Source organism: Mirounga leonina, unplaced genomic scaffold (assembly GCF_011800145.1).
Source record: "Mirounga leonina isolate KUSES-001 unplaced genomic scaffold, KU_Mleo_1.0 Mir_200, whole genome shotgun sequence".
NCBI lineage: Eukaryota > Metazoa > Chordata > Mammalia > Carnivora > Phocidae > Mirounga > Mirounga leonina.
In genome coordinates this window covers 13321226-13464909 of record NW_023270503.1, presented here as the reverse complement: position 1 = coordinate 13464909, position 143684 = coordinate 13321226, and the positions used below count along the sequence as shown (strand labels likewise).

At 39.1% G+C, this 143684-nt stretch overlaps 4 protein-coding genes and 2 long non-coding RNA genes across 30 annotated transcripts in view; 3 read left to right on the top strand and 3 right to left on the bottom strand.

Annotated features, from left to right (window-relative positions):
- The window catches only part of VMP1 (vacuole membrane protein 1), a 139307-nt gene extending 111281 nt beyond the window's left edge, over positions 1 to 28026 (top strand). For 6 of the 8 annotated variants that reach the window (XM_035026713.1, XM_035026710.1, XM_035026712.1 and 3 more), the window contains 3 exons: positions 6274 to 6335; positions 24236 to 24338; positions 25592 to 27344. In XM_035026713.1, the coding sequence (XP_034882604.1) occupies positions 6274 to 6335; positions 24236 to 24338; positions 25592 to 25735 (309 nt within the window). In that variant the 3' untranslated portion in view covers positions 25736 to 27344. Of the gene's footprint in view, positions 1 to 6273; positions 6336 to 24235; positions 24339 to 25591 lie in introns of all 8 variants that reach the window. The other 2 variants (XM_035026707.1, XM_035026709.1) reach the window with 1 other exon arrangement.
- A 2137-nt stretch (positions 28027 to 30163) lies between these two features.
- On the top strand, positions 30164 to 62741 carry LOC118024677. 7 transcript variants are annotated; one of them, XR_004683168.1, is made up of 6 exons: positions 30164 to 34746; positions 38980 to 39128; positions 49304 to 49507; positions 56396 to 56473; positions 58735 to 58857; positions 61878 to 62205. It is a non-coding gene; the product is annotated as an uncharacterized LOC118024677 (long non-coding RNA). The 7 variants fall into 7 exon arrangements; XR_004683167.1 differs by lacking the exon at positions 30164 to 34746 and having other exon boundaries at positions 38940 to 39128; XR_004683170.1 differs by lacking the exons at positions 30164 to 34746; positions 38980 to 39128 and adding an exon at positions 48067 to 48086.
- Positions 43272 to 71120, bottom strand: TUBD1 (tubulin delta 1). Of its 6 annotated transcripts, none has more exons than XM_035026696.1 (9): positions 70932 to 71120; positions 69837 to 70052; positions 66428 to 66575; positions 65417 to 65633; positions 64299 to 64530; positions 56861 to 57025; positions 49300 to 49440; positions 45148 to 45331; positions 43272 to 43622 (listed from the first exon to the last, which is right to left on the bottom strand). In XM_035026696.1, the coding sequence occupies exons 2-9, from the start codon at positions 70006 to 70008 to the stop codon at positions 43520 to 43522; spliced, it is 1362 nt and encodes a 453-aa protein (XP_034882587.1). In that variant the 5' UTR covers positions 70009 to 70052; positions 70932 to 71120; the 3' UTR covers positions 43272 to 43519. The 6 variants fall into 6 exon arrangements, with proteins under 6 accessions (XP_034882587.1, XP_034882589.1, XP_034882590.1 ...); XM_035026698.1 differs by lacking the exon at positions 70932 to 71120 and adding an exon at positions 70696 to 70906; XM_035026699.1 differs by lacking the exon at positions 56861 to 57025.
- A 212-nt stretch (positions 71121 to 71332) lies between these two features.
- On the top strand, positions 71333 to 111912 carry RPS6KB1 (ribosomal protein S6 kinase B1). 5 transcript variants are annotated; one of them, XM_035026692.1, is made up of 16 exons: positions 71370 to 71574; positions 72061 to 72181; positions 79682 to 79731; positions 80736 to 80856; positions 82093 to 82161; positions 92869 to 93016; positions 95344 to 95401; positions 96847 to 96947; positions 98914 to 99004; positions 99190 to 99280; positions 99773 to 99880; positions 100372 to 100434; positions 100824 to 100901; positions 104773 to 104880; positions 107000 to 107112; positions 108050 to 111912. In XM_035026692.1, the coding sequence occupies exons 3-16, from the start codon at positions 79700 to 79702 to the stop codon at positions 108285 to 108287; spliced, it is 1419 nt and encodes a 472-aa protein (XP_034882583.1). In that variant the 5' UTR covers positions 71370 to 71574; positions 72061 to 72181; positions 79682 to 79699; the 3' UTR covers positions 108288 to 111912. The 5 variants fall into 5 exon arrangements, 4 of the variants coding, with proteins under 4 accessions (XP_034882584.1, XP_034882586.1, XP_034882582.1 ...); XM_035026691.1 differs by lacking the exon at positions 72061 to 72181 and having other exon boundaries at positions 71358 to 71574; XR_004683165.1 differs by lacking the exons at positions 72061 to 72181; positions 96847 to 96947; positions 98914 to 99004; ... (5 more) ...; positions 107000 to 107112; positions 108050 to 111912 and adding exons at positions 95598 to 95670; positions 95772 to 95934; positions 96036 to 96270 and having other exon boundaries at positions 71333 to 71574.
- On the bottom strand, positions 92468 to 106743 carry LOC118024678. Its single transcript, XR_004683173.1, has 3 exons — positions 106095 to 106743; positions 93546 to 93617; positions 92468 to 92577 (listed from the first exon to the last, which is right to left on the bottom strand). It is a non-coding gene; the product is annotated as an uncharacterized LOC118024678 (long non-coding RNA).
- On the bottom strand, positions 108200 to 125037 carry RNFT1 (ring finger protein, transmembrane 1). Of its 3 annotated transcripts, none has more exons than XM_035026703.1 (9): positions 124829 to 125037; positions 123103 to 123560; positions 122840 to 122916; positions 121124 to 121224; positions 119487 to 119640; positions 118720 to 118878; positions 118293 to 118358; positions 115446 to 115544; positions 108200 to 108281 (listed from the first exon to the last, which is right to left on the bottom strand). In XM_035026703.1, the coding sequence occupies exons 2-9, from the start codon at positions 123503 to 123505 to the stop codon at positions 108270 to 108272; spliced, it is 1071 nt and encodes a 356-aa protein (XP_034882594.1). In that variant the 5' UTR covers positions 123506 to 123560; positions 124829 to 125037; the 3' UTR covers positions 108200 to 108269. The 3 variants fall into 3 exon arrangements, with proteins under 3 accessions (XP_034882594.1, XP_034882593.1, XP_034882595.1); XM_035026702.1 differs by lacking the exon at positions 108200 to 108281 and adding an exon at positions 113795 to 114679; XM_035026704.1 differs by lacking the exons at positions 108200 to 108281; positions 118720 to 118878 and adding an exon at positions 113795 to 114679.
- Between the last annotated feature and the right edge of the window lie 18647 nt (positions 125038 to 143684).

Sequence of the window (143684 nt, the reverse complement as noted above, 5' to 3'; positions counted from 1 at the left end):
TAAGGATACCCTCTGATTCACTGCCTAGTGATGATGAGCCCATTAAAAGGCATTAAAACTTAATTCCTTTGCTCATTCCAATATGAATTGTTAATATTTTGGTTCTGCTTCTGTTAATTGGTATCTTACTTGGGTATTTAACCATGGAAAGTCATTTGGAGGTTAGTAAATTTGGTGCTGGTTTTCCCTGTCCCTATTGGAAAATTGTGCCCCTTTAAGACTTTTCTCCTTGTTTTCTTTCTTCATTTTCCTCCCTCCTTTCCTGTCTTTATTTCACTTTTTGCCTTGTGAAACTGTTCATCCAAGGCTGTTATCAAGCAAAAATAGGAAAATGCACATCATTTTCACATACATAGTCCAAAAATGTCATATTTTTACTGACCATGAGCTGAGAGAAGATGGGCTTTCACTAATTCTGCTTTTCTTCCATACCCCCCAATAATACTTCCTCTCAAGGCACCAATGTCCTTTACAGAAAACCAGCCAGATGGTAGTGTGGGAGAGAATGGGGAAGAAAGGGGTCTCTGAAGAGGCGAAGAGCTGTGGGTTGTGGTTAGAGAAGTGAGAATCTGCTATTGTTCAAAGCCAGTCTTAACAAAAGCCCTAGGATAGAGGTATGTATGTGTGTCTATACACACACACACACACACACACGTATATGAACAGAGGAGAGAAAATTGAAGGAAATGAATATGTGCTTCTAGAACTGTGACATGAATTTTTTCCTTTTAAAAGGGCAAATCTCACTAGGAGAAAACACAATTAACCTGAAAAGAATTTCTTAACCAGTGAGGTTTGCAGCACAGAGGCATTCACCAAAGGAAAGGCAAGAGCAGTGCCCTGGTATGATTACTTCAAAATTAAAAGCACCTTTGTCCCAAGTTTCTTAACACCTCTCTACCTTCAATTCTTAGAATGAAACAAGAAAACTTCAGCTGCTTTTAGACCTGCCCAGTTTCTAATGTTAGATTTTGGCATTTGGGATGAGTTTATTGAGCCTGTCTTCTACTCCCCTGCCGTGATAATCACTCACTATTCCAAGGACATTCCTCCTTCAAGGAATAATATTAAGTATATTGTTCAATGAAATGAGTTTTTTAATATTGGAATGCTAGTTACTTTGGTAAATATTACAATACCATATTAGAATTTTTTAAATAGGGCCGCCTGAGTGGCTCAATCATTGGGCGTCTGCCTTCGGCTCAGGTCATGATCCCAGGGTCCTGGGATCGAGCCCTGCATCAGACTCCCTGCTCAGTGGGGAACCTGCTTTTCCCTCTCCCACTCGCCCTGCCTGTGTTCCCTCTGTTGCTGTCTCTCTCTGTCAAATAAATAAATAAAATCTTAAAAAAATTTTTTTTTAAATAAATCTTCTTAAAAAAAAAAGAATTTTTCAAATAATAAAATACTATGGCGAGTAGTAAACTATTTTGCAGTGTATTAAGATAATTTTTTCTGGGGCGCCTGGGTGGCTCAGTCATTAAGCGTCTGCCTTCGGCTCAGGTCATGATCCCAGGGTCCTGGGATCGAGCCCCGCACCGGACTCCCTGCTCAGCGGGAAGCCTGCTTCTCCCTCTCCCACTCCCCCTGCTTGTGTTCCCTCTCTCGCTGTGTCTCTCTCTGTCAAATAAATAAATAAAATCTTAAAAAAAAAAAAATAGGGGCGCCTGGGTGACTCAGTCATTGGGCGTCTGCCTTCGGCTCGGGTCATGATCCCGGGGTCCTGGGATCGAGCCCTGCATCGGGTTCCCTGCTCCATGAGAGGTCTGCTTCTCCCTCTGCCTCTGCCTGCTTGTGTTCCCTCTCTCACTGTGTCTCTGTCAAATAAATAAATAAAATCTTTAAAAAATAATAATAATAATTTTTTCTTTGATCTTTTCAATTCTTTCTGTGGAAGAAGGAAGCTATCATTTTGCTTTTTAAAAATTAATAATTATCCCTTGAAAGTATTAATACCTAAGAAACAATAATTATTTTAATTCCCTTTATAATAGCCACTATTCTGGGAATCTATAAGCTTTATGCACCCAGCTTTGTGTAGTAACTTTCTTTATAAATTATAGTAAAATTTATTATGTTAAGAGTATTCTATAGTGATGGGCATTCAACTTACCAGATTTTTCATTACAGAATATTAAAAATAGTATATTTTTTAAACATTCTGTTTTTTTCAAGTTATGATAATGCTTAATTTTTTTATATGGTACTTCACTTCAAAGCACTTAGTGTTTGTGAGCTGATTTTATTATAATCCTTGGATAGAGAAATGACTACTCCCATTATATAATTGTCAAACTTAGAAGTTTAATAAGTAAAGTAAATAAAAGCTGGAATTTGAACCCATGTCTTTTGGCTTCAAGTTCAGTGTTCTTTCCATTCTTTTACATTGCCTTCTAAACTATAAATTATTTATGTGATTAAGGAAACTGAATTGTTTAAAGCCTGCTATTTATCAGGACCTATGCCAGGCAGTGTGCACTGGTCATCTCAGAACAATCCAGTGAGATAATTATTACCCATATTTCATAAATAGGAGAACTGAGTGTTAGAGAAGATAAAATACATGGCTAAAGCCCTGGAATTCAAACGAAACTCTATAAATTCAAAGCTATACTCTTTATGTGTGTGGAAGGAAAAAAAGAAAGCCAAAATCTTTCTGTTTTTGAAAGCAGAAAATCTGAGTTCCTTCACTAAACTGAGACCATGGGTTATGTTTGCTGTGTTCCATTGTACCAGGGAGACATACTTTCTAAAGGCATGTCACTTGTACATCCAGGTGTAGCTCAGGGTGACAAACATTTCTCATTCTTTGGGTAAGCAATAGTAGTGTGTAATATAAATGTTTTAACTATTTCTGAAGTAATCAGAGGGAAACCACACACAGATTTTTCTGTAATCTAATAGTAAACCTATCTTCTGGCTCTTTTCTCTTTTTCTTCAGCCTAAAGTAAACAGCCAAAAATATTATTTTTGATATCTTGCTATTTGTTAAACTTCCCCTAAAAATTTTGAAGTAGCCCACTAATAATATTAGATTGGGATTTCCAAAGTCAATATATTTATACTCAGTACTGCACATACCCTGTAACTTACTTACCATGTATATTGTTTATTGCAGAATATCATATGACATGTAGTAGACGTTTAGTAAAATTTTTTTTAAGATACTATTTTTAAGTGATCTGTACACCCAGCGTGGGGCTCGAACTCACAACCCTGAGATCAAGAGGTGCACGCTCTGCCAACTGAGCCAGCCAGGTGCCCCACTCAGTAAATTGGGGTTTTTTTATTTTTTATTTTATTTTATTTTATTTTATTTTAAAGATTTTATTTATTTATTTGCGAGAGAGAGAATGAGAGACAGAGAGCACGAGAGGGAAGAGGGTCAGAGGGAGAAACAGACTCCCTGCTGAGCAGGGAGCCCGATGCGGGACTCGATCCCAGGACTCCAGGATCATGACCTGAGCCGAAGGCAGTCGCTTAACCGACTGAGCCACCCAGGCGCCCAAATTGGGTTTTTTTAAAAGATTTTATTTATTTGAAAGAAAGAGAGAGCAAGCATGAGCAGGGGAAGGGGGAGAGGGAGAGAGAATCTCAAGCAGACTTTGTACTGAGTGTGGGGCCCCACACAGGGCTCAATCCCACAACCCTGAGATCATGACCTGAGCCAAAACCAAGAGTCAGACACTCAACTGACTGAGCCATCCAAGTACCCTGCCCTACTCAGTAAATTTTTAATAAATGAATTTAAGATTTTTCGTTCCATTAAAGAACCTTCTTTTATAGATAGTTTCTTCTTTGTTCATTCGGGCACTGTTAGGTCCCTACACCCATATTTTTTTTTTACCTACTCAACCCTTTCCTCTGCACACATGGTTGAGTGGGCTGTTTGGTGGCCAGTGCCTTTTGTTTATCTGGTAGAATCCCCACTCAGACCTCTAGCCTGAATGAGATGAGACATATGTTCTTAAATATCTGGCACATTTATGTCTTCCCCAGCGCAGTGAATTTTCAAGCTGTTACATATAAAAAGAAAGTCTTTTGTTTTCAAGCAATGAAATTATGCAATTATCTGGGCATTGGCTTATTTTCAGCGTTAGGAAATGATGGTAAGGAAAACTCATGGTGGTGAAATCACTGAGAGGCAAAACTATTAGCTCTAATTCTTAGTGAAAGATTTATAGCTCCAGTAACTGGCTTTTATGGAAACTAGAAGGACCCCTATATATTAATGCTTTTCTCCCTAAATGATCTATAATAATTGTCTATTTGGTTTCATAATCTTCATACACCATATGTATAACACTGTTTATGAAATCATCATCCATCTTGTACCTGTTTTTGACATGTGCTTGCTTTTTTCATGAGATAGGTAGTATCTTTTTAAAATTAATAGATACATAAACGGGGACACCTGGGTGGCTTAGTTGGTTGAGCGTTCGACTCTTGGCTCAGGTCATGATCTCAGGGACATGGGATCGAGCCCCATGTCGGGCTCCACACTCAGCACAGAGTTTGCTTGTCCCTCTCCTCCTCCCGCAGCTCTCTCTCTAAAATAAATTTTTTAAAAAACTTAAAAGAAAAATAGATACACAAACACCAAAAAGGACTGTGAACTTTTTTTTTCAGTCTTACTTCCTTACACATATCCAGCTGTGCAGCTGCCAGTGTCTCTGTTAACACTAGGACATTTCTGAAGAAAATGTCATTGCCTTATTAGTCTTCTATCTGAAATAATATGCTTTAGTCTAACTTAGCTACTTTCCTGAGATTCATAATGGGTGGATAAAGTCTATTGTTATTCATTTTATTTCTCTTCGCTCCCTTTTTGTTGCATAGGCTAAAGTTAATTGACAAACAATAACAAAAATGCAAGCGGTCATCAGGAATTTGGAGAGAGAATCTAGAATTACTCATATTTAATAAAAGAATTATCAGTCCTTTAGACTTAAACTCTAGTATCACCTTCTTGAATCTCCTATTAATCCCACTTATATGACCTTTCCTTTCTCTGAACTTGTATAATACATTTTTACTACTAATGTCATGTATAGTTTATGGGTATATATAAAACTTATCATCTCTCTACTATGTATAGAAAATTTTTTAAATTTCTTCAGGGCACGGGGCAGCTGGGTGGCTCAGTCAGTTAAGCGTCTGCCTTCGGCTCAGGTCATGATCTCAGGGTCCTGGGATTGAGCCCCGCATCAGGCTGCCTACTCAGCGGGGAGTCTGTTTCTCCCTCTGCCCCTCCTCCCCACTCCTGCTCTCTCTCTCTCTCAAATAAATGAATAAAATCTTTTTTTTTTTAGGATTTTATTTATTTGACAGAGAGAGACACAGCAAGAAAGGGAACACAAGCAGGGGGAGTGGGAGAGGGAGAAGCAGGCTTCCTGCTGAGTAGGGAGCCCAATGCGGGGCTCGATCCCAGGATGAGCCTAAGGCAGATGCTTAACAAATGAGCCACCCAGCTGCCCCTAAATAAATAAAATCTTTAAAAAAAATTTTTTTTCAGGACATTCAAGAAGTGTCCTTCCCATTTCATGTTCCCTGAAAATCCATAAAAATGCCTTATGATATATATTATTTTGAACATTTATTTAATTGAGTTGGGGATATTTGCTACCTTTTAGCACTAAAGGCATCTTTACTTGTGAGGAATCAACATCTTTAATTAATGGAGAGTACCTCAGTAACACCAAATTGAAAATGACCCAAGTCTGATAAAGATTCTCAATAACCTGTTGATGTTTTTGCTTGTACAGTAAGTCTAAAAGTCTAAGATCACTCAGGGTCTAAGAATGAAACTTTAATGCTAATTTCTATAAACTTTCTATAAAGGATGTACAGGCTTTTCAGGATCCTCTGGATTAGATTTATCCCAGTCCTCAGGCTGATCAGCTTTAATTTCAGTAGTGGGGGCTATGTATGGGAACCCATGACTTCAGTTTGTATACTCCATTCTAAGATACATAGTACATGTGGAATGTCCACCCAGCCTTGGGTTTCATGACTCACATTTTTCCCTCAGACATGGTTGTGTATCCTGTAAGACTAGAGCTGTGTATTTAAGGATGAAAAACATCCTTAAAATACAAAGTAGGTAGCATTTGTTAGCAAGTGGTGTTTTTGTTTTTGTTTTTTTAAAGAATTTTAAAAATTGTAATCAGGGCAGGACCTCACCTCTTTAGACTCTTATCAGAATTATGAATTTATATTGAGGTTTTTTTCTGATAACAGAAATACTTATTTTAATTGTTATTTTCTTTACAGAAAATCTTCGTTATAATAACATTCAGCAAACACATAGTGGAGCAGATGGTGGCTTTCATTGGGTGAGTAATTCTTTGTGGATTAATATTAATGTCATCACTGTTCAAATAGAAGAAAATGTATAAAAAATTTTATTGAGACAGAATTTTTCTAATACCTTTTTATTTTTTGAGAAGGAAAAATCTTTTGCCTTATTATTAGTTAAATTGAAGACTTTCTTGCCCTACAGCAGGGAAAGATGAAGTTCAGATAATCCTTATTTAATTTTAGATTTTTAATTAAATTTTAATTTTAAAGTCATAAAATTCTTTTTTTTTTAAGATTTTACTTATTTATTTGACAGAGAGAGACACAGTGAGAGAGGGAACACAAGCAGGGGGAGTGGGTGAGGGAGAAGCAGACTTTCTGCGGAGCAGGGAGCCTGATGCGGGGCTCAATCCAGGACCCTGGGATCATGACCCAAGCCGAAGGCAGACACTTAACTGACTGAGCCACCCAGGCGCCCTAAAGTCATATAATTCTTGATTTAAAAAAAAAGCTTTGGAGTTTGAGACTGTTGCTCCTCCAAAGAAATAAGAAATTCTCTTTATATAAAAGACATGTGTGTATTATTACAGTTTAATGGTGCTTTAGTACAATGCTATGATTTTTAGCCAAAATTGGATGCCAGATGCACAGTTGCATTTAATTTAAATACAAATCGTATATAAAATATTAATATTTAATTAAATGAGGCATGATAAGATGGTATAATATTACAAAATATGTGAGTTATGAACCTATTACTTCACTAGAGAAAAATCAGGCCATTTTAAAAGGCTAGACTTTCCAAAGCTTTTAGTTTTGTGTTTATAGAAGTGAGTAAGATCAGTTTTAACTTATGCTTCAAATGGTAAGGTCACAAATTTGTGGAGTTGACTTTGATAAAACAGTAAAGAAAGACTCTTTGTCGGGTTAATCAAATTAATTAACTAGAATGGGAATAGTGTCAGATAATGAAACTTTTTAATGTATTTTTTTTTATTTGGGGCTTACAGGTGAGAGGCTTTCTTTTCATTTAATAGTTTAACTGCCCAAGGGCGCCTGGCTGCCTCAGTCCATAGAGCATGGGACTCTTGATCTCGGGGTTGTGAATTCGAACCCCACACTGGGTGTAGGGATTACTTAAAATCTTAGGGGGTTGCCTGGGTGGCTCAGTCGTTAAGCGTCTGCCTTCGGCTCGGGTCATGATCCCGGGGTCCTGGGATCGAGCTCCACATCGGGCTCCCTGCTCAGCAGGAAGCCTGCTTCTCCTTCTCCCACTTCCTCTGCTTGTGTTCCCTCTCTCGCTTGTCTCTCTCTCTGTCAAGTAAATAAATAAAATCTTTGAAAAAATAAAATAAAATCTTTGAAAAAATTGTTTAACTGCCCAGTGGTACAAGGTACCCTTTATGTAGTTTTAGCATAAATCTTTATCTTAAAAGCCATTTATAAAACAAAACACTTATAAGAACTTTTGCTATTTTTTTTTTATTAAAGATTTTATTTATTTATTTGACAGAGAGAGACACAGCGAGAGAGGGAACACAAGCAGGGGGAGGGGGAGAGGGAGAAGCAGGCTCCCCGCAGAGCAGGGAGCCCGATGTGGGACTCGATCCCGGGACTCCAGGATCATGACCTGAGCCGAAGGCAGTCGCTTAACCGACTGAGCCACCCAGGCGCCCAGAACTTTTGCTATTTTAAAAAGTTGCCGTTTGGAGGTGCGTTCATGAGTGTTAGTCTTATTATTTTTTTAAGATTTTATTTATTTGGGGCGCCTGGGTGGCTCAGATGGTTCAAGCGTCTGCCTTCGGCTCAGGGTCATGTTCCCGGGGTCCTGGGATCGAGTCCCTCATAGGGCTTCCTGCTCAGCAGGGAGCCTGCTTCTGTCTCTGCCTCTCTCTCTCTGTCTTTCGAATAAATAAATAAAATCTTTAAAGCAAAAAAAAGATTTTATTTATTTGAGAGAGAGAGCGTGAGCAAAAGGGCACAAGCAGGGGGAGCGAGCAGCAGAGGAAGACGGAGAAGCCGACTTTCCACCAAGCAGGGAGCCTAATGTGGGGCTCAATTTCAGATCCCTGAGATCAAGAGTCGCATGCTCTACAGACTGAGCCACCCAGATGCCTCTAGTTTTATTATTCTTTAAACCATACCTTATATGTTTATTCTTTTCTATAAATGGTATGTTTTATAATAAAATAGTATTTGCTATTTTCTATTATGGTTTTAATGTAATAACTGAGGAAAAACGTATTTTTTTTTTTTAAGATTTTATTTATTTGACAAAGAGAGAGAGAGACACCTAGAGAAGGAACATAAGCAGGGGGAGTGGGCAGAGGGAGAAGCAGGCTTCCCGCCGAGCAGGGAGCCCAATGCGGGGCTCAATCCCAGGACCCCGGGATCATGACCTGAGCCGAAGGCAGATGCTTAACCAGCTGAGCCACTTAAGCGCCCCTAGTTCAGGGTTTCTTAACCTTTGCACTTTTGACATTTTAGGCCAGCTAATTCTTTGTTGTGGGGGACTATCCTGTGCATTGTAAGATATTTAACTGCATCCTGTCCTCTTACTCACTAGATGCTAGTAGTATCTCCCAGCCATGACAACCAGAAATGTCTGCAGACATTACCAAATGTCCTAATGCACATATACCTCCACTACCACCACCAACCCCACTGAGAACCATTGGCCTAAATAATGTCATTCATTCATTCATTCATTTATTCTAAGTAGGTTCCATGTCCAGCATGGAGCCCAGCATGGAGCCCAGTGCAGGGCTTGAACTCAGGACGCTTGATCTTAGGATCGTGTTTTCAAGCCCTGAGTTGAGGTCAGAAGTCGGACACTTAACCAACTGAACCACCCCGGCAACCCTAGATAACATCCTTTAGATTTCAACTATTACATTAACAAAATGCCTTCCCTGACTAAATCAGATATCTTGTTTTTTAGGGACATCTGTTCACAACAGCATGTACTACATGCACTGACAGTTGTGTTTTTACATTTATATTTCAGGGTATATGATTATTACCTTTCTACCACTAACCTGTAAGCTTCTTTCTGGCAAAGGCCGTGCCTAGTTTTGTTCACTATTGTTTCTGTAGCACCTGGCATCTTGATTGACGTATAGCAGGTGCTTGATAAATATCTAGTGGATGTAATGAACACATGGTGTCCAAATAAAGATCTGGCTAATAAAAATTAGCATATTATTTCATAGCCCAGAATCTTGTTTCCCCAGCCTTTCGAGCTTCTCAAAAGTTATATTACTTATCTATAGTAAATAGAAATAAAAGAGTTTTTATAATCTTAGGCCAACAAATTAAAGTTAGAATTTCTTACAGTTTTCAAAAACAGTAGTTTCTTGCTTCTGTTATCTCATCTAGCAAAATCCAGTGATTCTTTCTTCTTTTTGTTTAGAGATTTTATTTTTGGGGCGCCTGGGTGGCTCAGTCGTTAAGCGTCTGCCTTCGGCTCAGGTCATGATCCCAGGTCCTGGGATCGAGCCCCGCATCGGGCTCCCTGCTCGGCGGGGAGCCTGCTTCTCCCTCTCCCACTTCCCCTGCTTGTATTCCCTCTCTCACTGTCTCTCTGTCAAATAAATAAATAAAATCTTAAAAAAAAAAAAAAAAAGATTTTATTTTTAAGTAATCTCTATACCCAACATGGGACTTGAACTCACAATCCCAAGATCAGGAGTTGCATGCTCCCCCAACTAAACCAGCCAGGTGCCCCAGTGATTCTTCCTTCTTTTTTTTTTTTTTTTAAGATTTTATTTATTTGAGAGAGAGAGCATGAGCGAGGGTAGGGGCAGAGGGAGAAGCAGACTCCCCACTGAGCAGGGAGCCTGATGCGGGGCTCATTCCCAGGACGCTGGGATCATGACCTGAGCCTAAGGCAGACGCTCAACCAACTGAGCCTACCCAGGGGCCCCTGATTCTTCCTTCTTAAAGATGGTTTTGCATAAAGTTATTCTAAGATAATCAAGACCTGCTAGAATCCAATTTTTATTGGATTAAATGGGTGATATCCTATTTTTAAAATTGTTTTCAGGAGATAGATACTGGGATGTCCTGATATCCTCATCTTTTACCCAGTGCTGTCTACATGGATTACCTCATCAATTTCTTTTCTAGACAGTGTATTAAACAGTATAAATAATCAGACTTAGCAGATGATAGTGATTCTTTATTACCAGACGCCAGTGTGTATATTTTTTATATTTGTCAGGAATAACATTATCTTTAATCGGATTCTCCAGTTGAGCTTGATATGATTTGTTTTCCTACATTTTGAAGTAGGAAATGCTTTTAAATACAACTATTCAAATGATAATTAATAGTTTCACTAAGCCTAGACTGAAAATTAAGTTAAACAAAGAGAATGAATTTTTAGTAGACGTAAATTTATTATTACATATCATAATAAATAGTTTTGAAATTTATTTCAGAAAAGAGAATAATTAAATTGATTCCCTAGACCCATTGTTGAGTTGAACTGAAAATAATGCCTATAGCTTGCTATAATAACGTTATCCTTTGATTGTTAATTGTCTCTTTACACTATTAAACTGTAAATGATTTAGCAGTTGATCAAACTAAACTAGTAAAGTTTGGAATACAGCCCTTTGAAGGATATTTAAAACTATGTACCCACAATTAAGGGAGTGGTGAATTGCCATTAGAGAGAAAAAAATCAAAAGACAAGACCAAAAAGTCAGCAACAATTGAAATTTAAAACGATGAGATACTAAGAAAAGGAAGAATGAAAAATGAACCCCAATAGTAAAGGAGAGCTAGGGAGTGGACTATGAAAAGAGTGTACAGCCTTTGAACAAAACAAATTAAGATTTGAATATGAACTCTGCCCCAGACCAGTTATTTAACTTCTCTCTCTGACAAATAAATAAAATCTTTATTTAAAAAAGGGGTATCATATGTAATCATTTCAGACTTTTCATTTATTATATTGCTAATATTGTGTGTTGCTGAATATTATTCATGTTGGCTGCTATATATTATTCCATTGGGTAATTATCCACTTCTCATTGTTGAACATTTGGAATGTTTCCATGTTTTTGCTGTTTTGATCATTGCTTCATGGGCATTTTTTTTTTTAAGGTTTTATTTATTTGAGAGCGAGCACTCATGTGTGAGAGAGAGCACAAGCAGGGGAGAGGGGCAGAGGGATAGGGAGAAGCAGACTCCCCACTGAGCAGGGAGCCTGATGCAGAACTCGATCCCAGGACCCTGGGATCATGACCTGAGTCGAAGGCAGACACTTAACTGACTGAGCCACCCAGGCGCCCCATTCATGGGCATTTCTTAGTGCAGGATAGGTAAGCACATAGTAAAGAGCCTAAGACTATGTTGAAGGGGACAACACAAGACGGAAAAGAGAATAAAAGAGAGATTGGACATAAGCAAGATAACGCTCAGTTTTGATAACTTAATTTTGATAAGACAAGATAATTTTGTCTAGGACCAAATTTGGGCAAATTCTCACCACGGGTGTGCCTGTGGCCTGCCAGGCCAAACTGCTCACCACCATCACCCCACCCCTGGCAGTGAGTTAGTGTTGACCATTACATCTCTGGTGGTGCGGTTTAATATTAATTTTACCGAGGTATGACTGCTATACTGATGACTGAAGGAAATACTCTTTTCCAAAGGGCTTCTTGTCTTAATGTAAGTAGAGAGTGGCCCAGCATAATATGACACCCTAAGTATACCCTTGGCCTTTGGTATTTTTAGTACAGTATGTCATTCTATGATAGTCTTAAGGTCCCAGAGAGAATATAAACCCTACCTTCAAAATTTACTGTAATTTTATGAGTAAATAGTTCCCTTCCCTCAACTAGAAATAGTAATTAGTAGATTTATTTCTTCGACAGTTCTGGAAAGTTCACTATTGTCATTAGGTTTAGGGAAAGGTATCTCTGTTATCTTTTCCTAAATCAAAGTGTTTGGCTAGTTATATATGGAAATCTGAACAGATGTAATGAATCCCAGTTTTACATTCTGAGAGATGTTAGAATACAGGTAATAGCCTTAGAAAAAGCCTTTTGGTTTAATATGTTTGGCAGGGGGATAGAGAAAAGGTTCTGAAAAAAAGATTCGGCATGTAAGAGAGTTTTTCACTATTTGGTATCTTAGGTTGAATAAGTCAGGGGACAGAACCAAAGAAAGAGAGAACTTCAGAGCTTCAAAGGCATTACATTTGTTTCAGTCTTTTTTTTTTTTTAAGTAAGATTTAAAATTAATTTTTATTTAATTTTAGACTTTCTCCAATGAGAGAGACCTGGACATATTTCTTAAAGACCATGACCAAGTCTAACATTAAAATCATGATTAAAATGACATGTTCCAGTATTCTCACAAAATAGAGGATGAGAATTCCCAGAAAATAACATTAAGCATATGACTCGTAACGAACCATATGCAGAACATTGGCTCATTGTCAGGTTGCCAGGGTCTTATTGGAAGACAAAGTCCCTAGTTTTACCACACAGGAAAGTTTCCATAACTGAATCATTGAACTTGGGAGAGGGGGTTGGCTGGAGCAGGGACTTTTTACCAGATACAGAATGTTCCGTGCCCTTTGCTGTCTCCTATTTCTGAGTTAACTTGATGTTTGACCTCAGAGTCGGACTTGCCTGTGGCAAGAGAGATCATTTTAACCAGTGAGTAATTAAGTTCTTGAATCTTAACAATGTTTCTTGTTCCTTACTCTATAACAAGTGGGCAGAATGAGCTATGTTGGCCTGGACTTTTTCTTCTACAGAAAGAAAATCTATTCTTTCATTTTAAAATATAAAATGGTTAATGTATTTGATTCTCTTTGTCTTTGATCACTATAAAATAATCAGAAGAAGTTATGGAAGTGTGAATACAAATATTTGTATTAACTGAAAAAAGGATACAATAAGTTTTAATACCCCAGCTGCTGAGACTCAGTTGTATACACTGACTTTAACATAATCTTCTGCAGTTTAGGTGGAAAACTCCTTCCTTTTCATGTCCTTTTCCTGTAATTTGTTATCTTCTCCTTTGACACTTAACTCTTCTATATTTTTGTTATAGATATTGGGAGGCAACATAGCTAAAGGATAAAGAAGTTTGACTGTATGAGAAATTGTCATTGTATTAGGAAGTTACTACTGACCATAATTAGAACATTTCTGTAGAATGATGAAAACTAAAACTGAATTATATTGTATTACATAGAACTGTTGGTTAAAGGAAAAGGCAGGTCAGGGTCATGCCTGACACGTTTTAAGTGTTCGTAAATATTTGTTGATTAAATGAATTCATTCATTATTAAGAGAGACCTCTGTGTATTTTTAGGCTGAGGGAAAGACTCTAGTAAAGAACTAGAGATGGAAAATAGAAATGAAAAAAAGGAAGGATGTGGGTTGGAAATTAGCATTTGGTAAGAACCTGCTGTGCCAGATGCTTTACATACATTTTTATTGAATATGCATAACAAAACCTATAAGGTGCTATCTGTGTAGATGGGGAAACTGAAACACACAGAAGTTAAATTCATATAAATGCAAGAGATGGAGATAGGATCCAAGAGATGGAGATAGGATCCAAGAGATAAGATCAAAAGCCTAAGTGGATTGATTATTTTCTTAACCACTTCTTCCTTCAAAACTGGAGTAAAGATTCCAAGATCTTTTGAAGTAGAAAAGAGGAATTGAGGGAGTGCTATTGAAAGCAGTGAGGTAGGGGCGCCTGGGTGGCTCAGTCGTTAAGCGTCTGCCTTCGGCTCAGGTCATGGTCCCAGGGTCCAGGGATTGAGCCCCACATCAGGCTCCCTGCTCTGCGGGAAGCCTGCTTCTCCCTCTCCCACTCCCCCTGCTTGTGTTGCCTCTCTCACTGTGTCTCTGTCAAATAAATAAAATCTTAAAAAAAAAAAGAAAAGAAAGCAGTGAGGTAATCTACTTGAAGTTGTAGATTTGGACAACAGCACTAGTGGCAAATGGCTACTGTGTGAATTTGATAAGGAGTCAGCAGAAATTCTGTCCACTCCTTGTTCACACGTGTATTCACCTTGTGCAGCTGTAACTAGCTACTGCAGGTGTTGCTTTGAGGGAGAAACGTACTGGCCTTTGTACTGTAGATTTCAGTGCATTTTTTTCCCTCTCATCACCCTTCTAGATTAAGTTCATTAAGGACAAAGATCTTGACTTTTTTCTTTTCTTTTTTTTTTTTTTAAAGATTTTATTTATTTATTTGAGAGAGAGAGTGAGAGAAAGAGCACAAGAGGGGGGAGCGGGAGAGGGAGAAGCAGACTCCCTGCTGAGCAGGTAGCCCGATGTAGGACTCGATCCCGGGACTCCAGGATCATGACCTGAGCTGAAGGCAGTCGCTTAACCAACTGAGCCACCCAGGCGCCCGATCTTGACTTTTTTCTTAGTTATCTACTGCGTTTAGTGATTTTCTGCCTAATATTGGAATAGTTACATTGTTCTGAGATTGAATTCCAATCAGTACTATCATTTTTTTATCCACTCACCATCATGCCACTTTGAATGACTAAAGCTCAGTTAAGTTTTTATGCCATTTCACCTTCAATTTAAAATTCTACAAACTCTTCTTTATTCTTGACTTTGGGCCTGTGGTTCCCTGTTGCTGATTTCATCCTTAGAACTCAGTGGGTCTTCAAGCCAGCCATAGATTTGTCACTGTACAAAGCTGCCACCAGTTTGCCATTTTCTAGAACTGAAATCAGTTGATTTTTTACAGGGTTTTGTTTTGGCAGCCAATCACTTTTACTTGGTGCTTATAGGCCACTCCTTTAGCTCTGGCTTCATTCATTAACATAAACGCCTGTTTGGCTCCTGCTGCTCAAGTCTACATTCTGATTTGAGGTTTTGTTTTCAAAAACGTCCCTTTAATGATCACATAATTCAGAGAGTAGCTATTAATTACTATAAGGAGATTTTACCTCCATTCTGCTTCTGATAGAAAACAGTTCTAAATGTTCAAAAGCAAGGACAGTTGCAAATTCTTTTTTTGAAAGACGCCTGTGATGGAAATACGCTGTGAGCCAATAGCAGCAATACACCTGATGTTTCTCAGGATAAAGCAGCGGTCTTCCTTCTACCCGGCCACTAAGAAACTGATGGTGTCATGTGTTTGTAATACCATTGAGCACACAGTGGACGAACTTGAGTACAAAAGAGGTTTTAATCATTTGAAAGGGACACAGATGTGAACGAAATTCAATATGTTTTAATTCCAAATCCTGAAGTTGAATCATAATGGATTTTAGACAGTGCCAGAAATTATCAGCCCAAACTTTTATATCTAAAAAAGCCCTAGATTTTTTAGTGTAGTGCTTGACTTTGATTGATTTTATGTTGGGGTACTCTTCCAAGATCCTAAGATATAAAGGAATTTGGTTTGGGTGGGCTAACACATTTCAGAGCCAAAAGCAAGTAGAATACATCAGTTAACAGTTTTTTCTTGTAATATTAGCTTCAAAGATTCAGATTCTCCATTCAATTACGTGGGAAAATTAATAACCCTTTCATTCCAGTCATACAGAATTACGGGATCCCATTTTTACTAGGTTAAATATAACCAGTTAGCACCAGTTCATTTCCTTGTCATATTCCTGGGTTAATCAGTTTGTTTCTTTTTTTCTTTCTCTAATCTCTGAGGACTGGAAAGCTATAAATATTAATGGGAGTCAGCATGATGGCCTTTGGCTTCTAAAGGAAGATTGCGTGATAAACTACATTCCCCCCTTCCTCCCTTCTCCAGAGCAGTCTACCTTATGAGGAAAGACAGTTTCATTTGGAGGGCAATCTGTCATTGTTGAATCAGGCCTGGAGTCTGAGATCCATTCTGAGTCACTATGAATAGAGCTCTAGTATTGGTTGGGCCCCAGGGAAACTGGTGGTTAAATACTGTGAGAATCTTTATCAGACAGGAAATGACAACTCATTAAAATACTAACCGTTAAGCCTGTTTAGATCACTGCGTGGGTTGGGGGGCACGACTTAATGCTGTAGTGTTTTACTAAAATGTGCACATTTCTGGAAACAGAAAATTATTTGTAAGACTGTTATCAAGAAAGGGAATTCGTGGGGAGCCTGGCTGGCTTAGTCAGTAGAGCATGCGACTCTTGATCTTGGAGTCATAAGTTCAAGCCCCGTGTTGGGCGTAGAGTTTATTAAAAAAAAAAAAGTTAAAAACAACAAAAAATTAAGAAAGGGAATTGCTAGTCCCGTCTTCTTACTGAACTTCCACCATGTTGTCATCACCTCCTATGTATAGAAGACAATGTCAGCATGCAAAGGGGGAGTGGGGTGGGAGGGTCTTTAATTTTATCCCTGAATATATATATCCTACTAGTACTACTTCACTGTAAAATTCAGTCTCTTCAGCAGAAGAATCTGTTGGCTTGAGTCTATAAGAGACCATTTTCCATTTAATAATAGGGCTCTCTACTCCTATCCTCCTGAGCCAAATCTCAGTTGATAGAAGAATTCTCTGGAGTCAGAGGATAAATCTGATTTATTGATTTACACACAGTGATCCTACATCAAGAAAATTCTGAATACTCTGATATTCATTTGAAATATAATTATGTTCTAACTGAGGGCACAGGGTTTCATTTCAGTCTCTTGAGGTTTAGATTCTAAAAGTCCCTCTTTATAAATGACTATTAGAAATCTGAGCAAAAAAGAGGCATCCAGTCTGCATCTTTTTATTTATTTATTTGTTTGTTTGTTTGTTTGACAGAGAGGGAACACAAGCAGGGGGAGTGGGAAAGGGAAAAGCAGACTTCCTGCTGAGCAGGGAGCCTGATGTGGGGCTCTATCCCAGGACCCCGGGATTATGACCTGAGGCTAAGGCAGACGCCCAGCGACTGAGCCACCCAGGCGCCCCTGAGTCTGCATCTTTGTAGAAATAGCTTTTTTTCTGATATCTTACCTAACAGTCCTGCATTGAATTGGTCTGCTAACCATACCTTTTGGGAATAAGGTATAATATTTATACCCCTTGAAGTGTAGCCTCATGGTCTACACCAGTGGTCTCCACCATCAGAATGGAACTAAAATAATAGAACTTTATTTTTTTTTAGATCCTCTATTTATATTTATTTTTATCTTTGTTATTTTCTTTTTTGTGTATTTTAGGCATATAACATTATGGTAGTGCATACATACACAATTTATATGACTGTACACATATGGAGGATGTAGTTTACTACCATCAGTCTGATTGGCACTCCCTCAGGCCACATGTCTGAAAATCACATCTCATGGAGTACAAAAATAGGCTAGGGGAACAGCGGGAATTCCACAATGCAAAAGGGGTTCACAGTGGGTCTTTTGCAATGTATTGTGTTTTTTCCATGCCCCATTAATCAGATTTATAATTCCTAGTTTTAACTAAACTAACCCTCACAAAACACACAGATGGCTTTAAAAGTTTCCTATAAAGAAACAATAGAAGGAAGATAGAGGTAATAGTGCAGTCACAAGAGACAGTAAGAAAGTTGCACCATTGACATTTTACCTGTTCCCAGTACATGCCTATAGAAGTCAGCCAACAAATTTAGAAATTATTACTTTTAATCAAGGACAAGTGTGTTATGTGCCTTGAAATATTCACTAATAGCACAAAAGCCATCATACTTAGTAAGACATTTAAAATGAAGAATTTTTAAAATTTTTAAAATTTTAGCTTTATTTTATCCTTTTTAATTTGTATTTGTACATTTTACTGTTTGCATAAGTAATATATACATATATCAAAAATGTTTATAGACTGTTGGTCTAAGCTCCTCTGGCCTTAAAAGCCACTTTTTATGCTATCAAAAAGTACTGGGCATGGGGCGCCTGGGTGGCTCAGTCTATTAAGCGTCTACCTTCGGCTCAGGTCATGATCCCAGGGTCCTGGGCTCTCTGCTCAGGGGGGAGCCTGCTTCTCCCTCTGCCACCCACCCACCGACCCATCTACCCCCTCACTCATGCTTACGTTCTCTGTCTCTCTCTCTCTCTCTCTCTCTGAAATAAATACATAAAATCTTTTAAAAAACAAAAAAGTATTGGGGGGCACCTGGGTGGCTCAGTGGTTAAGCATCTGCCTTCGGCTCTGGTCATGATCCTAGGGTCCTGGGATTGAGCCTCGCGTGGGGCTCCCTGCTCAGCAGGAAGTCTGCTTCTCCCTCTCCCACTCTCCCTGCTTGTGTTCCCTCTCTCTCTGTCTCTCTCTCTGTCAAGTAAATAAATAAAATCCTAAAAAAAAAAGCAAAAAAGTACTGGGTATCATTAGTTTACTTCAAAAAATCTCTATCATACTTCTGAATTATAACAACACTAGAATTGATTAAACCCTATATTTTCCTTTCTTTAATACTACCCTTGACCTGAATTTTATTCTAAAAACATTTTTGTCCCATTTATAAGCTTTCAGAGGTTTGACTGATTCACCCCCTGAGAATGTTATTTAGATATTATAATTAATCATCAGAGGGATGTTAAATAAATCAGCCTGAACGTACAGCACAACCAGTGAAACAAAGGTTAAAAAAAAACCAAAACACCTTGTGTCTATAGTTTTTTCTAAGAAAGATAAAGGCTTATTACCCTGTAGCCTTACTAGGAACTGATGTCAGACAGTATGTTTTCAGGAAAGCCAGTGTAACTTACATGATCACATTAATGCTAAGATCCTCAAAAAAGTGGTTAAGAAAGGAGCAGAGCCTATATTAAATAAAACATTTACTTTATTCATGCCCACTTAGTTCTTTAACTGTTTAACCTTTATATAAGGCAGCCCTGTGTAAGTAGGGCTAAACAACAAGACATAGCAATTTTTTTTAAGTTCATGTTATTTCTGTTATTGAACACTGTGCCCAAGTTTTATGGTGGCACATATAGTAACAACAGCAAAAAATACACCTGGCTGGAAAAATCCAAACAGAATCATGAACAGGAAAATTTCAGGTCTTCTAGTAACAAGTCTTAGTTTGATGACTATCTCTGAGATGGAGAGGAGATTGAAAGTAAATCAAAAGGTGTGTTTTTTATATTTGTTGAACCAATTTGTTTGAGAGTCACACAATTTGAAAAGAGTCCCTTGAAAACAGTTAATAATGACCGATAAATTTTTGGAATGGGTGTGAGCCCAGGAATAACCAGCAAAATGAAAATTTAAGCATTGTGAAAAATAATCACACCACTCACTCTTTATGCAACCTCTGCCAATTGTGATGCTTCCTCTGGAAGATTTTCTGGCTTTTGTGGGTACAAAGAATAATGGAGACCTTTATTAATAATGAGTCAATATGGGGAGAGTTTAAAATATAGATTTCTTATCAGATAAATGGGTTTCAGAAGTAAAGTCACATACGTATTAAAAACTATAGAAAAATAATAGGTTTTGTTTGCATATTGGTCAGGGCCCTTGACAGAATTTTACAGAGAAGTTTGTCTTGTTTCTGTTTTAACACCTACTAAAATATGTAAGCCTGACAAAATACTGTTCGCATGAAACCACTTTGAAGCTTTGGGTGGGTTTGGACTTACGTGGGTTTTTTATTTATTTATTTATTTTTATTTTCCCTCATTTGTTTGCATTTTCTGAGGGGTTTTTTTTTCCTTTCTTAAAATCAATAACAAAAATTTAAAAATTGCCATTAGAATAATTTGTTGGAAATTTGTTTTTTAATGAGTTCTGTTATCTGAAACATATTTGTGTATGCCAAGAAAATAAATATCAAGATAATTACTATCCACAGCTTTTTCTACCCACCATGTTGAAAGTCTACAGCAAGGAAAAGCAGATGAGATCAATTTTTGTTTTTGTTTTTTTCTGTTTTTTGGTTTTTTTAAGGCTTTCTTTAGAGAAGGTGGCTGTTGACAAGGTTAATTTAAACATATTTAAGGCCAACAGTTGACTGAAAAGTAGTTTTCTGTGTGTTTGTTTTCCTCCAACTTTATTTTCGTATCACAAAACTGTAATACTTTTAACTTAATCAGCACCTAATGGCAGAAGGAGGACCCATTCAGCTAGAGATTGAGATGAGTCCTTGGCCAGGTGCACAGGGTACTCTGAATTTAATGGCTTTCAGAGAATGGCACTGGAGCTATTTCCTAAGCCAACTGTAAAAAACCACTGGAGTGGAATGCAAGTTATTCTTCCTACCCCCCCCTTTTATGTACCTTAAATTAATCTTAAATGTCAGAATGGACTCTTCTGTTGGCTGCTTGAAAATAACTTGAGGGATGAGGTCATAGGCTGGTTATTATTGTTTGCCTTAAATGCACGTGAAGAGTGACAGATGTAATTGAACTTTTATGTAGTCCATTACTAAAATAGCTTTAATGTTAATTAAGGAAACTCTAATGTGTAAGTGTGCTTTGTAAAAGCTGAGGCAACTTTGGCCTAAACCATTGTTTGTAGAGATAGAGCAATGAAAATAAAACTAAAATTTTGACAAATATATAAAGATTGAGGATCTGACAAATAATTAGTTATATAATACTTAATACCTATATCATTTTTTCAGATTTATTCAGATCATGTGGCATTTATTCATGATAGTTTTGGTTAATATATTGCAATAAAAACTTTTAACTTCTCTGTTTTCAACTGTTTTCCTAGTCTCTTATGAGAAACTGCATAGAGACATCTCCCACCCACCAAAAACATGTAAAAAGCATGTAACACTCTAGTGCCTTGAAAAATTAATCTCAGTATTAGCCCAAGATAATTGAAAATTGCACATCACTAAATGTAAATGTGTAATGACATATTCTCTGTCAGCTAGAGTGCAGGTCTTAATGGACTTGACGATGGGAGTCGTTTAACTTTTCAGATTATTTTGAAGGGAGTCTAGAATGATTGTTGCCAGTCCCTTCCTCATTCCCCTCAACCACAGCAACAAAAAAGTAGAACCTTTCTAACATGTGGGTCTTAGTTCTTCATTTTCTCTTTCAATTATGGCCCAAGAATGGAGCCCAAGAATGATTTGAGGGAAACTATAAGCCATATTTCTCCTCAACTCCAGTCTGAAGTTAGAAGTCTGTAGAAAGAACAAGGCACATATATTGGAATCCAACTCTTAGAGGACATCAAAAAGAGAATTTTCAAGTCATTTCTTGTACAACCAGCTGTTCAAATTAGCATACAGTCATTTCAGCCTTTATAAATAAAAGGGTTTTCTTAACCTTATAAAAACACAGTGGCTTGACTATGGCTATCCTTGGGAGTTTAAAACAATGACATAGGATATTGGTTTTTTTTTTTTTTTTTAAGATTTTATTTATTTATTTGACAAAGAGAGAGACACAGCAAGAGAGGGAACACAAGCAGGGGGAGTGGGAGAGGGAGAAGCAGGCTTCCCGCAGAGCAGGGAGCCCGATGCGGGGCTCGATCCCAGGACCTGGAATCATGACCTGAGCCGAAGGCAGACGCTCAACGACTGAGCCACCCAGGCGCCCCTAGGATATTGTTATTAAGAGAGTATGGGGTGCCTGGGTGGCTCAGTTGGTTAAGCGACTGCCTTCGGCTCAGGTCATGATCCTGGAGTCCCCGATCGAACGAGTCCCGCATCTGGCTCCCTGCTCGGCGGGGAGTCTGCTTCTCCCTCTGACCCTCCTCCCTCTTGTGCTCTCTCTCTCTCTCTCTCTCTCTCTCTCTCTCTCGCAAAAAAAAAAAAAGTGAGTATGAATCAATATCTGAAGCAAAGTTCTTATAAATCTGCCGTCTTCAAAACCCATTTTTTTACACCTTTATTTTACTGGAATTGTTTTTTGTATTCACGTGGTGTTTTCCAAGTGTAAATGGATGAGCTATTTGCATTCCCTTATGCATTATGTAAGGAAAAGGAAATTTACCCAAGGAAAATTTCTCTTTTGGGGATGCCTGGCTGGCTCAGTCAGAGAACTGTGTGACTCATGAGTTTGAGCCCCATGTTGGGTATAGAGATAAATAAATAAAACTTTAGGGGCACCTGGGTGGCTCAGTCAGTTAAGCATCTGCCTTTGGCTCAGGTCATGGTCCCGGAGTCCTGGGATCGAGTCTAGCATCAGGCTCCCTGCTCAGCGGAGAGCCTGCTTCTCCCTCTCCCACTCCCCCTGCTTGTGTTCCCTCTCTCGCTGTGTCTCTCTCTGTCAAATAAATAAATAAAATCTTTAAAAAAAAAAAAAAACTTTAAAAAAAATAAAGAGAAAGTTTGTCCTGTTCTTGCCCCATTGTAGTCAGAATCATTATTGATAAACAGGAACATAGCTCAGACACAGCTCTTCTGGTGTACCCCAGAATGGGTAGTTAATGTAAAGCCACTTAAAAGTCAGTGAGAGAGAGAGACTGAGGCTGTAGGTTAAGAGACTTTGCCCTCCTCCATCTTTCATGCCTGTCATGTGGGTCTCTGGTCTGATCAGTGCAGCCATTGCCCCTACTACCTATGTCTATTCAGCCTCTTTTCCATATCCTGGGTATTTATTAAAGGAGCTTTTTGTACAGCTTCACCGCACACTGATCACTCCTTTCTTTCTCCGGTTCCTTTGGAATATATCTTCTGTACCCCCCAAAAAAATTTAGTACTGATTTGTAAATTCTTTTGTTCACAAATCCATTTGTATGTATCTGCATGTGTGTTTTGAATCTCCATCAAGATTTTAAGTTCCTTTTGGGCATGAACTATTTCTTGCAGTTGTCTTGTTTTGTTTTCCCTTAGTGCCGATTACACTGTCAGACACAAAATAAGGACTCCATTAAGTATTTGGTGGTTGATAGTTAAGAGGATCAAAGAAAAGGGTCAGCCAGGAGTTACCTATGTGTTAGCTTCTGGTAAATAGAGTAGCAAAAAAGTTCTCTTCCTCTGCTCCTCTGCTTTTTATTACAGAAAGCAGTAACTGATTGTTCTAGAAAAGGGGAGGTGAAGTTAATACTTACAAGGGAGACCATTAGGCGCTGTCTCAAATACATAGTGACATACCTTTTGCCGACCGCAGGAGATTGGGCTCATCTCCCTTTTAGCCCTGTTATGGCAGATGAGAAAATAAAAGGTACAGAAAATAGAGATGTTTGATTTTCTGAGTTGCCTCAAGTTACCATTTTTAAAAAAACGCCTGCAAGCATTTCTAAAATGGGATCCTGGTCGCTGGTTGCCAGACCGGTTCAACAGCCCTGCCTTTACGTACTCTGGGTGAGAGGGAGCTCCGAGTACATAAACTTATCAGAGATCACTACCCCAGTCATTTCAGAGCAGGTTGTTTAGTAATGTACTGTAGTTTCTGTGCAAACCATCTACCATAAACCACGAAGTGACTCAAGGTCCATAGTTCCTTCTTTGTTCCTTTGTTAATCACTGACTTCTGACTAGTGGGAGGTGCCTCCCAAATTTGCTAATGCATTCTTTTTGGATAAGGATGACGCACAGATTGTCCTAATAAGGACTTAGATTGAGAAAGGACCGCCCCCTCTGAGAAGATGGGACAAGTCAGAGAGAGGGCGGGCAGTTTCTTTTTCAACTGGGGATGACACAAGCATAAGTCATTTCCTTATTAATCGGTTCAAACCAGTTCTTACAGGAACTGGTGGTGATAAATGTGGGACTTCTCAGAAGTCATTCATTTTATTCTTTGTGCCACACCAGTGTGCAGCATCAGCTTAGCTGGCCTCACTCTGAGGATGAACTCTTCTGCTAGAAGGGGCTCAGCTCTTACTTTCTCCCAGACGTGTTGGTGGAAGAGATTTTTCTCCTCTAAGGGGTTGTTAAAGGATGAATTTTACCCACTGAGAAAAGTTCAGAGGATTTGCCAGCTCTGCTGATTGTTGTATTTTTGTTCTCTTTCTGTCCAATCCCTGCTTTTTGAATCTAGGTGGTAAGTGGATTTTTCTTTAACATTTTTCCTGCTTTTCTCCCCAAATGTATCTTTTTCCTTGGGTTATTGTGCCCTGCTTCCAGCGCTGTCCCCGGCGTAGGTCCATCTCTGCAGAAGCCATTCCAGGAATACCTGGAGGCCCAGCGGCAGAAGCTTCACCACAAAAGTGAAATGGGCACACCACAGGTGAGACTTGACTCCGTTTTCTTCTCTTCCCCACCCCCACGGTTTCAGGCTGAAATTACATTCACAGCACTCACTGGCATTTTTAGGCAAATAGAGCGAGGTGTGTCAGTCTCCCTTAACTGAGGTTGAGGCTCTACTTACTCTCTACTGGGAATTGTCTTTGTCTAAATCAGAAATGTAATTTCTATTTTGTATCTATCTTCTCCCAAAAACCAAAGGTAGGGTTAATGGAGAATAATGGATCTGTTATGTAGAAGGAGTTGTTGACTGATCTTAAATGATTTATTAGCAAATATACTTCCCAACTGGATTAAAAAATTTAAATTTGTAGCATAAGAAAGTATTAGACTAACTGAGCCCATTTGAGTATCTCCCTTCATTTTGCCCTATTTTTCTTTTCAGAGATGGGAAAATAATTCTTTTTTTTTAATCAACTAAGGCTCTTCACATAGCTGAACTTAAAAACTTTAACTTATTAAACTAAGCCTGCCTTTTCTGTAAACAGTTCTGTGGCAAAGGGAAATGACTAGAAGAGGATGAGTAAGCAGGAACCTGAAATGGGAAACTTGAAGGACGCGTACTTGTTGGAATTTTTTTTTTTTTTTTTTTTTTTTTAATATAGGTTCCACGCCTAGCGTGGAGCCCATTGCGGGGCTTGAACTCACGACCCTGAGATCAAGACCTGAGCTGAAATCAAGAGTAAGACACTTAACCTAACCAACTAGCCACACAGGTGCCCCAGTTGTTGGTTTGGTTTTTTGTTGTTCTGGTTGTTTTGATGGCCTTAGACTCTGTGTGGCCCTTTGCTGCCCTCAGTTGACCAAACATGACTTCAGGAAGAGAGAACCTATTTTAAAAGCTGCTCCCAGTGCTGGAACAAGAATATGTAACTATCTTGATACTACTCTGTACGAGTATCTACATGGCAACTTCAGATAGTAGAATTGAATCAGTTTTATTCTTATGTAGTAAAAGATAAGAGGCGACCTCACACTTGGCCCATTCTAAACTATGTGAATCAACCTTGACTTTACATCTAACAAAGTGAAATCTTAACAATTGGCTGTTAAAAGGCTGAATGTAGACTTCAGGGTACCTGGAGATGTAAGACTTCTCATTTTAATTGTTTCTCGACTTTATAGGTTATAAGCTCCAAGTTCTCATCATTTTCCTTAAATATTGTAGATGATTCCCTTTTTACTACTGAACTAATGAAACGTTTCTCCTGGATTGTTCTGCATTTATTCTTGCAGGGAGAAAACTGGTTGTCCTGGATGTTTGAGAAGTTGGTCGTTGTAATGGTGTGTTACTTCATCCTGTCCATCATTAACTCCATGGCACAAAGTTATGCCAAACGAATGCAGCAGCGGTTGAACTCAGAGGAAAAAACTAAATAAGCAGGAAAAGGTTTTAATGGCAGAAGTTAGAATGGATGGGTTCTACCTTAAATTGGGAGGACTCCAAACCAGGAAGGAAAATTCCCTTTTCCAACCTGTATCAATTTAATTTTTTTTCCCCTGAAAGCAGTTTAGTCCATATTTTGCACTGACATACTTTTCCTTTGTGTGTTAAGGTAAGGTATCCACCCTCAATTCAATCCAACTTGTGTTTTATTAGGGTGGAATGTGATGTTCAGCAGCAAACTTAACAGAAACTGGCCTTTTCTTTGTTACTTTCAAAAGGCCCACGTGGTACAGTTAAAGAATTCCGGACACCAAAAAATAGTTCCTAAGTATGTTGAATATGTCAAGTCATTTAGGCTTGTCAGAAATGACTCCTTTGTTTTTCTAAGTCATTAAAATGTATATAAATTATACTAGATTGGATAACAGTCTTGCATGTGTATCATGGTAAAATTTAATATGCCATTCTGCCCAGCCCTTCCTCTCCTACCTTAAAAAAAAGGCCCTTTTATGATGCGTTGCCCACCCTCTGGGGAAACTGATCTTTAAATTTTGAGACAGTATAAGAAAATTCTGGTTGGTATCTCACGAATGAGCTGACACCATTTTTTATTCTGTATATTTAGAATGAAGTCATGAACAAACTTTATAAAGACATCTTTGATCATTCCAAAATTGTGTCCGTTTTCTTGAGCGTTTTGATTTTTGCTTCATTTTAGCCACTACCAACTCATGGTCAGCCTTGCCAAATCCACCTACAACCATCATTTCTTAAGCCTTCATTTATTTACATGTAAGAGCCACCACCAAGGCACTTTTTTGTTAGGTTGGAATCGGGCAGCTTGCTACACGTTGCTGAATTGGCAGCTTACGGATTTGCACGGTGAGGGGTTTGAAAACAGGAGAAATGAAAGTATGTAAATTAAAGGGCACTGAAGAGAGAAATAACTAATTTTGTTTGTTTTTTAAAAAACTACACTTTCTTATATCTGTGTTAATTTTAACTCAGCATGTACTCTGGTTTTGACAAATTTACTTTTTAATGTAACCTAATTTTCTTGCCTTCAGTAAGTGTTATGTCCTTTTGTGATTTTCTTTTGGGATATTTCTGGTTGAACTTGGTCATTTTGTTTTGCTTGGGAGGAAAATAAACAGTTTCACTTTTTTTCTTTAGGAAGATTGTTTCTGACGTTATGTTAAGAGTAGAATTGGGTTTAAATCTCAATAGGCCAGAAGTGCCTGATTGTTTTATAAAATCCTGCCTGAATGTCTGCTTACTTTTGCCTACCGTCGCGACATCTCCATGGCTGTACCACCTTGTCGGGTAGCTTATCAGACTGATGTTGACTGTTGAATCTCATGGCAACAGCAGTCGATGGGCTGTCTGACATTTTGGTATCTTTCATCTGACCATCCATATCAAATATTCCCATTTAAACATTACCTAGCCTCATGGTTTATGATCAGAAACTCTGGTCCTTACGTCTAGTGGCACTTTGAATCTTTTATGCCATGATATTTCAGGAGTATCGAGAAGATTTTATGGAAAATTGGGATGGTCTCCATGACCACAGCTAAATAAAGGACAAACAGCCTGCCTTGTGGGTTTTGAAAAGGTTATTATTCGTAACAATCTTTTTTTCTGCCCAGGGACCTTCTGGCAATGTGATTGATCCTTTATTTGAAAAGCTGTACCCACATGCTCTTTGTAAAGAGATTCACGTTAACCAACATAATTTTTTAGATTCATTAGGGTTAGCATGAATTGCTAAGTCAGCTTCCAGTTGGGTTTCATCTCTTTCACCTGCATTTTATTTGGTGTTCGAAGAAAGGAAAGAGGAAATCAAATATGAATTGTACTATTTGTACTGAATCTTTAGGGTTTATTGGTAAATTTATTTCAGGGTAAGGTATTAGAAAAAGAAAAATATTTCTTAGACTAACGGTCTAAGTAATTAATACATTTGACTTAGGATGATGGTTTGTTCACTTTCAAATGAATTTGCTTGGAAAACAAAGGAAGAGCAGCTGTCTTCCTTCCCTCCACTAAGTGTTCAGGTGTGGCACGCTCAGATGGTCCTGCCGGCTTCCCGCTGGGGCAGAGCGGCACCCTCTGTTCCAGTGGTTGGTTGGTTCCTTTCTTGTATCCACCAAAGTAGACACAAACAACAAACACATGATCCCAAAGACCAACCTAGTTGATTCCAGGTGATGGAAGACCAGAACATGTGTAAGTGGATGGCTTGATATTACTGCAAATAAAAAAAGGGGCCTGGGAATTCTAATTCCGTCTACTTTGTTTAAGTGTCATTTTGTGCCTTGAATTTCTGTGGTACTTGATAATGTCTCAGCTCCGTGACGGGCAAGCAGTGCGATACGAGGTAACGCAGTAGAACAGCGGTTTATGCGCTTGCGCTTACGCACTAGGGAGCACCTCCCTTCAAAGGGCTTGTGTAACGCGGGGAACTTGCGGTGGTAGCTCTACTCTGTATAATCTGGAGTGTGGGGCTCGAAAGAAAGGGAGAATTTTACTTTCATTTGGATGATGGCCACGCTCCTCCTCCTCTAAAAATCAGAAAAAGATAAGGCCAAAGTGCAGTGTCTGAAGTACGCTAGTTTGGTAGATACAGTAGCAAGTGCTCCCGCATAAACAAGCTCCTGTTTCCAGTGCACTCTGTGCTAGCTATAGCTTTAGTAGGACCGCAGAGGCTTGTCTTCCTTTCACAACTCAACTGTGGTTCCTTTGAGTACAATCAATGCATTAAGCTAATTAGAATAACTGGTTGCCCTCTCCTACCCTGGGGTGGACGGTGTTTTGAATGACCCATGTGTAAAGAGCTCATAGGAGTTCCCAACCTTTTAGTGTCAAAAAGCCTTCCATATTTTTGAAACCCATTTCCCTTCGTGTCTAACAGTCTGTGTTAATGGTGGTTTATAATTATACCTTTCATGTAGGTGACCTTGAGAAAGTCTTAAACGCTGAGCCCAGATTTCATCTATAAAAACAGAAATAGGGGCGCCTGGGTGGCTCAGTGGGTAAAGCATCAGCCTTCAGCTCAGGTCATGATCCCAGGGTCCTGGGATCAAGTCCCACATCTGGCCCCTCTCAGTGGGGAGCCTGCTTCTCCCCTGCTCCCCCTGCCTGTGCTCTCTCTCCCTCTCTCAGATTAAAAAAAAAAAAAAATAGAAATAGCCCAGATTGTTCTAAGGATTAAATCGGATAAAATGTAAAGTACTGCCATAAATGTTAGTGTATTCTCGTTTTTAATTCATCAAAGACAGCATTTGATACACATGCAAGAATTTTACATCACATTTACTCCAAAAACGCGTTTTTTATTTATTTTATTAAGTAGGCTCAACTCCCAGCCTGAGGCTTGAACTCAGGACCCTGAGATCAAGAGTTGCAAGCTCTACAGACTGAGCCAGCGAGGCGCCCCAACGTACACTTTCTTTTTTTTAAAGATATTATGTATTTATTTGACAGAGAGACACAGTGGGAGAGGGAGAAGCAGGCTTCCCGCCGAGCAGGGAGCCCGATGTGGGGCTCGATCCCAGGACCCTAGGATCATGACCTGAGCCGAAGGCAGACGCTTAACGACTGAGCCACCCAGGCGCCCTCGTACACGTTTTTTTGTTTTTAAAGATTTTATTTATTTGACACAGCACAGGAAGGGGGATCGGTAGGCAGAGAGAGAGAAGGAAGCAGGAGCCCAACGCGGGGCTTAATCCCAGGATTATGCCCTGAGCCAAAGGCAGACACTTAAGCAAATGCGTCACCCAGGCACCCCAGCGTACACGTTTTTTGTTTTTTTTAAGATTTTATTTATTTGAGAGACAGCGAGAGGGAACACAAGCAGGGGGAGTGGGAGAGGGAGAAGCAGGCTTGCCGCTGAGCAGGGAGCCCAATGTGATGCGGGGGCTCCATCCCAGAACCCTGGGATCATGACCTGAGCCAAAGGCAGACACTTAACGACTGAGCCACCGAGGCGCCCCAGCATACACGTTTTTAAATACTCTTAGCCTGTATGCCCTTGTTAGGGTGTAGATATGCTCTGTTTAAAGAAGTTAAAACAAACCCAAGATACAGAAGATTAGTAAAGAGAAAAGCAGATATTAAGGAACCAGTTGACTTGATAAAACCAAAACCTGAATTCTAAAAATAAACCCCCAGCTAGGCAATTTAAGGTACAAAGCACAGATACACAAAATTTACTATAAAATAATTGAAAATGCTCTTCTAACATTATCAACTTGAAATGACGTTTCCTAATTTTTTTTTTTTTTAAGATTTTATTTATTTGACAGAGAGAGACAGCAAGAGAGGGAACACAAGCAGGGGGAGTGGGAGAGGGAGAAGCAGGCCTCCCGCTGAGCAGGGAGCCTGATGTGGGACTCAATCCCAGGACCCCGGGATCATGACCTGAGCCGAAGGCAGACACTTTAACAACTGAGCCACCCAGGTGCCCCTCCTAATTTGTTTTTATTATAAAGACAATACTAAAAAAAAAAATCTACATGGTAGAGGGAAAAAGGAATATCTGCTTTTAATACCTGGTTAGAAATGCTCCATCTAGAATATCCAGTGAGGTTTGCTGGGTGTAAATAGTTAAAGCAGTTTAAAAAAAAAAAGTTGGCATGTAAGACCTTTCCTCAATAGACCTAAAAGTCTCATTTTTGTTAGAAAAACAAAGTTGGATTATTTTATTCATAAAAAATTAGTGATTTAATGTGCTCACAAAAAGTTAAAACAACCTAAGCAGGAATTTCTTTTTAAGTAGGCTCCACGCCCAGTATGGGGCTCGAACTCACTACCCCGAGATCAAGAGTCTCAATGCTCCACTGACTGAGCCAGCCAGGCGCCCCTAAGCAGGCGTTTAATAGCCATTTTGAAAGCCAAGTAACATTCCATTTGTAATTGACATTGATCAAAGCTTCTCTGGTATTCATAAAACATGGTAAATGAAATGCTAAGCAAAACTGTTGCATCTGAAATGTTTGTTCCTTTATTCTCTAAGACAAGAAAAGCACATAATGTACTTGAAAATTCTAAAAGCCATTGAGTCATTTGTGTCTGGTAGTCAGGGTGTTAGGTTCCTGCCCTTCTCAAGGCCAGGAGTTCACCTGAGGTAATGCGTTTGCCTTGGGGGTGAGGCCTTGAACTGCAGCAAATAACCTACATGTATTTGCATATTTAACCAGTACCCATAAAAGAGATTATAATAAAAACCTGTTCTGGACAGCTGCTTACTCGTTGCCTTTAGAATTGTGTGGTGCTGGGATGGACAGGTGCCAACTGTTTGCTCATTCTCTTTGACCTACTAGCCTTGCACAGTTTGCTGTGTGGGTGTTGATACTACTAAATTAAAAGAAAAATTTTATTTTAGATGGCCCCCGCTCTCCACCCAAACACCCTGGATTCATTTGAGATCTGGGATTCTAATTCTGTAGTTGGGAGACGGGCCCAAACTGTGGCCCAGCATGAGTCAGTTGTAAGTGGCTGGCTGACTCGATGGGAACAGAAACGAAATGCAGCTTAGATGGTTTGTCAGCCAAATCCACAAATGTGTGGCTTTTTGAAACATTGGACATCTGTTCCTTTTAATTTAAAATAAACTTTTTTAAAAAGCACAAAGTTGCTTGGCTCCTTGTTTCTTTTGTGTCAGTGGCAGTTGCTGCTCTAACTTAGGAAGCCTTGGATCAGAACATTGGGAATCTTTAGGGCACAGCTCAGAGAGGGAGGAACAGAGTTGCTTTGGGAGGGGAGGAGATGACTTTACAGGATAGAGTCTGGAAATCCCCGTCAGGGGTAATCAGCCCAGGTGTTCAACCCGTTTGTTAACTATTTCCAAATGACTCAAAGGACAGAGGGAGGGCTTGGATGCACTCCAGCAGGATTTCTACAATGTAGTCTTTATTTGCATTGGAAACCACATTCCTGAATTCTTGAGGGGAAGGCTCTGACTTATTCTGGGCATCTTTGACTAAGGGACCCCAGGCCATCTATCTAAGCTAACAGGCACTGCCTTCTTTTAAGAGTTTCCAAGGGGGTGAGTATGTGCAACTTGATTTGATGGCCTTCCACCTAAATAAAGCCTTGTGGAGAGGCCTTGTTCTGGGAAGGAGGCGTCTGTAGGCCACATTTCTCTCCCCCCACCTCATCCTAAATGTGCCGTTTCCCTTTGTTGCTGTGTATCCCCTTTAGGAGGTTAGAGCATGAGCAGCTTTTTCCTTCAGGCGCTTTTGACTGACCCAACCCGACAGTATTGCTTAATTGTGTTCCAGCCTGTTTCCAATGGGGGAAAAAAAATTTCCGTGGAGTAAGGCAGTTTGAGATTTGAAGAGAGATGCTTCTGCCTTTCCTTGAAGGTGGGAAATGACTGTTCAGATGACTTTTGTCTCTCTCTTTGGCCACAAAGAGCTCAGGTTCATTCCTCTTAGCAGTGGAAGCCTGGTGCACCAGTCACCCCAAGAACTGTGTTGTTCTCAACCTCTTTTCATTAGTTAAAAAAAAAAAAAAAAAAATGAAAGCTAAAAATGAGAGGATGCCTTTCTCTGCCTTTTGTTTTTTTAATGCACCTCCCAGCCTCTTGAGAGGTCCTTTCTCTTGAGTGACTGGCCTAAACCTCTTAGAGCAGCCAGACTTCTCTGCCTAACCTCACAGTGGCCACGCTCTTGAGGCTCTTCAGATACCTCTGCTCCATTCTGACCATTGTATCAGCCCCTTTCAACTCCCATGTCCCTTCTATGATATATTCTCTGCCCACAACCATGTTACACCAGCAGTCAAGATTAGCTCCCAGGAACCTCCTCTGCTGTGCCCTTTTCCAGGAAGTACAGTGGATTACTGTAACCGTGATAATGACTGTTTGCTCACTTTGTACCAGGCACTGTTTTCAGTGCTGTTTTGTATGTTGAATATTGAAATCCTTACAACAACCCCATGAGAAAATTAAGGTAGAGAATTTAGTAGTTGGGTATAGGAAGCAAGGATGCAGGAAAGGGATTCAAACCTAGGCATTCTGGCTTTTAAACATTCAGTTCTCCAGAAACATCCAGTACAAAAGTCCAAGCATGTTTGTTGTCTACATACTTATTTGATCTTGTGATCACAAGTAGGTAATGGAGAAAGAGACAATGAAAATCAAGCCCACAGCCTTAAAAGTTTTGCCATTTAAATAGATGAGCAGTCTTTGTGCTTCCCTATATAACAAGGTTGGAAAAGCCAGCTCCATTCTTAGCCATCCTGTGTGGGCAGGTTCCCAGAGTGGTGTTTGCTATAATTATGATTACAAAGCAATTTCTATTTGTACAGACCTTTTTTTCTCTTTCAAAGCACTTTCACATGTTAAATTTTATTTGATCTTCACAACAGCCTCTATGAAATAGAGCCAAAAGTGGCATTAGCCACATTGGGGGGGTGGAGGGGAGGAGGCATTTTTAAATTTGCTTTTTAAATTTCTATAGGTTTAAGGTACTGTGGGGAAGAGACAATGCTAGGTCACTAGAGGGGGTCATCTCCCTCTAGGAGCATAGAGTCTTCTTAGGGGTATTATGCATCTATGCAGATAACTACAATGCAAGGTGAAGCCTATGGCTAAGAAAAGAACTGAGGAGAGGATGAGAATGGCTGACTAGGAAGGATCAGGAAAGGTTTCATGAGGATGTGGCATTTGACTTGCCAGCTAGGGTGAGGAGAGGGAAGTCCAGCCAGAGAAAGCCCTGTGAGACAGCAGGAAGCACAAAGAGGAGAGCTCTGTCGGGTGGAGAGAAGAAGAGACAAGACCCAAGAAGCCACCTAAAGTCAGTCCCCCCACCTCTTATTCTTTGCCTTAGCCCCATTTTGTATCCTTTAAAGCACCTGCATAACTCACAAGTAGTTTCTCTGTTTTCTTGTTATTGCTGTCACCTCCACAAGAATAAGCCCTGTCAGGGCAGGCCCTTGTGCTCTCCATTGTTTGCCCTGGGCCTGGCACTCGGTAAGCTCACTGTCTGCTGGGTGACCTTCGCAGTCCAGGTGAAGGAGCGGTGGACATGCAAAGGCGGACAGGAGAGGCCACCGGAATCAAGGTAACAGGGGGCTAGGCAAGGCTGCAGTAGAGGAAGTGGAGCGGAGGTCAAGAAGGAACCCAAGAACCTGAGAAGACAGAGTGCTGATCCATCACCAGGCCAGGAGTACAGGAGGAGGAGCAAATTCGAGAGCGAGAGAAATGGTGGTCTGTTCTGAACATACAGAAGGAAGGTACCGCCCAGTAGGATGGAGGGTCCCACCATGGGTCTGTATCTCAGGGTTTCTAACTCCTGGACTTGTGAATGTGCTATCCGTTAGACCACTCTGTGACTTCAGTCACAGAACAAACTGGACTTTTTCAGAGAATTCTCTAGAGGAATATGTCCTTTGTACTTTCCCATAAGTGATCGTCTAAGCCTTGTTATGTAGCACTGTTCTTAAAAAGATGGCACTGTAACCAGACCTTGTGGCCACAGGAAGCTGCTTTAAAATTCCTCACCCCGGTTGTATCCTGCTTGCTTAATGAATGGCTCCTCCCTATGAGAACTGGGAGGATGGTAATTCCTGGACAGATTGTCTTTATAAGGAGAAAAGTTTGGCAATGTGATTTCCTGTATATTTCTACTGGAGTCCAAGATTCCAGCAGTGGCAGCCACCTAGAACCCAGATGTCCTAAGTATTCTCAAGTAAGTATGAGGGCATCCTCCCAGCTGCCTTTGTCAAGCCAAAAGGCAGAATCATGGCTTTATTACACCTTCTAGAGCACGTGGTCAAGGCGGCTTTCCATTTGGCTGCTTTGGTGCTGGGGTTGTTTACATGTTTCAATAAATGAGGTATGCTTATTGAAGTTGGCTGCCTAGGAGTCCAGAACCAATGACATATGACCACAATTATACCACTCACCAGGAGCAGCAGAGTTCAGAAGGAGAGTTTAACTTGTGTATGATCCTCTGCTGGAGAAGAGAGGTACAAAACTCTAGTATTCTGCTCTCAGGTGGGTATGCAATTTTTGAAGCCTGGGAGAATTGGGGTGTCACTGTTCCTGGCTTTCTGATGGAATCAGATGTAATGAGATGCCTATCTAGTAAAAGCATGTATGTGGGAGTGCTTTGCACAATTTCAGAAGAGAAAAGGAAGCTGAAAATAGTGCTTTTAAAAAAACAGAGATCAAAGAAATTTTCAGATGCTCTACATTTCCTTCTTCAAACATAAAGAATCCATTGGAGCATAAAAGACATTCCTGGTCTCTGCAAGGAGGAAATAAAAAGTTCTTTCACACAGGGGCGTCTGGCTGGCTCAGTCGGTAGAGCATCTTACTCTTGATCTTACAGTTGTGATTTCAAGCCCCATGTTGGGTGTAGAGATTACTTTTAAAGACAAAAAATGTCTCGGGGCCCCTGGGTGGCTCAGTCGGTTAAGCGTCTGCCTTCGGCTCAGGTCATGATCCCAGGGTCCTGGGATTGAGCCCCGCATCGGGCTCCGTGCTCAGCGGGAAGCCTGCTTCTCCCTCTCCCTCTGCCTCCCCCCTTGCTTGTGCTCATGCACTCTCTCTCTCTGATAAATGAAATCTTAAAAATGAAATAAAGACAAAAAAGTGTCTCAAACTACATAAGGGATGCCTAGCTGACTCAGTAGGTGGAGCATGTGGCTCTTGATCTTGGGGTTGTGGGTTCAAGCCCACTTGGGTGGAGAGATTACTTAAAAGTAAAAAAATCCTAAAAAGTTCTTTCAGGGGGTGCCTGGGTGACTCAGTTGTTAAGCGTCTGCCTTCGGCTCAGGTCATGATTCCGGGGTCCTGGGATCGAGCCCAGCATTGAGCTCCCTACTCAGTGGGAGGCCTGCTTCTCCCTCTCTCACTCCCCCTGCTTGTGTTCCCTTTCTCACTGTGTCTCTCTCTGTCAAATAAATAAATAAAAACTCTTAAAAAAAAAAATTCTTTCAGATACAAAAGCTTTCCTACTTTTCAGTATACTTTTTAGGCTGCTCCCAGACTGTGTTTGTGTGTGTGAGAAATATTTACTAGTGTTCCCTGAAATAGTATGTTCACTAGAAGGACATGTTGAGATAGTAGGACCCCAAAGTTAGTCTTTAATTTCCCCCTTCCTCCTGTTCCTTGAATGTATGTGGAGCATCCTGTAATTTCTACACCTATTTATGTGATAGTTTACAGAACAATGATGCTCCTTACTACTTCCACCCCTTGTTACTGCCTTCTGATTCATTTGACTTATTCCTTCATTCTTCAAACTGTCTGTAGGTGTTAACACCCTTTTAAAAATAATTTGAGTTATATTATCTTTACATTGCGTTTTTCAAGCTTTGTTTAAAATAAAAATATGCCAGGACACCTGGGTGGCTCAGTCGTTAAGCGTCTGCCTTCGGCCCAGGTCATGATCCCAGGGTCCTGGGATCGAGTCCCACATCAAGCTCCCTGATCGGCGGGAAGCCTGCTCCTCCCTCTCCCACTCCCCCTGCTTGTGTTCCCTCTCTTGCTGTCTGTCAAATAAATAAATAAAATCTTTTTTTTTTTTTTTTTAAAGCGAGAGCAGGAACACAAGCAGGGGGAGTAGGAGAGGGAGAAGCAGGCCTCCTGCTGAGCAGGGAGCCTGATGCGGGGCTCAATCCCAGGACCCTGGGATCATGACCTGGGCCGAAGGCAGACGCTTAACGACTGAGCCACCAGGCACCCCAAATAAAATCTTTTTTTTGTTGTTTTTAAAGATTTTATTTAATAGAGAGAGAGAGACAGCGAGAGAGAGAACACAAGCAGGGGGAGTGGGAGAGGGAGAAGCAGGCTTCCGGCTGAGCAGGGAGCCCGATGTGGGGCTTGGTCCCAGGACCCTGGGATCATGACCTGAGCTGAAGGCAGATGCTTAACCAACTGAGCCACCCAGGCGCCCCCCAAATAAATTCTTTTAAAAAATAAAATAAAAATATGCCGGTGCCTGGCTGCCTCAGTCGGAAGAGCATCCGACTCTTGATCTTTGGGTCATGAATTTGAGCCCCACATTGGGCAAAGAGTTTGCTTTAGAAAGATGCAAGCAAAAGAAATGCATAGCATAAAAAGGAAATCTGAGAAAGATACTCCCCCAAAGAAATTACTATGAAATTTAGTGTGTATCCTTTCAGGACTGTTCAAAAAATGCTCTGAGCTTCCCATTCTCCTTGGTCTTGGGGGCTGGCAGTGGGGGCAAAGCAGGGGCAGCCAGAATCACTGGGTCATGTCTCTTATCTTCAAGTCAGTGATACACTGCTCCGTCCCTGTCCTTACTGAACAAAATTAAACAAATCCGTGTTTTTCGTTAATATTTAACAGCCATTTCCGTTTGTCTTGGCTACTGCCGCATATGTAAAGGGGAACAGTGGGAGTGCTGAACTTTAGAAGGCTTGGAATTCTGGGACTAGGGCTTTAGATTTTAGGCAAGGACTTACAAACAAAGGCATTTCTTCATTCTCAATATATTAAGTTTATATTGTTTTATTTTTTTTTAAGATTTTATTTATTTGACAGAGAGAGACAGCGAGAGCAGGAACACAAGCAGGGGGAGTGGGAGAGGGAGAAGCAGGCTTCCCGCAGAGCAGAGAGCCCGATGCAGGGGCGATCCCAGGACTCTGGGATCATGACCTGAGCCGAAGGCAGACGCCCAACGACTGAGCCACCCAGGCGCCCCGAGTTTATACTGTTTTAAATGGCTCTTAGTTGTATAAGATGGCACAGAGACAAAAAAACAAAAGAAATTTTGAAGATTTTATTTATTTGAGAGCAAGAAAGAGAAGAGAGAGAGAGAGCATGGCGGTGGGGGCACAAGCAGAGGGACAAGCAGGCTCCGCACTGAGCAGGGAGCCCGATGTGGGGCTCAATCCCAGGATCCTGGGATCATGACCTGAACTAAAGGCAAATGCTTAACCGACTGAGCCACCCAGGCACCCCAAGACCAAATATTTTTAATTATATTTGTATTTCCAGGTCCTCAGTTTTATCTGCTATGAGATCTGTTGATAATAAGTGAGCTTTAATGGACTTTGTGCTTCTAGTTTTGCAGCTTTTCGTCTCTTCCATAGTTTTTTAGACATTTGTATTAATCTATAATCTCTACCATGAGCCAGGCATATGTTTGCAGCAAAGAATATATCAAATGGTAAACCCCTTAAGGACAGAGGCAGGTTTAACTCATTTTTAAAATCTGCCTCTCCTAGCGCTGTCTTTCCTTGCAGGTGGTTAATGGATGTTTGTTGAGTTAAGCTCACATCCTGCCTTTTTCATACCGTTCACATGAGCTTAACTTGTCTTTTTTTTTTTTTTTTCCAAAAAGGAAACTCCCATCTTTTGCCTTATGTCATGTTTCTTACTATCATGTTCCCATGACCTCTCACCTAATAAGGACAAGCTTTGTTCAGCTCCCTTTTCTATAGTTCCCAGGCCTTTGGTCCTGAAATGTCTAGAATATCCCTGTCCAATAGAAATATAATTCGGGCGCCTGGGTGGCTCAGTCGTTGAGCATCTGCCTTCGGCTTAGGTCATGATCCCAGGGTCCTGGAATTGAGCCCCGAATCGGGCTCCCTGCTCAGCGGGAAGCCTGCTTCTCCCTCCCCTACTCCGCCTGCTTGTGTTCCCTCTCTAGCTGCCTCTGTCAAATAAATAAAATCTTAAAAAATATATATATATAATTCAAGCCATATATCTAATTTTAAAACTTTAGTAGCTCCATTTTAAAATGTAATAAGAGGGGCACCTGGGTGGCTTAGTCCTTAGGCGACTGGTCCCGGGCTCCCTGCTCAGCGGGGAGCCTGCTTCTCCCTCTCCCTCTGCCTGATGCTCCCCTGCTTGTGCTCGCTCCCTGTCAAATGGATAAATAAAAAAAAATTTTTTTTTAAAGATTTTACTTACTTTTTCAACAGACACAGCGAGAGAGGGAACACAAGCAGGGGGAGTGGAAGAGAGAGAAGCAGGCTTCCCGCTGAGCAGGGAGCCCAATGAGGGACTCGATCCCAGGACCCTGGGATCATGACCTGAGCCGAAGGCAGACGCTTAACGACTGAGCCACCCAGGCGCCCCTGGATAAATAAAATCTTTAAAAAAAAAAATGTAAAAAGAAACAAAAAATACCAATTCAAAGAATCTAACTAAATACGTCCACAATATCATTTCAACAATTAAAAATATTTATATTGTACATTCTTTTATTCATACTGTCTTCAAGATCCAATGTGTATTTTATACTTACAGCGCGAGCCGCGTGTGGCTAATGGCTACCTTACTGGACAGCACAGGTACGGAATCTTTGAATTTTTGTGTACTCCCAATGTAAATAATTAGACAAGCCACGAAAGTATTCATCTTATCGGCTCCATCATTAGCAAAGGAGATAAATTCAGGTAAGAGAATTATTTGCTAAATGACACGTTATTTAGCTTCCTGTTCCTTTTTAAGCTATTCTTTTAAGCTATTCTTAGATTTTTCATCTTTAGGTAAAATCCATAATTCAGAACCATCAAGTCTTTTTCTTAATATGCTTGTAAGCTATTCTCTGCTTGTAAGCGGCTCTTGGGGGCTGGAGGGGGGCGCATCATTAACCTTCCTTTTCATTTCTTCCTGTGTCACTGGCTGCCTGGGATCTCAGTTATTGGGATTTTCTCTTTTCCCTCTTCTCCCTTAAATGCCATAACTTCTACAACACTGACCCCACACTGTGTTGCCCAGAAACTGGAAATACTTACACTGTTTATCTTAAATTCTTTTTTTTAAAAGATTTTATTTATTTGACAGATGGAGACACAGTGAGAGAGGGAACACAAGCAGGGGGAGTGGGAGAGGGAGAAGCAGGCTTCCCGCTGAGCAGGGAGCTTGATGTGGGGCTCGATCCCAGGACCCCGGGATCATGACCCGAGCTGAAGGCAGACGCTTAACGACTGAGCCACCCCGGCGCCCCTGTTCATCTTAAATTCTTGTGCAAGCATTCTGGCTAGTGGAAGTGGGATTCCATTTATTAATAAGGCTGACATTGCATCATCCGAAACATTTCAGAGTACAGGAGTAGGAAGGTATTTAGTTAAATACGTAAAGCCAGATTTTTTAGCTCACATCCCTAAAACCCATAGGAAACAGTGTGATTGATAAAGATGAGCAGACATCTTTTTTAAAAAATATTTTATTTATTTATTTGAGAGAGAGAATGAGATAGAGAGAGAGAGCATGAGAGGGGGGAGGGTCAGAGGGAGAAGCAGACTTCCTGCTGAGCAGGGAGCCCGATGCGGGACTCGATCCAGGGACTCCAGGATCATGACCTGAGCCGAAGGCAGTTGCTTAACCAACTGAGCCACCCAGGCGCCCCAAGCAGACATCTCTTAAATAACTGATTATCTGCCAAAAATGACAAGTTAGTGAGTAAAGCCGTATTTGGTAGGTAGGTTGAAGAGCAAGAGAGGGTTGACTGCCAAACCTTGGGCTCATGGGGAGAGAATACTGTGATAGGAACATATGGAGCATGTTTTAAAACAAAATTTTGGACAGGAATTCAAGTGTGATAAACATGGCGGTCAGAAGAATCATTGGTATGTACCCCGCAGAATAGTCTCCAGAGCCAGGGAGGAGGCCTTTCAGACCAATGTAAAGCCCAGACTAGAACTCCGAGCTCATTGTTCCCTGTATTACATCTTCCCTGTAAAAAAGTGGAACATGGACATGGGGAAAATAACCAATAATGAGGAATCTAGGACTGGAGCATCAAGACATTCAAAGAAAGGGGCGCCTGGGTGGCTCAGTCGTTAAGTGTCTGCCTTCGGCTCAGGTCATGGTCCCAGCGTCCTGGGATCGAGCCCTGCATCGGGCTCCCTGCTCAGCGGGAAGCCTGCTTCTCCCTCTCCCACTCCCCCTGCTTGTGTTCCCTTTCTTGCTGTGTCTCTCTCTGTCAAATAAATAAAATCTTAAAAAGAAAAAGACATTCATGGGGCGCCTGGGTGGCTCAGTCGTTAAGCGTCTGCCTTCAGCTCGGGTCATGATCCCAGGGTCCTGGGATCAAGCCCCACATCGGGCTCCCTGCTCCGCGGGAAGCCTGCTTCTCCCTCTCTCACTCCCCCTGCTTGTGTTCCCTCTCTCACTGTGTCTCTGTCAAATAAATAAACAAAATCTTTAAAAAAAAAAAAAAGAAAAAAAAAGAAAAAGACATTCAAAGAAACTTAGCTACACTGTAAGCTTCTTCACTTAGACTATGTGGTCTTAACCCCTTTAAGTCAGTGCCTGGCACTGACTAGATATTGATGGAATGAATGAATTACCTGAGAACAGTGAATCGTGGATATGTTGGCTAAGGTCTAAGTGACAGGTTAAATAAAGGAGAAAGATGTTGCAGATTGACTGGATCTTGTAGGCAGGGGCAAAGCTAGAAGCAAGAGGGAATGAATGGGAAGAAACAGGTTCCACCGCTTAAAGAACTCTTGACAAAAGCACAAATGAAGGAGTGAAGAGGCTTAAAAATAAGCAGTTTGAATTTACACTTCGTTACTGCCTACAGGGAGTGTGTGTGGGCTCTGGGAGAAATGTGAGTGACAACATAGTACTCCAGTTACCCAGTAATCTAAGATATTTCAAGTTCAAAGCTTCTGGATCTGTATGCCCAGGAAGTTATGATCCTAATGTTGCCCTGGCTGATCGGCCGTTTTCTCTACACAAAGTACATTTCCAGTTACACCCCCTATCTTGAAGCTTTGGCATCCCCTTTGTGTTAAAGTTAAATCACAACTCTAACAGCAAAAATTTTATGTTACTCCAAACAGAAAAAAAAATTTTTTCATCTAAATGTTTTAAAACAAGTCTGCAAATATTTAGGTATTCACACACATCAAATAATGCAGTTGTGGATCATAAAAAAGGCTCTACTCATATAAGTGAATGGACCCAGAGCTGTGTCTAACTGGGGCTTTCTTCTAATATTCACCTGCCATTGATTTCATGAGTTGACAAATTAGAAATAAACTTGTCCCCACTGGTACCTCATGAATTCCTTTCTTAAATATAAAGTGATTTACAACTTTCTTTAAGCTTCACTTCTAGCAGGTTCCTCAGAATCAGCTTAACCCCTGGTAAGCTCCGGATCTTCATTAATGCTAGTTCAGTTTGGGAAGTTGTTTCAGTCTTTGGATGTCTTCAGTGTAAAACCATTACTTTTAACTTTATTTTGTAAAAATCATTATCTGATTATTTTTCAAGTATACTTGGGTTAACAAAATGCAGCAGAGGGGTGTGCCTTTAGTGGCTGAACAGACCACTTTTCACATTCCTTAGAAATAAGATATGGCTCAGTATTTTAAATCATAGCAACAGTTGATAAGAAAAACAGCAAAAAAGTAATCATTTCCATATGGAAAGAAAAGGAAGAAACCAGTGAAGCTGTGAACTGTCATTTTTCCATATAAAAATAAATCACCACTGGTAGATTTGGCAGAAGGGGCAAATGTTCCTATTTGTTTCCCATTTGACATATGTTAATACACTGCATGTGACATGTTTTATTGAAATACACAATCGCCTTCAAACTCAGTTGCCAATTTCCAAGTGTGTTTTGTTCTGAGTGAAACCCACATATGTATGTTCAATTTCATCAAGGACAGTATTACCTTGGTGGTAATTTTCTCAACCTAGTGAAATTTTAGTGAAAACTTACCCCTTTTACTGACAAGCATAACATCTTTCACGCTAGCTAAATACCTATACGTAATCTGAAAGCACTAGTTGAATAAAGTCACTTTCTGCTCTTACATTTCAAGGGCTAAAAGAAAAACTGACCCAATTTTCTGATGCCTAGAAAATTTTAAGAAAAGCATTTACTTCCTTACTTTTGTACTTAAGCATGATATACATTTATTAACAAAATCTGATATTTATTTTTAAATAGCTGCTTAAAGTGGAAAATCTTACTGTTACAGAAGAAAATATTTTTAAAAAAGTTCATAATCTAGCATATGACAATAGCTCCCTCTTGTGGTTCAAGGCTTCCACTTCAATTAAATGCATAACTGCAATTTCTCAGTTTCAAATTGTGCTGTAAAAGTTTAGCTGGTATTTAGTGAATCCTTTTTGGAATAAAGAAGGGAAGACTTCCGGAGTCCCGAGATCAAGCCCCATATCAGGCTCCCTGCTCAGTGGGATGCCTGCTTCTCCCTCTGCCCCTCCCCCCACGCTCGCTTGCTCTCGGATAAAGTCTTTAAAAAAAAAAAGAAGGGAAGACTTAGAAACATGGGGACAGAACATAATATTCCCTTTTTTGGATACTTCCAGAGTTCCAACATTTCAGCAAAGTGTTTCCAAATTTTTTTATAGAAGCACCAGTTTCTTTCTTACAAATGAAAATACCAAGTAGACATTTTCATTGAAAATATGATGTTCTCGGGGCGCCTGGGTGGCTCAGTCGTTAAGCGTCTGCCTTCGGCTCAGGTCATGATCCCAGGGTCCTGGGATCGAGCCCCGCATAGGGCTCCCTGCTCAGCAGGAAGCCTGCTTCTCCCTCTCCTGCTCCCCCTGCTTATGTTCCCTCTCTCGCTGTGTCTCTCTCTGTCAAATAAATAAATAAAATCTTTAAAAAAAAAAAGAAAACATGATGTTCTCGGTTTAAAAGGTTTTCCTCCTTTTCCGTGGTCATAATATGCCAAAGGAAACAGCATTTGACTTTGTTACTTTAACAGGTAGACATTTGAAAACCGTACAGAGAAAGTACTATTGAAAATATTTTAGCCCAAAAATGACTTAAGGTACTTTTTTCCTTTGTTCGAGATTAGAGGTTGCAGTAACTGGCAACAACCTGTTCTAACAATGTGAAACTGTCCAAAAAGTCCTCTTCTTCCATTCCAAATTTTGTGTACTGATGAATATAGGCTCTGGTGAAAGAAACAGCAAATGTAAAATAAAAAATCTCAGGCAAATGAATAACTCTTAAAATCAAACAATAAATAGAACTTTCCTAGCTCATGAATATTTGAGGATGGCAGAATCTCTTAAATGTCTTATATTTGCTTCAATGTTAATTCCAAAGATTAGCAAACTCTGAAAGTTTATGTCAAGCTCCCTGTCTTTTTAGCGTTCAAGAGAGTGACAATAAGAAGCACACAGGAAAAAGAAGCATGTTCAGATATGGTTATCGAACCCAGCACATATTCAACACCCTACAGAGATGACTGGGTTCAATATCAACTCTAAAAAGTGCCTGAGAATTTTTACCTAAGCCTTGAAACTGCAGAAACACATTAATCCAGTTCTAGGAATGAAGTGAAGTGTCCCAGGTATTTTTCAGACATGTAATTTGCACTTATGCCACGTGGTTCTTTGAATATCTCATACCCCCAAATGTTCTGAGGCAGGAGAAATCATGTTAAAAAGAATGCCAAGGACAGACATGGATTAAACTGAGGTAATAAGGGCTGCTGCCATTTAATGGGAATGGGAAGAGAACAATACCAGGAAACGGACAGAGTTCACAGTCCTGGGAGTGGGGGCTTATGGAACGGCCACGTGCAGGATGGGGGGCCCTTGGGAATCCTGACTAATCACAGTAAAGGTCTTGCCCATTGATATGGGAATTTTGCTTTGACATTAAGTAATTGTGGCCGAGGTCAGGAAATCTGATAACACATTTCTTAGTATCAAGCAGATGTTTCTTAGCAGATGGAGTTGAACTTGGAATACTTCTTGCTGAACAAGATCAGAATCTCTTCCATTCTTTCAAGGGTCTTATTTTGGAAAACTATTTTATTGTCCCATCCTTATAATGAAATTTCTACTTTCATTTCATTTAGAAATGACTAGTCAATAACAGCACTATAGTAGGTAATTTTACATGATTATCACATTTAATCCTCACCGCATATCCTCATTGTAGACCCACTGTGCAGCTAAGAAAATGACACCTGAAGTAACATGACCCAGTTTCATACCTACAGTGGTAGCCATGCTTACTCCAGGCTATAGGTTGAATGTTTGTGTTCCCCTGAAATTGGTACATTGAAATCCTAACCCCCAAGATGATGGTATTAGGAGGTGAGGGCTTTGGAAGGTGATTCAGTCACAAGGGTGGAGGAGCCCTCATGAATGGGATTAGTACCCTTTTAAAAGGGGCCCATGAAAGGTTCTTTGCCCCTTCGGCCATTTGAGGACACAAGGAAAAGAAACCACTTTTGAACCAGAAAGTAGGTCTTCATCAGACATCGAATCTGCCAACACCTTCACCTTGGACTTCCTAGTCTCCAGAACTCCTGAGAAATAAATTTTGTTGTTTATAAGATACCCAGTCTGGGCTATTTTTGTTACAGCAAACCAAACAGACTAAAACATTCCAGGTCCTGCCTTGTGTTTTAAGATATTATCTGCCTAAGGTTAGAAAGGTTTGTAGATTTATTTTTTACTTACTTTGAAGCAAACATATTCCACGCTTTGCCCACAATCGTATCAAGTGGTTTTAGTAAGAACTGGCTATTGCTGACCAATGCTGCAGACTTCTCATATTTGCTAAAGGCTCGGTGGGTTTTCCACGCACTGAAAGCATTAATAGGCTCTAACCAAGAAGTATAGAGAGCTGAATCTTTAAATCCTCCTAGAGTAAAACAACACAAGCCATTGTTTACATCATAAATCATTAATTTTGGAAACAAATTAATAAACATATTTTCTTATTCATTTCACCAGAAGTCTCCTTTTGTTTTGCCTTTTAAAACTAGCTTTATGGGTGCCTGGGTGGCTCAGTTGGTTAAACGTCTGCTTTCATCTCAAGTCATGATCCCAGGGTCCTGGGATGAGTCCTGCACGAGGCTCCCTGCTCAGTGGGGAGTCTGCATCTCCCTCTGCCCCTCCCCCTGCTCGTGTGCGCACTCTCTCTCTCACAAAAATAAATAAAAATCTTTAAAACTAGCTTTATATTGCTTTTGCATAGATGATCCATATTCATTGTAAAAAAAATAATTCACACCATTCAGAAAAGTATTACGAAGAAAATTTAATCGATGAAAGACCTAAATGGGGGACAGGAAACCATCAAAATCCTAGAGGAGAACACAGGCAACAACCTCTTTGACCTTGGCCATAGCAACTTTTTTTTTTTTTTTTTAAAGATTTTATTTATTTATTTGAGAGAGAACACATGAGAGGGGATAGGGTCAGAGGACGAAGCAGACTCCCTGCCGAGCAGGGAGCCCGACGCGGGACTCGATCCCGGGACTCCAGGATCATGACCTGAGCCGAAGGCAGTCGCTTAACCAACTGAGCCACCCAGGCGCCCCGGCCATAGCAACTTCTTACTAGATACGTCTCTGGAGGCAAGGGACACAAAAGCAAAAATGGAACTATTGGGATTTTATCAAGACAAAAAGTCTGCACAGCGAAGGAAACAATCAACCAAACTAAAAGGCAACCTTCAGAATGGGAGAAGATATTTGCAAATAACATCTGATAAAGGGTTAACATCCAAAATCTATAAAGAACTAATCAAACTCAACACCCAAAAAACAATTAATCCAGTTAAGAAATGTGCAGAAGACATGAATAGACATTTTTCCAAAGAAGACATCCAGATGGCCAACAGACACATGAAAAGATGCTCAACATCACTCATCATCAGGGAAATACAAATCAAAACTATGATGAGATACCACCTCACACCAGTCAGAATGGTTAAAATTAACAACCCGGGAAATAACAGGTGTTGGTGAGGATGCAGAGAAAGAGGAACCCTCTTAACACTGCTGGTGGGAATGCAAACTGGTGCAGCCACTCTGGAAAACAGTATGGAAGTTCCTCAAAAAGTTAAAAATAGAGCTACCCTCAGACCTAGTAATTGCACTAGTAGGCATTTACCCAAAGGATACAAAAATATTGATTCAAAGGGACACATGCACCCTGATGTTTATAGCAGCATTACCAACAATAGCCAAATTATGGAAGGAACCCAAATGTCCATTGACTGTGAATGGATAAAGAAGTTGTGGTATACAGGGGCGCCTGGGTGGTTCAGTTGGTTGAGTGTCTGACTCTTGATTTCCACTTGGGTCATAATCTTGGGGTCCTGGGATCGAGCCTTGCATCAGGCTCCCCGCTTAGTGGGGAGTATGCTTGAGGATTTCTTTCCCTCTCCCTGTCCCCCTCCCCCAGCTCGTGTTCTCATCTCTCTGAAATAAAGAAATAAAATCTTAAAAAAAAAAAGAAGTTGTGGTATACATATACAATGGAATATTACTTTGCCATAAAACAGAATGAAATCTTGTCATTTCCAACAACATGAATGGAGCTAGAGTGTATTATGCTACATGAAATAAGTCAGTGAGAGAAAGACAAATACCATATGATTTTACTCGTATGTGGAATTTAAGAAACAAAAGGGACAAACATAGGGGAAAAAAGAGAGAGAGGCAAACCATAAAACAGACTCTTAACTACAGAGAACAAACTGGCAGTTGCTGGAGGGGAGGTAGGCGGGGGATGGGCTAAATGGGTGATGGGTATCAAGGAGGGCACCCGTGATGTGCACTGGGTGTTGTGTGTCACTGATGAGTCACTAAATCCGACACCGAAACTAGTATTACACTATATGTTAACTAACTGGAATTTATTTATTTATTTAATTTTTTAAAAATTTTATTTATTTGACAGGGAGAGACACAGCGAGAGAGGGAACACAAGCAGGGGGAGAGGGAGAGGGAGAAACAGGCTTCCCGCCAAGCAGGGAGCCCGATGTGGGGCTCGATCCCAGGACCCCGGGATCATGACTTGAGCCGAAGGCAGACGGTTAATGACTGAGCCACCCAGGCGCCCCAACTAACTGGAATTTAAGTAAAAACTTGAAACAAACAAAAAAAAAGAAAATTTAAAAGTCAACTAACATCTGAAATGTTACCACCCAGAGAAGACCATGAACATTTTGCTGACCTTGTATCTGTAATTTTACAAAAACGCTGTTCCGTAATCTGTTTTCATTCAGTAATATGTTGTGAACCTCTTTTCCATGTCAATAAATATCACTCATAAAGTTTTATTATATGAGTATACCATAATTTATTTAACACATTTCCTACTGTTGAGCATTTAGGTTGTTTCTGCATTTTTTTTTTTAAAGATTTGATTTATTTATTTGACAGAGACCAAGATAGTGAGAGCAGGAACACAAGCCGTGGGAATGGGAGAGGGAGAAGCAGGCTTCCCCCCGAGGAGGGAGCCCGATGTGGGACTCGATCCCAGGACCCTGGGATCATGACCTGAGCTGAAGGCAGACGCTTAATGAGTGAGCCACCCAGGCGCCCTGTTTCTGCATTTCTGTGTGAAAGATATTTCAGTGAATATCTTTGCAAGAACACCTCTCTGTATGTATGTCATTTGCTGTGGATACATTTTTGGAAGTTTGATTACTTTATATATCCTCTTATTAATTCTCTTAATTTAAAATCTACAATGAAGAATATGAAGAAAATGTTCTGAGGTGGGAGAAAGTATACCATTTGACAGACTTGAAATGATCCCTTTTAATTACCACTTTCTTATCAAAGGTGTATTACAGGAACTAGATTATTTGGTTTTCTTTCTTTCTTTTCTTTCTTTCTTTCTTTTTTAAGATTTATTTGTCAGAGAGAGAAAGCACAAGCAGGGGGGTCAGAAGGCAGAGGGAGAAGCAGGCTCCCTGCTGAGCAAGGAGCCCGATGTGGGACTGGTTTTCTTTATATCACAGCTAGAAGCAGCCAATTTGATACTGCTAAAATCATCAAATAAGGAGTACCTGGGTGGCTCAGCTGGTTGGGCATCCAACTCTTGGTTTTGGCTCAGGTCGTGATCTCATGGGTCGTGGGATCAAGGCCCTTTCAGGCTCTGCATTCAGCAGAGTCTGCTTGAGACTCTCTCCCTCTGTCCCTCCCCTCGTTCGCGCATGCACTCTCTCTCTCCAAAATAAATAAATAAATCTCTAAAAAAATAAAACAAAACCACCAAATAAAGATAAGACAAACTTGGAGATTTTCCATAAAAATACAAAGCTGACAGGTTACTGCTCTTCGAACTTCCTGAAAGTTTTGTTAACAAAATGCTTGTCACAGAGACCACTAGTTATGCTACATGCCCTATTCTCCCCTTCTTCTTTAGTAAGAGAACCCCCGAATTTTAACTGTGCTCATGGCCACTCTTGCAGCTAGCTGTAGCACATGAGTCAGCCCCAGTCAAAGGTAATATAAACACTAGTATGGTGTGCAACCCTAGGAGGAGGCGGGCGGCATGCTCATACCTAAGTGATTTGATGGTGAAGCTCAGACAGATGCCTTGGACTACAAGGAGGAAGCTATAAGGTGAGGACAATAAGAACAGCAAGGTTCAGAAGAAGATTAAACCTGTATCTTGTTTCAATCACTTCTATTTTTGGTGTCCGGTCACATACTAACTGATACGATGGTTACATTTTGCTACTCAAACACAAAATTATGATTTTCCTTTCTTTAAAAATAAATTCAGGGACTTCCTTTTAAAAAAAAAATGTGTTACCATGTAGATGTACAAAATGTACATATTAATTGCACCTTAACTTCCACTTACCCAGATCCGCACTGTGCACATCTTTCCCACGAAGGATGACCAAGTTGGCGATGGACATGTTAAAATGAAGCCCCCTGTTGAGAGACGCTTTACCCAGAGTAGGAAGTCCTGGTAAAGGAGGCCGTACCTGCCAATCAATACCTACCAAAGGAAAAGAAGCAAGAGATTTTAAAAAAAGCTCTGAGCAAGAAGAGAAAAACATATTACGGTATGTATATTTTACATAAATTTTTATTTGATAAGTAAAAGTTGCTTTTTCTACTAAATGTTTAAAAATTCTTATCTGGTTGACCTAAAGTGATTCAAACTACTCAATCCTGAGAAAGGCATGAAATATTCTTCAGAGTATTAAAGGATGGTGGTATATGCACACAATGGGTTTCTCCTCACCAGTAAAAAGAAACTACTAATGCACATAACAAACAACAGGGATAAATCTCAAAAGCATTATGCTGAGTGAAACAAGCCTGACTCAAAAAATTACATACTGTAGGATTCCATTTATAGAACATTCTGGAAAAGGCAAAACCAAAGGAATGAAATTCAGATCAGTAGTTGCTAGGGGCTGGAGTGGGGGGCAGAGAGTGCCTACAAAGTATGAAGGAACTTTTCAGGATGGTGGAAACATTCTATCTCAATTGTGGTGGAGGTTACACATTATAGAGGTTTGTCCAAATTCATAGAACCATACACCTAAAAAGGGTGAACCTTACTTTATACACCTGTGGGAACAAACAGAATACATACAAAAATGTTAAGGGATGTAGAAACAAAACAAAAATAGGATTGAAAACTGACCAGTCATGTAGAAATATTAAGAAAATACTTTTTTTAAAAAAGATTTTATTTAGGGGCGCCTGGGTGGCTCAGTTGGTTAAGCGACTGCCTTCGGCTCAGGTCATGATCCTGGAGTCCCGGGATCGAGTCCCACATCGGGCTCCCTGCTCAGCAGAAGTCTGCTTCTCCCTCTGACCCTCCTCCCTCTCATGCTTTCTGTCTCTCATTGTCTCTCTCGCAAATAAATAAAATCTTAAAAAAAAAAAAAAGATTTTATTTATTTATTTGACAGAGAGAGACACAGCGAGAGAGGGAACACAAGCAGGGAGAGTGGGAGAGGGAGAAGCAGGCTTCCCGCTAAGCAGGGAGCCCGATGCAGGGCTCGATCCCAGGACCCCGGGATCATGACCTGAGCTGAAGGCAGACGCTTAACGATGGAGCCACCCAGGTGCCCCAAGAAAACACTCTTAATATATACAATGGAATATTACTCAGCTATCAGAAAGGATGAGTACTTACCATTTACATTGTCATGCATGGAACTGGAGGGTATTATGCTGAGTGAAATAAGTCAAGCAGAGAAAGACAATTATCTTATGGTTTCACTCATATGTGGAATATAAGGAATAGTGCAGAGGATCATAAGGGAAGGGAGGGAAAACTGAAGGGGAAGAAATCAGAGAGGGAGACAAACCATGAGAGACTCTTTAACTATGGGAAACTGAGGGTTGCTGGAGGGAGGCAGGTGAGGGGATGGGGCAACTGGGTGAACGATGGACATTAAGGAGGGCACGTGATATGATGAACACTGGGTGTTATACACAACTGATGAGTTGTTGAACACTACATCTGTAACTAATGATGTACTATGTGTTGGCTAATTGAATTTAAATTAAAAAAAAAGAAAATACTCTTAAAGTATACGTGGGATAGGGATAAAATTCAGCACACAGCAACAGATTGATTTTCAACAAAAACAGAAACACAAGAAACCAAAAATTTTGGCATGCTGAACTCAATAATAAGACAAACAAGCCAATTTAAAAGTCAGAAAGATGTTTGAACAGAATTTCACCGAAGAAGATAAACAAATCTAGCAAGCATATGAAAAGATGCTCAACATCACAGTCCTTAGGAAAACACAAATTGAAACACAAAAAACACAAGGAGACATTACTTAACACCTATTAGAATGGCTATAATCAAAACGACTAACAATGTCAGATGTTGGCAAGGATGTGGAAAAACTGAAACCCTCTTAAACTGTTTGTGGGAATGTAAAATGGTGTAGCCACTTTGGAAAAAGTATAGCAATTTTACAAAACATTAAACACAGACTTATCCTTTGACCCAGCAATGCCACTTATAGGTATATAATCAAGAGACTGGGGGCGCCTGGGTGACTCAGTTGTTAAGTGTCTGCCTTCGGCTCAGGTCATGATCCCAGGGTCCTGGGGTCGAGCCCTACATCAGGCTCCCTGCTCTGCAGGAAGCCTGCTTCTCCCTGTCCCTCTCCCCCTTCTTGTGTTCCCTCTCTGGCTGGGTCTCTCTCTGTCAAATAAATAAATAAAATCTTAAAAAAAAAAAAAGTCATTGTAAATCGCACGTTTGTGAGATAGTCTAAAAAAAAAGAGAGACTGAAAACATATGTCCAAAGACTTTATACAAATGTACGCAGCAGCATTATTCATTTAGACAAAAAGTGAAAACAAGCTAACCATCCATCAACTGTTGGACATCTAAACAAAATGTGGTATATCCATCTAATGCAATGCAAAATCCAACCCAGGAGCAATACAAAAGATTGAACTACTGATATATACTACAACGTGGATGAACCTCAAAGACACGAAGTGAAAAAGGTCAGACACAAAAGACTATATATTGTCTACTTCCATTTATATTATATGTCCAAAAAAGGCAAATCTATAGAGACAGAAAGCACACCAGTGGTTGTTTGGGAGTAGGAATAAAAATGAGAATTGACTGCAAATGAACACAAGGATTTTTTTGAAGTGATGGACATGTTCTACAACTGGCTTGTGATATGGGTGCCTGGGTGGCTCAGAGCATTTGCCTTAGGCTCAGGTCATGACACCAGGGTCCTGGGATTGAGCCCCACATCGGGCTCCCTGCTCAGCAGGGAGCCTGCTTCTCCCTCTCCCTCTGCCTGCCGTTCCCCGCTTGTGCTCTCTCTCTGCCAAATAGATGGAATCTTAAAAAACAAACAAATACAGCTTTTACAGTAGGTCATAAATTTTTAAATATCTTTACTGAGGTGTGATTTATATACCATATGCTTCACCTATGATAAGAGTATAACTCGGTGATGTTTTTAGTAAATTTGCAGAGTTATGCAACCATTATCACAAGCCAGTTTTTTTTTTAAGATTTTGTTTGTTTGTTTATTTATTTATTTATTTATTTATTTGAGAGAGAGAGAGAGCACAAGCAGGGGGAGTGGCAGAGGGAGAGGAAGAAGCAGGGTCCCGCTCAGCAGGAACACTTAACGGACTGAGCCCCCAGGCCCCCCTAAAAGCTGTATTTGTTAGATAATTCATCACTCTATATTACCTAGAAATAAAAGGTAATCAACATTATATAAAAGTTCCAAAAATAAATAAATAAAAGTTTCAAAAAGAATAAAGAAATGAAGCCTTCCAAAGTTAGGCCCTTGAAAAACTAACGTTTTATAAAAAATGAAAAGGGAAAAGTTAAGCAAATAAAATTTAAAATGGGAAGAGAAGTAACAAAAAAGGCATTATCAGAAATAAAAATAAGCCCCAGATGGGTTAAAACTTAAATATTAAACATAAAACTATAAAAATACTGGGGAATACTAAATATTTTATATCTGAGGCAAGGCTCAGAATCTATAAAATAGGAAGATATACGGCTCACATAAAAATGGAAAACCTCCATATGGTGAAAAATACAATACAAAAGACAAAAATGATGGAGAAAAATATTTGCAACCCATGTAACAAAAAAGGATATAAATCCACAATGTTGTATTTCCTTCCATCTAAGACACCATTGATTATAAGAGAAAAAAATGTCAAATTATGTCAATTAAATGATTCATTTAGATCATTAAATTTTATACTTATTGAAAGAGTTCTTTTAGAGTAAATTAGGTTTAGATTTTTAAAAATCGTATCATTCTTGAGCAACCATAAAAAATGTAACAAAATAAATTGGTTAAGGTTTTTCTAAAATGTTTTCACAGTGACTCTCACTTTTTGACTCAGCGTTAATGATGCCAATGTTTTTTCACACATTACTGTCCTCTGTCTCTGCACAGCATTGGTGATACACCATTCTTTAAGGGGATCCATGAAAACCCTAAGTCACTGGCTCTTAAACTAGCTTTGCTATCATGTAGAGAACCATCTATGTTTGACTCCTGATTAAGGAATGTTGCTAAACTTGTCTGTTTAGCATGACGACTGCCTCTTCCCTACCCCAGCATAAAACTAAAGGTTTACATTCTGGAGAGGATATGATTGAGGGTCTCTGGTCTGGAGAGCACAAGGCAGAGTTACGGGTAAGGTACATAATGAAACCAGAGAGATCTAGTAAAACCCAAAAAAACCATGACCCCTCCCCTCCTCTTTCCCCAGATCACTTGGGCTTTGCCTAAACCTTCACAGCAGAATATCCAACCCAGGAGACAGGCAAAGAGAATATCCAGGGTGACAAGTGTCCCCTGGTTGTTGAGGGCAAAAAGTCTCGATTGAAGCAGGGCAGATGGCTTTAGGAGAGGTTTCTTTTTCTTTTTCTTTCTTTTTCTTTCTTTCTTCTTTCTTTCTCTTCCTTTCTTTCCCTCCCTCCCTTCCTTTTAAAAAGATGTATTTATTTTTAGAGAGAGTGTGAGTGAGGGCGGGAGGGGCAAAGGTAAAGAATCTCAAGCAGACTCCCCGCTGCATATATCACTCTGATAAAAATAAAATGAAATAGCGACAGCTGGTGTGCGACTCTTGATCTCGGGTTAGTGAATTTGAGTCCCATGCTGGGTGTAGAGATTACTAAAAATAAATAAATAAATAACCTTAAAAAAAAATAAATGTCACGCTCCTCTGAAATTTTTTTTCATTTTTGGGAAATGAAACTGTGAAGTGATTAAGGAACCCTCCTGGGATGTCCTGGTGAGTTTCTGACGGGGCCTCCCTCACCAGAAGAAGGCACCATTATATGGCAGTTTCTTGGGGGCGTATATATATATATACATATATATATATGAAGATTTTTAAAGCTATTTGTCTCAACCTGTTGACATAAATACATTTATTCATATATACTTATATGAAAATATTTATATGTTCAAAGCTGTATCTATTACTGTGAAAAAATGTTGACACTCAAGATTCTGCATGGGAAAATGACTAAGCAAACTGTGGTTTATTGACCTAAGAGAGCTCAGAGCAGCACGTCTTATACTATACCCTGAGGAACACTGTGTTCCTTGAGATGTTAATAGGTATTACTAGAAAAACAGGTACTGAGGCCAAAAAATTTGGTAAGCATTCCTTTAAGATGTAACATTTCTATTTATCTCCAGATCTCAGGCACTATGATCTACAATCCATAAGGTATCACTGGTACGTAAATGTAGAGGAAATCCATCCGCTTTCATAGTATTGAAACCTGTCATTGTTATTTGTGATAAAATATATGCTGCTCAAATAATCACTAATAGTAGTGATTTCCAGTTAAACATGACAGACTGAACATACCAGTCTACTGTCCCTCTCTCCCAAAATCTCACTAACAAGACAATCACGGACATTTTTAAAAGGCATAAACAAGAAAACAGGGAAGGGAAGAGAAGATCATGGGAACAACACTGGAAGCTGGCAAGCCAATGAACCAGCGGTGGCTGACTTAGCAACCAGAGAAAGCTGATATTTCTGCCCCCAGCAGAGGTCCTGGAAACAGGCCAGGACTTCTGAAAGAGGGGAAAACAAGAGCATTAGTACGCGGAGTGGGGAGAGCCTGAGATGTCCTCACTCCCGGCAGCAGAGGGTGTGCCCCGCTTCGCCCTAGAAGCCGTCTGCTCAGGAAAGGCTAACCCAGGGAGGCTCTGGCCGCCGTGCTGGGCCCTGTGTTCCAGGCTCGGAACATACAACAGGAAACAAAACAGATAGAAGTCTCTGCCCTTCTAAAGCTTACATTCTACTGAGATAATGGAGGATCCACACTAAGGAATTCCAGAATGTTAGAGACAAAGAGGAAATCCTAAAAGATTCAAGAGAGAACAAAACAGGATTAGGAATCAGATTGACGTTGGACTTCACGGCACCACTGGAAGCTGGAAGGTAACAGAACAATGCCTTCAAAATTCTGAGCAAAAATGACTCCCCACCCTCAGATCCTATACCTGAGCAAACTATCAATCAAATGTAAGGGCAGAATAATGACATTTATATAGCTTTAAATTTTTTTTTTTACCTTCCCTGTACTCTTTTTCTTCGGAAGCTCCTGGAGAGTGTGGTCTATCAATATGAGGGAATAAACCAAAAAAAAAAAAAGGCAGATGTGAAATCTCGGAAATCAGATAGAACACAGAATGAGGCAGAGATGTCGGTGCTGGCTGCTCATCAAGCCCGGAGAGCAACCAGGGCAGCAACAAGAGGATGAGGTCTCCAAAAGGGACATTTCCAAGCAGACAGTGAAAGTAAGAGAGTACCTGATGGGTTTGAATATGTGGAGAAGGGATCCATTTTTATGGAAAAATTTAGGGATAGATGAGTGATAGGCACACAGAATACTGACCAAGTAAGTATAATTTTTGTAAAGTAGTCTCTACACCCAGTGTGGGGTTCGAACATGAGTTGCATGCTCTACCGACTGAGCCAGACAAGTAAGTGTCTTATACCCCAAATAAGTGTAATTATCAACCAGAGGAAGAAAAAATTAACTGTACATGAAATAGGATTTAATCTATGTATACAGTACGTGGCTCAACCATAAATAATATCTACCTATCAAGAGTAATATAAACACTGAAAACTAATCTAATTCAAAAGTATGTTGTAACCATAAAATATAAAATAAGTAACAGTATAAGCAAGATACTTAGAAATATGGAGGGGAATTCCAGAAAAAAACAGGTAAAAACATTGAAAGTAGTTTCATTGGGGCAGGGGGGACGTGTAGGACAGGGAACTGCTCTTTTCCTTGTTATAAATTCCTATTGGACAATTACTTGGCTTTAAAAAAAAAACCTGAGATATAACTTACATACAATGCAATGTACGGATATAAGTATACACTTAGATGAGTTTTGACTATCTGATTTTTTTTTTTTTTTTTTTAGGATTCATTAACATTTAATGGACAGGCAGAACATGCCCTACAGAACCTGGATGAATTGAAGAAGGCTTAATATCAGCAGGTTTGACTATTTGATTTTTTAAAAATACGTGCATATATCACTCTGATAAAAATAAAATGAAATAGCGACAGCTGGTGTGCGACTCTTGATCTCGGGTTAGTGAATTTGAGTCCCATGCTGGGTGTAGAGATTACTAAAAATAAATAAATAAATAACCTTAAAAAAAATAAATGTCACGCTCCTCTGAAAATTTTTTTCATTTTTGGGAAATGAAACTGTGAAGTGATTAAGGAACCCTCCTGGGATGTCCTGGTGAGTTTCTGAGGTGGCCTCCCTCACCAGAAGAAGGCACCATTATTTCAACTGGCCAAGCAAGTTTAAATTGAGAATTCCAGTACAGGCACTTTTCCCAGCTTGTGGCCTGCATATTTTTAAAATACCCTTTACCTTCTTCCATTTTTGAATTAGAAATGAGCATCTGTCTCAGATGTTTGAGGAGGCCAGCCCAAGTAAATGTGCTGTATGCCAGTGAGTTCTCAGACATTTGAGGAATGTTACGAATACCCAGCATCTTGAATTCAGGATGGGGAACTAAATTCTCCATTAAGTCTCCTGTAAAGAAAAAAAAAAATCTGAACTAAACTTTTAAATTCCATTACATTTCCATTGGCCCATACACAACTGTGGTTTGATGGTTTTAGGGGCCAAACATGTTTTCTCCTCCAAGACCAGAATTGCTTAAATTTAAAAACGTAAATAGAAAAATAGAATTTCAGGGCGCCTGGGTGGCTCAGATGGTTAAGCGTCTGCCTTCAGCTCAGGTCATGATCCCAGGGTCCTGGGATCGAATCCCGCAAGGGGCTCCCTGCTCGGCGGGGAGCCTGCTTCTCCCTCTGCCTCTCTCTCTCTGTCTCTTATGAATAAATAAATCTTTAAAAAAAAAAAAAAAGAAAAATAGAATTTCAGAGACAATGTCTATTTCAGATTACATATTTTGGCACCTATTTTAGCACGAGTGAGAAAAGACACTTTGCCAAAAAGGAAACAAGAATTTAGAAGCTAAGAAACTGGAAACATGAATGAAATATTTAGCTACACCCCAGGAAAATAAAGTAAGCAAGAGAACGACTATGCTTTTATCATCATTTTATATTCACTAAACATTCCTTTAGAAAATTTTCATAGATCTCTTATTTATTTTACCTAGTTAAATGGTAATCAGAACCTTTAAAATCAAACTCTTCTAGGAAAAAAGACACGATCAGTGATTCCTAAAGACAGGAATATGCCTATCTTTAGAAACTTATATTTGTAATGAAACAGGATTATGGAGAAAGGCTAATTTGTTTTGCATTCAGAGCTGTTTTGTACATTTATAGAAAAAAACTAGAGGAGGGAGAAAAATATATTACTATAACAACATGAAATGTAAATTTTATAACAGTACAAACTCATATCGTATATCCTAAGGAAAAGAACAGATTTTGACAAAAACGTCTACAAAGTGCTGCACAAATTGATCTTATGGCCAATGGAGTTTCCTCTAAACATAAAAATTCTTTTCTGCAAAATACCTAGAGCTGAATTCTATTGCATGGCACAAATAAACAAGTAACAGTCAACGGACATAGCCTGAGCACTAATACATGAATTATTAATTGTCACAGTCTACTTTTCCCTCCAGCCTTCTTGTTCACCCACTCTCATTTTAACCATTCTGGGACCCATTGAGACCCTATTTTGGACTGAAGGTTTGTTCCCCCCTCAAATTCATATACTGAAATCCTAACCCCCGAGGTGATGGTATGGTAAGGGTGGAGCCCTCCTGAATGGGATTAGTGTCCTTATAAAAGGGGCCCTACCGAGCTCTCTAGCCCTTCCTGCCGTGTGAGGACATGGTGAGAAGGCAATCTGAGAACCAGGAAGCAGGCCCTGACCAGACTCTACCACTGCTGCCTCGATTTTGGGACTTCCCAGACTCCAGAACCACGAGAAATCAATTTCTGTTGTTTATAAGTCACCTAGTATACAGCACTTTTGTTATAGCAGCCTATGGAATAAGACTAACTAACCCACGGACTTTGACTTCTCAGTCCATTAGTCTTCCCCTTGCTTCACTTCTCTCCAAACCCAGCTACTTGCCCTTTTCTCTTCATCAGATCTTTCTAGTGAAAACCCAGTCTTGGACCAGCCTCTATCCTCACGTTCTCTGTGCCTGTCAGAGCACAGCTTTAGCAAGTTGCCCCATCTCACGGATGGGACCCCTCAGAATTTAGATGCCAAACACTGCTGCCCACTAACACTGATGCTTTGTTGTAAAGGTGCCATCTCCTCAAACACCTGAGTGGAGCCATGTGGATATCCGAGGTCATCTAGTGCAGAGACTCTGGAGCACGGCAGACATACCTGAGAAACGGCATGGAGGCCAATGTGGCTGGAAGAGAGTGAGTAGCAGGATATAAGATCAACAAAGCAGTGGGAAACCAGACAGAGCAAAGCCTTACATATGACTCCAAGGACTTTGGGTTTAACTCTGGGTGAGACGGGAAACCTCTTGAAGGTTCTGAGTAGGAGAGTAACAGGATCTAACAGGATTTAACCTTTTAGACAAAGTCAGGGTTCTGGCTGCTATACTTAAGGAAAGACTGTGGGTTGGCAAAGGTTTTTGTTTTATTTTTTTTAATTTTTTTTTTTAGATTTTTTTTATTTATTTGAAGGAGAGAGACAGAGATAGTGAGATAGAGAGCACAAGTGGGGAGGAGAGGGAGAAGCAGGCTCCCCACAGAGCAGAGAGCCCGATGTGGGACTCGATCCCAGGACCCTGGGATCATGACCTGAGCCGAAGGCAGATACTTAACCGACTGAGCCACCCAGGTGCCCGTTTTTTGTTTTTTTTTTTTAAATATTTTATTTATTTATTTGATAGAGACACAGCGAGAGCAGGAACACAAGCAGGGAGAGTGAGAGAGGGAGAAGCAGGCTTCCTGCTGAGCAGGGAGCCCGATGCGGGGCTCAATCCCAGGACCCTGGGATCATGACCTGAGCCGAAGGCAGACGCTCAATGACTGGGCCACCTAGGTGCCCCTGGGTTGGCAAAGGTTGAAGTGGGAAGACCAGGTTAGCTGCCCTCCAGCCAACTCCTTACATGACATTTCCATTAGATATGGCAAAGGCACCTCACACTCAACACGTCTAAGACCCACCTCTTTCCTTGCCCTGTACTGTGCCCCACAAACCACATCCTTTTTCAGCGTCCCCAGCGCTAGTGAACAGCACTACAATTTATACTGATATGCAAATCAGGGCCACACGAATTCTGCTCTACACCTCCCTTTATGTCATTTTCCAGATCCAATCCATCACCTAGTCCTGTGCACTTTACCCCACCCCCAATTGCTTTCAAATCCATCCTTGTTAGCTCCATTTATTTAGTCCCCTTTAGCAAGGACCTATTATATGAGAGGCACTGTTCTGAGGACAGGGGACATGGTGGTGAGCAAGGCCTTGCCTTCACAGAGCCTCTATTCTAGTGGTTAGAAACAAAGAATAAAAATGGTAATAAGTGAACAAAAACAACGTCAGAGAGTGGTAAGTGCTGGGAAGGGAACAAATGGGATGATATTATAGACACTCACTCCTCAAATAGGATCATCATGGAAGGCCATTTTAAGGAGGTAATAGCGACCTGAGACTGGGAAGATGAATGGGAAATGGCCAGGAGAATATTCCTGATAGAGGGAGTAGGAAGTTGATGAGGACAGCAAGAACAGACCTCCTGGTGAGAATGAGCTGGGCTGTATGATGAGTAAAGAGGCCCCTGAGGCTGTGCCCCTGAACGGAGAGAATGGCAGGAAAGAAGGGAACCTAGAAGACAGAAGCTGGATCACATACAATTGAGGCAATGGTAGACTTCACTGTAAGAAAGCTGGACCTAAGATTTTAGAATTTTTTTTTTTTTCCCCTGTAGGCTCCATGCAGCCCTAGACCTAAGATTTTAAAACTGAGCAACTGAGGGAGTGAGAAAGAAACAAGCTTCTGGGAGAAAGCTCTCTGTTTCTGACACATTATGTTTGGGATGTCCATGAAATGTATACATACAGATGTCATACAGGAAGGCTGCTGGATATAGAAATCTGGAGCTAAGGGAATTGGTCGGAGTTGGAGATAAACCAGCAGGCTGGAGAATACAGATGGTGTTTAGAGCCATGAAAGTGGGCCAGTTATCAGGGAGAGGGTCCAAGACCAGCATTTAGAGCTTGGGAAAAGGAAGAGGAGCCAAAAGAAGAGAAAAGAAGGAAATAAAAGAAGTAGTCACTGAGATAGAAGGAAAATCAGGAGAGGGCTGTCACAAAAGACAAAGAGAAGATTTGGAAGACCAAAGGTCAGCCATGCCAAATTCTACTGACAGGTTGATAGAAACGAGGACAGCAAAGGGTCCACTGAATTTGGCAATGTGGACATACTTGTGACTTGTAAAAAGCAATTTCAGAAAAGTGGGGGTTGAAGAAACTAGAGCAGAGTGGGCTGAAGAGTAAAGAGATGAAGAGGAGAGGACAACAAGGGCAGACACCCTTGCGTTGTTCTAAAGAATAACAGAGAAATGGGTTCAGTCACTAGAGGTGAGGTCAAAGGAGGGTATTTTCAGTGTGAGAGATGCCAGAGAGTTGTTAATGGCAGTAATCCAGGAAAGACGCATGGAGGACAAGAGATGAGTGACGAATTAAGTCCCTGAAAAGGGAGAGGGATTGAGACCCAGAAGCCAAGCGAGAGATCAGCCTTTGATAGGAGCAGGACACTTCTCCTACTGTTAACACCAGGTGAAGTGCAAAGGTGAGTCTAGACAGTACAGTAAGGTTTGCAAACGTGGTGGGGAGTCGAGAGAGCTCCTGTGTGACTAAGTGCCTTTATTTTCTCAGTGAGGTCCAGTGAGGAATCACTAGACAAGCCTGCAGACTCAACCTCTAATCAGCTATCCACAGGCAGTCCAGTGGATTTTTCAATAATCTGCTTAAAATTGTTTAGCAGTTTTCCCCTTTTCTTTGGGTGATGAGGAAGGCCTCTAAATGGCTTACAAGGACCTGCAAGTCCTGCCCCTGCTCACCACGTTAGCCTCAGGTTTCAGGCACCCCCTACCCCATTCTCTGCACTCCAGTGCCACTGGATTTCTCTCTTTTGATGTGCCACGCTTCCTTCTGCTGCAAGGCCTTTGCTCGTGCTATTCCCTCTGCACATGCTACTATCTCCTCCCTCCCTTGGCTAAGTCATGTCCGAGTCCTTATCCAGCTCTCAGCTCAAGTGTTATTTCCTTGAGCAGCCCTCTCTGCCCCTGTAGCCTAAGTCTGATCTCTTCATGACACATTCTCCTGAAACTGTACTTCGTTCCTTCAGAGCACTTCACTCAGTTTTTAATTATATGTTCTTGGTGTAATTTATTTGTTTAATGTCTCTCCTTCCCATTTCACAGTGAACCCAATGTCTGCATTGGCTCCCACTGGATCCCCAACATTTAGCATAGTGACTGGCACATAGTAGGAAGTCAATAAATATTGGTTGAGTGAACAGATGTGCAACATGGTAAGTACTATGACATACAGAGAAATTAACAAGATACAGGTCTCCAAGGAAGCTGCAAATGAGTGGGACTACATAATATGCACATGACAGAATCCCTTTCTAAGGAAATGCATGGTGTTAGTGACAGTGGTAACATCTGGGAAAGGGTGAGAAGGACACTAACTTTTGATTGCATACTCTTTTGCACTCTTTGTTTTTTGTTTTGTTTTTTTTTTACAGATTTTATTTATTTGACAGAGAGAGAGAGAGCACAAGTAGGCAGAGCGGCAGGCAGATGGGGAGGGAGAAGCAGACTCCCCACTGAGCAAGGAGCCTGATGCAGGGCTTGATCCCAGGACCCTGGGATCATGACCTGAACTGAAGGCAGATGCTCAATGACTGAGCCACCCAGGCAGCCCCCCTTTTGCACTCTTTGAATAGGGGTGTGTGTGTGTGCTACTTTTATTTTTTTAATTTTAATTTTTAAATTTTTTTTAGAAGATTTTATACATTCATTTGAGAGAGAGAGCATGAACAAGAGAGCACAAGCAGGGAGAGCAGCAGAGGGAGAGGGAGAAGCAGACTCCCTGCTGATCAGGGAGCCCGATGCAGGGCTCGATCCCAGGACCCTGAGATCATGACCCGAGCTGAAGGCAGATGCTCAACCGACTGAGCCACCCAAGCCCCCGTGTTACTTTTAAAGTTGTTTTTTTTTTAAGATTTTATTTATTTATTTGTCAGAGGAGAGAGAGCGCACAAGCAGGGGGAGCATCAGGCAAAAGGAGAAGCAGGCTCCCTGCTGAGCAAGGAGCCTGATGTGGGACTCGATCCTAGCACCCTGGGATCATGACCTGAGCCGAAGGCATACACTTAACCAACTGAGCCACCCAGACTTCCCTACCTGTTACTTTTAAAGGTAAGCAAACACACTTAAAGAAATAATAAAGCTAAAAAATATTAGGTGACATAAAAGAGATATAGAGAATGCCTTAAAGTTTAGAGAAAAGAGGGCTATTTTACATAAAGGCCTCAGTAGGAAAGCTTTATAGAAAAATTATCACTTGAATTGGACACTGAAGGATGAGTTAAGGTTTCAACAGAGGTGAAGAAGGGAGGGAGGAAGCAATTACTAAGGAGAAGGAACAATGAGCAAAGGGATCAGGGCTGGAAAGTACCAGACTGAAGGAAGACAGTGGAGATAGGATAAAAAGTAGGTAGGGATCCATGCAGAGGAGGCAGGAGGTAATGAAGCTAGAAAGTTAGGGTTCAGGGCATAATGTGGAGGCCAGGATAAGGAATTCTGACAAATGTGGCCACAGGATGAACAGGAGAGTACAAGAATTAGACCTGTGCATTGGGGAGGCTCTTTTGCAGTCACTGTGCAAGATGGACTGCAGGCGGAAGAGGCAGGAAACAGGAAGGAATCCAGGGTTAGGACCACCTTAAGACAGGAATGTCAACTTGATGTAAGCTCTGTTTTTATGAGAAAGAGAGAGAGAGAGAGAGGGAGGGAGGGAGGGAGGGAGGGGAGGGGGAGAGAAAGAATAGAAAGAGGCTAGTTTACTTTGTATTTAGAGACAGTATGCAGTATTAGTTGAGAGATATTGACACCCTGAACCAATGTCAGACAGACAGGGAAGGAGGGGGAAGAATGCAGGCAGACGGCAGAGATGGCACCAACAGGTCTGAACATACTGATTAGATATGAGGACCGTGGGAGAAATCCAGGTGTTAGAAATTAAGGAAGAGGGAGCTGGAGAGAGAGGGAAGGAGAAAAAGATGGATCTAGTCAGAATAATCTAAATTTAAAGAAGCAGAAGACAATTAAGAAAATTGGGATAGGCGACTATTTGGGAAGGAGATTAGGACTGAGGAGGGTATAGATTATGGAGTTATTTGCATCTAGATGGTTTGAATTGATAAGGCACCACTTGACAAGCTGAAAAAAGAATGATGGGTTTCTTTATGGGGTGATGAGAATGATGGTTGTACAACTTTGTGAATACACTAAAAATGGAATCGTATACTTTAAATGAGTGAATTGTATGGTATGTGAGTTACATGTCAAAGTTGCTGTTAAAAAAAAAAAAAGAAGAAGAAGAGAAAGGATCCTGAAGAATGGAGTCAATGGGTATCACAACTCTTCAGAAATTTAGTAACTTCTCAAAACTTCAGTAAGACAGCTGGAGAGTGAGGTAGCTCTTTAGGAGGTTTTTGAGAGGAGGGAAACCTGAGTGTATCCTCAGACAGAGAGGAAGAGCCAGTGGGGAGTAACTTTGAGGCTTTCAGAACATAAGACTTCCCCACAAATTACATAAGAGAGGACAAATACCTAATGGATTTCTTCTGTAGTGACATGAGCCTTCCACAGAATACGTAGGCTGGAACACGCTTCCCAACTGATGTGCAAGGACTTGGTTTATATTGCTAAAGGAGATCTGCTTGATGTTCATCAGTTTCGCACAGATCTTATGAAGAGCATCATTTTCATGAACAAGGAGGGCATCTGAAGATCGGTACAAGTGAGAAAGAGTCAAAATGGAGTTGTAGTTCTGGACAATAACCTGGAGAGGAAAAGTGAGAAAAAAAAAAAGGCAAGGGAAAAGAGTGGTTAAGAGGATAGATTTGAAGGGCATCCTGCCTGGATTCAAATCCCAGCTCTGTCACTTTCTAGATCTATGATCTTGGACAAGTTATGTAATCTCTCCAAGCCTCCGTTTTCTCACTTGTACAGCCGGGACAGTATTTATACCAGCTCCTGGAGTTGTAAGGATTAATGACAGAATGCAAGTAAAGCACTTAGAACAGTGTCCTGCTGTTTGTAAGGGCTCAAAAAACAGTGATTACTACTATCACACTTTCTTCCTATAGCATTTCCTACAGTGACTTAACTCATCTCCATTTTATTATTTCTCTTACAAGGCTGATCAACAGGAAATTGATCTATATAGACATTTCCTCTCAATGGAAAGAAAGGAAAATTCTTTGAAGGTTGGCAATGGCATGATGAATCCCAACATGAGGTCAAGGTCCCTCCTTTACATACTATAGCCACAGGGACTAATCCAGGAATGGGTTCCTGAGAGAAGATGCACAATTGTCTCCTTTGGAATTTTTTAAAACAAGGACACCTCATTCGTTTAGAAAAGTTTAAGCAAAGTTAAATGAGTTGTTCACAGAAGTACTATATTATATAATGAATGACTCCTGATGTAGTGACTTGACATTTCCAAAGAAAGGGTGAGATCAATCTTTTACCTATATTTATTTCACTTCAAAGAATACAAAATACAAAATTTTCCTTTTCTTTTTTTTAAGGTTTATTTAAGTAATCTCTACACCCCATGTGGGGCTTGAACTTAAAACCCTGAGATCAAGAGTCACATCTTTTCCAACCGAGCCAGCCAGGCGCCCCCAAAATATAAAAATTTTCAGTTAATATGTTCATACCTCACCAGTTCCATAAGGCCATATAATCTGATTCATTTTCAAAGAGTTTGAGTACTGATCTTGTAAATTCTGTGTAACAAAGGCTCCTAGCCCTGATCCTGTGCCCCCAGCCATACTCATTATAATGAAAAAACCACTCAAAGAGTCACATTTCTCCACTTCCTTCTGGATTAGGTTCATTATAGATTCTTCATGCCTGGGTCCATGAACAGAGTAACTATGCAACACAAAAGAAACAAATACAAACACCTTTCAATTTATTCAGAAAGAGGCAAGACAGGAAGATATAGGATAGGGAAGGTTTTTTAAAACCCATGGACGTGAACTAGCTCTCATGAAAGGTACAAGTGCCCTGACTGATAAAATTTAAAATACACACGTTAAATATATTGAACAGGTGAATAGGACTGTGGGGAGAGTGAATTTACTGGGTACAGAAAATTCTCTTTTATAGGCCATTCCTGTAGCTGAAGACTTCAGTTACCAGGTAGTTCTGCAAGCTTATGGTACAAAATAATATTCAATATTCATAATAATACTCCTAAAGCAGTAGTTCTCAAACTTTGCTGCACATTAGAATTACCGAGGGAAGCTTTATAAAAATCCCAATACCTGGGCTTCATCCTAAACCAATTAAATCAGAATTTCTGAAGTAAGACCCAGGCATCAGAATTTTCCAAAGAACCCTAGGATATACTACTGCCTTGTTTTGTTCCCTATTAGCTGGAATACCTGCCAGATAAAGATATTGTTTTGATAATAAGTTAGTTGGTGGAACAACAGTGATGAAGTGGAAAACCCTGCAGCAAGAGATCCTTGGTTTTATCATTACCTGGACCTGAAGCACAGACATACATGAGATAGAATGAAGAGTTTCTTCCAAGTGAAGTCACTCTCTAAATTTTAAAATAGCAATTTCTAGATTATGTGCTTGGTATATCAACTATGCAGCTGTAACTATGCCGTCCAGGTAGCTGTATCTAAACCGAAATCATGAGGAATTACTCTTACCCATATGCCCAGTTGTTTCCAGAACCTTGTTTTTGACAGAAGCATGAATGCTGGCCATATTTCCATCGGCCAGACTGGGCAGCCTTTGATAGTGTTTGACTGGTAACTTTAGGTTCCATATCAACAAGTACAGCCCGGGCAACTGGAACTAGAGGTAGCAAAAAGACCAAAAGAAAAATATTTCATATGTCTTATTTGGATTATTTCAGAGCACAAATTTCTAGGTCCAAAAAAAAAAAAAGTCCAAAGGTTAAGGATAGAAAGATCTGTCATACTGCTTAGAAATTAAGGTGGGCAGCAGCAGGTATATACAGATGGTTCATAATGCCTAGCATTCTACTAAGTAGAATGAATCAGTATGGGCTAAAATGATCCCTGGGTCAGGTCTACAAATATCTGTTGAGAGCTCACAATGTGCCAAGCACTGTGCTGGGAACACAGAGATGAAGACAACATCAATCTAGCCCTAGAAGCAGTAGTGCAAGAGATAAAACTTAATCGCAGTATGATGTGGTACGACCCAAAGCAGGCCGGGCTCAGACCTTGGAAGTCCTGGTATGGAGTGCTAAAAAGCTTAAAAATTTATCTATAAGATAACGTGAAACTACTGAAAATGTTTAAGCAAGTGAGGAATTGTCAGTTGGCTTTTATTTTTAACTAATTAATTTTTTTTTTTTTAAAGATTTTATTTATTTATTTGACAGAGAAAGACACAGCGAGAGAGGGAACACAAACGGGGAGCGGGAGAGGGAGAAGCAGACTCCCCGCCGAGCAGGGAGCCCGATGCGGGACTCGATCCAGGGACTCCAGGATCATGACCTGAGCCGAAGGCAGTCGCTTAACCAACTGAGCCACCCAGGTGCCCCTAACTAATTAATTTTTAAAGATTTTATTTATCTATTTGTCAGAGAGAGAGAGCAAGCAAGCGAGAGTACAAGCAGGGGGAGCGGCAGGCAGAGGGAGAAGCAGGCTCCCTGCTGAGCACGGAGCCCGATGCAGTATTTGATCCGAGGACCCTGGGATCATGACCTGAGCCGAAGGCAGACGCTTAATGACTGGGTCACCCAAGCATCCCTTCAATTTATTTTTTAAGTAATCTCTACACCCAATGTGGGGCTTGAATTCACAACCCTGAGATCAAGAGTCACACGCTCTACCGACTGAGCTAGCCAGGGGCCCCATCAGATGACTTTTTAAATACAGCAGTGTGGAAGGTAGATATGATAGACACAAGAGTCAAGGCAGGGAAACTAGAAGGAATGTCTTGAAACAATTCAGGTGAGAGAGGACAAGAGCCAGAACTAAGCCAATGGCAGTGAAGATGGAAAGGGGAGAAGAGATATGTAGGAGGTAAATTAAGCAGCAGATGATTGTTTGATGGTATGTGGGCAGTAAGAGCCCAAGTTCTAAAGGAAAAATAATGAATGCCCTAGGGTATGGAGATGTTGAATTTGAGGTACACATGGAGATGCAGGTGGAGATGTCCACTAATCAGTCTGCAGCTCTGAAGAGAGGCTAGGCTGCAGATTTGAGAATCACTAGTGTCAAAGAAGTTGCAAATTACAAGAGTAACTGAAATTGCCCAGAGAGAACTCTACCAGTGAGGACAGAGGAGAGAGAGTCTGAGATGCAACCACTGGAAAAGAAAAATTCAGAGACTGAGGAGGAGTTTTAAAGAGGGAGTTTAAGGGCGCCTAGGTGGCTCAGTTGGTTGAGCGACTGCCTTCGGCTCAGGTCCTGGGATCGAGTCCCACATCAGGCTCCCCCTGCTCTGTGGGGAGCCTGCTTCTCCCTCTCCCTCTGCTGCTCCCCCTGCTTGTGTGCTCTCTCTCTGTGTCAAATAAATAAAATCTTTAAAAATAAATAAATAAATAAATAAGGAGTTTTATAGTTAATGTTATAAAATCCAGGACAGAAGTTAAGTGAACTGAGAAAAGAGAAACAGTCACTGAATCTAGGAGATTACTAGGAACTTTTTTTTTTTTTTTAAGAGAGGGAGGAGGGGAAAGGCAGAGGGAGAGGGAGAGAGAATCTTAAGCAGGCTCCACACCCAGCATCCAGCCCGATGCGGGGCTCGATCTCACAACCCTGAGCTGAAATCAAGAGTTGGATGCTTGGGGTGCCTGGGTGGGAAGCCTGCTTCTCCCTCTTCCACTCCTCCTGCTTGTGTTCCCTTTCTCACTGTGTCTCGCTCTGTCAAATAAATAAAATCTTAAAAAAAAAAAAAAGTTGGACACTTAACCGACTGAGCCACCCAGGTTCCCCACTAGGAACTTTTATTTTTTATTTTCTATTTTTATTTTTTTTAAAGATTTTATTTATTTATTTGAGACAGAGAGAATGAGAGACAGAGAGCATGAGAGGGAGGAGGGTCAGAGGGAGAAGCAGACTCCCTGCCGAGCAGGGAGCCCGATGCGGGACTCGATCCCGGGACTCCAGGATCATGACCTGAGCCAAAGGCAGTCGCTTAACCAACTAAGCCACCCAGGTGCCCAGAACTTTTTTTTAATTAACATATAATGTACTATTGGTTTCAGAGGTACAGGTCTGTGATTCATCAGTCTTATATAATACCCCATGCTCATTACATCACATGCCCTCCTCAATGTCCATCACCCAGTTACCCCATCCCTCCACTCCCCTAGGAACTTTTCTTTGAGCACTTCAGTAGTGGTGTAGGGCTTAAAGCAGGACTGTAGTTGGTTTGAGAATCTTAGATGAGAAGGTAGAGAGATAAGAAGGAAAAGAAAAGCTTGGGGTGCCTGGCTGGCTCAGTCGGTAGAGTATGTGACTCTTGATCTTGGGGTTGTGAGTTCAAGCTCCATATTGCGGGTAGAGTTTACTTAAAAAAAATTGCAACGCTTATTCCAAATTCCAAATCTCTGTACTCTATACCACCCCACAGTGCCTATATACAAAATGGAATAAAATTTTTTTCTTAAAAGATTTTATTTATTTGACAGAGAGAGAGAGCACAAGCAGGGGGAGCAGCAGGCAGAGGGAGAGGGAGAAGCAGGTTCCCTGCTGACCTGGGAGCCCGATGCGGGGCTCGATCCCAGGACCCTGGGATCATGACCTGACCTGAAGGCAGATGCTTAACCGACTGAGCCACCCAGGCGCCCCAGGGAATAAACCTTTAAAAAACAAAAGAAAAGAAAAGAAAAAAAAGCTGTAGTTGTATGTTGTTTGGTTGGTTGGTTTTAGGTTGGTGAGATCTGAGCATGCTCATATGCTGACAGGAAGTTGCCAGTGGAGAGGCAAAGGTTGTTAACACAGAAACAAAGGGCTGAGAGCAAAGTCATTCCCTAGAAAGATGGGAAGAGATGGGGTTCAGACACCATGTGGATTGAGGACCTGGCCTTGAAGAGGTGTCAGATAAAGGAGAGGAATACAGATGGATCACACATACCTCCATTTTCCTCCTCACTGAAGAATCTTTCTTTGCAAGATGCTTGATATGCCTCATTCTCTCTTTTAGAGCAGAGTCCCTGGGGACAGTGTGAGTCAGTATATAGAGCATCAAATACTTCAAAACCAATCTGATTACCACACTGACCAAGTTGCACTGTTACTATTGACATGCTGAGATGCAAACTAGGCCTATTCCCTCAAAAAAGTGAGCAACCTGTAATAGAAAAATATAGGCTTTGAGAACCACTACAGTACCAATGAACAAGGAACAAATAAAATGTCAGATGTACATCAATAAAAAACATAATTTAAAAATGCCATATATATGGTGTTGTAGATGAAATAGCTATGTTGTCTAAGGAGCTAATCATTCAAGGAAGTTGTTTTCTTTCTCTACATATTTTTGGGATTTGGAATTTGCTGTACCCAAATGCATTCATAGACAGCTCCATAGTGTCTGAAATCTGATTTGTATTCACTGTGTCCCTAAGCATGCATTTAAAACAAAACAAAACAAAACAAAATGAATGCTATTTGAAGGAATTCCTAGTACATACTTTATACTACAGGGACACACAGAACACAGAAGTTAGCTCAACAACTGTACCTTTAATTAACATTAATTTTCTCTCTTCTAACTAATGACTTTCTCTCTACCGATCACTTTCTGGCCTGGTAACTACAATAACACAAGAAAGACTTCTGTTTAGACAGCAAGGAAGACAAAGCTTGGAAAGAGAGGACTAGATGAAATAGGAGAGCAAGTCTTCACTATTTTTAACAATGAAAAGAGACAATTTTTGGTAAAGACCTCACACCAGGTCTTCGCAGCACTGGAAAGAGCAGACTGTACTTACAATGTTCAAACAACCCTGCAAATTAAATTCTCATTTAATAGATAAGGAAACTGAGACTCTGAAAGGTTATGTACTTACAATGTTCAAACAACCCTGCAAATTAAATCCTCATTTAATAAGGAAACTGAGACTCTGAAAGGTTATGTGACTTTCGCAAAGCCACCGAAATAGAATAGCAAAACCAAGTTTCTCCCTATCCCTACCAGTCCCAGGAGCTCCCCACAAACCCCACTCACTCGCAGACCCAGAACCAGCCGTTTCCGTCCCGTTCAAACTTCAGAGGGCCAACCCCCTCATTATGCGCATGCTCACTTTCGATTTTAAAAAAAGGCTACGGAGAACGAGTTGCGCATGTTCACAAACGAAGAATTTTGTTGTGTGTGTGTGTTTTTTCCCCCTCTATTCAGAAAGGTTAATTACGCATGTTCAATTTCAATTTATCAACTTCAGACAAGGTACGCATGCTCATTGTCCACCAAAAGCTTTAGCCGAGAATGCGCACGATCTAGCTACCATAAGAGGCTTCGGCTGGGGTTCTGCGCATGTTTCTGCTAGTACCTGGCTCCAGGAGATAGCTCTACGCATGTTCATTGCCCACAGTTTGGCTTCACAGAACCTTGTACGCATGCTCTAGTGCTGAACTTGAGGAGCCAGTCTAGGGCCTAGGCGCAGACTCACTGAGCCCAAGCAGCCGGTGATGGCGGCAGCAGCGGCGGTGGCTGCGGCGGGTCCGGGCCCATGAGGCGACGACGGAGGCGGGACGGCTTTTACCCAGCGCCGGACTTCCGAGACAGGGAAGCTGAGGACATGGCAGGAGTGTTTGACATAGACCTGGACCAGCCAGAGGACGCGGGCTCTGAGGATGAGCTGGAGGAGGGGGTGAGGCCCGGGGTCCCGGGGGGCCCGAGGTGACAGGGCCGGGGCGGCGGCGCGGGCCCTGGAAGCCCGGCGCGTTGGAGAGCGCGGAGACCCGGGGGGGCGCGAGTAGTCTCCAGGAGGAGCTAGGCGCCGCGCGGTCCGAGGCAGGGGAGCGGGCGGGGCGGACCTGGCCCTAGGTGTGAGGCCGCTTCGGGGCTCGCAGGTGCAGGTCGCGCCGGTAGCCCCAGATCAGCGCAGCCCGGAGCAGTCTATTTGCTGAGGGGACGAGAAAGGGCGCGTGGTCGATTCCTCGAGCTGTTGAATTTGAGTGTGGCGGGGCGCGAGTGGTGTAAGCGCATGTTGGGGGGAGGGGGACTGCGCTTTCTGGGTGTCCCTTAAGTGCAGGTGAAGTGCTGAAGGGTTTCCCTTCGAGTGTAAGATTTCAAGTATTAAATCTTCAGACCTCCCACAACCACCTCTCTTCTCGGCCTGTCGCTTCTCTCCTAGGAAGCGCTCAGCTGTTAGAAGTGACAGCTGAAAACTTCTGTCGGGAGTAGCGCTGCCGCTGCTGTTACAGCCACCAGGAGTTTTATTTCGGGAGCAAGGGGGCTCTGCTGCATCTTCCAGGGTTTGTTTGTTTGCTTTTTTTTTTTTTTAACCCCCCCCTTCCGTGTGACTTTTTTTTTTTTAAACATTTATAACGACACACGGCATTTGTAACTTTTCCCCTAGTTGAAGATGTCTACATTTTTTCAAAATACTTTGTGTAATTTGGGGGTGGAAAAAACCAGCGTTGACAGCTGTGATTTGGCTTGCCAAAAATAAATTGCTTGAACTGAGACTTGTGAATGGTGGTGCGAGGGCTTTCCTTGCTGTAATTTAGGGTACTGAATTTAGAATTGTTTTTTCCTAATGCATAGTTTGGTTTTACCTTTGCTGTCTTAATAGTTTGTTATTATTTATAGAATATCATTCTTTTTTCAAGATAAATTTATTGAAAAATCACAAATTGCACTTAAAGTTCAAAAATACTGTTGTCATACTATATCACTGATTCTGGGCAAATGATCATCCATGATAACCTCATGATAATTTAGATTTTAAATCCCACTGTCTAGGTGAGTACATGAGTTAAGGACTGGTGTCAGATGTTTGCTCTATGTAAGGGGCTCCCCTTTTCCTCACCTGATTTTCCTCTTCTGGAGAGTAAGTTGTGCCCTGCTTGTTGCCAAAAGATCTAGATGCTATAAATAAAGAGCTTTGAACGTTTTAAGAAACTAAGTGGGCTGAAATAATACTGTTCTTTTCTTAATCAAATAAGTCTAATAAAAATCACACAGTTTGTAAGGTGGGTATTGAGATGTGTACTTTTTAGTATGTTTGCCTACGGAATTCCAGTTAGCTTCTTAATCGAATACCTGATACACTACATACAATTTGAAACAAATATGGAATTACTTTCACTATGTATTGCATACTTTCATTAATTATATTGGCTCCATATGGCAGTGGCTTTGAAGCAGGGCAGGGGAGAAAACTGGATAATTCAGGAGACGTTAAAGCAATTGGAAGTAAAACACTGTATTAAGATTTCTGTTATGAATTGGGACTCCTTGAGATGTATTTTGGCCTACTCCTGTATGTTCATTTTGCTGGGTACAAGCAAACAGGTTTTTGAGAGAGTGTGGAAGAGGAGGCCAGAGAAATTGGTAGAAATATGAAAGAGAAAGAAATATGACCACTATCCTGGGGAGGGGAACTTTGGAGAAAAAGCAGAGGGAAAGAGGATTTTGAGGAAGAGCCTTCAGCAAAATTTATCTTACTTAGCAATTCTTTTGGAGTTGAAAGTATTTCTTTTGAGTGTGTTATTCTAAGAGGTTCCTCAAGGTGGACAAGCGAAAAGAGTTGAGGATGGGATTGGGTTGGCCACCTGAGGAAATTCAGTGACACCCAGGTTTCTCTAAAACAAAATTTAAAAATTTTGAAAAACAAAGGAAGTTTAGATTCTTGAAAATCTGGCTATTTGTGAATATGCAACATTTAGTACACAAACCTTTAAAAACATTGGTGCAGGGCGCCTGGGTGGCTCAGTTGTTGGGCGTCTGCCTTCGGCTTAGGTCATGATCCCGGGGTCCTGGGATCGAGCCCCACATCGGGCTCCCTGCTCAGCGGGAAGCCTGCTTCTCCCTCTCTCACTCCCCCCTGCTTGTGTTCCTGCTCTCGCTATCTCTCTCTCTGTCAAATAAATAAAATAAAATCTTTAAAAAAAAAAAATTGGTGCATATCTGAGTAGCCCCACTTCTTCATCGTTTAGTAAGGAAACGGAGGCATAAACCAGAGAGGTGATTGCCCAAGACCACATAGATAACTAGTTAACTAGTAGTGTCTTCTGACTCCAGCCTGCAGGCTTCATTGCATAGCTTCTTCATTGCATTTACTAGTCTTGTTCATACTGTACCTCTGTGGTGGGTCAGAAGTTAATTCAGATCCCTCCAGGCATTGTCACTGACTGTGTGATTTAGAATAAATTGCTTATTCTGACACTTTTTTCTTCTCTGTCAAATGAGGATTATGTGAGATAAAGTTTATAAAATACTTAAGATATTCTTGCATATTAAGCAGTTAGCTAGTTCATGGAAATACAACTTGTCAGTGTTACTCATTGCCAAGGAACCAAAGATTCAAGTTTACCCTCATCTATGCCTAGAGACTTAATAAATGCAGTTATACCAGAGGTGCTGCATATTTGAAACTGTAGGATTTTTAAAATTATTGGTCCTATTCAGAGATACATGCCTTTTTAGATATGTTACACTGACTAAACTTATATTAGGAAATATATGTATTTATACATCATAATTAATTCTTCAGTGAGTAAAGGATGAGGACAGTAAATGAATGCATTTATGGATAAAGCTGAATGTTACCTAAGAAAAGACCCTGATTGAATACCTCAAAGGACTATATTAAAAAGCAGCGGGTAAGAGCATTTTTTGGGAGGGGGCTGGATGGTTAGGTTTGGGTCTTTTTTGTTCGTTTTTCATTGGTGATGGTATAATTTGGGGAGAGTGAGTTGAAACTAAGGGAACGTTTTCCTCTAGAGTTTTCACTAGATTATGAAGATGTTGGAAACCTCTGTTTTCTGTGGAGACACAAAGTTAAAAGAGTAATAGAAAAGTCTAATCCTTCATTTTTACTTTACTAATTCAAAATTTGAAGTAGTCACAGAAGCTTACTGCATGAGTTTCAGATTGGGATATCAGATTTTTATTGAGCAAAAAGTTTAAAATTTTTTAGTGCTTTGAAAAACGAAGTGCTATATAGCTAATAATGTTCACTGTTATGAAAATTATAGAAAAACATCAATGCTTATCCTGCATTATAATAGGCACTATAAAGCACTTTTAAATAGCTCAAGATTTTGAACAAGGTTTACTCCTTTTCTCCCAATTCATTGAATTACTGAATCTTATTTTATAAGGAAATGTCTGTGAGCAAACAGCCAGGCAAGTGGATAAACAGTATAATGAATATCTGGATTAAGGATATTTCACCCGTTCTGTAACAATTTATTTACATGTTTATGAAATGTTCCCTCTTTGATGGGGATTTTAGGCATATTAACTTGAACTTATATACAATTTTAATTTAAAACTTTGGAAATAGTTTGGTGGGCTGGTTTGAAACATATCTTGAATAGTACCTTAGATGAGCAGGATTCACTTTGTCAATCATAGTAGCACGTGAAAAAGAGTATTGGATGGGTCATAAAGCTTAAAGCAGAAGAAAAAAAATCTAAAAAGTTTCCTCTGAAAGAGAGTTGTCTATGTATTATATAATGTTAGCCTGATGCTTCTGGTGTGAGACTTTTCTAAAGGTAACATGGGGTAGCAGAAAAGCATTGTGCCTCAAATACTTCTGCTCCAGAAGGTAACGGTAGGAAGTTACGAACACAGATGCAGGTGGTAATACAGGCCTGGCTGGCTCCGGAAATGAAACATAGCCACAGGGCATATCTTTCTAGGTGGCTTCAGAGTCATGGTTTAGTGTTAACTACCCTGTGGTCTTTAATTTAAAATTAAGTAAAACTAACATCAAAGTAAAAACAATTATATATTTCCAGTTTTATCACATTTGAGAGAAGTTAGTCTTTTGTCTTTAAAGTGAAGCCATCATAGGTGGTTATGTGAAGCACCAGAGACCAAAAAACCGTTAACCATAACTACCCCTACCCCCCAAAAGAAACTGTATCAAGTTGAAACTGCAAGAATTTTTTTCCCCTTGATACTGCTTCATCCATTTGGCTCAGTCTAACATTGAAACATACATCCCTAGTATTAGACTTCATCCTGACTTGTTCACACCATGAGCAAATTTTGGCTGAAAATTTGTAGTTTGGGGGGCATTTAAGTGTTCCTTGTTTAAGAATACTATCAGTTTTCTGGGTGCCTAGTGGCTCTGTTGGTTAAGCTTCTGCCTTCGGCTCAGGTCATGATCCCGGAGTCCTGGGATTGAGCCCCACGTAGGGAGCCCGCTTCTCCCTCTCCCTCTCCCTGCTGCTCCCCCTGCTTGTGCTCTCTCTCTCACTGTCAAATAAATAAATAAAATCTTAAAATAAAAAATACTGTCAGTTTTCTTTGTGTAGCTTGAATGTGCAGTGGTACCTTTGAAGGAAGATGTGTTCACCTAAATATTTTTTTAATTATTCTAAAATGTTCAATAAAAACTTAGCATTTTTAAAAAGTATTTAAATTCCAGCTAGTCAACCTACAGTGTAATATTAGTTTTAGGTGTACAATTTAGTGATTCAACACTTAAAAAAAAATTATTTTTGAAAGCCCAATTAAGTGATATCCTTTTGTATAAATTGAAAGACTCATAACCAGACTATATTCAAGAATATTCATTTTAAAACTATATTTTATAATATTAATAACTGAATTTCTACTGCCAAGTTATTTTTTTTTTAACAATTATGTGACTTTTAGTATTTTTATAGAGTTGTACAACCATCACTGCAATTTAGTTTTAGAACATTTCTGTCACCCTTAAAAGAAACTGGGCCCATTTATAGTCACTCCTTATTGCCACCTCAATCCATAGGTAACTAGTGGTCTACTTTCCATCTCTATAAATTTGCCTTTTCTGGACATTCCATATAAACCAAATCATTCAGTATGTGGACTTTTGTGTCTGGCTTCTTTCACTTAACAGGACGTTTTTAAAGATCATCTGTGTCATAGTATGTACATAAAGCCAAATTGTATTCCATTGTATGTATCAACCACAATTTATCAGTTCACCAGTTGATGTTCATTGGAGTTCCCATTTTTTGACTGTTGTGAATAATGCTGCTAAGAACATTTGTGCCCAAGTCTTTATGGGACATATATTTTTATTTTTCTTGGGTAGATACCTAGGAGTAGATTTGCTGGGTCATATGTTAAGTCTATGTTTAATTTTTGAAGATACTGCCAAACTGTTAAAGAGGTTGCACCATTTTACATTCCTGACAGTAGTGTACCAGTGTTCTAATTTTCTCTACTTCTAATTTTTTTTTTAAAGATTTTATTTGTTTATTTGACAGAGAGAGACACAGCGAGAGAGGGAACACAAGCAGGGGGAGTGGGAGAGGGAGAAGCAGGCTTCTGCTGAGCAGGGAGCCCGACACGGGACGCGGGGCTCAGGCTCGATCTCAGGACCCTGAGATCATGACCTGAGCCGAAGGCAGACACCCAATGACTGAGCCACCCAGGCACCCCTAATTTCTCTACTTCTTGCCCAACTTACTTTTCTTTTTAATTATAGCCACCCTAGTGGATATGAAGGGATATCTCAGTGTGATTTTGATTTGCATTTCATTTCTGTAATGGCTGATGATGTTGAACATCTTTTCAGGTGCTTATTAACCATTTGTGTATCTTGTTTGGAGAAATACCTATTCAGATTCTAACACACTTTTTAAAAAATTGGGTTATTTTAAAATTTTGAGTTGTAGAAGTTCTTTATAAATTCTTCTGTGGGGTTTCTTTTCACTTTCTTCTTTTTTTTTTTTAAAGATTTTATTTATTTATTTGACAGAGACACAGCGAGAGAGGGAACACAAGCAGGGGAGTGGGAGAGGGAGAAGCAGGCTTCCCGCTGAGCGGGGAGCCCGATGTGGGGCTCTATCCCAGGACCCTGGGATCATGACCTGAGCCTAAGGCAGATGCTTAACGACTGAGCCACCCAGGCGCCCTCTTTTCACTTTCTTAATAATGTCTTTTGAAGGGCAAAAGTTTTAAATTTGAGTAAGTCCAGTTTATTGGTTTTTTTTTTTTCCTTGAATCATTTGTTCTTTTGGTGATGTGTCTTTTTCAAAGATTTTATTTGAGAGAGAGAGTGATCGAGAGAGAGGGAGAGCGTGCACGAGTGGGGGCAGGGACAGAGGGAGAAGCAGACTCCCTGCTGAGCAGGGAGCCCAACATGGGGCTGGATCCCAGGACCCTGGAATCATGACCTGAGCTGATGGCAGACACTTCACTGACTGAACCATTCAGGCGCCCGTTGGTGATGTGTCTTAAGAAATCTTTGCCTATCCCAAGATGAATATTTACTCCATCCTAGGTTTCTTTTAGGAGTTTTCTAGTTTTAACTCTTACATTTAGGCCCTGATCAGTTTTTTTTCAAGATTTATTTATTTATTTGAGAGACAGCGAGAAAGAGAATGTGTACATGCCGTGGGAAGGGGCAGAGGGAAAGGGAGAGAGAATCCCAAGCAGACTCTGTGCTAAGCATGGAGCCTGATGCAGGGCTCAATCCCATGACCCTGAGATCACTACCAGAGCCAAACCAAGAATTCGATGTCCAACCAACTGTGCTAGCCAGGCACCCCAGGCCTGTGATGAATTTTAAGTTAATTTTTTAGTGTGGTGGAATATGGTGTGAAGTAGGGGACCAAAGTAATTTTTTTGCATGTGGATATCCAAATGTCCTAGCACCATTTATTGAAAGACTGTCTCTTTCCCATTGAATTTTCTTGGCATCTTTGTCAAAAATTAGTTGACCATAAATATAAGGGTTTATTTCTGGACTCTTAATTCTATTTCATTGAACTATATGTCTGTCCTTATCCCAGTACCTCATTGTCTTCGTTGCTGTTGCTTTGTAGTAAATACACTTTAAAATCAGGAAATGTCAGTTTTCCAACTTTGTTCTCCTTTTTTCAAAAATTGTTCTAGCTATTTTGGGTCCTTTGCATTTCTGTATGAATTTTATGGTCAGCTTGTCAATTTCTGTAAGAAAGGAACCTGGGATTTTGATAGGATTGAGTTGAATCTATAGACCAGTTTGGTTAGTAGAACCATCTTAAACAATATTAAGTTGTCAGATCCATGAACGTGGAATGTCTTTTGATTTATTTAGATCTTTAATTTTTTTCAGCAATGTTTTATAGTTATCAAATGTATAAGTCTTACACTTGTGTTAAATTTTTTCTAATTGATGCTATTTTATTGATGCTATTGCAAACAGTTATTTTAATTTCATTTTTGAATTGTTCATTGTTAGTGTACAGAAAGTTAATTAAATTTTGCATCCATTTATACTATGGTCAGAATAAAAATGTTTGGCCAACGTAACTCTTGACAATTTGAGGGTGCTGCTTAATTATTTTGCTTTGATCAGCCACATTATACACTACAGTATCTTGGACTGGTTGTGGTTACTGTAGGCTTAGTTAGGTTGTAGTTAGATGTTATGTTAGTCTTGTGTATCAGAATCATATTCAGAACAGCACTTTTTGTAAATCATTTGATTTAGTAATTCATACTTAGAATCTGGTGCCTTTAGTTTCATAATACACAAAATACATCTTTTGAATAAATGTAATTTTTAAAGGAGCTATCACCTAGTTTGTAGATCATTGATCAGTAGCATCTGTAGCTTGTCATAGAAAATTAAAAGTGAAATCCCTGTGGTATCATGTACCTTATTTTGTTCATCACCACATTTGCTGGTTATTAAAGTATGGAGAATTTTTAAGCTGGTTTATTTCATTCATTTCTCCTTTAGTAGTAGGGTGAAGCATTAAGTATTTTGATTCTATGTTTATGAGATTATTTATTTTTAAAACTTTAACATTTTTCAGGGTCAGTTAAATGAAAGCATGGACCATGGGGGAGTTGGACCATATGAACTGTAAGTGTATATGAAAAGATTTCATTGTGCTGTCTTTCTTACAAGTAGGTTTTATCAGTTCCAGTTTGTAGCCATCATGTGATTCCAATAACCTGTTCTTAATTATCTAGTCATATATGTACACTTAGTTTATTGAGTTTAGCACCATATAGTAATATATCCAGGGTTTTGAGATCATATATAGATTTTGAGAGAAAGATGTTCATTCTGACTTACAGTATACTGAATATGAGTCTGAGTGGGTAAGGAATTTTCATTAGGTTAATAGAGAGTCAACTTTTCTTACTTAAAAATAAAATTTTTAGAAATGCATTCCAAAGTCAAATGCTTTTTGTTTTGCTTGTAACACATCATTCATACAGATATTCAAGTCATTTTAGGCAAACTCTATTAAATGAGAATGGTGATTAATCTGCTCTGTACCCCAACCTTAAGTAAAAACCATGGATTGGGGGTAGACCAAGATAACTCATATAAAAAGCATTGAAGGGACAAATTGCCACTAAATGCCACTTTTGGAGTCTTTAAATCAAGCTAATAGTAGATATGGAAAGGTGCATGGATACATTTTATTAGCAAGAATTTTTGTAGCATAAATTCTTGAACTAATTGGGTACTTCTACAAAGTTCCCAGATTTTCTGAAGTTGCCAAATGAAGTTGGATAATACATAGTCTCATAGACATTTTGAATGAACTAAATATGAATAGCTAGAAGACTTTTTTGCCTTTGTCAACTTAATAAACTTGTTCTAATTTATCTTAGTTTGGGGGTGCTTGATGTTTAAAAAAAAAATAGCATATTCTGTAAACAAGCAGATAAGCAATTATCAAGCCATCCTAATCTTGACCTACCTTGCCATTGAATCATTAGTTTACTGAGCGCACAGATAGTAAATTTGTTGTTATATATCTTTTCTTTTTACTTATTTGGATTACAATTATAGTAAACTGAAGATAATTTAACTTTTTGAGAATTTACTTTTGGTTTTACTTTTCTCCTCAGTGGCATGGAACATTGTGAGAAATTTGAAATTTCGGAAACTAGTGTGAACAGAGGGCCAGAAAAAATCAGACCAGAATGTTTTGAGCTACTTCGGGTACTTGGAAAAGGGGGCTATGGAAAGGTAGGAAGTATTTTTGAAATAAGAGCTGTTGTCTGTCTTGGGTAGGTTAATATTTAGATCCTGGTTTAGCAGTCCTCTTCAATCTTTGTTTACTAGCTATCAGCAAGGGATATGATCACTTAGCCTGGTATTATTTGAGGGATGTACAGAAGTTCTCTTCCTACCAACATACACATAAAAGACTGACCCATAATAGGCACTCAGTCAGTATTTGTTGAATAAATAAATAGGCAACTGTGCCAGGCAAAGTCTATTATTAGAGGAATCCTTCCTTCTTTTAGTTAAATGGAATCCTCTATAGGTATCCTCTTAAAAAACAAACCACTCCTTACTTTTAGGAGGCATGGCCATTAAATTGTTACTATTACTGAGATCTAAATCTGAATTGGTTTTCTTTGACTTGTAGTATTTGGAGCATTAGAGTTAGGGAAGCTGAAAAATATAAGAAGGGAGAAGAAAAATGAAGAGAACTTCTTAGCTTCATATTTTGCCCAAGTCTTTCTAATTTGTGACCTTACCTTTGTGTATTCTGCCCAAGAAAATTTATACCTAGCTATTCTTTATCAAAACATAGAATTTGGATAACATTTTAGTAGTTAGGATTAAGTTTAAGAACTGTTTATGCTACTGTGTAGTGTTAATTTTTTCATAGCATGACATTTGTAGGTTCTTCTCAGGCTTAAGGACACATTCTGATGTATTCTAATCATCTCGAATGTAGAACACATTTACTTTGAGTCTCACATTATTTTAGCTATTGCATGATGTTTTATATAGTTAGTCTTTTTAAGGAATAGGTAAACAGTAATTCCTGTCAACTATTATTAAAGTTTTATGTGAAGCAAGAACAGTGGCATTCCTGGAAGAAACTTAAAAATATTTTATAATTTTTACTTTTGGTATTCTGCTTCTGGAAACCCTGATTATAGCTTTTTCCAAGAAAACTTGGATTTTGTGTATGAAGTTATATAGAGTGCTCATTATTGAATGGTCACTGACCAACTTTGCCACCAGATGTCAGCAGACCAAATAGGACAGTCCCATGTTTAACAGATTTTATTACTAAATCTTTAATATAGTCTGCTCTTTGAGGTCATCATTTTTGCACAGTCTTTGTGTTACTAGTTTTTATAAGAATATAAACTATGTATCATCTGTTTTCTATAAATAGGAATTAAGGGAGTGTGACTAGCATAGTTTAGCTTTTAATAACAAACACTTTTATTTTTTATCCAGGTTTTTCAAGTACGAAAAGTAACAGGAGCAAATACTGGGAAAATATTTGCCATGAAGGTGCTTAAAAAGGTGATTCCTTCCCTCCTCTTTGTTCCTTTTTCCTTTTTTTTTTTTTTTTTAAGTAGGCTCCACGCCCAACATAGGGGGTGAACTCCACGACCCTGAGATCAAGAATTGCATGCTCTACTGACTGAGCCAGCAAAGCGCCCCTCCCCAACTTTATTGTTAATTGCTATAAAATCCACATTTTGGCCTAAAATTCTCAGTCAAGAAAATGTATTTCTAACACAATATGACAAGTCCTCTTAGAATGTGAGATATGTTTCATTATTGGTATTCCTGTTTTCTGCTTGGTGAATGTGGAAAGGAGAGCTCTTTTAATTCTCCTCTGAAGTAACTCTTTTAGCTCTTTGTTCTGGTCTCCATATTTCTAAGTAATAAGCATGTTCTGCTGTTACTTAATATAGCAGTTTTAGAATTATATATTGACTTCCACTCTACTCTCTTTCACTTCTTCCTCCCTTTTCCCCATCCTCTCATTTTGCTTTGTTTTCTTTGAGTCTATTGTCTTCTCATACCTTCCAACAACTCTGTTCAGGCCAGTTTTCTATGGTCCCACTTATTAGGTAGTCGATCAGTTCCATTTATTTTCCTGTGGAATCCCGTCAGAACCTTCTGTCCTCCTATTCCTGTCTGTATTGGTAGCTCTTGAGGCATAGCTGCCATTACTGGACTTTGACCACAGTCCTTGGAATCCCCTTGGCTCCATCAGTGTTGGATTCTTTGTTCCTGGATTCCATATATTCCTTTATCTTAGTTTATGCCCTTGTTCCCTTTTTTGGTGACCATCTACCAGTGGCTTCCTGAGAAAGGGTACATGAAGGTAAATTTTTGGGGAAATATTGCATATTTGAAAATTTCCCTATTAGACCCTTATGCTTGTTTGATTGTTTGAGTGTGGTTTTGAAGTTGAAAATCATTTTCACCCAGGATTTTGCTTTATTTTCATTTAGCCTTAAGTGTTTCTATTAAGGAGTCCCTTGCCATACTGATTCCCATTTCTTTTTATTCTTTCCTAAAGTTTTTTTTTTTTTTTTTTTAGATTTTATTTATTTATTTGACAGAGACACAGTGAGAGAGGGAAACACAAGCAGGGGGAGTGGGAGAGGGATCCCGATGTGGGGCTTGATCCCAGGACCCTGAGAATATGACCCGAGCTGAAGGCAGACACTTAACGACTGAGCCACCCAGGCGCCCCTGTTTCCTAAAGATTTTTAAAACTTACTCATTTGAGAGAGAGTGAGTGAGACCCAGCAGAGGGAAAGGGAGAGGGAGAAGCCAACTCCCTGTTGAGCAGGGAGCCCGATGTGGGGCTTGATCCCAGGATTCTGGGATCATGACCTGAGCCAAAGGCAGATGCTTAACTGACTGAGCCACCCAGGCGCCCCCTGATTCCCCTTTCTTTAGAGATCTTTCTTTCTTATTTATTTATTTTAACTTTTTTAAAAAAAAGATTTTATTTGTCAGGGAGAGAGAGAGGGAGAGAGAGAGAGCACAAGTATGGGGAGCAGCAGACAGAGGAAGAAGCAGACTCTTTGCTGAGCAAGGAGCCAGATGTGGGACTCGATCCCAGGACCTCGGGATCATGACCTGAGCCAAAGGCATACACTTACCGGACTGAGCCACCCAGGCGTCCCTAGAGATCTATTTTTCTTTAAAAATATCTAAAATTTTCTTTTGATTTCTGTTATTCTAAATTTTTTACAGTGGTGTGTTTATCTTGCTTTGATCCTTATTATTTTCTTTATTTTTACTCTTTCAATCTTAAAAGTTCCAATCTTAAAAGTTCCAATCCTTCAGCTCTAGGAGGTTTTCTTATATGGTCTCTGATAATTTCCCCCTCTACTTGGAGAGGGGGAAGTTTTCTCTTTTGGATTTATAGTTAGTTGGATATTGGACCTCCTGGACTGATCATCTATTTTTCTTATCTTTTCCATTTGTCCATTTCTTTGTCTTTTTGTTTACTCTCTGAGATTTTTCTAGAAATTTATTTTCTAATCCTTTTACTGTTTTTTTAAGCTATCATATTTGTCTTTCTCCAGAACTTTGTCATTTTTTTCTTTTTCTTTTATTTATTCATTTTTTTTAAAAGATTTTTTATTTATTTGAGACAGAGCACAAGTGGGGAGGAGGATCAGAGGGAGAGGGAGAAGCACACTGCCCACTGAGCAGGGAGCCTGACGTGGGGCTCAATCCCAGGACCCTGAGATCATAACCCGAGCCGAAGGCAGATGCTTAACCAACTGAGCCACCCAGGCACCCCTCATTTTTTCTTTTTATAGCAACCTATTTTATGAGTACATTATCTTATTCCTCTGAGGATATTAATGATAATTCTTTGAAATATTTTTTTGTTCTATGCATTGTATCTCTTTTCTAAGTTCCTATTTTCTTTGAGTTTGATTTAGTCTCTTTCTTCCATGTGAAAGGCCTTCTTTAGATGCCTGGTGTCCTTCACTGATTGTTCATATTTAAGAGTAGAACTCTGAAAAGCTGATCAGAAGTTCCATCTGTTTAGGACAGTCATGTGGTTAGCTGGCAATTGACTGAGAACCTCCAAATATCATTGTCTGTAGTCAGTTGGTGCTGAGAAAGATCCTCTATTCTTTTACCTAGAAAAAGCATCCTGGACCTGGATGGGAGAGAAGAGATGAAGATCTTAACCTTTCAACATGCAGACCTTCACTGAAGTCAAGTTTTTACTTTAGCACTTCACTCTGTATCTGATCCTTCACTCTTTTTTTTTTTTTTTTTTTTTTTCTGGAGAGTATACCTTTCTAAGTGCTAGTAATCTACCTGTTTTTAGTCCTCCACCTTCCGCCTTCTGCAGTCCCTAATGACTTTTTTTTTTTCCTTTCTTGCTTTTTATTTTTGTCTCCAGTTTTTGAACCTACTAAGGTTCTATGGAATCAGCTTCTTTTGAGTTCTCTGTGCAGGCATTTAGATTTGATCATATTCTACTCCACTGAGTCGTGTACCATTGCTTTATCCCACTCTGTTTTCTTCACTTTTGAGGTGTGGAGTGAGATGCATTTCCTAGTTTTATTGAAAATGGGTTATGTGTGTTTGGTTTCTTGTTCTTTTTGTTTGGGATTGATTTCTGAAAAGATCACACTGTCTTTTTTTTTTTTTTTTAAGATTTTATTTATTTATTTGAGAGAGAGAATAAGATAGAGCATGAGAGGGGGGAGGGTCAGAGGGGGAAGCAGGCTCCCCGCTGAGCAGGGAGCCCGATGCGGGACTCGATCCCGGGACTCCAGGATCATGACCTGAGCTGAAGGCAGTGGCTTAACCAACTGAGCCACCCAGGCGCCCCAAGATCACACTGTCTTAAAACAAGTCTTACTACAAAACTATATTAAAAGACAATCGAAACAACTTTTAACAAAAATTACAGGGTTTGTAATACTTTGCTCTTTATCTTTCTGATTTTCACTTAAGCAGTATACATGGCTTATTAGTATAAAAGCTGAGGAACAAATATGACCACAACTTTATTGGTGATTGTCTTTTTGTTTGTTTATTTATTTATTTATTTAAGTAATCTCTACACCCAGTGTGGGGCTCGAATTCATGACCCCGAGATCAAGAGTCACATGCTGATGCTGTTCTGACAGCCAGCTGGAATCACCCTGGTGATTGTCTTAAAAGAAGCAGTTTAGATATTCTGAACATCACTTTCTGTATCAATAAGTCAGTATTAATCTGCTGTCTGGCTTTCCCATTGGAATCATTTGAGATTAATGATGTTTTGATCTATAAAACATGTTAGGTATAGAATTGGAGATAGTATAATAATGCTTGTCCTAGAAATGTTGAAAGAAGTACTGGACAAGATTCTTAGGTTAATTTATTCCTTTTGATATATTTTATAATCAGGGCTGACCATAATTAATCATAATTCTATCTTGAGTGAAGTATGTTTCTGGCATGGACATCTTTAATGAAAAGAAGAGGGTGTTGTTTTTCCGCTGGTGGTGGATAGGCACAGTGTATTGGGAAATCCATAGACTTAATTACTGCTAAATGTCAGACCTCGTTTTTAGCCCCGGGCATCCAAGACCTAACTTGCTCACCTCTCCTTTTGCTTAGTTACCATTCACTCCCACTCTCAGGGTTTTTCTTTCCCTAAGCTTGGCTAGAGAGTCAGATGCTGTCTCATGTTTTCCTTGCTGTCCCTGAAAACAAGCTCACAGCGTAAATAATGAAAGTGAAGAGGTTGCTACAGTTAAGTCCAGAATTTTAATTCCTAACTAGATAAGATGACTGTATGCTGCCTTTGAGTTTCTTTATTCTGATTTTATTATTATTAACCCTCCTGAACTCTGTATGCAGTAAGAACATATGTCTTTCCAGCCTTGAGGATCAAATCAGAGTAGAACCACGTGTCTCCTTATCTTAAATGAGGTATTTGCATCTGGACAGTCTTTGAATTTATCAGTTCTCCTGGGATTTTTTACAGGAATGGTACTGTTTGGGTGTTTTCTCAGGGTGGAATGTTGAGGAAAAGACTTTCTCTTTCCTGCCAGTTGCAACAAAAATGTACCCTGAGAGCAAAGTACTATTGCCCATGGCGTTAATTCAGCCCACACTGTAAATTTTAGACCCTTTGGCTAAAGGCTTGTGGTTCACAGATTGGTCATCCTTTTTGCATTCCTTTTATTGAATCAATTGAGAACTGGCAATGTGCCAGGCATTACGCTAGATACTAGGATTTAGCATTTGAGGCGAATGTGGTCTCTTCCTCTCACTCTGCTTACTATATAATTCAAGGGAAGAACTGTTAAGCTTATTCTTACAATTTCTCTTCTATCTTGTGGTCAAAATCCTTTCTACATTGAGGTTGAAACCTCCCTTACCTTTTATCATTTTTTTTCTCACTCCTGAGCCTTGTCATCCTGTATGTCTTCGCTGTCCTTATATTAAATAAGTAATCAGTAGCCTAGCCTTTCTAATTCCTTGATCTCAACTCTATCAGCTTTCACTTCCATTCCACTTTACCAGCCCCCATAGCTGTATTCTCCACCTCTGAAGTATTGGACTACAATAGAACAATAACTTCTCACTTCTTTATTGCCACAATGCTTGGTCTTTGGCTTTCAACCTTTTAGTCCTTTGACCTTTCTGGGTTTTTTCCTAAAGTTCTTAACCCCCTTCTTATTTCACTTTATTCTGAATCCAGCATAATCAGCATGATCTGCCATTTCAGTCACTTGCTAGCGCCATTGACCTTATCTTTAGGAAAGTCCTACTTTTTTTTTTTAAAGATTTTATTTATTTATTTGACAGAGAGACAGCAAGAGAGGGAACACAAGCAGGGGGAGTGGGAGAGGGAGAAGCAGGCCTGCCACCCAGCAGGGAGCCCGACAACGGGGCTCAATCCCAGGACCCTGGGATCATGACCTGAGCCGAAGGCAGACGCTTAATGACTGAACCACCCAGGTGCCCCTGGGAAAGTCCTACTTTTAATAGTTTAGTTGTTGGGGCACCTGGGTGGCTCAGTCATTGAGCGTCTGCCTTCGGCTCAGGTTATGATCCCAGGATCCTGGGATCGAGCCCCGCATCAGGTTCCCTGCTCCGCAGGAAGCCTGCTTCTCCCTGTCCCACTCCCCCTGCTTGTGTTCCCTCTCTCACTGTGTCTCTCTCTGTCAAATAAATAAAATCTTAAAAAAAAAATTGTTTGGTTGTTAATGCCCCTTTATTCCTGTATTTCAGTTACTGAGCATTGCTGGCAGAAATCACAAACTTGTAGATTGCTGCTAGGACAAATTTGTAGTCCCCAAATCATTTGGACCCTCGGTATTCACCAGCTATTTTTCTTTCCTTCTTTCCTTCTTCCTTCCTTCCTTTCTTTTTTAAGATTTTATTTATTTGACACAGAGTGAGAGAGAGAGAGCACACAAGCAGTGTCAGGCAGAGGGAGAGGGAGAAGCAGGCTCCCTGCTGACCTGGGAGCCCGATGTGGGGCTCGATCCCAGGACCCTGGGATCATGACCTGAGCCGAAGGCAGACGCTTAACTGACTGAGCCACCCAGGCGCCCCACCAGCTGTTTTTCTCCATGTCCCTAGACAGCTTCTTCCGTTCTCTATAACTTTGCTATCAGTCCCTCTTACCTCTTTAGTAGACTGCCTCTCTTCCTATTTGAGGCTGTCACATGTGATTTCCTTCCACTTCCTGTTCTAATCCCTACCCCTAATACCATATTAATCTGCATTTTCATTTGTCTTTACTTCCTTCTCTCCAGTGTTAGTAAGAGATATATTCCTCTCCTTTCCAAGTTTAAGCCCTCTCTTTATGTTTTGGATCCCATCTCTTTCTGCCTGTTAGGGGTCTCTGTCACTTCTTTCTCTTTTTCCATCCTCTATCCTTACTACTTTCTTTGTTTAAGTATATTCATGTCTTTTCCATATTTAGTAAAACAAATCCTTCTCACAAAGTCTTCCTATGGCTTCTACCTTCTTTGCCTTTCATAGCTGAATTTCTTGAGAAGTCATGTTTTATTACTTTTTCATTCACTATATTTTGACTTAATGACTCTACTATTTCAATAAAACTCTTGTCATCACCAGTCTCCTAATGGCTGAATTCAATGGTCTTTACTTAATTCATCCTTCATTTACTTCTCTGTTACATTGAAGCTATTGACCACAGTATTTTGAAACTGTTTTCTTTACTTATGTGATTCTACTTTACTAATTTTTCAGCTTATCTCTTAGTCTCTTGCTTCCCAGACTTTCTCAAAATTATTTATTTAAAAAACTCAAACCTCCTGAGCAGTTAAAAAATTATGTTTGAGGGTGCCTGGGTGGCTCAGTCGGTTGGGCATATGCCTTTGGCTCTGGTCATGGTCCCAGGGTCCTGGGATCGAGTCCCGCATTGGGCTCCCTGCTTGGCGGGGAGCCTGCTTCTCCCTTTCCCACTCCCCCTGCTTGTGTTCCTGCTCTCACTCTCTCTCTCTCTGTCAAATAAATAAATAAAATCTTAAAAAAAAAAAAGTAATAATGTTTGAAATTTTTCAGACTTTCCAAAGGGTTGCAAGAATAGTACAGTGAACACCAACTAAGTTTGCCATATTTTCTTTGTCTGCCCCTCACTTTCTCCATCCCTTCCATGTATATGTATATTTATGCATATTCAAAATTTTCATTCTTTTGCTGTACAATTTGAAAGTTAATTGTAGGTATCATGGTATTTCACCCTTATTTTCTTTAGTTTGTATCTCTTAAGAGTAAGGGCATTTTCACATAAAATCACAGTGTAATTATCACATTTGGGAAACTTACCATTGATAAACAGTTGCTGTTTTCTAATATATCGTCCATACTCAGATTTCCTCAGCTGTATCAGTATATCTTTTATAGCTGTTTTATTTTGTTTTTAATATTCGGGATTTAGCCAAGGATCACATATGCATTGAGTTGTCCTATCTCTTTAGTTTCCTTTATTCTGGAGCCATTTCCCACCCTTTTCTTTTGTCTTTCATGACATTTACATTTTTTGAAGAGCTCAGGCCAGTTGTTTTGCAGAATATCCCTTAATTTGGATATGTTTCATTGTTTACTCATGAAAACACCTAAATTTTAAATTTAGGTTAAATACTTTTTGCAGGAATATTATGTTCTCAGTGTATGGTATAATAGGGATATGAATATTCTATCCTAATAATCTTTTACCCAGTGGTTTTATCATCCATTGTTTCTTTTTTTTTTTTTTTTTAAAGATTTTATTTATTTATTTGAGAGAGAGAATGAGATAGAGAGCATGAGAGGGGGGAGGGTCAGAGAGAGAGAGGCAGACTCCCTGCTGAGCAGGGAGCCCAACGTGGGACTCGATCCCGGGACTCCAGGATCATGACCTGAGCCGAAGGCAGTCGCTTAACCGACTGAGCCACCCAGGCGCCCTCATCCATTGTTTCTTATCTAAATCAAATATTACTATGGTGATTACAAAATGGAGACTTTTCTATTTTGCCATTTTGTTTCTATATTGTCATTCTATAAGGAGCTTTTTATACTTCCTTTTTTAAATTTTAATTTTTTAAGAGTCAGTATGGACTTTTAATTTTCAGTGTGTTATCCATTTCTTTCATTATTCATTTGGTTCTCAAATTGTCCCAAATTTTGCTACAGAGAACTCTTTTAAGATGGCTTCTATGTCCTTGATATGTCCTTGTCAGTTTTTGAGTACTTCCTGGTATAATAGAGTGCTCTGGATTTCCCTTGCACTTTCCCTAACTCTGGCTTAGAACCATCTTTTTCTCTAAGGAACCCTGGTTTCTTTTGGTAGAGAAACCAAGATCTGGGTGCCAGCTATGCTCCCTACTACTAAAGTGTCATTGTTTCTGGCTCTTTCAGTGGGTAGAGCTAGGAGGTTTTTCTTTTTAAATCATGGCTTCAGGGGCACCTGGGTGGCTCAGTTGGTTAAGCAACTGCCTTCGGCTCAGGTCATGATCCCAGGGTCCTGGGATCGAGTCCCGCATCGGGCTCCCTGCTCTGCGGGGAGCCTGCTTCTCCCTCTCCCACTCCCCCTGCTTGTGTTCCCTCTCTCGCTGTGTCTCTCTCTGTCAAATAAATAAATAAAATCTTAAAAAAAAAAAAATCATGGCTTCATATTGATATCCCTAATTCCAGTCCAGTTCCATAGGGCTTTTCTTATCTCAGTCCATATTTACATCTCTGGTTTTCCACAGTGAGAAGCCTGGTAGTAACATCAATAAATTTACTCATTTGCTCAGTTGTACAATATATGCATAATAGTTTGAGAATTACAATATCAGTATTATTAGCAGCTACAAACCTACTTAGTGTGGCATAAGATTTCTTTGCAATTTTTGTTATGCTTACATATATGTCATTAAGAGTGTGCTACATAAAGTTATTTAAATATCTTTTTTCTCCTGTGGTAAAATTATCAGGGTAATATTCAGTTACATTTATATATTTCTGTTGTGTTCAGTTTTATTTCCCTCCCCATCCTTGTTGATTTAATTTTAGTTTTGGAATGTATAAAACATTACCATGGTTCAGAATTCAAAAACCTCCATTTTATAATCACAATAATATTTGATTTTGGTAAGAGAAAAAAAAATTTTATTTAGGTAAGCTGAAACCATTGAGGTTTTACTCCAAAGATGTACTCAGAAGTCTAATCCCATTACTTAATCTTCCCACTGTCATTAGCTTTTGGTTTATCTTAGTTGTGTTCATTATTGAGGATATAAGGAGATACATATACATATTCTTGTTTCCCCTTTCTTACACAAAAGGTAGTATATGTGATACTGTTATGCCATATATGCTCTTTTGCACCTTGCTTTCATAGAGACATTCCCCATTCTTTTTATAGCTTTTTTTTACACATCAGGTAGGTAGTCCATAGGTTTTTATCCAGTATTCTATACATGGGCATTTAGGTTGTTTTTAACATTTCACTTTTATAAATAATATTGCAACTAATAACCTTGTGTATATGCATTTTCATGTTACTGGAGATGTACCAGAACTTAGTCCTAGAATTTAGACTTAACATGTCCAAAAACAATGCATTGTTTTCCCAAAACTCTTTTCTTGACTTCCATTTCCTGTTACTGAATGATAACCATTGTTCTATTACTTATGCAGAAACCATGGTATCATCATTTCTTCTCAACCTAGTCCTCAAGTGCTGATAATACATCTTTATCTTTTCTTTTTTTATTTTTTCCACCTTCATTTTCCTTTTCCTTTTTTTTTTTTTTAGAGGGGGTTGAGTAAGGGTGGAGGGAGAGGGAGAGAATCTTAAGCAGCTGCCATGCCCAGCGTGGAGCCCATTGCCAGGCTCAGTCTCACACCCTGAGATCATGACCTGAGCTGAAATCAAGAGTTGGACACTTAACTCACTGAGCCGCACAGGTGCCCCCCAATTTCATTTTCTTAGTTACAGGTCTTACTTTACTTAGTTTACTGTACTAGCCTCCTAACTGGTCTCATTTCTTCCCTAAAACTCCATACTGCTATTAAACTGTCTTAAAGGGTTATTCATTTTCAGAACCTCAACATTTTTCCTCTGCCTCTAAGATAAGATTCACACGCTTTTGCCTAGATACCTAGGCCTTCCATTTCTGGTCTCCACCTACATCACCAGCCTAATCTCTAGCCACTTCTAACCATATTGAACTACTTATAGGTTCCCTAGACATGTCCTGTCAAGCCTCTCTGGCCCTGGAAATGCTTTTTTTTTTACCCTCTGCATTTCATTTTAATAATTTTTTATGATACAGTTTAGGTATTGCCACCTCCAGGAACACTTCTTGCCATGTCAGATGTAGTTGCTCTGTTCTCCCAAAGCACCTTGTGCTTACCTGCAGTGATTTCTCTCTCTTCCCCGAGACTTTGGACTCCTATAGGCTGGAGACTTCTGTTAGTTCTTCTTTCTTATTACAGAGCCTGGAGCATAGTAGACATTGAACAGTTAGTGAATATATGAATAAACTTCACCTGTTTACATTTTTTAAAAAGGTATCTTTAGGTTGTCATTTACATGTTCACTGCAAAAAATCCGAACAGTGCAGATATATATGAGAAGTGAATGTCTTCCATTACTCCTATCTCAGTCTCTAGTGGGAACTATGAGTAATAGTTTAATATTGGCAAGAAAAGCACAAAATAGATTTTCCAGTTACTATAGAATAAAAATGTCTACTGTTTTGTTCTTATAGATCATCTCTTTTCCTTTAGGCAATGATAGTAAGAAATGCTAAAGATACAGCTCATACAAAAGCAGAACGGAATATTCTGGAGGAAGTAAAGCATCCCTTCATTGTGGATTTAATTTATGCCTTTCAGACCGGTGGAAAACTCTACCTCATCCTTGAGTATCTCAGCGGTCAGTACACTCAGTTTGGTGTAATTATTTGCATTTGCTTCAGAAACTGGGTCAAACATTATTTTCCATTGGAAAATGCTTTTTCCCCAATGTGATTAAATAGTTCTTAAAATTGACAAATACATTGACATAAGGAATTCGGATGTGACCATGTTTCTTTTCGCAGACAAATATAAAGGAAACTTTAAAGGTTAAGTTTTTTCCCCATCTGTAAAATTTTATCTTAGTCCTAATCCTTTTGTAATCAATTACTTAAAATAACAAACACCTAATTGATACAGAGCCATCACATTGACTGCACTTGGGTAAGATACTATAATTCAAATGAACCATCAAAGCCATTTCTTTCTCAACTCAAATGGAAAACTTATTGAGAGTATTTAAGATATTGAGTATTTTCAAAATTGCATCTCTAAACAGAAGAATTTTTTGGTTGAATGTAGCCTTTTTGATAGACTGTGCAGTTTATGTAGGAAGACATCCACAATTTCCAGGGCTTACTACCTCCTCGAAACTTGTTGCTTCTTACCATTTCTAGATCACAGGTATCTGTTTCCAGCCAACATATTTGAGTTTTCTGAAAAGCAGGTTTCATAATGGCCTGTAACATGGAACAGAAAGCTGCAGAATTTAGCAACTTTTTTGACTGTTGTTGCTATTTTTTGGTTAACTTTATTTTGACATGATTTCAGATTTACACAGAAAAGTTGCAGAAACAGTACAAAGACTTTCCACATACCCTTCACCTAAATTCCCCAAGTGTTACCATTTTACAGGTGTTTTGTTTCATCCTTCTTTTCTCTCCCTCTCTACATATATGTATACACATGTATGGGTGTGTATATATGTATGTGTAAGTATATACATGTACATGTATACATATATATACATGTACATGTATATACATAATTTTTTTCTGGATTGCTTAAGAGAGTGTTGCAGACATGATTTCCCATTACCCCTAAATACTTCAGTGTATATTTTCTAAATTCAATGATAGTATCTTAACTCTACTAAAATTATCAAAACTGGAAATTAACACTGATACAGTAATCTCTCTCAGTTTCCTTTAATCTAGAACAGTTCCTCAGTCTTTGTCTTTTGTGACCTTGACATTTTTGAAGAATATAGGCCACTTATTTTGTAGAATGCATCAATTTGGGCTTATGGGATGTTTCCTCAAGATTAGATTCAGGTTATGCATTTGGGGAGGACCATCAAAATGACATTGTGTCCTTCTCTGTCAGATCAGGAGGTACATGATGTTTATATCTTTGTCCCATTACTGTTGATATTTACTTTGATCACACTTACAAGGTGGTGTTGGCCAGTTTTTTCCCTGGTGAAGTTTTCCCTTTGTAATGAATAAGTATCTTGAGATACTTTGGGATTATTGAAATATCTTGTCTCTCATCAAGCTTTCACATACAGTTTTAGCATTCATTGATTCTTGCTTGAAACAATTAACTATAATGATTGCCAAGTGATTTTTCTTATTCCATCGTGCCTCATTCATTATTTGGCATTCTACTGTAACAAAGAGCTTTCCCTTCTCTCCCATTTTAAAACTTAATTTATTGATCTCTTCATTGATTTACATCATTGTGGGCTCATGGATTCTAAGATTATTCAGTGGGATATAATTCTTTATTATCATTATTTATTTTGATATTCAAAACAGTGCCATGCTTTTAACAAAGCTGCTGCCGGGTTCCTCTGGATTAAGAGATCTGAAAATATGGAATAAGGGTGTTCACTAATTTTAATTTGTAAGGGTGGCTTAATTATATACTAATGTTTTTCTGCTTAGGGTAAAATGTGAGAGAAGTTTTAACCAAGATTATTTTTTTAACCTCAGGTCTGGAATCTATAACTATTTTGAAGTTAAAAATGTACAAACCTGGAACTCCAAAATACGTATTTCACATAAAAATAAGAACACTACTAAAAATAGAATCCTGAAGACTTAGTTTTAAACCTGTATTTTTTTTTTTAAACCTGTATTTTTTAGAATCTGTTTTTTATTTTTAAGGGACTGATATCTTTTTTTTTTTTTTAAGATTTTATTTATTTATTTGAGAGAGAGAGAATGAGAGAGAGCACATGAGAGGGGGGAGGGTCAGAGGGAGAAGCAGACTCCCCGCCGAGCAGGGAGCCCGATGCTGGACTCGATCCAGGGACTCCAGGATCATGACCTGAGCCGAAGGCAGTCGCTTAACCAACTGAGCCACCCAGGCGCCCAGGGACTGATATCTTTTAACTGTGGTTAGAAAGGGGTTGGAAATGAAGATTGTTTTATTTCTAATATCTTTTCCTTTTCTTTACAGGAGGAGAATTATTTATGCAGTTAGAAAGAGAGGGAATATTTATGGAAGACACAGCCTGGTAAGTGAAATTTTTGTGGTTGCAGGGATTCAGGTAATGATTCATATAATTAAAAGCAAAGTCCTGTTCCCACTGTGGGCAGCCAAATGATTCAATAAATTGTTCTGGAGCCAGTCAGTCACTCAGGACTTCAAGGGGGAGAAGCATCTTTGGGGCGGGGCAGCTTTTGGAGGTCACATCATTCCTTTGCCCCCAGGCCTTGGGTGGAACGCTCTTCACGCCAGTTCCTAACAGAACCATTCTCACTGGGGCTTTCTTTCCTTGAATTGGTAAGCTGCCTGCCTTGGCTGTGGGTGAGTGTGGTTTTCCGGTGAAACTTTATGTCTGGAACAATGGAAAGTATCAGAAATCATCTCCTCTTTTTTTTTAGACTTTCCAGTTCCCAAGGTGCAGTCTTAGGGAGGTGATAAGCCGGCACACATCATCTGTGGATTGATTCTATGGCCAGGATGGGATCTACCCTTATATTTCTTAAGATGGCATCTGCTTCAAATTAAAAATATATACATCCTTTTGTGAGATGACAGTATTGGGTAACAATAAATCAGTTTATCCTACACATTAATTGAATAGAAAACACTTATATGTTTTTTCTACCTTAATTACCAAACTGCATTCCATTGTTTAATTTCAGGCCTTTTCTAACACAGAAGCTGCATTTAAGAGCCTTAGGGATGAAGTACCCTTTTTTGGAGGAGGCTCTCTGAGCCATGTTGGAGGCTGTATTTGTGGTCCTGCTGGCTGTGAAACTGCCTCAGTCCTCTAGGACACACCCTCTCCATCCTGGAGTAATCTGCAGGATTGCAACATTGTTATGCAGCCAGTATTGCAGTGCCTTGTGCTTTTCGAATCCAGACAGGGTTGACTCAGCCCTTTATTCTTTTGAGGTAGATAAATTTGAGTGTCACACAGTTTATAGTTGTGGGCTGGCTGGCAAGAGGGAGGGCAGATACTGTGGGCATGAACTGTATATAATTATGCAGCTATATTAAGGGATGAGCGGGCTTCTAAGGGTCAGGTTATTTATAAGGTATCTTTTGAAACTAAGACTTGCTGTCTGAGAATAACAAAGTTCCTACGTCCTATGGGATTTTAAAATTGGGGGTGGGTGGGAGTAATTTGCTCCGATCTGAATGACTATTGGCCTAATTCCTACACAGAACAAAAACCAGTGACAGTTTGGCATATTCTGGACTTCTTAGCAATTAGCAGTATGTTCTAATGATGAAATAAAACATTTTATAGTTTCACTAAATAAGTGAAACATAAATGTCACCATGCCTTTTGGCAGCATCCTATGCCATCTCTTTCCCCCATACCCACCCCCATCCCCACTAATTTGGTCTTTGGTGCATGTCTATTTCTTTCAAGGAATTTTGCTCCATACATAAACTGCTTTGAGTATATTACTCTTTTTAATTTTACTAAATCACTTTTGTTTCCAGCTTTTACTTGGCAGAAATCTCCATGGCTTTGGGGCATTTACATCAAAAGGGGATCATCTACAGAGACCTGAAGCCGGAGAATATCATGCTTAATCACCAAGGTGGAGATATACCGTAAACAATTCTATAGTAAATAATCATCTTAAAATCCTCCCACACAGGTCATGGTCATTTACAAAGCCCCATAGTCATGTATCTATTATTATACATTCCTCCCTCAGAATTTATGGCATCATAATACTTGCTGAGATTTAGGTATTTAGATATTTGTGATTGATGAGATTAGAGGGAGTTAGGAATAACTGGCCACTCAGCTGTGTTTTTCAGTTTAGTCCTTGCTCTCTATAGCTTGTCGTTCTTTTGAAATCTTTACATAACATGTGGTGAGCTAAAAGCCAGTCCAAACCTTAATTTTGGTTTCTTCCTTAAATTGGAAAGCAGATCTTAACCCTATAAATTGAGTTTTTCTTAATGATAAAAATACATAAATATTAGAAGCAATGCTTTTTATTTATTTTTTTAAAAGATTTTATTTATTTATTTGACAGAGAGAGACACAGTGAGAGAGGGAACACAAGCAGGGGGAGTGGGACAGGGAGAAGTAGGTTTCCCGCTGAGCAGGGAGCCCGATGCAGGGCTCGATCCCAGGACCCTGGGATCGTGACCTGAGCCGAAGGCAGACGCTTAACAACCGAGCCACCCAGGCGCCCCAGAATTAATACTTTTTATGGTAAATTTTATTAATGCTGTAAAAAAGGATCAGAATTGAACCAAAATATTTGATGTAGCCTTGGAAAGAAAATGTTTAGTAGGCATCAGTTTATTCTTGCTGTTTGTAAAAACAAACATAAAAATCAGAAAGGCTAATATTCTGTACAGGTGTAGGTAGAGCAAATTGAGTCTTGATTACAAGTGCATGTTGCTATAGACAGTTTGATTTATGCAAGAGTAATTTGGGCTAGGTAGACTCCACAGCTCACTCATACCCCAAAGGAGCAACCAGCCAACCAGGCTATCGGGGTGCTGGCAGCAGTTGCTGATCCTTCGATGTCTACAAAATGATACAATAGGTGGTTAAGGGTTTTAAATTCTTGGACAGGAAATGATGTGGACAACTGACACTAGTATGAATATGTTTCATATTGTGCTTTTCTTTCTCTTTTTTTTTTTTTTAAGAGAAATGCTCTACTTAACCAAGAACATCGTTGTGAATCTATGTATCTCTCTCCCTCCCAGTTCTGCTCCCATCCCCCCAAACCTGGATTCTGATTCTGAATTCTAAGGCAAAGGATAGAATAGGGAAATGACTAGTTAACTTCTTTGATCCATAAGCTTGAGTGTGTCAGGTGGCTCTGTGAAAATAAAGGTCATATTTTTTTCTGTGTCAGAGTAAAGTACACATTTACATTTGTATCAATAGGCCATTGCCTTTTCTTTTCTCTGAAATAAACCTGGAATAGTAGGGTCCCTGGGGTGGTTGAACCACTGGATATCTAATAACAGTTCAGTAATGTTCTTTGTGTAAGGTGGTGAGTTTTTCACTTTCTGGATTAGAGATGACAGTCCCATGCCATAGCAATTTCATTTCTTTTTCTGAACTGGCAGTATTGGCAGAATAAGCTAACTTGTTATAGTGACTTTCTGAGACTATTTAAAAAACTGTCCAGTCACAGTTCACTGTGGTAAAAAGTTATATATTTGAAATACAGTGTCAGACCTTTAAAAGGTGCAGCATATCTTTATTAGGGTTTGTGTACTTAACCAGACTTTCAAAAATTTTTCTTGAAAGGGCTTGTTTTCTCAGGATGGTAGAGCTAGAGCCTTGGACAAGCTGTTTTACTTTTTTTCTCTGTTTTCCTTTTATAATACATCATTGGCAAAAAATGACTATTAGCTTTAAAAAGTTAGCATCCCACTTTATGGATGGCACCTTACTAGTTGTATCTTCAAAAAATATTTAAGGCAGAAAAAGTTAAATGGAAGGATAGATTATTGTCTTGTATGATACATTCAAACACTGCACATGCTTAGAGTTCTCAGAATAACTGCTGTGATCTTTCATTGTAGGTCATGTGAAACTAACAGACTTTGGACTATGCAAAGAATCTATTCATGATGGAACAGTCACACACACATTTTGTGGAACAATAGAATACATGTGAGCTGCATGTTGAGAGAAATAAAACTGGTTTGGGGGAGTAATAGCTAACTTTTACCTGGTTTAATAGTGTGCTATATATTTTCTATAGCATCATTTGGCTCCATATGTTGTTTTTAAAACTTCTAATTCAGATGATATGCAAATGGGTGAATTTTTTAGGCATATTATTTTTCTCATTGTAGGGCCCCTGAAATCTTGATGAGAAGTGGCCACAATCGTGCTGTGGATTGGTGGAGTTTGGGAGCATTAATGTATGACATGCTGACTGGAGCAGTAGGTGCACAGTTAAAAGCTGCATGTATTATGGTCTGTGCTGAGTAGTTATTAAATCATTATGGCAAGAGACCTTTCCTGCGCTTTTTAAAATGTTACTGATGGAGTTATTTAAAAAAAAAATTAACCCTAATAAAGCTTTATTGGTAGCAGAATGGGCCCCTATACTTTTAAAAACATTTTTGTTTAAATGATCTGTCGTGTCAGTCCTGTGAAAGAGATATAAAATAGATTACTGCCCTTATTTTATAAAAGGAGAAAGTAAAGCATAAAATCACATGGCTAGCCTATTATAACATAGTTAATAGTGGAAACCCAGTTTCTTCTGAGATGTTGCTGTTTCTTCTGTCCCATTGCTTAAAAACTATAGATCTTTAGCAGTCAGCCCATATCACAGCATACATTTCTGATTTCTATGCATAGCTGACTAATTCAGAAAATGGATAATTTTATTTTTTATATGCTAATTTTTCTCACTCTCTCTATTCCTAGCCCCCGTTCACTGGGGAGAATAGAAAGAAAACAATTGACAAAATCCTCAAATGTAAACTCAATTTGCCTCCCTACCTCACACAAGAAGCCAGAGATCTGCTTAAAAAGGTAGGACACAAAACGATGACCCTTAACTACTGGGATCTAAATAGATAGAATTGAACATACATTTTGAATAAAGAATCATACACATATATTAAACAAAAAAGCCTACAGTTTTTGCAGGTAAAGTACAAATTTGTTTAAAGATTTTCTTTCCTTGGGGTGCCTGGGTGGCTGGCCTTTGGCTCAGGCCATGATCACAGGGTCCTGAGATCAAGCCCCGCATTGGGCTCCCTGCTCAGCAGAAGTCTGCTTCTCCCTCTCCCTCTGCCCCTTACCCCCCGCCCCACCAGCTTATGTGTGCTTTCTCTCTCTCTGCTCTCTCTCAAATAATTAAAAAAAAAGATTTGTCCTTTTTATTCCCAAACAATATTTAGTAGTAATTAATAAAGCCTATTTTCTCAAAATAGAGAAGCAATATAGACAAGCAAATTCTGTAAATAAAAAATAATCAATTTGGCTAAGGTTCATAAATGTTTTGTTTTCCCTCCCTAAAGCTGCTGAAAAGAAATGCTGCTTCTCGGCTTGGAGCTGGCCCTGGGGATGCTGGAGAAGTTCAAGTAGGGATTGGCCTTTTTGGTGGTTTGAGGGGAAGATAGTGCTAATTCTTTGTATTTGTGAGGATTGTATGGAGTTGTTTAAAGTTTATTTTGTGGGGCATCTGGGTGGCTCGGTTGGTTAAGTATCTGACTCTTGGTTTTGGCTCAGGTCATGATCTCAGGGTCTTGGGATCGAGCCCTGTGTTGGGTCAGCTTGAGAGATTCTCCCTCTCCCTTCCCCTCTGCCCCTCCCCCCACTCATGTTCATGCTTTCTCTCTCTTAAATAAATAAAATCTAAAAAATAAATAGTATAGTTTATTTTGTGATTTGTAACTTCAAACAAACAGTTAATTTGTCAATCCAATGAAGTCTATTTGCCTTGACTTTTCTTCCTGTTCTTTTTTCCTAGGCTCATCCATTCTTCAGGCATATTAACTGGGAAGAACTGCTAGCTCGGAAGGTGGAGCCCCCCTTTAAACCTCTGTTGGTATGTATACATGAAACCATATAACTTGAAGGACCTGGTACTTACTTAGAATAAAATCTCAGAGCATTCAGAAACGTTATGTTTATATTAACAATTCAGAAAACTTTGGTTTATGTTCTCTTCAGAATCTTTATTCTGTACAGTCTTTTCAAGGACTACTGCCAGCAGCAATTGATGAGTATATTAACTATTTTTAAGTTGGTTGCCTAAGACAACTAAATATTTCAAGTAGTTAGAACTTTTTTGCTTTGTTTGCTTAATTCAACCGTATTTTATTTTTATGGAGTATAATCTTTTACTCTATTTTTTTATTTTTAACTTTTTTAAAGTTTTATTTATTTAAGTAATCTCTGTATCCCACATGGGGTTCAAAATCATGACCCTGAGATCAAGAGTCACATGCTCAGGGTACCTGGGTGGCTCAGTCAGTTAAGCATCTGCCTTTGGCTCGGGTCATGATCCTAGGGTCTCTCTCTCCCTCCTCAGTGGGGAGCCTACTTCTACCTCTGCCCGCTGCTTGCACTCTCTTTATCTCTCTCTCAAGTAAGCACATAAAATCTTTAAAAAAAAAAAAAAAAGTCACATGCTCCTCTGACTAAGCCAGCCAGGTGCCCTTAATTTAATTAAATTTTTTTTTTTTTAAGATTTTTTATTTATTTGACAGAGAGGGACAGTGAGAGAGGGAACACAAGCAGGGGGAGTGGGAGAGGGAGAAGCAGGCTTCCCGCTGAGGAGGAACCCAGACGTGGGGCTCAATCCAAGACCCTGGGATCACGACCTGAGCAGAAGGCAGACACTTAACAACTGAGCCACCCAGGCACCCCTCTTTTCTTTTTTTTAAAGATTTCATTTATTTATTTGGCAGAGGGAGCAGCAGAGGGAGAGGGAGAAGCAGGCTCTCCACTGAGCAGGGGGCCTGATGTGGGGCTCGATCCCAGGACCCTGGGATCATGACCTGAGCTGAAGGCAGACACTTAACCGACTGAGCCACCTAGGTGCCCCTTATTTTTTATTTCTAAATTGAAGTTTAGTTGACATAGAATAATATATAAGTTTCAGGTATATAGCATAGTGATTTAACAGTTACATACATAACATAATGCTCACCAGGGTAAGTGTGGTTACCCTCTGATTCAACCCTGTTTTGAATTTGATTTTCTGGGAATTTTTTTCTTCAAAATATAGTATAAATGTGTGTTAGTTTGCTAGGGTTGCTGTAACAAAGTACCACAAACTAGGTGGCTTACACAGCAGAAGTTTATTGTATTACAGTTCTGGAGACTAGATGTCCAAGATAATGTATTGACAGGCTTGGTTCATTATGAAGGCTGTGAGAGCCTTCTGTTCCACTTTGTGCGTCTCTCCTAGCTTCTGGTGGCTTGCTAGCAATCTTTGGCATTCCTTGGCTTGTAGGCACATTACCTGATCTCTGACTTTATGTTTGCATAACAATGTGTTTATGAGTACATGAGTTAGTGTGTTAGTTCTTGTCTTTCTTCCACCTCAGAATTTGAGAAAATAGTTTATTTTTCTATTTCTTGGAATGAAGGTGGAGGAGGAGGAAGATAACGATGATGATAATTTGGTTCTGGAGCACAAGGTGACTTGCTTTAAAATTTTCACATATATAATTGTAAGGAGGATAATTAACCCTTCTGTACCAATGGTCCAGCTTGTCAGGTCATCTTGTTTAAACATAAACAGAACTGCTAGCTATCATCACAACTAAAAAGCTGACAGTTTCCCCAGTTTCTTTTGTTTTCTTTTCCTCCCTGTTGGTTTCTTTTAATAAGAATTCAGTCAAGGTCTATACAGTTTGGTTATTGTATCTCTTAGGTTTCTTTCCAACCCCCTCTCGATTCCTCTCCTGAGTATTTACTGAAGAAACTGGACTATATGTCCTATAGGGTTTCTAACTTTGATTTTGCTGATTTTAACCCCATAGTGTCATTGACCATATTCATCTGTTCCCTGTATTTCCAAAAACTAGTATTTAGATTTAAATACTTAATCTGCTTCAGATTAAACTTTTGATGTTGTATATTTTAGTCAGGAGGCATAATGTGTATTTGTATTTTTTTTAGTGATGTTGTGATCATTGCCAACATTAGTGATGCTTAGGTATGGTCAATTTGGCAAGGTTTGGAGACAAGTTGTCATAACTTGGGGAGGGGATGTTATTGGTTTGCAGTGGGTCGAGGCCAGAGATGCTGCTAAACATCCTCTTTTACATAGGACAGACCCCTACAACAAGAATTATCAAGCCCAAAATGTCAGTAGTGCTGAGATTCAGAAACTCTGGCCTAGTTTCAGGATTTCAGTGGGGGTTTGCAAAATTGTCTTATTCTAATACTATTATTGATTCCTCATTAGTGAATTTTTCCCTAAAGAGAAACCTACATTGTTCATACAGGAAAGGCAGGATGAATGTTTGTTTCTTTCCCATTTTTCAAAATAATAAATTAGTTCTTGCGGGCGCCTGGGTGGCTCAGTTGGTTAAGCGACTGCCTTCGGCTCAGGTCATGATCCTGGAGTCCCTGGATCGAGTCCCGCGTCGGGCTCCCTGCTTGGCAGGGAGCCTGCTTCTGCCTCTGACCCTCCCCCCTCTCATGTGCTCTCTTTCTCGTTCTCTCTGTCTCAAATAAATAAAATCTTTAAAAAATAATAATAATAATAAATTAGTTCTTTAACATCTTCCAAAATTGACCAGTTCTTTGATTTTTTTTCAGTATAATTATGAACTTACGCCTTTTGGGGCGCCTGGGTGGCTCAGTCGTTAAGTGTCTGCCTTCGGCTCAGGTCATGATCCCAGGGTCCTGGGATCAAGCCCCGCATCAGGCTCCCTGCTCAGCGGGAGGCCTGCTTCTCCCTCTCCCACTCCCCCTGCTTGTGTTCCCTCTCTGTCTCTCTCTCTGTCAAATCAATAAATAAAATCTTAAAAAAAAAAACTATGAACTTATGCCTTTTAATATATTTGTGTTTCAATCCATTGCAGTAATTTTTACTGATGCTTAGTTTTTATCATCTTTTGACACTGGGTTCCTTAGCTCTTTTGACATGACCACAAAGTCTGATGTTGCCAGAGAGAAGGAATTAAACAGATGTGGTGGTTAGATTTAGGTGATGTTTTTCATAAGAAAATGTACTCATGCAGAGTAGAATATCATTTTTGCTCCTTGAGAAATCTGTAATAGGATGAAATAAGCTATGGGAAGAAGCTTTAGAGCATTTTACAAATGTGTTTTGTGTTCTGTTTCAGTAGTTTTTCAGGTTTATTATAAACCTGCAGTGGCCAGCTGAGCAAATTATATCTAATAGGGAATTTAGCCAGTGGACTAGGCGCCCTGAAGCTTTGTAAGTGGGGAAGATTGACATTCAAATTTTTTTTGACAGATTTTTTTTTAAAAAAATGATGAGCGTGTACTAAAATCTACTTTAATAAATGCTTAAAAATTGAAGATGTAATTTGACCTTTGAAACTTTCCACCTGGGGGCACCTGGGTGGCTCAGTCGGTTAAGCGTCTGCCTTCAGCTCAGGTCATGAGCTTGAGGTCCTGGGATTGAGCCCTGCGTCGTGCTCTCTGCTCAGCAGGGTGTCTGCTTCTCCCTCTCCCTCTGCCCCTCCCCACCATTTGTGCTCTCTCTAGCTCTCTCTTTCAAATAAATAAAACCTTAAAAAAGAAAGAAACTTTCCACCAATTTATTTCCAATTTATTTTTCAGTCTATGCCTGCTATAACTATTCTGATATTTTATTACAATCAAACCCTATGAAGAGTTCTAGCTAGAGCCTTCTCTAATATAAGTCATGCATTTGATTGATACGTATAATATAGACTATTCATCGTTTTCTAATTTTGTTTTTCGCAAAGCAATCTGAAGAGGATGTGAGTCAGTTTGATTCAAAGTTTACACGTCAGACACCTGTTGACAGCCCAGATGACTCAACTCTCAGTGAAAGTGCCAACCAGGTCTTTCTGGTAAGTGAAAGAATTTCCATGTAGCCATGAGAAATTTAAGTATTAGGATGGACCCTTTTCAATAAGAAAATTCAATTTGTTTGCTTTGCAGTTGATGTAGATAACCTGGGATGCTATTTTTTATTAAGTTAATTTACAACTTGCTAAGTTAGAAAATTGATTCCCATAATCCAGTATTCCATTTCAGCAGTTCGAGTGGGACTGTCTGATTCTTTGGAGTATATGATTCCCTTTTTAGATGGGCCACTGACTTAAAATGATGTTTGGCTCAGTATCTCAGTTGGAAGTCACACCATTACGGGGCGCCTGGGTGGCTCAGTCGTTAAGCGTCTGCCTTCGGCTCAGGTCATGATCCCAGGGTCCTGGGATCAAGCCCCGCGTCGGGCTCCCTGCTCGGCAGGAAGCCTGCTTCTCCCTCTCCCACTCCCCCTGCTTGTGTTCCCTCTCTGGCTGGGTCTCTCTCTGTCAAATAAATAAATAAAATCTTTAAAAAAAAAAAGGAAGTCACACCGTTACAACAGTAGAAGAGCTCACTGTAACTGTTCTATTCCTGGAATAGCTACAAATTTTTGGTACATTTAGTGTAACTTTGTAGGGGATTTTTAACCTGTTAATTATGAATATTTGACATCAAAATATATTGGTTCATATGTAATAGTAAATTATTTGTAGAAATATCTGTGTTGATTTGTACCTTGTCGCCTCAGAAAAGCAAAGCTTTTAGATTTTTAGATTTTTTACTTTTATTTTATTCAATTAATTAATTTATTTTTAAGATTTTATTTATTCATCTGAGAGAGAGAGATACAGAGCGAGCATGAGCAGGGGAGAGAGGCAGAGGCAGAGGGAGAAGCAGACTCCCAGCCGAGCCGGGAGCCTGACGTGGGGCCCGATCCCAGCACCCTGGGATCACGACCCGAGTTGAAGGCAGATGCTTAACCATCCGAGCCACCCAGGCACCCCAGATTTTTAGATTTTTTTTTTTTAGAGCTTTTAGTTTAAGATTTTTTATTATATGACAGAGAGAGAGAGCACAAGCAGGTGGAGTAGCAGGGAGAGGGAGAAGCAGGTTCCCTGCTGAGCAAGGAGCCCAATGCGGGGCTCGATCCTAGGACCCTGGGATCATGACCTGAGCTGAAGGCAGTTGCTTAACCAACTAAGCCACCCAGGTACCCCTCTTAAAAACTAATAAAAAACAGTAACATCCCACTTACCTGGAGACTGTGGTCAGAGCAACTTCAGTTCAATAATTATTTAAATTCCTATCACAGAATTAAAGGAAATTGAAAGATGATTAAGGCACAGCCTGGCCCTCTTGGTAGTTAGAGCTTTAGCCCACTGGACTATGTGGGGAAATGGTTTCTGAAGCATATGCGCTATAGAATTGCACCTCACTTGTTAGGACTTCACCCAGAGGCTTATTGAGTCTTCTTACTATAACTCAAAATGCCTATTCATAGGTGACTAGAATAATAAATGGAAGGGAAGTTAGGTGGAGGACTGATTGTTAAAGGGATAAACATTTACAGCAAGAGAAATGACACCTGGTAGTCTGATAGCAAGGTCCAAGAAAGAACTAAACCTAATAAAACTGCATAATTGCCTGTTATAATTGAGGGTTTTCACAATGTTGACCCTTATACATCAAGAAAATACAAATCTATCCAATCATTGTTATAAAACCAGAGAGATCACACATGCCGAGTTAGAGAATTCTATTTTTACTTTGGCCTAATAATGAGAAACTGTTTGGGGTGTGATAATCTTAGTTGCTCATGGGCATGTGGGCTAGAAACACTAGAATTTTCTTTGCATTCATCTTGGTATTTAATATCTTAATGTGAAGCCTACATTTTCCTATTTTGTTTTTCTTTCAACAAAGTAGAATATTGTTTACTGGCATATGGGACTCAATAGAATTCTGCCTTCCTGAGGTCTGTGCCTCAAGAAATGGCTGGAAAGAAGCTGACAGGTGTGAAATGAGACTGGGGAAATGGGAGGACCCAGAGTGGTGATTTTAGGTGTGCACTGTTGTTTTGGTGTGTCAGAGACTGAAACCACATTTTCTTAATGTATATGACAAAACGCCATTCTGGAGTCTACAATTACTATCTTTCAGGGTTTTACATATGTGGCTCCATCTGTACTTGAAAGTGTGAAAGAAAAATTTTCCTTTGAACCAAAAATCCGATCACCTCGAAGATTTATTGGCAGCCCACGAACACCTGTCAGGTATTCAGACTTTGTTATTCTCACATCTTTTTTATTTTTTTTAACCTGGAAGAGTATGCTTAAGAAATTTATGCCACATTACATAAATGAAAGATCTGTCATATTCTCTGTGGTTGACATAAGCACAGCATCTACGTCTTGTATTGTATGCTATATAGTTTACCTTCCCTCCTGTGAAAGTAAGCTGCTGCACTGGCAAATGTCGTCTTTACCCATTCATTCAACATTTATTGTATACCAGGGGCTGTGTTGCATGATGGGGATACATGATTAACATAGGAATTATCCTTGTCCTGATGAAGCTTACAATTTAGTGAGAAGAGAGTTAAAATAACCAAAGAAGGAAACATAAGAATTATATAATCACAAGTAATGTCAAGTTACTATATGAAGAAAAAAAGTGCGGTGGTAGCTAAGAATAACAGGGCGGCTCGTATTCATGGTGGTCAGAGAAAGGCCTCCCTGGTGAAGTAACATCTAGGAATGAAGAGAAAAAGCCATCCATACAAAAAATAAAAGTATAGGATGTTACAGGTAGAGCAACAGCCCATGCAAAAGCCCTAAGGGAGGAAAAACTTGGTCTTGGAAATGAAAGGTCAATGTTCCTGATGTGTGGTGAATGACGAAGAGAAAGGTTTGGAGAAGTATTTTATCTTAAATGCAATGGGAAGCTATTTTAAGTCGGGGGAGTAAAATGATTTAAAAAAAAAAAGTATCACTGAGGGTTTTAGAGAGGCAGGTATAGAGGTAAAGAGACCAGTTAGGAAACTCTAGCAGTTAGTCTAGGGGAGCAATGGCCTTTGTACTAATTCACACAAAAATAAAATTAAATAAAAATAAATGTCACATTACCCCACTCCCTTGAAATTTAAGGGAAATATTTCTTGTTGAGATAATCCTTGAGATAAATGAATGATAGCTCTTCCTTGTCTTAAAGCCCAGTCAAATTTTCTCCTGGGGATTTCTGGGGAAGAGGTGCTTCAGCCAGCACGGCAAATCCTCAGACACCTGTGGAATATCCAATGGAAACAAGTGGAGTAGAGCAGATGGATGTGACGATGAGTGGGGAAGCTTCAGCACCACTTCCAATACGACAGCCGAACTCCGGGCCATACAAAAAACAAGCTTTTCCCATGATCTCCAAACGACCAGAGCACCTACGTATGAATCTATGACAGAGCAAAGATTTTAATGAATTTAAGGCAAAAAAGGTGGGGAAGGGATGTGTGAGCATCCTGTAAGGTGAAACAAGAAGACTCAAAATGACAGTCTTGAAGAGTCAGTGTCATTACATTTGAACACTTTGGACAGAGGAAAAATAAACATGGATTTTAAAAAAATCAATCAATGGTGCAAAAAAAAAAAAAACAAAATAGTATTGTGGAACTTTTAGGCACATCAATTAATTGATTCCTAGCGACATCTTCTCAACCTTATCAAGGATTTTCATGGCTCGAACTGACAGTATTAAGGGTAGGATGTTGCTTCTGAATCACTGTTGAGTTCTGATTGTGTCGAAGAAGGGTTATCCTTTCATTAGGCAAAGTATGAAATTGCCTGTAATACTTGCAACTAAGGACAAATTAGCATGCAAGCTTGTTCAAACTTTTTCCAGCAACATGGAATCAAAGACAAAAGAAACTTAACAATTGATGTTTTACGTGCAAACAACCTGAATCTTTTTTTTATATAAATATATATTTTTCAAATAGATTTTTGATTCAGCTCATTATGGAAAACATCCCAACTTTAAAATGCAAAATTATTGGTCGGTGTGAAGAAAGCCAGACAACTTCTGTTTCTTCTCTTGGTGAAATAATAAAAATGCAAATGAATCATTGTTAACCACAGCTGTGGCTCGTTTGAGGGATTGGGGTGGACTTGGGGTTTATTTTCAGTAACCCAGCTGCAATACCTGTCTGTAATACTAGAAAAAAAAATCTATTTAATCATTTCTACTTGCAGTACTGCTATGTGCTAAGCTTAACTGGAAGCTTTGGAATGGGCATAAATTGTATGTCCTACATTTCATCCTTGTCCTGGGCCTGCATTGCACTGGAAAAATATCGCCACCTATTCTTATACCAGTATTTGGTTCAAGATGCCAAATATTTTCAGCCCATGGCTGAAGAAGGATGAAAAAGAGTCAGGATAAAATGCATACTGAGGGCAGTAAAGTGAGGAAGAGAGGGAGATCCAGGGGAAGAGGGTGTTGTCATGTTCCACTCTCTGTGTCTAATCTCTTTACAGCAAATTGGTAAGATTTTTAAGTTTTACTTTTAACTGTTTTTGCTGTCTACCTTCCTTACATTTTTTTTCCTCAACAGTTTTAAAAGGGAAAAAAAAGTATTTTTCTTTCTCCTATACCGGGGCTACATTTTTTGATTGTAAAAATATTTGATGGCCTTTTGATGAATGTCTTCCACAGTGAATAAGAAAACTTAGTGGCTTAATTTAGGAAATATGTTAACAAGACACTGTGTTTTTGAAATTGTAACAAAATCGACATAAGTGATATACAGGTACAAAGAATAAAAATAAAGGTAGCTTTACCTTTCTTAAATACTTCCTGCCTTAAAGAGAGCATTTCCATGACTTTAGCTGGTGAAAGGGTTTAATATCTGCAGAGCTTTATAAAAATACATTTCAGTGCATACTGGTATATAATAGATGATCATGCAGTTGCAGTTGAGTCTTACCACCTCTTTTTGTTTTTTATAATGTCTTCAGTCTGAGTGTGCAAAGTCAGTTTGTAATATTTTGCAACCCTACAATTTTTTTAAATAGATGCTGCTTGCTATGTTCTTCAAACCTTTTAGAGCCATAGGATCCAAGCCATAAGATTCTTTATGCATGTTGAATTCAGTCAGAAAAGAGTAAAGCTTTGCTTATTTAAATGGCAATTCGAGTGAGGTAAGATGAAATCCTATGACATTAGGCAAAATAGAACCATGAAGAATGATTGGAAATACACCTTTTCAATTGTGGCAATAAATGAAAGAATTGGTAACAATTCATCTGTGGACAGAAAGCCTTTTTTTTTTTTTAATCACTTCCTCTAGACCCCCTCCTCCCTCATTGCAGCAGCCTACTGAGAACTTTGTAACTGTAGCTAGTAAATTAGAAGCTACAGTGATGAAAAGGGCAGAAATTGTACTTAGAGTGCAGATCTTTGTTCTCTGACAATTTATAATGTCTGAAAAAACAGAACCCAAAAGCTGTGGTGATACGTACAGGCTTTATTTCAGACTCTAAATGGCTTGTGCTACTCTGATACTTGTTTGCAAATGTGTTTACTAACTGTAGTGTTGACTGCCTAACCAAATTCCAGAGAAATTTGTACACCAAAATAGTCCTCCTCAGTCCTATTTACTAGTAATACTTGCACTGTGATTGGCTGGCTCTAACCGCCCCGTGAACTATTTTCATAATTCGTACTACCAGCAGTAGTGGCACACTGCAACTTTTCTGCATAAAAAGCATTAATTGCATACCTGCCATCCATACAAATAGTTTTTCAAACTTAACATTGAGTGAAATTAATTTCCTATGCTGTGGCAAGTTTACGGAGAAATTGTGTTTCATAAATGGACATCCCTACTATGACTGTGAAAACATGTCAAGTGCCACTTTAGTGTCACAGACAGAAAGCACACACCTATGCAATATGGCTTACCCTGTATTTATTTGTAAAAATCCAAGCATAGTTTAAAATATATGATGTCAATATTACTAGTCTTAAGTTTCTTAAGAGGATTCTCTCTGATTATTCCAGGTAAGTATATAAAAGAGATTAAGTGCTTTTCTTTCATCACTTATTTTCTTTAAAATCAGCTATTACAGGATATTTTTTTACTTTATACATGTTGTTTTTTAATTAAAATATAATCACTGAGAACTGAAGTTTACTAATTTTGATTTTATAAGGTTTGTAGCATTACAGAATAAACTGGGATTTATAAACCAGCTGTGATTAACAATGTAAAGAATTACTGAACTTGAACCAGATTTTTAGGAAAATTATGTTCTTTTTCCCCTTTATGGTCTCACCTAATTTGAATCCTTCAAGAAGAATTTTTCCATACTATTTTTGAGATAGAAGATAATTGGGGGGTGGGGGCTAAGAATGCATGTATGATACTCCATAAATTCAACATTCTTTAATAAATGATTATAAACAAGATGCATCTTCAGGAGTATTAATATATTGAGCCTTGGATTTTGTGTTTAATACAGGACCTAACTATTTTGGTTACTCAGTCATATGGTTCCTAGCTTACAAGGGTTAGATCCTAAGATTATTCCCATGAGAAATGTTGAATTTATGAAGAATGGATTTTTGAGGCTTTGAAAATGGTTAATTTCTCAAATAAAAACATCAGTGTCCAAACATCTACCCTTTTTCATAGGAGTAGACACAGCAAGCTGGACAAAACAATCATAAAAGTACCTGTCACACCATGACCTGTGGTCTGTTGCTGATCGATAAAAAGCTTTTCTTGTGTGATTCTTAATTTATCACTACAGCACAAGTATTATCTCAGTGGATTATCTGAAGTAACATCTGAAAGATGGGTTCATCTGTGTTTGCTCTTTAAGCTATTATTTTTTTTTCCTATCCCAAGTTGGCTTTGCATCTATCAGAGTAAATAAATTCTTCAGCTGCCTTATTAGGAGTGCTATGAGGGTAACACATTTTTCTGCTTTTCATCTTGTATTTAGTTTACTGTACTAAGTATTTTGATTTCGGATTGAATGAATGTAAATAGAAATTAAATGCAAATTTGAATGAACATAAAATAGAAGTGATTTTTTTTATTATTCTAAGATAGGAAGAAATATCAATCAGGTGCACAAATGGTTTCAGTAATTTTTTTGCGCTAACATACCAGGTATGTTCAGGTTCTCGTATTTAATAAACTGCTTATATATGTGAGGACTGACAGTTGTAAAACTGTTTCTGCTGAGCAATTTAAGCTACTTAAATATATAACAAGTTTTAGAACTGATATTATATATTAGATGTTACACACTTGTAATTTCCAAGTTCTGTCCAATAGTTGAATTGGTTGCTTAAAGAAAACTCATGTGAAAAATAACTTCACATAGATACACTAGGACGACTTTCTTGTGCTAACAATCAACAGTTTGTTCAGCCACACTTGTCAACTACATTTGGTTACTGGATGTGTATGTACTACATAATGTAGTGCATAAATCTGTTTTTAACTAATGTCTCAATATATCTAGTGTAAGATGGGTGTTTAGTATAAGCCACTTATTTGAAGTAATTCTATCACACTTGGATGATTTCTGTATAGAAGTTCTCAAACTGACTTTATAAAACATGGTTGTGGCTTTTAGTGCTGATAAAAGTCTTTCAGAGGGTGTGATCTGAATTCACAGAATAAATGGGTTTTTGAATCCCTGTTCCATTTTTGAGGTGAAGAAGTAGAGAAATGCTTCCAGTTCATCAGTGTTGTTGGTGGATGGCATAGCTCTCCTATTACATCCCCCCCCCCCTTAAATTCATATGTGAACTGCTTTCTTGTTCATTAAAAACAAAAACCCAACTGTCTATCATGGACCTCCTTTTTTATTAAATCATATTAAGAAACAACACTATCCATATAGCCATAGGGTAAGAAGAGTAGGTATTGTAATAGGGCTTACCCATGTGAGTAAGATGCTCTTGTATTGGTAATAGGAAATCAGCACAGCTATCTTTCACACTCAAATTCTAATCCCAAAATGCCTTTCTCACCCATCTCCTGCTGTACACCTAAATAACTGTTGGCTTCATCACAGTCAAGAAGGTGAGTTAAGGCCAAGTAAGCTTGTTTCAATATTTGCAACTGTTCTCAAAGTAGGTAATAGTTAAATATATCATCACTGAATAGCAACAGTTGTACTTAAAACCTGGCAATTAATGTAGGAAAAATAGTTACAGGCTTTCTAGTATTTTTTTTTTCCCCCTAAGATTTTATTTATTTGACAGAGAGCACAAGTGGGGGAAACAGTAGAGGGAGTGGGAGAAGCAGGGTCCCCGCTGAGCAGAGAGCCCGATGCAGGGCTCGGATCCCAGGACTGTGGGACCATGACCTGAGCCGAAGGCAGCCATTTAAGCAACTGAGCCACGGAGGTGCCCCACTTTCTAATATTCTTTTGTCAATTTGGGTGGCTATACAGGCATGAAAAGGACTTAATCTGTAGCTGGTTGGTCACTGTCATTAATCCATATGCTATTAATCCATATGCTGGTTTAGACTTTGTCTTAATACTGCAAATTTATTTTCTACCTCCCAGCTTTTCCTTTCCACTATCTTTTCCTTGTGTGCAAACTGATTAATGGTAATAGAGGAAATGGGCAGAAACTTCTACTCTAGATATAACCAGCCCTTCATACTTCTGTTAAAGATTTGATTCTGCCTTACAGGTTTCGTGGGGAGAGAGAAATTGCCTCATTGCCTTTTCTATCACATTGCACAAGTACCTAGAGGCAAACAAAACTACACTAAGGCTTTTCCTGGAAGCTCTGAGTGCAAGCTTTAATCTGCCAAGTAACGATGACTCACGTGTAAGATTCCAAAACTTTTTGGAGAAGACTTTATAAGGGGAATTATTTTTTAGAGTTTGAGTAGGTCTCCTTTATCACACTATTCAAATCATCAGTGAAGCCAGCTGTTTGTAATCCATGTGGTTATTTTAATAGTTACTTTAAAATAGTTCATGGCACTATACAAAAAGCAAGAACATGTACATTAAAGCTGATGGCAGGATTGTATGTATGAGGTCCACAAACTGATTGCTAAGCATACTATAAAGAATAATACAGTATTAAAATATATCATCCTCAGTAAATTAATCTGCACTTAGAAAATCTGATTGTTTACAGATAAAAAATAGCTTTTAGAACTTTCATTTAAAAATACAAACTTTATGAAAATTTTAAGAAATTTTAGACTGGGAATTACAAAAGTCAATGCTAAAGAAAATTCTACTTTCAGATAATGTGTATCTTAAAATATTATGAAAATATTCTTTATTCTGAAAACAATGTCAGGAAAAGAATACCTGAGTTCCTCTAAAACCACTAGTTTTAGTTACCCAATTGCCGTTTTGGTAACATTAATGAGAAAACATTCACAATTTAACACTGCAACCACCTGTCAAATAATTATAGGACAGAATAAATGTGCCATATGCATTAGGCTGAACGAACATTACTTATATATTTCTTAAAACATAAGGTTCTTTCATTTAATCTTTTGATAAATTAAGACTACATACTCATGTCTTACCATAATAATCTAAAACCATTTGGAAACATTTTCCTTAACTTCTAGTCCTGAAAACCCATTCTAATGTCTTTATCAATAATCAGTGTAACCAAATGAAATTAATGTTTTGTGGCCTTCATAGTTTGTACAACTTAGTATATTTGAAGGTGGGATGAAGTGGCTCCATCTTTCCATTTGTTTATATGGTCTGAGATCACAGTTCGGCACAGTGGACATGTTTTCTCTCTGTTAAACCATAAGGTAATGCATTCTTCACAAAATATATGCTGTAAGGGAATTAAAAATTAGGCTTTATACTTTATAACATTTTAATTTTAAAATCATCACACTGCAGAGAATCATACTCCAGAGCTGAAAGGCATTTTGGAGAACACTTAATCCCTTCATTTTACAAATAAGAAAACAAATAGGACGTTCAAGGACACAAGGCAGTGTCAGTAGTAGAGCCACTAGTGTTCTTTTGACTGTTCATTTAACGACTTTCAATAAATATAAACTATATATAATGTATATATATAAATAAGCTATCTCTAGACGATAACTTTTAAGTATAATGACTTAAAAGCTTAATAAAGTCTTTGTGAGTAACTGCCATAAAGTATAGGAAAGGGCCTTACATACATTCCTCTCCATACAAATCATTAGAACATAAGGGACAAGACTTAGCTAATGTACCAAACCCCTGATTACAGGTAAGAAATTACTAGTATGTGGCCTGAATGCTACTTTAGGCTAAACACTGTAGATTTTTCCTTTGAACTAATATAAATATGACTTGTGACTCAGAGAAGTGCTGTATTTGGTATGCTTAAAAAATATACTTACCTGGGCGCCTGGGTGGCTCAGTCAGTTAAGCGACTGCCTTCGGCTCAGGTCATGATCCTGGAGTCCCGGGATTGAGTCCCACATCAGGCTTCCTGCTCGGCGGGGAGTCTGCTTCTCCTTCTGACCCTCCCCCCTCTCATACTCTCATTTTCTCTATCAAATAAATAAAATCTTTAAAAAAAAATTTATATATATATATACACTTACCTGACAGATGAGCAGAATTGGTTTTTGAAATTCGGCTTGACATATTGAACAAATGTCCACATCTGAACACTGTCTCTTGCTGGCAGCCACTCCATAACTCTATGAAGATAAAAAGTTCTGTTCATCTACAAATCTTTCTTTCCTGTTACTCAAATACATAGGTGATGCTGTATTTCTCAAATCTCCCTGGAACTAGGCATTTGAAAACTCTCCTGAAGGACACAAATATTTCAAAGCTGAACCATGTCTTGATGGACTGCATGCATCCAGGTGAACTCATCAGATACATAATAGGATCTTGGAAGATTGTTAAGATTCATTGACTTCCCAAATAATAATAGTGCTACAAATTCAACTGGCTTAAGAGACTAAGCAATCTGAAAAAGAACTATTATAAAATCTATATTCACGTATTATGTGACCTGGTATTACCAAATAGCCCACTTATTACCTATGGCATTGGTTCAAAACAGTCCATTCAAAGCTTGGCTGGCTGAATGTAACTCATGTAGAGATAACTTTAAAAATAGATTTCTGTGCTCCACACTGGAGATTGATTCAATAGGTCCAGACATACTGGGATGTGACCCAGGAATCTAATTTTTGAAAGCTAAGTGAACTGAATATGAAGAAGATTGTTACTCAATCTAAAAATAATTTGACCGTCATCCTTAATTATCACAAAAGTCAGAGAACACTTAGTACTAAGAAAAAATAAAATTTTACAAAAGAACTGGAATTGCAAAATGTCATGGGTAGAGTTATTAACTGTCAAAACAGATTGAACGGTAACACAATTCTTTGAATTTCCTTTTCTCCTAAAGTCCTTAAAGTTTTTGATCTCTTTAAGACCTTAATAACTTCATCACCAAATTCAGTAGACCATAGTCATTAACTAGACATGACAAAATGTTGCCAATGAGATCACTTTTTTGTAGAAATGATGAGGAAAAGGTAGCTGAAGAGAAGTAAGAATACCCAAGTTCAGTCATGGTAATGAGAGCAAAGCATGACCTGACTCAACCTGAGGCTATGATCTAAACTTATTTTACTAAATACTGAGTAAATAAAATCAAACGAAGACTCAAAGGATAAAAATATTTAAAAATAAGATTTTTTTTTTAAGTCTGGTGATGTTAAAGATTCCAGAAACAAACTGGGATACTGATGGATGATCTTGGTGCCAATTTTCCTTCATTAAAATGTCATTTAGCAGAGTGCACTGCAGAAATATAAGCATAAGCTGACAAACTTTTAAAATAACACTCCTGGGTGCCTAGGTGGTATAGTCAGTTAAGCTTCAGACTCTTGGTTTTGGCTCAGGTTGTGATCTCATGAGATTGAGCCCTGCCTTGGGGGCCTGAGCACAGCTGCTTGAGATTCTCTCTCCCTCTGCACCTCCCGCTTTCTCTCTCAAATAAATAAATAAATAAATCTTAAAAAAAAAAAAATAGCACTCCTGTCTGGCATTTTGCAGACTCCCTTCAGGTGAAGACTTATTTTGATGGTGACTGCCATTTCCCTGGCAAAGTTCAGGAATATGTGTATACATGTATTCATGAGACTCACGAATAAATCAAAGAGTATCAAAGACTGTGATTTCTCTTTATGCCTCACAAAGAATGAATATCAAAGTATTTCAGCACAGGCCTTACTAAAGTACAGTAAAATGGCTGATAACGCATATAATCAATTGAATAAACTTCATCAAAGAACTCTCAATTTTAATGTACCTGTCTGAAGAAAGAAATCTGAATAGGATGCAGCAAAACTTGTTACCAAATTAGTAATTCTAGGGGCACCTAGCTGGCTCAGTTGGTAGAGCATGTGACTCTTGATGTCGGGGTCATGAGTTCAAGCCCCACATTGGGCATAGAGCTTACTTTAAAAAAATAGATTACTAGCTCTACATCTAGCCAAAGAGTGTCCACATCTGAGTACTGACAACCTTTGAGGCTACTAAATAGCAAATGAGCCTTTCTCTGCAGTGTGTAACATCAGTGGAATCACATAATAATCAAGTTTATAATTGATAATGGAGTCTCAATTTATTGTTAAATTCCATGCTGTGAACTTACTGTGTTACAGAATTGACTTGGTGGGGAAATTTTTGGTAATGAGCTTTTCTCATATACACAATAAATTATAATGAGAGCATTTTTTATAGGAGCTAAAGAGTTAATGGAAGTACACAAAACCACCATCTGTGAAAAAATTTTTTTAAAGATTTATATATTTTTAGAGAGCATGCGTGAGCAAGGGGAGCTGAAGGGGAAGGGACAGAGGTAGAGGGAGAGAATCTTAAGCAGACTCCCTGCAGAGCACGGAGCCCAACACGGGGTTGTGAGATTTAGGACCTGAGCTGAAACCAAGAGTCAGATGTTCAACCGATGAGCCACCCAGGCACCCCATGTGAATTTTTAAAAAAAGGAAGTACAAAAGTTCATGACAACATTTTTAAGGGAATGTATATAAACCCTTACGTCAAGTGATCTGAAGTGGCACATTGAAAAATATAAGCACCACATCAACTATCAGGTGGTTGTCAACATTCAAGTCAAGAAACTGATCACAGAGATAAAACTGAAATTATTATCATAGCCCCATGTGCCAAAGTACTAAAAATGCATGTAATTATGAAATCCACTTTTTTTTTTTTTTAAAGCAAGCTCTATGCCCAATGTGGGGCTTGAATTCACTACCCAAAATCAAGAGTCACATGCTCTACCGACTGAGCCAGCCAGGCTCCCTATGAAATCCATACTTGTAAAATTTATGAACTAAAACATTTTATAATGAAGAAAGGTAAAGTGTTTGTTTTTTTTTTAACTGAAAAAAAGTACTTACTGGTCGTGTAAAAAATATTCGTAAAACCCTTCGAAAAGTTCTCAGATGTCCAAAAAAGTCCAAAAGCTGAAAGAGGAAATAAGAGAGAATTTTTTAATTCAAAGAGCCCTATCTGTTAAACCCAGAGATAGAAGCTAAAATCCCATCATATCAAATACTGATACTAACAATGCTTATTGCATATTCATTTCATTCTAAATATATTTAAAATCCAATTATGGAATATTTTACTCAATTTATAGATTTAAGCCAACTTTTTTTTTTTTAAAGATTTGAGAGAGAGGGAGAGAGAGAGAACGAGTAGGGGGGAGGGGCAGAGGGAGAGGGAGAGGAAGACTCCCCTGCTGAGCAGGGAGCCCGACGTGGGGCTTGATCCCAGGACCCCGGGATCATGGCCTGAGCCACCCAGGCACCCCATGTTACCTACTTTTAGTATGAGGTAGAGTAAAGCCAGCAATATCCCAAGACTCCGTCTAGTTACATTACCAAACTCCCCATAGCTTATAAGGTAACGAAACCAAACTGGTATGGGAACAAAAGTTCGGTAATACTGACATGATTCTTCTAAAAGCATGTACCAGTAACCCTAAAAATGAAGGAAAAAAAAAACAGCTACACAAGCTACTTATATACATAGCACAAATATTTCATATTGGACTGAAATAATCATGAGCATATGGCACAATAACTATGAAATTAATCTTCATAATGATAATGGTTATGCTTGACAATCTCAACCTCGTTTTCACAATTACTGTTTCTAAAGAATTTCTAAAGAATGACTGAAAATTTTTTATGTATACTATAAGTAAAACTTACATTTTTGCTGATTACAAAAATTTATATTAAAGTTTTTACTGAGTATGGGAAAAACACTGAATATAGTCAGTTATCAATTATTAATTGATAAAGCCCTGGAGGAGAACAGAAGTACAAATCTAAATTTTATTTTTCTGTATATGATGTGGGGACTGATTATTAGATTATTCTGAAGCAAATATAATTCTGATTTTATTGGACTAGATTAATATTTGGGTTCAAGTCTTTGAGCAGTGGTTGCCAGTCTGAGGTAATACAGATAAATTAGGTTATTTAGGAAACTGAAAAGTTATAAAAGAGTCATTTCAACAAAGACTAAATAGCATTAATGTGGTTTTGCTAACATTTTTTCAATAAACAATGTTAGTTTCTTACCTTGGATTTAAAAGGCATGATGAAAGAAGGCATCAATAAAATAAGGCATTTTAAGCCCATGAAGAGGAATTTCAGAATGAAGTCTGTAATTCCAACAATCCAAAGTACTTCCCAGAAGCTTGAATTGTCCCAAGTAGGATTTAAGAAAATTAAGCTACCAAGAGAAAAATATCAAAACTTAACCAGAGCAACATACAAAGGTCAAGTTTGATAAGGGTTTTAAACTTGCTACCAAATATTTTACTTTAATTTGATGTGTAAAAAATGTGAGTTTGGCAAGATGTTAGAGTTCATGTAATAAACAGAATGGAAAATCATTTTGCTTATTTTAAAGAGACTTTTCAAATGTTTAAATTTCAAATCTTTCCTCCATAGAATAAAGAAAAACAAGTCTTCCCAGCATGTCATGGTTGGAAAGCTGGCCTGTAATCTAAAAAATTCACTAAATACTAGATTATCTGCCATTCTCTACTCAACCAACCCCAATCAAGGTTCCGTTCCCTCCTTTCCCCTGAATTGCTTTTGTCAAGATCACCAGTTCCTTCCGTCTTGCTGAACTCAAAGTTCACTTCTTGTTTTCCATCTTCCCTCCCTGAATTATTTCTTCCTAGACTTCTAACATCACACTCTTCTAGTTCTCATTATGTGATTGATGGTTCCTTAAATCTCCTTTGCTGCTGCTCCTCTAATTATAGGCATGTCCAGTCCTGCCCCCTCTCCTGTCTATACTTTTTTTTCCCCTCGTTAGTCTTGGTGAGTTCCATAGTTTTTAAATATCAACCATATGCTGGATAACACCAAAATTTATAGCCCTAACCTTAATTCTAAGCTCATGACATATAGTTATAATCACTTTAACAGTTCTACATGATCTCACCAACTTAACATGTTCAAAGCAAAACTGATTTTCCCATCAAAACCAGTTCCTTCCCCAGTCTTTCCCAGCCCATAAATGGCATCACCATCCAGCCAGTTGCTAAGACTAAATCCTAGGTGTCATCTTTGATTCTTACCCCCTACCTACCCACCCAGTGCAATCTGAGTGTTATTGGGTCCCCCTACAAAGTATATCCCAGACTGTCCACATCTCTCTAGCTCTACTGAAGCCAAAACTTCTAATTATCTGATTAAAGCCAAAAATTCAAAACACTTCCATCTGACATGGAAACTTAAGTACTGTCCTTTAGTAAGTCTTCTCCTTGCTTCTAAAAACAGATCATGTATTCTCACCACACACATAACTAAGGGAGGTGATGGATATGTTAATGACCTTGATTGTGTAATCATTTCATAATGTATACATATATCAAAACATCATCTTATAAATTAAATATATATAATTTTTGTCAAAATAAATAAAAATTTAAAAAGACCACCACCAAAAACCTAGTGATATTCAAAATTATTGATTATATAGCTAAAAATTTAAGTATCAAAAATTAAATAGTACCTGCTATGAGCCAAGGCACTGATATACAAATGTGAATAAGTCACTTAGACCTATTAATCTTGGAAGGAGAGGAACAGGTAAAAATTGAACTCTAACAATAATTATGTGCAAGTTAAGATATATGCAAAATGCTATGAAATAAATGATTACATAAAAAATATGACTGTGTATTTGGACCTCAAATTACCTGTAATAAAGTGACTGAGAATGAAAGGTATAATATAAAAGAACAGAAGATCCTGCTAAGAATACCAGTAACCAAGCACACTGAATCTTTGAGCACCTTTCCTGAAAAATAAACAATTTTATAATTTGTTACTATGAATTATGCCAGAATTATAAATAACATTAAACTATTTTATTTAATGACTAACACATTTTAAGACTAATCTTATTAAAAATATATTGTTAAATTGTACATCATCACACACTATCTTTAGTGAACAAAACAGAACTCATATTTAAACAAATTTTTCAAAATACAGGTTTCTTCACTGTATTAAAACATAACCCACATTACCCAGGCTTCAAAGAAGCCCAATCTTCTACAAGCTGACATAAAGGACCCGTCCAAGTACAAACTTTACCTATTTTTGCCTCCCTGACAAAACAGAACTTTAAAAATGCATTTAAATTATAAGGATTTGTTAAGTATAATTTTTAGAATTTCCAAACAATTCAGTAAGATTTTAACAAGGTAATTTGTTATTAATATCACTTAAATTTTTTTTAAGATTGATTTTATTTATCTGACAGAGCGAGAGAGCACAAGCACGGGGAGCAGCAGAGGGAAAGGGAGAAGCAGACTTCCTGCTTCTTCAGGATCATGACTTGAGCTGAAGGCAGACAGACACTTAACCAACTGAGCCACCCAGGTGCCCCTCACTTAAATTTTTTTAAAAGATTTGAGAGAGAGCATGCATGGGGTAGGGGGAGTGGAGAGGGACAAGCAGCAGACTGCCCACTGAGCGTAGAGCCTGACAGAGGCTTGGTCTCACAATGACCTGAGCTGAAATCAAGAGTAGGATGCTTAATCGATTGAGCCACCCAGGCGCCCCTTAAAATTGTTTTAATTACTAATTTAATTAGAAGTTTTAGAGGCGCCTGGGTGGCTCAGTCGGTTGAGCGTCCGCCTTCGGCTCGGGTCATGATCCCAGGGTCCTGGGATCGAGCCCTGCATCGGGCTCCCTGCTCCGAGGGAAGCCTTCTCCTCCCTCTCACACTCCTCCGCTTGTGTTCCCTCTCTCGCCGTCTCTCTCTGTCAAATAAAATCTATAAAAGTTTTACCTATTTTAAACCCTGAATTACATTTTTATGGTTTGACAGGTTCTAACTACAAATATCCAGGTCAGAATGCATGATCCTTTACACAGATACAGCCCTTTAAAGTTGCTTGAAGGTGAAATTTTATAAACTAATCCTGTTTTCTCCAATAATTTATATGACTAATAATTTATAATTTGTGTTATGGAAAAACTATGGGGTTCAATTTTTCTTAAATAAGAGAGACCTAAATAGTTTAATACCTATTCGATGTACATTTAACTATTTTAAATTTTATAGGGCAACAGCTAAAGTTTTTAATGATATTGTATTACCTAGTTTGGTCAAATTACTCAAAATATGAAGGCATTTGACAAATCAGATCAAATAGTGAATTCTAAATCTTTTAATACTATCGAGCTTTTCTATCAGGGACTCAACATACAAAGAAAATAAAGTGAAACAATTTAGCATTAGAACAGATCATTTAGATAACAAAATTTAATATATCATGGATGCTATGACATGTCTATTTAAATTTGTCAAGAAAATGATCTTAATTCCTATTTCTCTCAAAAGTGAGTATATAATTAATTCTACACAAACATTTAATGGTTTTTTTAGTTACTCGTATACTTACTCTTAGAAAAACCTGATTTACAATGCTTTTGTTTGCATACATAAAAGTTGTAAGCAGCCCAATTCCAAGAGAAATTCCTGTTAGGAGATAAGTTCCAGTTAATTGAAAGGAAAAAAAAATCCAAGAGCTAACACAATGACATGAATTTAAAGGAAACATGTACAATTTTAAAAGCTAACAAAATACAAAGGTTCAGACAGATTACCAGTAAAGAAATAAAATTAACTGACAATGAAACAATTCAATGTTTTATTATACCCTACCTGTTATATGCTGCATAACGAGTTTGACACCCAGAATCAAAATATATGGAAGACTTTTGTGCAACCACTTTAAGAGAGAGCGGAATTCTGAGAAGGAGCTGCTACCGTGATCTCCAGACTCTGTGGCAGTATCATCAGACTGCCTTGCTTCATTCTGGGAGTGACTCCGGAATCGACTATGTATACATCCATGGGTACAGCTATGGACACCTGACCTTGTATTTCTGGATGTTGGATTTTCAGCATATTCTTTAGGTATGGAGTTTATCTGGATATGAACATCTCCAGAATGAAGACAAGAACCTTCTCCTGTCAATTTTGTATGGACACATTGGGAGGCTGAGGCATCCTCATTGCCTGCAGCTCCTGGAGGGCTGTGCAGTTGGCTACAGTTGGCTTGCATGACCCTTGAATACTTTTTATGTGATCCAGATTTCTTTGCTCCAGGGCTCTATTTCCTAAAAATCAAAGAGCATAAAATATTCTAAGTGAACAGTTAAATACGGACAATATACTGCTCAGTAGGAATCCTTTATTCATTACAGTAGAGGGCAATAGTCATAGTTGATGAATTATCTTCAGATTATCTATCACTTGTTACTAGACTCTTCCCCCTTAATGCCAAGGCTCTGCTGCTGTACCCAAACTATTTTTTAAGGAACATCTGCTACAAAAAAAATTTAGTTTCAGATGCCCTCTTCTCTAAATACAGAAGGAAAGAGCAAAACTGTCAAAGTGTAAGTGCCCAGCAGATGTTAATAATGTACCAATACTTATTCATACTTGAATACATCAGTATATTTACTCTGCCCAACTGGAGCAGTTTCATCTCTGATGGAGATTCTACATTTCATAAAAGTGAGACAGTATTTTTTAATGCTTAGAAAGACTAGGAAGAAAAAAAAATTAAGTCTTAATGCCTTTTAAAGTATCATGGAAAACTAATAATAAACATTTCATTTAGGTGACCTACAAATTTCGTTTTATGCTGAAATAGCTTTCCCCAGGCTTAAAAGATTTCTAATAACTACTTCCAAGAGTATCACCTTCCCCCACAAAAGAATACTACCCAAATACCTTTAAAACAGGGAGACTTAGGGAGTCGCCATGTAATTGCTAGGTAACTCTTTAGTCTGAGTAAGGATAGTTATATAGTCTGCCCATTAAAAATGCCATCATCTTTGGGGAGGTGGGGGGGGGTGGGAAGGGCAAAAGACACTGGCAGGGAAGGATCCCTAAATGACCAGTGTGGGCAGCCCTGGAAGATGCCAGAGCCTTATCCCAGTCTGCCCGTGGGAGGAAGCTAGGGTTAACGTCAGGGTATGTTCTGTCATTCCCTTTCATTCCTAAGTTTGATTTTTTTTTTTTTTTTTTCCAGTTACTGTACGGCGGTGTGGTTTTTAGTGCCTTTCACTAAAGGCTTTCACCGATGCTCCGACGCCACAGGTGCTATTTACTCCCTCAAACCTCCCAAGACCAACGTTGGACGGGACAGTCTCTTTTTCCATATATAACGTAGAACCTTCCCACTTTCCTCCAAGCACAAGCAAGAAAGGGGACGAAAAATTTAAGAAAAGCAAACGCGCACGCAACTCCTCCGGAATCCCCAGGACCGAGTTTTCCACCCCCGTTCGAGCTCCGAGTGCCTCACTTATTCCCCCCACCCCCACCCCAGACACCATTCGCCGCGGCCCCTCGCCTCAGCCCGCTTCCCCCCAGGCCTGACCTCTCATGACGATGAGTGAACGGAGGCCCCGGCAGCGACTGCAGCAACAGCGGGAGAGCCCGGCTCGAGGCCTTCAGTCAAGGCCATCACCTTAAATCCCCACTACCGGCAACTCCGGCCCAGCTCGGTGGCGGCGGCGGAGGCGGCGGCGGCGGCGGCGCGCGCGCTCCCCAGACGTCCTCACGCGCGCGTGCGCTGCCCGCCGCGTGCCCGCCCCCGCGCAACGCGCCGAGGGACGGGCTGCGCCCGGGCGGCCCCGCTGGCGTGAGGCCGCCTGGGGGTGGTGGTTGTTGAGAGGAGGGGGCTGCGCCTGAGGACCGCCTGCAGGCGTCTGCACTAAACAATAAGCCGCCGTCACCTAAGTGCGTATATACGTGTAATCCGCTACACGCCTCAGAGATCTGGATGTTTTGAGGTTAAAAATGTTCTGGCTTTAGGAACCTGCTCTCGGAGGAGAGGCCTGATGTTGGGGGTTGTCTTAGGCCGGCCCCGGCTCGTCCCGCAGGATGCTGGCGCCTGCCCTGTGCAGGCTGCCCACCACCCTGCTTATATCCCCGTCTCCTGGGACCCGAGTTAGAGGAGCCACGTCAGCGACCGGCTCGGCGCGTCTCGAGAAGAGTGGGGCGGAGCGAGAACGTTCGGGTTTTCGCGTTGGCGTTTCTCGAGCTTAAGCCCCTGGCCGAGTCGTGGCTGGGTGGTGAAGTTTTAACTGAAATGGCTTTTCGTTATGATCTTAAAGTTGCACCGTGTGAGCTAGGCCCTGCCGAAACTTGAGGGAGGAGAAGCAAAGAGAAGTCGGAGAGAGATTTGGTGGCGGTGGAAGTAGAAGTTAATTTTAAAAACCCTGTCTTGTATATAGGGAATTCTGCTATCTTAGCTCTAAGTTCTAGAATGAAGCGTTTATTAAGAAAAATCTTAAAACAAAAGGAACAAGGGCGCCTGGATGGCTCGGTTGGTTGAGCAACTGCCTTCGGCTCAGGTCATGATCCTGGAGTCCCGGGATCGAGTCCCGCATCGGGCTCCCAGCTTGGCAGGGAGTCTGCTTCTCCCTCTGACGCTCCTGCCTCTCATGCTATCATTCTCTCTCTCTCAATTAAAAAACAAACAAACAAACAACAACAACAAATCCAAAAGAAACACCCCCCCCCTTTTAATCTTCGGCAAAACATGTTTTAAATGATAACTGTATTCCATGAATCTTCCCTCATCCCGCACAACCACCAAAGGCCTTGCCATTCTGAACTACAAGCTTTTTACCTGTAATTTATAGAAATTGACGTCAAGTAAATAACTCTTAATAGTCTTCTTACAGTCTTACTTGGCAAGGGGTTTTCTTTCATTAGAGAATAAATTTGCATATATGTGCTATGAGTTGACTAGTGGAATGAGTGATACTTTGTCTTTTTATTGGTCATTACCTGACTTACAACCATTCACAACTTTGCCCAGGCTTCTTAATCACGAAGTCGTTTGCACTTTATTTTCTCCTGTATCAGTACAGCTGAGTACACCGTTTAACCTCAGTTATCTGCTTTGGGGCTGTGCTTAAGTCAGATTAGTTCTTTTTTTTATTTAAAAATTTTTTAAAGATTTTATTTATTAATTTGACAGAGAGACACAGCGAGAGAGGGAACACAAGCAGGGGGAGTGGGAGAAGGAGAAGCAGGCTTCCTGCAGAGCAGGGAGCCCTATGTAGGGCTCGATCCCAGCATCCTGGGATCATAAGTCAGGTTTGTTCTATCCCCAAACCATTTCCCTTGGTTAGAAAAGACACTCTTCCCCCCCGCCCCCAACTGGTATTAGATCTGCTTCACACTGTTGATTAAGATATTTGGCTTTTTATTTATTTTTTAATATTCATAGATCTCCATGAGCTTAACATAAGTCTTGCTGACAAATTAGGTTTCTGGGTTAGTAAGGCTGTCTTAGTCCATTTGGGCTGCAAAATTATAGGCTAGGTAGCTCATAAACCACAAATTTATTTCTCACAGTTCAGGAGCATAAGAAGTCTAACATCGAAGTGCTGGCAGATTTGGTGTCTGGTGAGTACCTGTTTTGTTGAATATCTGTTTCCTATTCTTGCTGTGTCCTCCTGTGGTGGAAGGGTGGAGGGAACTCTTTGGAATCTGATTCATAAGGGCTCTGCCCTCATGACCTAATCACCGGCCTCCAACTTCTAATACCATCACAGTGGACGTTAGATGAATTTTGTAGGGGCACAAATATTAGGACTGTAGCAAAGGCTGAGGGCCAGGCTCAGGACTGTAGTGAATTTTTCAAGGAGACATACTTTTGTATATATCCTTTCATTCCATCTACAACATGGATATTTTTATTTTAAACTTTAAAAGGTATGATAATTTAGGGAAACAGAAAAAGAGTCAGTCTCATGTAATCTAGCTATAGCTACAATGGGGCATCAGTCTGTTTTAGTACAGTAGGTATATTTAAAATTTAATACATTTACGCATCTCACTGTAATGTTTAAATTCTTACTTTAACACATTCATAACACATTGTAGGTATATTAGGACATATTGAAAGTTTACTAGTATATTTGGAACTGCATTCCACTCAAACAACTTGACTGAAAAGTAACATTTGAAGAAGTAAAGAGTACTGAGTTGATGACAAGATTTGACAGGGACAGACTTACCTGATAAATTTTCTTTCCACTAGCATCTAGAATGTAGGAAATGGGCATTTTAATTGATTAATTCAAGCAGGATTTGCTGAGTACTTACTAAGTGTCAAGAATTGTACTAGAGGTTGGAGAGGTAGACATTAAAAAAAACACAGTGCCCTTCCTACAGTGACATAAGTGGCTAGACAAGTCTCCAAACAAATAATTGTAGTATACTGGAATAAAACTATAATTAAAGGTTGTATGAGATGCAATGGAAGCAAGAACTGAAGCATTTAACTTTGTTAGGAAGGAACTGCTTCATTATATTTGTGATATTTGAGCTGAATCTTGAAGAATATGTCGAAATTTGCCAGGACACAAGCAGTAAATGGACATTCGAGATAAAAACAACAATAGGTGGAAAGGCATGGTATTGAAATACAACAGCCCTTTGAAGTAATTTTTTTTGTTTCTGAAAGAGTAGGGTGCATATGAGGGAATAGTAAGTATGGGCTAGAAAATGAAAAATGTTGTGGTCTTAGGAATTTATTCTATAGTTTATTCTAATGGCCAGAGGAAAGCTATTGAGTTTTAAGCAGCAGAGTTTTATGACAAGATTTGCATTTTCCAGAAAATTCACATGCTGATAGCTTACAGTAATACAAGCTCAAATAGTTGAAGTAGGAGATGAGATCTTGAACTCCTCAGTAAAATGGGATTCATGAAATTGGAGGGCTTATAAGGAGATAAATAGGTTTAAGTATGATAAATTGTTGCAGTTATGCCCCCCTTCTCAAGCCAATAGGTCATGCCTGTGTATATCCATACCCTTGGGTAGACCCCTCCCAGACTGACTAACTCATGTGACTTGCTTTGGCCATTGAGATAATAGCAGTTGTAATTTAGCAGACTTGAAAAATGTTTGCACGTTAGGATTTGCCCTTTTACAGCTGATAACCCTTCAGCCACCATGTAATCAAATCAGGCTTTGCCTCCTAGAAGATCAGGAACCACTTGGAGAGAGGCCCCAAGTGGTAAGGCCCCATCTTAGCCTTCCCAGTTGAGGCCCCAGACATACGTGTGAGGTCATCCTAGCCCCAACTAAGATGGTTCAGACCAGAAGAATCAGCTAGTCAACCCACAGGATCACAGGAAATAATAAATATTTCCATATAAATCTTCAGATTTGGAGCAGTTTGTTTCGTAACAAAAGTTAACTGATACCCTAAGTGACCCAAGTAGATGTGGAGTGGGAAGAAGTCTAAGATGAATCTTTCTTTTGTAGCTTGGGCAGATGGATAGATCAATTTTCGAAAGCTATGAATATTAGAACAAGTAAATTTGTGATATTACCAAAGATAATGGGAAATATATATATATAGTTGTATTTTTTTAAGATTTTATTTTTAAGTAATTTCTACACCCAGCATGGGACTTGAACTTACAACCCCAAGATCAAGAGTTGCATGTACCACCAACTGAGCCAGCCAAGTGCCCTGGAAATATATATTTTTACAGACCAAGTTTGGAGGGATAATAAATTCAGCTGTGGAAATAGAGTCTTAGGGGTTGAGTTCTTGGGACATATAAGTGAAGATATCCAGTTGGCAGTTTGATATAGATATCTAGAGATCATAAATTTGGAGTAAAAACTGTGGCTTCGAATGACATTGCCCATTTCTCATTAGTTTTGGGAGATTTTTGTAAATTCTTTGATACCTTGTACTTAGTGTTGTCTATCAATAGAGACAACCTCTTCCTTTCCAATCTGTATGCTTTTTAAAAAAATTTTTTATTGTTATGTTAATCACCATACATTACATCATTCGTTTTTGATGTAGTGTTCCATGATTCATTGTTTGTGCATAACACCCAGTGCTCCATGCAGAATGTGCCCTCTTTAATGCCCATCACCAGGCTAACCCATCCTCCCACCCCCCTCCCCTCTAGAACCCTCAGTTTGTTTTTCAGAGTCCATTGTCTCTCATGGTTCATCTCCACCTCCCAGTCTGTATGCCTTTTATTTTTTTATTGTGTTGGTTTGAATTGCCAGTACATGTTGAATAGGAGTGGTGAGAGTAGATGTCCTTGCCTTGTTCCTGTTTTAAGGAAAAAACATTCTGTCTTTTACTATTATGTGTTACCTATAGTTTTTCTTTTGTAGATGTCATTTTTCAGGTTAAGTTCCTTTCTTAGATTACTAAGAGTTTTTATCATGAGTAGATACTTAATTCTGTCAAATGCTTTTCCTGCCTATATGGAGAAATCATAGTTTTTCTTCTTTAGTCTATTAATATGGTGAATTATGTCAATTAATTTTTAAATGTTGAATCAGCCTTCCATTTCCAGTATAAAACCCATTGGGTTGTAGTATATTATCCTTTTCATATGTTGAATTTTACTTACTAATATTTTGTGGTGGATTTTGCATCTATGTTTATGGGAGATACTGCCTTTCTTATGATGTATTTATCTGGCTTTGGTAATAGGGTTGTGCTCCTGAATTGGAAATGTTTCCCCCTTTTTCTGTTTTCAAAAAAGATTATATAGAATTAGTATTCTTTCTTTCTCTCTCTTTTTTTAAGATTTCATTTATTTATTCATGAGAGACAGAGAGAGGCAGAGGGAGAGGGAGAACCAGGCTCCCCGCTGAGCAAAAAGCCAGATGCAGGACTCGATCCCAGGACCCTGGGATCATGACCTGAGCCGGAGGCATATGCTTAACCGACTGAGCCACCCAGGCACCTAGAATTAGTATTATTTCTTTATGATTTGGTAGATTTGCTGGTAAAGCCACTTGGCAAAGAAATTTCTTTATGGAGAGGTTTTAAACTACAGATTTAATTCCTTTAATGGATATATAGGATTATCCAGGTAATATATTTCTTCCTGAGTGAGCTTTGGTAATTTGTGCCTATGAATGAATTGGCATAAAGGTGTGTGTAATACTCTCTTAAATATCTGTAGTGTCTGTGATGATGTCACCCTCACATTCCTGATTTTGGTCATTTATGTCTTTTTTTTTCATGTCAGTATGGCTAGAGGTTTATAGATTTTGTTAGTATTTTCCTTTTTTTTTTTTTTTTAAGATTTTATTTATTTTAGAGAGAAAAAGAGTACCAGGGGAGACAGTGAAATGGGGGAAAGGGGTCCAAGGGGAAGGAGAGGGAAAGAGAGAGAATCTCAAGCAGACTGCATGCTGAGCATGGAGCCTGACCCCACAGCCCTGAGATCATGACCTGAGCAAAAACTAAGTTGGATGCTTAACTGACTGAGCCACCCAGGCACCCCTGTTGGTATTTTCAATAAAATTTGGTTCCTTTTATTTTGGTGTTATTTATTTTACTCTGTTGTTTCCCTATTTTTAATTTTACTGATTTCTGCTCTTTATTACTTCCCTTCTGTTTGCTTTGGATTTAATTTGCTCTTCCTTATGTGGTTTCTAAAGGTGTAAATTTGTTTGTTTGTTTGTTTGTTTGTTTGTTTTTAAGTAGGCTCCGTGCCCAAGGTGGCTTGAATTCATGACCCTGAGATTAAGAGTCTCATGCTCTACTGACTGAGCCAGCCAGGTGCCCCTCTAAAGGTGGAAGTTTCTTTTTTTTTTTTTCTTTTTTTTTTAAAGATTTTATTTATTTGAGAGAGAGAGAGCATGAGCTGGGAGGAGAGGCAGAGGGAGAGGGAAAAGCAGACTCCCCACTGAGCAGGGAACCCAATGTGGGGTTCGATTCCAGGACCCTGAGATCATGACCTAAGCAGAAGGCAGAGGCTGAACTGACTGAGTCACCCAGGGGCCCCTAAAGGTGTAAGTTTAGATCATTGATTTGAGATCTTATTTTTTCTAACATAGGCATGTGATTTTATGCATTTCTCTCTGAGCACTGCTTTGGCTGAGTCTAATACATTTTGATATGTTGTATTTTTATTTGAACTCAGTTCAGAATATTTTTTAACTTCCCTGTGACTTCTTATTTGACCCCTGGGTTATTTAGAAGTGTGTTAATTTCCAAATATTTATGACTTTTCTAGATATCTTTCTATTATTGGTTTCTCATTTAATTCTGATATATTCAGAGAACATACTTTCTGTGATTTCAACTCTTTAAAGTTTGTATTACGATCTAGGGGTGCCTAGGTGGCTGAATCAGTTAAACGTCTACCTTCAGCTCAGGTCATGATCCCAGGGTCCTGGGATCAAGACCTGCATTGGACTCCCTGCTGAGCAGGAAGCCTGCATCTCCCTCTGCTCCTCCCCCCCAGCTCGTGCACTCTCTCTCTCTCACATTCTCTCTCTCAAGTAAATAAATAAATAAATAAAATCTATTAAAAAAATTATTTTATGCCCTAGAATATCATGTCTCTTTTTTAAGACTTTATTTTATTTTATTTTTATTTTATTTTATTATGTTAGTCACCATACAGTGCGTCATTAGTTTTTGATGTAGTGTTCCATGATTCATTGTTTTCATATAACACCCAGTGCTCCATGTAGTACGTGCCCTCCTTAATACCCATCGCCAGGCTAGCCCACCCCACTCCCCTCTCAGTTTGTTTCTCGGAGTCCATAGTCTCTCATAGTTCGTCTCCCCCTCCGATTTCGCCCCCCTTCATTTTTCCCTTCCTTCTCCTAATGTCCTCCATGCTATTCCTTATGTTCCACAAATAAGTGAAACCATATGATAATTGACTTTCTCTGCTTGACTTATTTCACTTAGCATAATCTCCTCCAGTCCCATCCATGTTGATGTAAATGTTGGGTATTCATCTTTTCTGATGGCTGAGTAATATTCCATTGTATATATGGACCACATCTGCATTGGCCACAGCAACTTCTTTCAAGATACATCTCCAAAGGCAAGTGAAACAAAAGCAAAAATGAACTTTGGGGACTTCATCAAGATAAAAAGCTTTTGCACAGCAAAGGAAACAGTCAACAAAACAAAGAGGCAACCCACAGAATGGGAGAAGATATTTGCAAATGACACTACAAAGAGCTTATATCCAAGATCTATAAAGAACTTCTCCAACTCAACACCCAAAAAACAAATAAGTCAAAAAATGGGCAGAAGACATGAAAAGACACTTCTCAAAAGAAGACATACAAATGGCTAACAAACATATGAAAAAATGTTCATCATCATTAAACCATCAGGGAAATTCAAATCAAAACCACATTGAGATACCACTCTACACCAGATAGAATGGCAAAAACTGAGAAGGCAAGAAACAACAAATGTTGGAGAGGTTGTGGAAAAAGGGGAACCCTCTTACACTGTTGGTGGGAATGCAAGTTGGTACAGCCACTTTGGAAAACAGTATGGAGTTTCCTCAAAAATTAAAAGTAGAGCTACTCTATGACCCAGCAATTGCACTACTGGGTATTTATCCCAAAAACACAGATGTAGTGAAAAGAAGGGCCATATGCACCCCAACGGTCATAGCAGCAATGTCCACAATAGCCAAACTGTGGAAAGAGCCGAGATGCCCTTCAACAGATTAATGGATAAAGATTTTATTTTTTTTTAGTTTATTTTTTATTTATTTAAGTAATCTCTGTACCCAACGTGGGGCTTGAACTCACAACCCTGAGATCAAGAGTCACATGCTTTGCTGATGGAGCCAAGCCATCCAGGTGCCCCTAGACTATCATATGTCTTTTTTTTTTTTTTTAGGATTTTATTTATTTATTTGACAGAGAGACATAGGAAGAGAGGGAACACAGGCAGAGGGAGTGGGAGAGGGAGAAGCAGGCTTCCTGTGGAGCAGGGAGCCTAATGCAGGGCTCGATCCCAGGGCCCTGGGATCCTGACCTGAGCCAAAGGCAGACGCCCAACAACTGAGCCACCCAGGTGCCCCTATCATATGTCTTGATAAATGCTTCAGGTGCACTTGAAAATAATGTGTATTCTAATGTTGTTGGGTAGAGAGTTCTACAAATATCTTAGATCAAGTTGGTTGATAGTGTTGTTCAGGTCTTCTCAATCTTTGCTGACTTTCTACTTATTCTATCCATAACTTTAAGAAATAGTGAAGCCTCCAAGTATAATTATGAATTTGTCTATTTATCCTTTCAAGTTTTTGCTTCATGTATTTTGAAAATCTGTTTTTAGGTCCATACACAATTACAGTTCTTACGTCTTCTTGGTGATCTGATCCTTTTAACATTGTATAATATCCGTCTTTATCCATGGTGATACATAGCACCTCCCACTTCTTTTGACTAGTGTTTTAATGTTATCTTTTACCATCCTTTTACTCCTAACCTATCTATGGGTTGCTTATTTAATTTCAGTTGAATCTTTGTTTAAAAAAACTCAATCTGACAATTTTTGCTTTTAATTGGTATGTTTAGATCATTTACATTAGTGTAATAATTGATGTGGTTGGACTTAAGTTACACTTTTATTGATTTCTGTTTGTTTCCTCTTTTTTATTTTTCTCTTTAACCTTTCCTGCCCTTTTTTTTTGGATTATTTGGATATTTTTAGTATTCCATTATCTATTGGGTTTTGGTTATCTCTCTTTATAAAGATATAAACACTTTCATTTTCTAATTTTTAACTGGTAAAATACACCTAACATAAAATTTATTATCTTAACTATTTTTAGGTGTATAGTTCAGTATTATTAAGTATATTTACATTGTTGTGCAACTATTCTTCAGAACTTTTCCATCTTGTGAAACTGAAACCCTATACCTATTAAGCAATAATCCCTTATTCTCCCTCCTCCCAAGCCTTGGCAAATACCATTCTACTTTGTTTCTATGAATTTGACTGCTCTAGATACTGCATGTAAATGGATTTATACAGTATTTGTCTTTGTGATTGACTTATTTCACTTAGCATCATCTCAAATATTGTTGTAGCATGTATTAGAATTTACTTCCTTTTTAAGGCTGAATAATATTCTACTTTGTCTATATACCACATTTTGTTTATCCATTCATCTGCTGATGGACACGTAGTCTATTGTGAATAATCTGCTATAAATATGGGTATACAGATACCTCTTTGAGATTCTGCTTTGTATTTTGGATATACACCTAGAAGTGGAATTACTATATCAATTTTTAATTTTTTGAGGAACTGCCATAGTGTTTTCCTTAGCAACTGCACTATTTTACATTATCCCCAACAGTGCACAAGGGTTCTAATTTCTCTACATCTTCACCACACCTTTTAGTCAGTGTTATAAAACCGGGACCTGTTGATGAGGTCCTAATGGAAGCTACAACTAAGAATGTAAAGGCCGATGAAATTAAGGTGAAAGTTTAGAGGAGAATTAATATGTTTCAATGGGCTTTATGTGAAATGGTTGTATCTCTTTTACCTGATTGCATTATGGGGATGAACATTATATCTGATTGGGGAACATTCCACCTACCAGAATTGTTAAAAAGAAGGCATGTAAATCTGCCCTTCAAGCAATGTTAATTGGACATGCTAAATGGGAATCGATAAGATTACGTGAATCCAAACCATATAGAGTAGAAGCTGGAGTGCTGATATGGACAAATTATTTTTTTTTATTTTTAAGATCTTATTTATTTGAGAGAGCGCCCATGCACTCGCACACAAGCAAGGGGAGCGGCAGAGGGAGAGGAAGAAGCAGGCTCCCTGCTGATGTGGGGCTCTATCCCAGGACCCTGGGATCATGACCCAAGCTGAAGGCAGAGGCTTAACTGACTGAGCCACCCAGGTACCCCTGGACAAATTCTTTATGCAATAACTGTATGTGGAACATACACTGGGCCTTATCACAAAAGCCTGGGAGCATCTCCCAGCATTGACTACTGGGACTTTGGTCTGGAGAATTCCCATTTGGGGGGCAATTACTAGGTTGCTATCAGACATTAATTAAAACTGCCCTTGTGACTGAAGGACGTAAAATCTTGAATCCTAAAATGCCTTTGATGTCTTGGATGATGTTGGAAAAACACTGTATTGGGGAGGGCAGTGCCCAGAATAGTTCCATAATAAAATGGAAATAGTTTACACAGGGTCATGCTACCTATGGAATGCAAGGATGATGTACTTACAATAGCCTCTTTTCAAACCCTAGGCCTGACTTTGAAATTTTGAAGAGCCTCCAGATTCTGTCATCACTTGGACCATGTCCTATGGACATCTCTCAGCTGACCAACAAATATCTCCTTGGTTCATGGATGGCAGTTGTAAGGTAAATGGACAAAATCCTGTTTGGTAGACCACCACTCTGATCAGAGAAGGTAAAAATCAGCTAGGTGGGCTGACTTGCATACTGTTTTCTTACCAGTGGTGGAAGAACTGGACAATGAATGATAACAATCCCTAGATTTCATTTTTACCAACTCATGGACAATGGCCAATGAAGGGCAGTGGAAACCTGGCCTATTAAAGGGGTGCCTATATGGGGCACAGCTCTGTGGAAAATCACTGTGGAAATTTGAGGGGCACATTGAGCTAGGAGGTATCAATGCCCATCAGAAAAAAAAAAAAAAAAACCCTTTAGTGAACTATTCCTTGCCTGGCACTGGAATCTCTGAATACTTATTTCTTAAACTAGCTATTTAATGTCTGTCTCTTCGACTATACTCAATGTCAGGAGGGACTATTTTGGTTTTATTACTGTATCCCCATGACTAATACAGTTCTTGGCATATACTAATAACCCAATAAATATTTATTGAATATATGAATGAATGGATACTTTTCAGATCTCATCTTACTTGACATTTTTATAGCATTCTACACCATGGATTGTTCTTACCTGGAATCTTTTCCCCCTAGTCTTCCTTATTACTAAGGTCTGCTGGTTTCCCCACTTCTCTGGCCTTCCTTTATAGGTAAGTTGCCATTTCTTTTTTTTTTTTTTTTAATTTTATTTATTTATTTGAGAGAGAGTGTGTGAGCAGGAGGGAGAGGGAGAGAGAATCTGAAGCAGACTGTGCTGAGTGTGGAGTCTGATGCAGGGCTCAATCTCACAACTGTGAAATCATGACCTGAGCCCAAACCAAGAGTTGGACACTTAGCCAACAGAGCCGCCCAGGTGTTTCAAGTTGCCATTTCTTCATGAATATTATAGCTTTGGAAATTGCTTTTGAAAAGGGGATACCTGCAGAGTCAGCTCATATATGCAACACATAAATTCTTAGTAATAAATGCTCAGTCACCATTTAATCATTCTAGAACAAAGTAGATATTTGTTACTGCATAGTGGCACTCCTTTGCTGTCACTTTGTTACCTGTTATTAGGTCTTCTGTAACTCTTTTTTCCCCATTTATCTAGTTTATTATTTCTACACAAACGCTTGCTAGAATATAATTTTCAAAAATTTAAAAACATGGCTTTTATTCAAATATAATAGGAAAATATTTCAAATATCTTATTCAACTCATTAATTATGAGAACATATAAGATACTAAGATTGGTTCAAAGAAAAATTCAGGGAACAAAGAATATATATATAGTCAAAGGAATGCTGAACTAATTTGTCAGTAGATGCAAATTTCTGCATGGTAAGAGACATAATATTTTGGGTTATGTTTTTTCTAGATGGAAAAGAGTTAAATCTCTACCAGCAGATTTGTATTTATATGACTAAGGACAGGAATCATTTGCATTGCTCTCCAATAGGAAGAGCAATTGCTTTGTTGTCAGTGACCTGCAAGTTAACCACTACCCGTATAAAGTTGTAAAATACCCTAGTCAATAGAAAGTCAAATTAAGATGCACATCCCTACACAGTCAGCTATCCTGTCCCCAGAAGGTCTGCTAAATTATATCTTGTATTCCATTGGTATGATCCCAGTAATCTCTTCTGCCTATTTCCAAGTTTTGAATATTTTTTCTTAATTCTCTTTACCCTGACAAGAAAGAAACTTTACTTTTGCTTTTCTGTAGTACCTGTCCCCCTTCCTTCATAGAATGTTTTTCCCCCTACCTGTACCCAGTTTTCTCGCTTACTTCCATTAAATCTTGGCCCCAGCTTGCTTCCTTTGAACACAAATTTTTGGTTTTCCTTCTTTCACCCTTATGTGATGTGGCTGAACCACAGTTCACTTCCTAAACATTTGGAGAATAATTTGGAGTGTTAGTTTCTTATTTTATGGTATAGTAAGATGGTATTATTTTATTAAAAATGGTCTTTATTGGTCTGGTATATGTGTATTCTCAGTTTTACTTTAAGCTCTGGTATAAACTACAAGTGATGGGGGTTTTTTTGTATAGAAATTTTATACAGTAGGGCGCCTGGATGGCTCAGTCAGTTAAGCGTCTGCCTTCTGCTCAGGTCATGATACCGGGGTCCTGGGATCAGGCCCTGCATCGGGCTCCCTGCTTATCCCTCTCCCTCTGCCCGTCTCTCTGCTCATGCTCTCTCAAATATAAATAAATAAATAAATAAATAAATAAATAAATAAATAAATAAAATCTTTAAAAAAAGAATTGTATCCACTAATTCAGGGATGGTAAATACATAGCACTTGTGCCATCGCTTTTTCTACCCATACCTATGGCAGATATTGACAACTGATATCAAATTCATTCTTGCTCAGCCTTAACTCAGCCTCAGGTTCCTTCTTCACACACAAGTCCAGCCATTCACTATCAATCAGTTGAAGCTGACACAAGATAAAAATGTTTTAAATGAATGCTTTTAGGAAAAATGTCATAGAGCCATCCGGTTCTAGAGCTGGCGTATAGGAAGGCAACCTTTGTGTGTCTCTCAAAATAAAAATGTCTTTGGGAATTGTTTTTAGGTAATTAGTTGTATGAAGTTGAGTATAATCTTAAAAAGTATGTTTTCCTTAATGCAAATCAAAACCACAATAAGATATCACCTTACGCCAGTCAGAATGGCTAGAATCAAAAAGACAAGAAATAACAAATGTTGGTGAGGATGTGGAGAAAACAAAATCCTTGTGCACTGTTGGGAATGTAAATTGGTGCAGTCACTGTGGAAAACTATGGAGGTTCCTCAAAAATTAGAAATACCATATGATCCAGTAATTCTGTTACCCAAAGAAAATAAAAACAGTAATTCAAAGAGATATATGCATCCCTTGTTTATTGCAGCATTATTTAAAATAGCCAGGATCTGGACCAAGTGTCAATCAATAGATGAATGGATAAAGAATACAATGGAATATTATTGCTATTTCTGGCAACATGGATGGACCTTGAGGGTATTATGCTAAGTGAAATAAGTCAGACAGAGAAAGACAAATATCACGTGATTTAACTTATATGTGGAATCTAAAAAACAAAACAAACAAAAAGCAGAATCAGACCTATAACTAAATACAGAGAACAAACTGTTGTTTGCCAGAGGGGAGGGCAGTAGATGGGTGGGCAAAATGGGTGAAGGGGAATTGAAGGTACAGGTTTCCAGTTATGGAATGTAAAGTCATAGGGATAAAATGTACAGCATAGGGAATATAGTCAGTGGTATTATAATAGTGTTGGGGGTGTGACAGATGGTAGCTACACTTGTAGTGAACATAGCATAAGGTATAGGGTTATCAAATAACTGTGGTACACCTGAAACTAATGTTAACATTGTATGTCAACTATACTTCAATTAAAAAAATAATAGATAACTTGAAAAAAAGAAGTATGTTTTCCTTTTTTTTTTTTAGCTAAAAATCCCAAGTAGATATAATTTTATATAAAAATTTATTTCTATCATGTGGTTTAGTGGTTAACCATCTGGAAAATAAAGATATGGATTTATTAACCTAATTTCAATTTTTTTTTGCAACTTCACACCTTTTATTTGTGCTGCTTATGCTTTGTCTTGAAAATACCTTCTCTAGGGGCGCCTGGGTGGCTCAGTCGTTGAGCGTCTGCCTTCGGCTCAGGTCATGATCCCAGGGTCCTGGGATTGAGCCCTGTGTCAGGCTCCCTGCTCAGCGGGAAACCTGCTTCTCCCTCTCCCACTCCCCCTGCTTGTGTTCCCTCTCTTGCTATGTCTCTCTCTGTCAAATAAATAAAAGTTAAAAAATCTAAAAAAAAAAAAAGAAAAGAAAATACCTTCTCCATCTGCCCCAACAATGCACTGGCAGGGAAGAGGTAGCAGAAAATAAAAGACATCCCTTGTTATTGCACATGGACGCATTATACAGGCCCACCTGGTGAAGGCTAGGGGGAATCTTGGCACATTCTCAGATCCCTGTTCAGGAGGGGGTTGGGTTACTGGAGTGGCATCACATGTGAGAGGGGTTTCTCCAAGCTACTCTAGTCCTAGCTATTGGTCCTTGTGCTTCCTGGTTCTCCATGCCTTCCTGGTACTGCCTCCCTCAGTGACATCTCCAATTTTTTTTTTAAAGATTTATCTATTTATTTTAGAGAGAGAAAGAACATAAGTGGGGGAAGGGACAGAGGAAGAGAATCTCAAGCAGCCACCCTGCTGAGCACAGAGTAGGCTTGATCTCACAACCCGTGAGATCATGACCTGATCTGAAACCAAGAGTCCGATGCCCAACTGACTGAGCCACCCAAGTGCCCCTCCAGTGTATCTTTTTTTAATGTATTTACATTTGATCCCAAAATAATGTGCTTTAGATTGAAAAACTTTGGTTTCTGTGAATCTAGAGGGTTTTGTCATAGGTCAAAGAGGTTCAAAATCAGAAATTAGTTACCTCCTTTCTTGTAAAAGAAATTTACATTAAGTTTCAGATGTATCATATGTCCAAAATAGAACTTGGTGTTTTGTAGAGGGAAGTTCAGAACAGGAGGTATGAACGATCTATTGGCTTGTTTAATGTTCTCAGTGCTCTTGATGTATACAGAGAGTAATTATTAAAAACATGGACTGTGGTGCCAAACTCCCTTGGGTTCAGCTTGGACAAATTGCTTAACTTTGTTCTGTTTCAGTTCACTCATCTTAGTGTGGTTATTGTGAGAAATTATTTATTTATTTATTTACGTAATTGTTAGCAACACACACAAACATTCATATACACATACACATGTATGTTGCAAACATATATACATACTCTCTTATGTATGGCATTTAGAACAATCTAAGAACATGGTAAGCACTGCGCATCTTCGTTATTATCTTTACAAATTAAACTTAATACCATTCCTCAAATGCTTACCAGTGCATCTTTCTCCTGAAAGTATTAAAATTTATCTTAAATGTTGATATCATAATTACACGATTCTTTTGTTTCTTTTTGTGTGTAGGTTTTTTTGAATAAGCTGTTTGCCCAAGAAAAGAAACTCTCAATTTTTTCAGATCCAGAAAGAATAGATCAATTTGAAATATTCTTCATAAAATGGCTATAAAAGGCAGCAAGTGCTAAGAAACATGAATTTATGAACATAGCCACATGCTTTTTTCCTTTCAGTTTGATTTAAATTTAATATCCTCCCACAATGGAAAATCATTTACAATAAAGAGATGAACTGGAAGGAATAGGAAAATGGAAACAAGATGTCATTTCTTTTACTCTCCAACAGTTTACCATCTGTTTTAAAATGGTGTTTGACCATCTACAGTAAATGAAACAAAATGCTTTTTAAAATAATGTAATACTTTAAACTATTTTTACTACCAAACTCTCCCTCCCCTGTGAACACATTCATTTTACTGAGTAAAGGTTTATTTAAGCTCCACTTACATCTATGTTGTTTTTAGCTCATTTCCTTTTTAAAAAAGCAATTGGTGAGTTTATTTCCCAGTTTAGCTCTTATAATAAAATATAAAAGGCATTTCTGTTTTGGCCTCTACTATAACATTATCGAAAGCTATGAAAGTCACAGCAAAATATAGGACAGCATAAAATTAGAAACTGCTGGTGTTTCTTTAGCAGCAGTTACTGCCCTTGCAGTTTTCACTCCTCTTGCTACCAGCCCAAATCTGAGAGTCACCTCTGTGTACCATACACCAAACCCTGAGTGTGTTGTTTTTCTTATCTTTTCAAATTACACTTATTTTCTTTCTTATTCATCTCCATTCATAAAAATGGTTAAGTAATGATAGTAGAGATTATAAGAAACATAAAGAAATGAGTTTAGTTTTTCTCATAAAAAATTCATTTTTATTCATTCAAACTAACTTTTTTATTTTTTTATTTCTTTTTAAAGATTTTATTTATTTATTTGAGAGAGAGAATGAGAGACAGAGAGCATGAGAGGGAGGAGGGTCAGAGGGAGAAGCAGACTCCCTGCTGAGCAGGGAGCCCAATGCGGGACTCGATCCTGTGACTCCAGGATCATGACCTGAGCCGAAGGCAGTCGCTTAACCAACTGAGCCACCCAGGCACCCCCAAACTAACTTTTTTAAATAACAGCTTTATTGAGATATTATTCACATAGCATAAAATTTTACCCTTTTAAAGTATACAGTTAGTGGGTTTTTATCCACAGAGTTGTGTAACCATCATCATTATAAATTTAGAACATTTTCTTCACTTCAGAAAGAAACCCAGTGCTCATTAATAGTTATTCCTCATTCCTCCCATCCCCTAGCAACCATTAATCTACTTTCTGTCTCTGTGGATTTACCTATTCTAGACATTTCATATAAATGGAATCATAGAATATGTAGCCTTCTGTGACGGGCTTCTTTCACTTAGCAAAGTGTTTTCAAGGTTTATCCATGTTGAAGCATGTATCAATATTTCATTCCTTTTTATTGCTCACTAATATTCCATTATATGGATAGGACATGTTTGTTTATTCATTCACCAGCTGATGGATGCTTGAATTGTTTCCCGCTTGTTGACAATGTTAAGACAATGCTGCATTTAACATTCATGTATAAGGTGTTTTGTTTTTAAGATTTTATTTATTTGATAGAGCAAGCACGAGCAGGTGGGGGAGGGGCAGAGGCAGAGGGAGAAGAAGACACATGCTGAACAGGGAGCCTGACTGGCTTGATCCCAGGACCCTGATGTCATGACCTGAGCCAAAGGCAGATGCTTAACTGACCAAGCCACCCAGACACCCCCAAATTTTTTTATATGGATATAGTTTATTGGAAGACTCTTTCCCATCGAATTTTCTTGACATCTTTCTTGAAAATCAGTAGACCATAAATGTAAGCATTTACATTTCTAGTCCATTGATCTATATATCTGTCTATACCAGTACCATACTGTCCTGATTGCTATTCTTTGTGTTATGTTTTGAAATCAGAAAGTGTCAGGACTCCAACTTTATTCCCTTTTTCAAGATTGTTTTGGCTACTTTGGATTTCATTTCTGAATGAATTTTAGGATCAGCTTGACAATTTCTGCAGTTTTGTGTGGCTTTCATATCTTTATGCATATATAAATATGTCTTCTACAACACATGAATATTTTAAAACAAAATTATAATGATATTATGTTTTTCTGCAACTTTCTTTTCTCCCCCAACATTTTATTATGAAAATTTCCAAACTGAGATAATGAAAGAATTGTAGTAACACCCAAACCCACCGCCCTCTCCATCTCCCAGCTCCAGTCTGTATTCTACAGGTGACATTTTGGTATATTTGCTTTATCATATAACTAGCCATTCCTAGCCATAACCACCTATTCTATGTATCATCAAACCATCTTATTATTTTGTGCATTTCAAAGCAAATCATATATATCAGTACACTTCACTTTTAAATATGTTATCGTATATTGTTAACTAGGGTTCAATTTTTTTTTAAAGGTAAGAGGAGGTTTTTTTTGAAGATTTTATTTGTTATTTGTCAGAGAGAGGGAGAGAGAGAGCACAAACAGGGGGTGCGGCAGGCAGAGGGAGAAGCAGGCTCTCCGCTGAGCAAGGAGGCCGATGTGGGACTCGATCCCAGGACCCTGGGATCATGAGCTGAGCTGAAGTCAGATGCTTAACCAACTGAGCCACCTAGGCATCCCTGGGGTTCAAATTTTTTATAAGTTTTTTATACAAAGTGAAATGCACAAATGTTGAGTGTGTATCTTGTGAGTTTTGACAAATACATTCACCTGTGTAACCCTAACACTTTTTAAGATATAGAGCATTTTCAGGGCACCTGGATGGCTCAGTCAGTTGGGCATCTGCCTTCAGCTCAGGTCATGGTCCCAGGGTCCTGGGATCAAGCCCCGCCATCGGGCTCCCTGCTCAGTGGGAAGCCTGCTTCTCCCTCTCTCACTCCCCCTGCTTGTGTTCCTTCTCTCGCTGTCTCTCTCTCTGTCAAATACATAAATAACAATCTTTAAAAAAAATGAAAAGATATAGAGCATTTTCATCACCCCCAAAAGATTCTGGGGTAGAGGCTAGTCTACC

Excerpts from the sequence above, each read along its gene's own strand:
- TUBD1 (XM_035026696.1), bottom strand. The coding sequence starts at position 70,008 with ATGTCAATAGTAACAGTGCAACTTGGTCAGTGTGGTAATCAGATTGGT. Across the intron at positions 65,634-66,427 it reads GGAAACAACTGGGCATATGG|TTACTCTGTTCATGGACCCA; the intron begins GTAAGAGTAATT and ends TGTGTTGCATAG. Across the intron at positions 43,623-45,147 it reads TGGAATATGTTTGCTTCAAA|AGCCTATATTCATCAGTACA; the intron begins GTAAGTAAAAAA and ends TTCTTTCACCAG.
- RPS6KB1 (XM_035026691.1), top strand. The coding sequence starts at position 71,434 with ATGAGGCGACGACGGAGGCGGGACGGCTTTTACCCAGCGCCGGACTTC. Across the intron at positions 80,857-82,092 it reads GAAAAGGGGGCTATGGAAAG|GTTTTTCAAGTACGAAAAGT; the intron begins GTAGGAAGTATT and ends TTTTTTATCCAG. Across the intron at positions 99,281-99,772 it reads ATGACATGCTGACTGGAGCA|CCCCCGTTCACTGGGGAGAA; the intron begins GTAGGTGCACAG and ends CTCTATTCCTAG.
- RNFT1 (XM_035026702.1), bottom strand. The coding sequence starts at position 123,505 with ATGCAAGCCAACTGTAGCCAACTGCACAGCCCTCCAGGAGCTGCAGGC. Across the intron at positions 119,641-121,123 it reads TCTCAGTCACTTTATTACAG|CTTAATTTTCTTAAATCCTA; the intron begins GTAATTTGAGGT and ends TTCTCTTGGTAG. Across the intron at positions 118,359-118,719 it reads TACTCTACCTCATACTAAAA|CTTTTGGACTTTTTTGGACA; the intron begins GTAGGTAACATG and ends TTCCTCTTTCAG.